This window comes from Eretmochelys imbricata, chromosome 16 (assembly GCF_965152235.1).
Source record: "Eretmochelys imbricata isolate rEreImb1 chromosome 16, rEreImb1.hap1, whole genome shotgun sequence".
Lineage (NCBI taxonomy): Eukaryota > Metazoa > Chordata > Testudines > Cheloniidae > Eretmochelys > Eretmochelys imbricata.
In genome coordinates, this window is record NC_135587.1 from 20631297 (window position 1) to 20773988 (window position 142692).

Sequence of the window (142692 nt, forward strand, 5' to 3'; positions counted from 1 at the left end):
AAACTCAGCGTCGGGATCCGGTGCACTTGGCAACACTTATTTTTTTTCCCCACAACAAAATGTCAAAAATGTACTTAATGAGAACTTCTCCTCTTACAAATGAAGCAGTAATCTGTCAGAAGGGAAAATCTGCCTCACAGCTCATGCCTTGTCCCTTTGCCAGCATGCATTAACGTTCATTAGCTAGCTTCTCTTATCTCAGCTTCTCTGCAGGTTTCTACCATGAGGATGACAGTGGGGCAGGAGTGCCATCTATAGAGATCAGGTAGAATTAGTGAAGCATGGTTATGCTCCAGAAAGTGTGTATACAGACAGGCACTTTCCCTTCCATCCTATTTTTTCCCTGTGCATCTTCGAGCCAGCTCTGCTGACTTTATTGACAAAGGGTGAGATTTTTCAAAAGGAAGGTCCTGGCTTGGAACTGGGCACCGAGAGCCCAGCCAAACATTGACTCCTGTTAGTTCTGCAGAACCAGTGCAGCTATGAGAGAGTGAATGATCTGGATTCTGTTCTGTTTCCTGCATCGTCATCCTCATTTTATTTCATTACAGCACCACCTTAAGGTACATCTATATTGCAGTAAAAGTTGGCCTGCGTCGGCTGATTTGGGCTTGCAGGGCTCAGGCTGTGGGCCTATAAAATTGTATACATCCTGGCTCGGGCTGAAGCCTGGGCTCTGAGGCTCCATGAGCCAGAGACAGCTGACTCAGACTTTGAGATTCAGTGCAACGGGTTTTTTATTGCACCGGAGACATACCCTTAGAGGTCCCAACCAAGACTGGGGCTCCATATAGTAAGAGATATCACTGCCCTGAAGACCTTACAGTCTAACTAGACACGACAAAGGGTGGGAGAAAGGAAATATTGTCCTCTCCATTTTAGAGTTGGGGAAATGAGGCACAGAAAGACAGGCACACCAATCAATCTTCCAAGGCCCAACTGCACAACACAATAGATGACAAAGAGATATCATTGTCATCATAATCCCTAGCTCTTATAGAGCATTTTCCATCAGTAGATCTCAAAGCCCTTTACAAAGGAGGTCAGTGTCATTCTCCCCATTGTACAGATGGAAAAACTGAGGCCCAGAACAGGGATGGTGTCCCTAGCCTCTGTTTGCAGAAGCTGGGAACGGGCGATGGGATGGATCACTTGGAGATTACCTGTTCTGTTGATTCCCTCTGGAGCACCTGGCATTGGCCACTGTCAGAAGACAGGATACTGAGCTAGATGGACCTTTGCTCTGACCCAGTATGGCCGTTCTTATGATGAGATTTGCCAAGGTCACCCAACAAACCAATGCCAGAACCAGGAATTGGACCTAGGTCTCCTGAGTGTTCTCTATGAGGGATACGAATAAAATTATGCATGCAGGAAACTTTAAATACTGTTGGAGGGTTGATTCCTGTAGCGTAAATAACTTTCTATATCCTCCATACAATGATTCTTTGTTTCTGATATAAATTTTGACCAGCTTTATAGAAGAATCAGAAAGACTGGAAGTGTAGGTTCTATTCTATGTTGATCCTTTGTAACACTGGGCAAATTACTTAGTCTCTCTGGCCCCCATTTCCCCATCTGCACCTTGGAGATAATTGCACTGCCCCGCTTCCTGGGCTGTTGTGAGGATAAATATATTAAATATTGTGAGGGGCCCAGATATTATGGTAATCGGGGCCATATAAGTACCTAAGTTAGCTAGGAACTCTGGAAGACTGACAGCTATAGCTTCATAAACTCTCATATTACAAGGGCTAAGATGACTAATTCTCTTCTCACTTACACCAGTTTGACTGTATTGACTTCAGTGGAGATCTCCTGATTTACACCAGAGAAGCAAGAGGTGCATCAGGCCTCTAATATCCAGAAAACTGCTGAACGAGTGCACATTAATAAGCTGCCCAACAAAAATGCTCTGACCCTTTAATAAGAATTCATTTGCATCTTGCAGTAAGCCAAACTTACAACAGAGACCTCGGCTTGAGTAAAAAATGAGAAGCAATCAACTCTTTGAGGCAGGGACGATGTCACTCACAGTGTATGTGTTAGTCCAGCAACTCGCACAATGGGGCTCTGATCTGGACTGAGGACTCTCGGGGCTAATACAATATAAGCAGCAATCAGTAAAAGAAAATCTACTCTGGATTCATTCTGCATCGGAACATGTGGTGCATTCTGAAATGTACCCATGACATTTATTGCAACTGCAAGTTCTAATATTTTCCAAGATATCGTAAAAGGAGGAAAAGCTTCCTTTTCACTGGAATTTCTCTGATTGTTCCACACAAATCATTACGCTTCTATATTGTTTTAATCTAAAAAAGAGGGACTGCGGTGAGAAAATTTCTTGGGAATTGGGTTTCGTCTTTTGTTTCCCCTCAATGGCTCCAGATCAAATTTGTTCAGTTCATGAGTCAATAAATGACTTTTCCTAACAGTCTGTGTGGCTCATTTTGCTTGGAATTGGAAAATCCCGCTGATTTCTTGCTACTCTTGATGGTGTCACCAGTAATAAAGTCTCTGCTAAGGAGGCATAAGGGACTGTGGAATCCAGGTCTCTGTCTCATAGCTGAATTGTATCTTCCAGGCTAACAGGATCAAGGACCCCTCTATTTTATACAGGTTCCTATACTGCCCTCATCACCATAGTATCTATGCACCTTGTACCCATCTCTCATGCTGCCTCCTGCCAATAAGGCACCATCCTACCCTGGAGGGACCAAATCTAGAATGGAAAGGGAAGCTCAGCCTCAGGCCTTCCAGCGAGGATGCCAGTTGATACCAACGATGGCTGTATTTTGAATGATGTGGATGCTTATTCATTGGGAACTGGGCTGCGACTCACGTAACAACCTTTCCCCCCTCCTTCCCACCCAAATTTGGCGGAAAGAAATCTCCTCTTAGGGCTGAGATGAGACGGTAGGTGGCAAGTGACTGGGGTTCCTCATGAAAAAGTGTGATAGAACCTTAACTCCTCCAACAACCCGTTTATACAACTGGCAAAGCAAAGCAGCCCTGAAGCTATGGGGCCAATCCTCAACTGGTGTCAACTTGTGTAGCTTCACTGACACCAGCTGAGGATTGGGCCCATTGACTGTTTCTTCAATTCAATTCCATTTTTACTGCTAAACAGGTTGCCAGTGTCTCGCTTGGGCTCATACCGCCAGGACATGCTCTGCTGAGGACAGATGTGCCAGAAATAGCATGAGAGACAGATTTTTGTCACATCAGTTCCACATAGTACAGTGCCTGCTGTTGGCTGAACATTGAGGATCTGTGGAGCAGAATCTTGAGCAACTGAGACAAGAGGGACTGTCTCATCCAGACAAGGCAGAAATGTGGTTATCTCCCTTTAAGAACTGATGCTAATGTAAGAACCTGTGAAGCTCTGAGCACTTCCCACAAGCTGGTGGCGCTCAGTACCTTGTAGGACGTGCTCAATTTTGTACAGGATCAGGCTCATATTTAAAGGCATGGAAGGATGGTAAAGCACATGAGAAAACATCTCTGATAGACAAGTACAGTGTGATCCTCTGTATGTGAGGCACTTTCCAGGCAGAACGGGCTCTGTCCTAAGGAGCTCACGCTCCGAAGACAGGCAGCCAAGTAGACAGAGGTGAGGATGGGGAAAGGGCTATAAATAAGTAAGTCTATAAATAAGTCAATTTGATTTACTGTAAGCGACACACCAGAAGTGGGTCTTTACGAAGGACTGAGATGTGGACGGAGTTGGTCTTTTGTTGATGAGCCCATAGAGGACGTGTCATGCGTAGGGGGCCAGGTGACAGAAGGCACAGAGGTGACGAACAGATGGACGAGGTTGAGAACATCGGAGAGGGGTAGGGCCATGCAAAGGCAAAGGAAGATAACTAGAGAAAGGCAGAATTAGGAGCTGTAGGATGCTGGCCTGTTCTCTCAGCCCAGGGCAGAATGACGCCTGGTGCAACCCTCTTCTCAGGGCTTCATCTTTGTTTCTTCAACATAAACCCAATGAAGCACATTGCTTGTCCCTTTCCCCTCAACTGAGGCTATCTATTCCTACAGGTTTCCCCTCTACGGGCCACCTGCCTGACAGTCACACTCTGCTCCAGGGCCTGCCCCAGAAGCAAGCTTGCTTCCTGAAGCTCTCTGCTTAGGGAGCTTCTGGCAGCTCTCTCCCCAGCTGGCCTACTTGCTAGCTTTTATAGCCACCTGATTCCAAGCTGATCCGTCTCAGCTGGGGCAGGAGGAGAGGTAAGCCGATCCATCACAGGTGAGGCTGGGACAGGTGCACACTTACACACACACACACTTGTATACAAGCACACATATGTGCACATACCCACACACACACACAGTCCTGCACACAGAGGCCACGACTGTGGGCAAGAGATTCCTTGAAAGTCTTGTTTTTATCTAAAAGCTGTCAAAGCTGAACTAAACGAACGTGGAAAAATGAGCACCTGCATAGTAATTTATTTTAGAAATGTAATGGCATGAGCTGTGTGTCCTGATGAAATCTCATTCATCACTGATATTCCTGCCTTCCAGAAGAGAAGTTAAATTAACTGAGAGTTCTGCTCCAGTCTTTTCAAATGAAGATGTTGCCTTTTTAACCAGTGTCTGAAGACTCCCTCAAAGCATCTGTTCTCCGGCATAAGGAGCAAGTTCCTGCTGGCTTCATTGTGGGGGAACCCGTGAGCTGTGTATCTGAGGGAAGGAATGGGCTCCTAAATAACGTTGGTTGTCCTGGCAACATCCTGAGGGACAAAAATCCCAAAACACACAAGTATGGACATAGACACAGACATATGAAGACGACATTCATGCAGTGATTTGTGGAGCTAAGTAATAAAGTGTATTTATCGTGCACCTTTGGCTGACTTGCCATGTGCTCACTCAAGGTGAAATTCGCCCCAGTACAGAGAGCGAGGACGAGGCCTATGTGACACATAATTCCCCTTAAATCATATCTTGAGGACTAGCACCCCATAGCCTTGTGCTAACCCACTGCAAAGGAATGACATTCACCCTGACCCATCTCCCCCAGGCCTCGATCTATCATTCCAAAACTCTAAGAATGTTCTGGAGAGCTGCCACCCACAAAAATATTTCCTTTTCTTCCTGTAAATGTGGAATTTTCTTCCCCAAAAATGTCACAGCCCCAGGCTTGGACCAGCGACAGGTTTGAGGTCAGAAACTTCATATCTTCTTAATGCCAGAAAAAAGAACTGTATACCAATGGAAAGGGTTGAGTCTCACATGGACACACATGGCTGGCTTCTAGTCCTGGCAGATCCGGAGATATTAGCCTCTAAACTTATCTGTATAGGTGTTTGTATGGACTCCATCACTACAGTATCTGAGCGCCTCACAATCGCTAAAAGACTCACGACACTGCTGTGAGGTAGGGGATTCTTATTCCATTTTACACATGGGAGACTGAGGCACGATGTCAATTGGGTGACTTGCCCGAGGTTACACTGGAAGTCTGTGGCTGAGCTGTGAACCAAACCTAGGTCTCCTGAGTCCCATTCTCTGTCCCTTTCACTAGCCTGTCCTTCCTAGCCTAGGAACTCATGACATTTCTAGGAATAGAAAGGCTATTTTTGGCCAAAGTTTGAGGCTTTTAGAAGACATTACTTATATGTATTTTTCCTTCCCTGTGACAACTTGGCTCCTGTGACCAAATTCTGTGCTAACTTACACCTCTTGAGATACTTACAACTTCCCTGGGCTGTAAGCAAGTGCAGAATCTGGCCTATAGTAACTGAAGCACCTAGCTCTACAGGTGGCCAAGGAAGCAGGAATAGAATGTCTTTCATGAATATGCACCTGTCCAGTGTGGCCTTAGGCTAAAGTCCTGACTATTCTTTGTATGTCTGAGCAGCACAAACTCCATCCTGCTCTAAAGAATAGGGTCAGGGGGGAAAAGATGCATCTATTATGCAGCAGAGCTGACCACACAGCCTCCTAAGCTTGAAATAAAACAGCCCTGAAAGCAATTTTATTACTCAGCTGGACTTGTATTACTTCTGTCTCTCAACAGCTGTGCCAATGACATTCCCATAAATTACCCTGGTGGAAATGTGAAGTGGTAATTAAAAAGAGACCTCCCTCCATCTAACAGCAGCCTCTCTTCTCTCCTCGTGCCCAGCGTCTCCTTCTGCAGGGTGATAAAGCCACTTCTGGAGCTTTAGGCACTGAACGAGTGTCAGGTTTCTGCTTCCAGCAAACTCTTCCCTGTCGCTGTAGCGAGGGGCGGCCAGGAACCAAACCAAACTGGCGCCACGTCGACAGGAAGGCAGAAAAAAAATAAGCGATAAGACAGAAAGCAACACAAGGCCTGATCCACAGCTGGTATCAGTCAGCAAAGCACCTATATCTGCAACAAGCTACAACCCCACTCGCATCAACAAAACTGCACCAGATAGAATCATAGAATCATAGAATATCAGGGTTGGAAGGGACCCCTGAAGGTCATCTAGTCCAACCCCCTGCTCGAAGCAGGACCAATTCCCAGTTAAATCATCCCAGCCAGGGCTTTGTCAAGCCTGACCTTAAAAACCTCTAAGGAAGGAGATTCTACCACCTCCCTAGGTAACGCATTCCAGTGTTTCACCACCCTCTTAGTGAAAAAGTTTTTCCTAATATCCAATCTAAACCTCCCCCACTGCAACTTGAGACCATTACTCCTCGTTCTGTCATCTGCTACCATTGAGAACAGTCTAGAGCCATCCTCTTTGGAACCCCCTTTCAGGTAGTTGAAAGCAGCTATCAAATCCCCCCTCATTCTTCTCTTCTGCAGGCTAAACAATCCCAGCTCCCTCAGCCTCTCCTCATAAGTCATGTGTTCCAGTCCCCTAATCACTTTTGTTGCCCTTCGCTGGACTCTCTCCAATTTATCCACATCCTTCTTGTAGTGTGGGGCCCAAAACTGGACACAGTACTCCAGATGAGGCCTCACCAATGTCGAATAAAGGGGAACGATCACGTCCCTCGATCTGCTCGCTATGCCCCTACTTATACATCCCAAAATGCCATTGGCCTTCTTGGCAACAAGGGCACACTGCTGACTCATATCCAGCTTCTCGTCCACTGTCACCCCTAGGTCCTTTTCCGCAGAACTGCTGCCTAGCCATTCGGTCCCTAGTCTGTAGCGGTGCATTGGATTCTTCCATCCTAAGTGCAGGACCCTGCACTTATCCTTATTGAACCTCATCAGATATCTAATTCAGATAATGAATAAAGAAGGGTGCATCCATTCCCCACCCACATGCTCCAGGGAGGGAGTAAGCTAGTCCATGTCTAGTTGGCAGCCGGTGTCAAGTGGAGTGCCCCAGGGGTCGGTCCTGGGGCCGGTTTTGTTCAATATCTTCATAAATGATCTGGAGGATGGTGTGGATTGCACCCTCAGCAAATTTGTGGATGATACTAAACTGGGAGGAGTGGTAGATACGCTGGAGGGCAGGGATAGGATACAGAGGGACCTAGACAAATTGGAAGATTGGGCCAAAAGAAATCTGATGAGGTTCAATAAGGATAAGTGCAGGGTCCTGCACTTAGGATGGAAGAACCCAATGCACAGCTAGAGGCTAGGGACCGAATGGCTAGGCAGCAGTTCTGCAGAAAAGGACCTAGGGGTGACAGTGGACGAGAAGCTGGATATGAGTCAGCAGTGTGCCCTTGTTGCCAAGAAGGCCAATGCCATTTTGGGATGTATAAGTAGGGGCATAGCGAGCAGATCGAGGGACGTGATCGTCCCCCTCTATTCGACATTGGTGAAGCCTCATCTGGAGTACTGTGTCCAGTTTTGGGCCCTACACTACAAGAAGGATGTGGATAAATTGGAGAGAGTCCAGCGAAGGGCAACAAAAATGATTAGGGGTCTGGAACACATGAGTTAGGAGGAGAGGCTGAGGGAACTGGGATTGTTTAGTCTGCGGAAGAGAAGAATGAGGGGGGATTTGATAGCTGCTTTCAACTACCTGAGAGGTAGTTCCAGAGAGGATGGTTCTAGACTATTCTCAGTGGTGGAAGAGGGCAGGACAAGGAGTAATGGTCTCAAGTTGCAGTGGGGGAGGTTTAGGTTGGATATTAGGAAAAACTTTTTCACTAGGAGGGTGGTGAAACACTGGAATGCGTTGCCTAGGGAGGTGGTGGAATCTCCTTCCTTAGAAGTTTTTAAGGTCAGGCTTGACAAAGCCCTGGCTGGGATGATTTAATTGGGGATGGGTCCTGCTTTTGAGCAGGGCGTTGGACTAGATGACCTCCTGAGGTCCCTTCCAACCCTGATATTCTATGATTCTATGATGGTCAGTAACTCTATTTACTCCTGTCTGTCTTGATGCAATGTCTAGGTGGCCGAGGCATGGGTGTACAGGGTACTCTTACTCCCTTGAGCAGGCATGTAGTCAAGCAGAATCTAGCCCTCCTCATTATCTCTGCCACAAGGAAATGTTGGTGATACGCACAAAGCTAAAGCATGTCAGGTTTTAATTCTCCCTAGTTCGCTGCCACCCAGCTTCCCTCCTCTAGCTCCCCTGTGGTTTATCCAAGCTGCTCATGCCTTTCCTTCCCAAGCTCATCACAAGTTGCTCAGCTGACCTGAAGAAGAGTAACAGAAGGAACTGGGGCTGATTCCTCTCTTTGCCTTCCACACTGAGCTTATTCCTCTGCGGGTGATTCAAACTGCATGATGACCAGGAAAGGAAAGGTGCCGTTAAATATGGCCAAAGTTCTCAGCTGAATTTTCCCGTGGAACAGCTCTGCCCAGGGGGACCTTGCAAAATGTGAAAGACACCAAGTAAATGGTAAGGAAACTTTTGTCTCTTTGATCCACATAGTCCAATCTGACCAATGCCACATAACTGAACAAAGCCAGGCCTTTTGTGACTAGCATTCAGAAGTGACTTTGTTATATGAACTAAATGTCATGCTTCCTCGAGCAAATAATTTCTGAAATGCATTGTCAATGGTAGACTGCTTAAACTGCCCACGTGGCTTAATAGACTGGCCTTTCATCTCTAGAAATCTGTCTTTTCTTACAAAGAGCACCAAACAATCATACTCTGCTCAGCTCAGCCACAGTCTCTGCCCAGGAGTGGAATAGGGAGGAACCGCAAAGCTCAGAGATAAAATACATTGGCAGAGCTAGACTAGAGAAACTTCCATCATTCAGTGACTAGAACTAAATAAAACTATGGGCCTGACTCTCCCATGTCATGCTGGTGTAATTCCACTGAAGTCATGGAGTTAGATTGGTTAATGGAGTGGAGAATTAGGCCCATATATGTGACTCTGCCCCCAGAGTCCCTGTGTGACCTTAGACAAGTCACGTAATCGCTTTCTGCCTCAGTTTCTCCATCTGTAAAGTAGGAATAATAATCTCCCACCTTTGTTCGTCTTTTCTATTTGAACTGTAGGCTCTTTGTGGGCAGGGACTGTCTCTCACTATGCCTTTGTACAGCACCTGGAGACACAACCTTGGTTGGGAGATTCTAGTTGCTACCGTTAACACAGTTAGTTAATAACAATAACCCCCACACACACCAAACTTCATTCAGCATTCACTCCTGTGACTGGTGCCTAGGCACCACAATGCAGGGGGCTATATAAATGCAGAAAATAGATGAGAGTAGATAATTAGCTAAAGGGTTTGTCTAGCAGTCAAGGAATCAAACACTGAGTGGGATGATAATTTCAGATGGGCTGAATGTTAAGCACCCAATGACATCAGTTACAATGCCTGCCCAAAGGAAACATCTCTCTAAATATCAACTTGTTTTTCTTAATGTTTACAGGAAGGACAGGAATAGACCAGCTTTATGCTCCAGAAGGCTCCGATAAACCCTTCTCACATAACATATTTCTAGTGTCCTTTTACAATCAATATTTCTCCAGCCCTTGCCAGCTAATAAAAGGATGGGGTGATAAATCAGATATTGTCCTTGGTCAAAAATTGTCACCACTGGAGATACACCAGGGCCCTGACAGAAAATGCAAGTGTATCCAAAATAAGGGATAAAAATAAAATTTCTCCTTCTAGAAGTTCAGCTGGGTACAGTAGGGTGCTCTTCTCTCTGAGTCAGCGCAGAATTGGTGCCCAGCACGGGGCTAGGAGATGCTGAGCCACTGCAGGGGCCATCTCTTAGATTAAATGAATTCTTGACTATTTGTGGTGGTTGTTGCAATTGGCTCTTTGTTTGTTAAATTAGGAATGTAAGCCTTTCAAGAAGACAAAGCTATGCCAGCATGGAATCGCTTGTAGCTGACACTAGATCTCACTGGAGCCAGAATGGTAACATTTCAGCCTGTCCCTGGGGGGGACCCTGGAGACCATTGGGCCTCCTGCAGTTGCAGGTTTGACAGTGTAGCTGGAACTGACTTTGAGTTGCCTTGGCATAAAACTGAGATCAGAATCATGCCTGGCACTCCTTTGTATATCCATTACCAACACACCAACATTTTCAAATGCCCAACAAACTGTTGGTTCATAGTGGATATATTCAGCTATTAAAAGAAATTGTCACATGCATCAAGTTTTAACCCTTGGTTATCCAGGCATAATCTGGGATGTGGGGTCCTGTAGCAATTGCATATATTTGTCTATGGGTGGAACACCAATAAATGGAGTTTAATAACAGATCTCAGGAAGGGTCAACTTTTTGTGGTGTGCTTCAGCTGTAAGCTTTGAAAATCTGCCAAGTAACCCTGTTATGAATTCAATGCAGAGAAGTCTCCGTTCTTTGCAGTCAAGAGAGTCTACGCATTCTAAAAATAGTAGAGTATCCCTGGAAGCTGTTCTGCAAAGCTTAAAAAATATAGAAAAATAACGATATTTTTTAAGAATACTAGTTCAAAATGCTAACTCAGGACCAGGTTCTGATCCAGTTTACACCCTGAATCAGGAGTAGCTCCAGGGAAATCCATGGGTTACACTTGTATAGAACCAGGCAGAGATCAGAATTAGGCCCTCATTTATAGAGCCTGCTTCTGGTGCCCTTGAAGTCATTGAATTCGATGAGAGCAAGAATGAGGTTTTACATACAAGTGGACTAAAGGGACCAGATCCTAAACTGGTGTAAATGGGCAGAGCTGCACAGCCCTGTTGACTTCCCCGGAGCGCTGCCCATTTACACTAATTGTGGATCTAGCCCCAAAATGACAAATGACTATTTATTATTTGTATTGCAGTGGCACCGAAAGGCCACGATCGATGCTCAGTTGTGCAAGGTGCTGTACACACATATAATAGTAGGGGAATCATTTCTCTCTGAGTCAGCATTGAATCAATGTCCCAGTGGAGCAGTAAGGGTCAGCTCTCAGGTGAGATGTAAGATCAATGTGCTGACCCCAAGATGCTTTTCATAGGGTATCTGTTAACAATGCATGTGCTGGCCAAATTCACCCTCCCTAAAATTCTCTTGGAAGTTCAGTCTCCTTCTTCTCCTGCAGGGAGGCCCTGCACTGACATACAGCTGCTGAGTCCCATCTCATAGGTGGCTAGAGTGATTCTTGTGTCCATGAAGCACGTGGACAAGATAGGCACTCATAGATAGATGGATACTAAGGTCAGAAGGGACCATTATGTTCATCTAGTCTGACCTCCTGCACAACGCAAGCCACAGAATTTCACCCACCCACTCCTGCGAAAAACCTCTCACCTATGTCTGAGCTATTGAAGTCCTCAAATCATGGTTTAAAGACTTCAAGGAGCAGAGAATCCACTCGATATAGCTGAGACGTTATCATTGCAACTAAAAAGCCGTTGGTCCAAAACTATGTTGGGACTTGCCAGTAAAACAGTCAGAGAAACCGCAATGAAGAAAGGTTGGTAGTTTGAGGCTAGAATGCATTTTCTGTCCCCCCAGTTCCACTGAGACGCTTTCTGTGATCCTAGTGAAAAGCCAAAGCAGAGCAATTGCCTTTTGAAACAAGTGGCACGGGGCAACAGCTCAGTTTCATTATGTTTTTCCTTCAGGTAGCGATAAAGGTGGATTTCCCACTGGGCTGCTTTGATCTCACCCTTTAAACAGTCCATTCTGAAGCACCCAGCCCTCTTATTAATCGACTTCCCCAACCACGGTTGTGGATCCTAATGCTCTGTGTTTATATTCCAGCTCGGGGCTGGCATCAAAGCATCTCTGTGGGAAATTCTCCAGCAGGATGGGACGAATGATTCATAAAACAGATATGCTTTCAGAGGAGCATTACAGTCGTTCAACTGACACAACCCTGGCCTACAGTCTTTGGTGTTCTTTGTTTTGATTGGCTGGCCACTGTGAGTATTCAGCCTCTTCGATGAAAGTGGGGTGAGGGCCCAATAAAATTGTACAATACTGGAAAAGTCAGGACCCAACTATGTTGTTGTTTTGCATTTTTTTGTACAGCTGCCAGGCTGTGACAGGCGCTCTACAGAACCAATCAGAAGGCATGGTCCCTGCTTGACACGCTCATGTTAGAAGTGACACAACAAGTCAAAGTAACAAAAAAAAGAGGGAGAGAAAGGACAGGGTTTGCAATAATAATTTCATGCAGTTGCTTGGGTGCAGCTCCTGTCTTGATTCCATTCAAAGTAAAGCTTTTGACTTTTTTACTGATCCTTTTTTTTACTAAATAACTTGCAGGTGGCGGATCACAGAGGCTACCAATGTATGATGAATGCAGCACTATAGTGTCGGCATTTCGCAGATCCAGCTCTCCAGCTATGCAAGTCATCCTTCCTGAAAGGGAGTTCCTCCTCCTTATGCCAGGTGTGTTTGGCCCAATGAGCTCAAAGTGCCGTGTCACCTGTACAGATGCCCAAAAATGTTTTCGATAACAAAACTCTGTAAATTGCCTTTTACAGATGATATATTTTTGAAGAGGGATTTTTAAAGCTATGATCAGTGAGATGCGCCCTCTGAGCTAGCCGAGCTATGTGCCGCACAGAAGAGAGAGTTGGAACAAAGGTGATTTGTGTCACTTTTGCAGCTTCCCAACCCTGGCAGGGCTGGTTGGGAGCCAGTTCGGACCCGAGAGTAACTCAGAGCAGCCTCTACAGTCTCACCCAGATCTCTAGGGCCCCAGCAGCCAGGAATGGCCAGAGTGCAATGGCACTGTGGCTATGCCCCCTTTACACCAGGCATAGAACTAATTCATCAGCTCTGCACAACCCAGAAATTCCCCTTACCCTGGAGAAATTCTCAGGATGCTAGTTAAGCTGCCTTTACAATCTTTTTCTGCTTCCAAAGCAGTGCAAAGGTGCTGTAGTAAGCTTAAAGTTGTGGCCTGAGATGTAAAATATAAATGAATCATGTAAAGTACATGCAATAAAAGGGCAGAAATCTCTGCGCCACACTGCAGAGCCTCCACCTACTTCCCAATCTGTAAACCAAGGTCCCTGAAATGGAAGCTGTTCCAGGGCAGAGTCTGAGGTGGGCATTAACAGGAGCAAATGGGGCCCAGAAAGAAGGTGCCAGTGGCTGGCACAAGTTCATGGTTTGGTGGCTGATTAAGCACCATCACCTCATTTTCAGCAGATGGAATCCAAATGTCCCGGTGTGGGGAAAAAATCCCTCTGTCCATTTAGAGTGTATCCTGCATTGCAGACATGTCTTGATATCCGCTCACGTTGCTACTAATAGGACTGGAAGATGATCTCTTGAGATGACTTTTCATGCTGTCTGCGGCTCTATGGGAAATTTCAGAAACCAGATACTGTCTATGGTGATAAAAGTCTGACACCTAATGGTCACATCCGATAGTGTAACAAGAATAGAAATTGGCCAGCTATTCAGTTATTGGAGGGGAAACGTATAGCATTTATTAAGGATGAAACCAGGAGGAGTCCACCGAAATTTAGGAGATATCTGTGGAGATTACTCTCATAATCTACAGAAAATTAGATACTTTCTGTGTTTTTTAAACCTCCAACAGAATTTATAGCAGGATTATTTATATATGTGTGTATATGGAAGGAAAGAAAGAAAGAAAACCTTCTGATAGCTTTTTAACCTATTTATAGCATGTAATGGAGACTTATTCTCTTCTGATTTCTAGAGACAGGTCAAAATATAAGACTTGTCTATAATGGTAACCAGAAACAGAAGAGGTTGCAATCAAATCTTTTGGCATTAAATTCTATTCCTAGGTTTTACTCTAATTCCAGGTGTGCAGGCTGCTAGCACCAATATAGGGAAGACTGAAAACAATACCTGATTCTGCCCCATACAAATTCTGGGCCCAATCTTGGGAGGTGTTGAATACTTTCAGCCCCCATTGGTGGTAATGAGAACAGAGGCTGTTCAGCACGTCATAGGATTGGATCCTGAAACACCAAAAGTAATAATTTTCCTTTGGATACACTTAGTAAGTACCATGTGCCTCTATTTTATTTTAAGTGGCATGTAAGGTCCATTTACATTGATTGATCCCTCTGTTGCAGTCGCAGTGAAGGTGCCAATGACGAACTGGGCCATGATGACTAAGAGTGGAAAGTCAGTGAAGCTATGCTGATTTCACCAGCTGAGGACCTGCCCTCAATTCCCCTCCTCCCCCGACAGGTGGGCCTTCCAGGTCAACACTGAGGCACTCTGGAATAGAAGCTCACACTACCTCTGCTCCTGCTGTATCTCTCCTGCGAGTAAATGGAGATATTCAGTTTCCAAGGTTGTTCGCTGGCAGCTTTCACCAACGGTGAATTCACTCTTTAGAAAATTAGATCTGTCTCTTATAACGTCAAGGCCCCAGATGCGTCCCTTTAGCATTCGTTAAATAACAACTTAACTGTACAATCAGTGATATTACTCCCTGACCTGATCGTTCTCCATCAGGCCTGCTGAGTATAACCGGGTGGAAGGGATTTAACAATGTTTCAAAATGAGAAGGTGCAAGTGGGCATTATTTGGGGACCATTCCTTGTCACTCCAACCCACAAAATTACAGTGTTTATAACAATCCTGGAGAACTGATGCAGTTCTTTGTTTGTTGCCAGCTGATGTCCCCTGGTGTTCAGAGCAGTGGTCTGTGCTTCCCACATTAGTGGGAAGCAAGTTAGATCCACACACAAGTTTTGCAACAAAACCAGGGGGAACATCCCTTCTGGGTTTCACCATAAAGCCAAAACGTGCACCAGTTTTGCTGCAAAGTTTGCTGAGTCTCATGAACCTTGGTTGACAGCCATCCAAACCTATAGCCCCAAGTTCTGAGTAAACCCAGGGGTCAGTTATAGCTTCAACTTGGAACCGTACAAAACCATATAATTTTATACTGTTTCCACCCCCAAACTCAATGACCTGGGCTGGATTTCACTTTTTAAAGGTTTGTTTGAACCTGAAATTCAAAGTGAAACTCTGCGAATGTAAACCTACCAGGAAAAATAGTTCACGCAAGCCCCACAGGCTGAGATTGGCAAGTTTCACACTGCTCTCAACACAGCTATATGCTTGTGCATTGCACAGTATAGGAACCCTTAATGGTCTGAATGAAACAGGAGCCTGGTAGAAGTGTGTGGGTTTTAACAAGTGTCACTATGAGAAATATAATTGGACATGGAGCCACAGGTTACCTAACATCAGGAGAAACTGCCAGGTGATTCTTTTTTCATGTCTTTTCAGCCTTGTCCTTTTTCTGTCTGAAAAAAGGCCATTTTCAATGCTCCAGGCTCAACCCTGGATAATCCATATACAGAAGCAGCTTTAGTGTCTAATGCATCGCCCCATATAAGCAGAGCCCCCTGCAATGAGCTGCAAATGAAATAGTCAGATCCTGTGGTCAGGAGAATGTTCCATTTTGAAAACACATTTTCATTCTAGTAATTTTAACAAGGGTGCCAATTAGTGCTAATCAGTTTTGTCATCTGTCCCTGAGGGAACTGGGCTGAGAGCACTGGCCTCATTTGCATATACATTATTGATCAGAAAGACAAATGACCTCAGGAAGTGGCTTGGTTGGTCTCTCAAGTCAAGGGATGTGCAATGTGGCAACTCACCCAGCAGAAACGTAAAATCCTGCCACAGCTTTCTAGTGCTTGGTAACTGCAGAGTGCTGTCAGTCAACAAGCAATTTCTATGCAGCTCCCAAGGAAAGGTGTGTGTGCAAGAACAGTGCTGCAGTCATTTAGGATTTTATCTTAAAAAGTGTATGTATGTGCAAATCGAACTGGCACATTTCCAATGGGGTGCACAAACATTGAGTCCTTCCTCCTTTCTCACATGGCTTTGGAGGGAAGGACGTGTCATGCAGAGAGCATACCTTAGGGCTACACTTGCAAGTTAGAGTGCATTAAAGCAGCCCCAGGCACCCTAACTCATGACCTGTCCACACTAGCAGGGCACTTAGAGCGTCTGGACTCTGCAGCTGGAGCGCTCCTGGTAATCCACCTCCACGAGAAGCATAACGCTTGCTATGCCTCAGCTGAAACACCCCAGCGTCAGTGTGAATGAGGTGTTGCATTACTGAGCTCTGATCAGCCTCCGGAAACATCCCATAATCCCCTTAAGTCACGTGGCCACTCTTCTCATTGTTTTGGAATCGGCTGTAGGAATGCGGATATGCCCTTTCAAAGCTCTGTTTCTGACAGCTGGCATGCTTATCTGCTCTGGGACAGAGCAAACCATTACTGTGGAGTGTTGCTTGTTGTGAGTATGTGTGAGAGAAAGGCGGGGGGGTGAGAGAGGTCTGCTGGTGTCTGAACTTACAAGACAGCATGCTGACATGCTCTCAGCCCCCCAAAAACCCACTCTCTCCCCCCACACAACACACTCCCTCTCACACTCCACCCCTGCCCATTTGAAAAGCACGTTGCAGCCACTTGCATGCTGGGATAGCTACCACAATGCACTGCTCTTTGTGGCATTGCAAAAGCTGCTAATGTGGCCACGCCAGTGCACTTGACTCTGACAGTGTGGACACACTGCAGCGCTTTCCCTACTGCACTCTCCAACGGCTGGTTTAACTCACAGCACTCTACATCTGCAAATGTAGCCATGCCCTTAGTCACCACTGAGCTACAGGCTTGGCGGTTAGGGATGAGGGAAGCTTATTAGAAGCTTTGTCTGGGTGGGGTTTTGTAGAAGGTGCCTTTTAGAAAGCTTGTTCAGCCAAGCACTCTCTGAATTTAAAAGCACATTATATATGCCAAAAGAAACACTGAACATTCAGTGAGTTTTATTTCCCCGGCTTCAGCTATCATAGGGTAGGAGGAAGTTAATATGGGAGGCTGTAACCATACATGCCAGCCTGAGTTGGCATCTCATCAGATTTTTCAAACAAATCAGGGTTGGGGCTGGTCATTAGTTAGATGGGAGACGTCTAAGGAAACGTCAGGAAGTGGCGTTAGTTTCCCAGGAAATGGCATGCTTCTCTCTGAAGTCATATTGAAATAATATCCCTGTTCTCCAGAAGTGCCCTCTTTTGGGTGAAATAGAGAACCAACATCTTGTCCACACAGGGGTTCCAGTTCTCATCTACCCACACCCAGTTCAGACATTTGCATGTTGCAAAGTGAGTGCAAAGGTGTGTGCTCATGCTACTAGATCACAACTGGAGCATGTCACACCGACATTTGCATGGTGCAAAGACTTAACAAGGTGCAGGGCAACAGCAAATTGGACGAGTGGTCATTAAAGTTCCAGTGGCACTTTTTGCAAGAGTAGGAATCTTCATCATTGGGGATTTTTAAAGAGCAGATTGGACAGACACCTGTCAGGGATGGTCTAGGCCTGCCTTGAGTGCAGGGGACTGGACTAGATGAACTCTTCCAGTTCTATGATTCTATGATACACAGTCCCACTCATCAACATACACGCATGACTCCCCCTGGCTTTGTTCTCTCTCACACATTTTGTTTGCTTCCCTGCTCTCCCTCTCACTACATCACAGTCTGTCTTGCTCATTCTTGCCTTTGATCCCTGGGCTGCTCCACTGGCTCTTCCCTCCCGGTGTCCCTCTCTAGCTGTTTGATAACATTAGAATTGCAGACAAAGCCCTGAAGTTTCAGCTCTGTGCAGCTGCGCCAGCAAAGGCCCTTCAAAGCTTGTGGATTGGAGGGAGCAGAGCCGCATGCGTCGCTGGCATCTGGACAGCACAGCGGAGGGATTAGGACGGAAGAATCCAATGCACCGCTACAGACTAGGGTACGAATGGCTAGGCAGCAGTTCTGCAGAAAAGGACCTAGGGGTTACAGTGGGTGAGAAGCTGGATATGAGTCAACAGTGTGCCCTTGTAGCCAAGAAGGCCAATGGCATTTTGGGATGTATAAGTAGGGCATTGCCAGCAGATCGAGGGATGTGATCGTTCCCCTCTATTCGACATTGCTGAGGCCTCATCTGGAGTACTGTGTCCAGTTTTGGGCCCCACACTACAAGAAGGATGTGGAAAAATTGGAGAGAGTCCAGCGGAGGGCAACAAAAATGATTAGGGGACTGGAACACATGACTTACGAGGAGAAGCTGAGGGAACTGGGATTGTTTAGTCTACAGAAGAGAAGAATGAGGGGAGATTTGACAGCTGCTTTCAACTACCTGAAAGGGAGTTCCAAAGAGGATGGATCTAGACTATTCTCAGTGGTAGCGGATGACAGGACAAGGAGTGATGGTCTCAAGTTGCAGTGGGGGAGGTTTAGGTTGGATATTAGGAAAAACTTTTTCACTAGGAGGGTGGTGAAGCACTGGAATGCGTTACCTAGGAAGCTGGTGGAATCTCCTTCCTTAGATATTTTTAAGGTCAAGCTTGACAAAGCCCTGGCTGGGATGATTTAATTGGGGATCGGTCCTGCTTTAGCAGGGGGTTGGACTAGATGACCTCCTGAGGTCCCTTCCAACCCTGATATTCTATGATTCTATTCTATTCTATGAGGAACCATACGCCTTCATGTCCTGACCAAATTCTAGCTATCGTATTGTACCTAGCTAAACCTCCCCTCCAATTTCAGTTATACTTTCTATCCTAAACTCTATTGTGTCATTGCAATATGCTGTCAGGCAGCTGACACGTTCCATCCAGAGGTGGCAGCCTTTCAGTTGTGGTCATGCAATCTCTATCCAAAATGCACAGCATGCTTTGTAATCTTTGAATAGAAAAAGGTTAGGGAAAATGATTGTGTGATATGATTATTAAGAGGAGTAGGGTCTGATTCTGACCTCATTTACGTTAGTGTAAATCAACAGCAACTCTCCTGAAATTAATGGAGTAACACTGGTGTACAAAAAGTGGAAGAGCGGAGAATCAGGGCCATTGTGTCAGGCTAGCATTGTGCAGCAGATTGATGGCACAGCCACTAGATGTCACTCTGTTTTAACAGGTTTCAGAGTAGCAGCCGTGTTAGTCTGTATTCGCAAAAAGAAAAGGAGTACTTGTGGCACCTTAGAGACTAACCAATTTATTTGCGCATGAGCTTTCGTGAGCTACAGCTCACTTCATCAGATGCATACCGTGGAAACTGCAGCAGACTTTATATATACACAGAGAATATGAAACATGCTCAAATAAATTGGTTAGTCTCTAAGGTGCCACAAGTACTCCTTTTCTTCTTACTCCGTTTTAAGACTGTGATTGAAAATTTTAGATTTTTTCTCTTTTCTATTGACATGTACTTGAGGGGGGCTGAGGTATCTGTAAAATTTGCAGCATTTCCTGCATTCATGTTAGATCTTCACTGTGTGGTTTTGGTAACATGCATACCAAATACTGCATGTTTCATCAGATGAATTTGTAGTGAATGCTAATTGTTGTGAAGCATCATACAAATATTTATGCTCTGTGAAATTGAGTGTATTGGAAAATAAATCAAGGTGGCATGTTGGCCCTTTCATCTGTGGGAAACTAAAGAGAACTGACATACATTTGAAGATATTATTAACAGGAGTGTCATATGTGGGACATGGGAGATAACTGTCCTGCTCTACTCAACACTGGTGAGGCCTCAGCTGGACTATTGTGTCCAGTTTGGGAAAGATGTGGACAATTTAGAGAGAGTCCACTGGAGAGCAACCAAAATGATAAAATGTTTAGAAAATTTCACCTATGAGGAAAGGTTTAAAAAATGGGGCATGTTTAGTCTTGAGAAAAGAAGACTAAGGAGGGACCAGATAGTCCTCAAATATGTTAAGGAAGGTTATAAAGAGGATGGTGATCAATTGTTCTCCATGTCCACTGAACGTAGGACCAGAAGTAATGGGCTTAATCTGCAGCAAGGGAGATTTAGGTTAGATATAAGGCAATCTTTCTAACTGTAAGGATAATTAAGTACTGGGAATAAGTCACCAAGGGAGGTTGTGGAACCCCAGTACTGGGTGTCTTTAAGAACAAGTTAGGCAAACGCCCGTCAGTGATAGCCTAGGTATACTTCGTCCTGCCACTGCATTGTGGGGGAGAGGGAGCTCTCAAGTTCCCTTCCAACCTTACATTTCTATGATATACAAACTGAAGGCAACTTTAATATTCTTTACATGAACATTGAAATTGGCCCATCATAAAAGAGTTGCTGGGCTTTTTGATCATTAAGGCCCCAATGAAGCAAAGCTCTTAAGCACGTACATAACTTTAAGTACGTGAGTGGCTGCACTGAAGTCATGGGTTGAATCAGGGACTTAACGGAAGTTCTTGCTCTCTTCTGAAAGTGTTACATCTGCTGTTCCGTTGTACAGTATCTGAACAGCAACAAATGCTCTAGAATTGCCTGCTCATTAATCCTGATTATATGTCTCCCTGTTCCTATGTTCATAGGTTTCTAGATGCAGTGATTAGAAACTGAAGCCAAATTCTTTGCTGAGCCAACCCAGGGGGAAGCTTGAAGCCACCTTTGAACCCTCCTGATTCAAAGTTTCTCCAGTGGCAAAAACAGTTCCCAGAATACCTGTTGCTTTCTCCTCCTCAGTGCTGCTTGTGGCACGAGTCAGAATCGCTGTAACGGTATGTGCTATGCCCGGTCTCCTCCTACTCCCTGGTTCCACCCTCAATATACCCCCTAGACCAGGGCTTGCTGCAGACAGGAGCAAGTGTAGGGAGCAGAATCTCTCTTTGAGTTTTGTGCTTGCTTGCTTGGGGGTTGTTTGGTTTTAAGGATTTTTTTCTCTTGGCCAAGGGGTTTATATTACACTCCCAAGGGTCCATTAGCGTGAATTATTTTTTATCTTTGTATGCGACATTTTTCCTGGTCTTGGTAATAGCATCCGTGTATAAATACACTGCACTGTATGGGCCCAATCTTGCAAATTTAACACAAGTGAGTAGTCCTGTTGAACTCAGTTGGACAACTCAGGTGAGTAAAGTTATATATGTGCATCAATATTTGCAAGATTGGGACTTTAGGCCCTGATCTTGAGATGAGTTCCACACAGGTGACTCTAGGCCCCAATCATGTAAAGATTTATGTATGTGCTTATCTTTAAACATGGCAGTAGCCTGGGACTACTCACCTGTGTAAGTATTTGCAGGTTGGGGGAGTGTCTTTTTTTGTAATTTTATTGCAAAATATCCATTATATATAGTTTAAAGTATTTTTTGTTCTAAAGCATATTTTTTCTATTTCATTTTTACCTGGTGTTGAAAAACATTTTAGGTTTTAACTCTTTCCAGTCTTTAAAAATATTATGTACATTTACAAGGAAAATATTACCTATTTGTTCAAGGAATATTCCATTATTGCTCTCACTCTCTCTCTCTCTCTGATGAAGAGTGCAAACTGTAATTTAGCTTTTGTTGGTTCCTTTTACACCTCCAGCTCATATCTTCTTCAAGCTGATTGTCCCTCCACCCTTTTTTAGGCCTGCATAACAATGCAGGACAGAAAATGAACAGAGTAAAAACGACGATAAATATAATCCTGAAAGAGCACTGTCACTGCAACAATAGTGTTCTTTCACGGCTAAGAAAAAGGAACCAATAGTCCTCTTTATGAGCTGTCTGTTACTAGAAGGAGTGGTATTTCTGACCGGGTGTTTCAGTGAGTTAAATAGGAGATGGCAGATGGTGTGGAGAAGACCCAGAGATAGCCACAGAGCTAGATGCGAAGTATAGCTTGAGCTAAAGGTCTTTGTTAAGTGCAGGGAGAGACAGACCTGGCTGGGAAAAAGGAAGAACTTAAAACAAGCACTGTATGATGATTTGCCTACATAAAGACACTACTGGTGGGGTCACTTGCAAATTTTGAACATGCGATCTTTAGATCAAGTCTGAGTCTCTCACTGCTTGAGCTATACTTATGTGTGTAAAGACAGGTTTCAGAAGAACAGCCGTGTTAGTCTGTATTTGCAAAAAGAAAAGGAGGACTTGTGGCACCTTAGAGACTAACCAATTTATTTGAGCAAAGACTGACACTCATAAATTCACCAAGTCCCAATCTAATACCTATTGAAGTGTCAGTAGAAAGATGCCTGCTGACTTCAATTGGGCTTTGGATCAGGCCCCAAATGCATTAATCAAGTTGACCTCATGTTAACTCTTAAAAAAAAGAAAAGTTTACTTTTCTGAGAGGCAACTTGTTTCTATGGACACGAGCAGCATGTAGGGGTCTGTGACTGTCCAGAGATTAACCCCACAGCTGAGGTGCTGGTGTTAATACAGCAGGCCTAAAGGAGACCTGCTAACATCCCCAGCATGGGACACCTGCAGTGATGGAGCCAGGTATCAGCAACGTGCAAGGAACCCCCGTGGGGGGCACTGCTCGGGGCCAGAAGCGGAGAATCCGGTTCGCCACAGACGAGACGCAAGAAGAGGACTTCTTGCAGCCCAGGGAGGTCTTCACTTCAGGCTCTTGGGCTCGGAGAGGGGATTTTTCAGAAGGGCTCACGCCACCCGCCGGAGGGGGGAGAGGCAGGTTTTCCAGCGGGCTCCCCTCCCGTCTCGGGACCCAAACGAAGGGGCCAGATTCTGGAAATCTTTGGGCAGCTAAACGGGAACTGAGCCTCTCTTGAAAATCGGCTCCCCGCAGCCCCGAACAAAGGATGCCGCAGTCGTTGCCGGGTTCAGGCACAGGGGGGGCTGGGAGGTTTAGGAACCGGTGACTAGGGAGGGGGGCAGAGATTAAAGAGACGGAGACGGTCCGTCCCCCACACCGGACCCTTAGCCTCATGTACAACAGGGACCCCCCAGCAATTCGCCATCTGCAACCCCGGCCCCAGCGCACCCTCGGCGGGGGCAGAGTGGGCAGGGCTGGGGCAACGCACCCGCCTGCCTGCGCCGCCGCCGCCCCCCCAGCTGGGGGCCCCGGCCCCGGCCCCTACCCGCCGCTCCGGCCCGCCAGGCCGCCGCCTCCCCCGGCGGAGCCCTGCGGCGCATGCCCCCCGCTCCCCGGGGGCAGGGGAGGAAGCGCCGCCCGGCGCCCGCCCCTGCACCAGCTCGGCGGGCAGCGGCCGGAGCAGGCGGGAGCCGCGCCCCGCTCCCCCAGCGCCCCCAGCCCGGGGCCCCGCGGCAGGTGAGCGGCCAGCGCGGCGGGGAGGCGCCGCGGGAGCCGCCGAGGCCCCGGCCGGGCAGCGGAACAGCCAGGCCCAGGGCGGCGGGAGCCGCTGCCAGGCGGAGCCGAGGGGCCAGGCCCGGGGCCGGCGCGAGGCCAAGGGCGGTTGGGGGGCCGGGGTCTCGGGGACGGTTAAGGCCCGGGCTCCTGGGGGAGGGGCTGGGATCGCGGGCGCGGGGTCCTTGGGGGGGCTGGGATACGGGGGGGTTTGCTGAGGGGATGACAGGCTGCGACCCCGGGGGCGGGGGCTCTCTAGCGGTGACAAGGCGGGGTCCTGGGGTGTGCAGGGCTGGGATCCTGGGATCGGGGTCCTTGGGGGTACGGGGCTGGGATATGGGGGGACTGGGATACGGGGGGGGGGCTCTCTAGCGGTGACAAGGCGGAGTCCTGGGGTGTGCAGGGCTGGGATCCTGGGATCGGGGTCCTTGGGGGGGCTGGGATACGGGGGGGTTTGCTGAGGGGGTGACAGGCTGCGACCCCGGGGTGGGGCTCTCTAGCGGTGACAAGGCAGAGTCCTGGGGTGTGCAAGGCTGGGATCCCGGGATCGGGGTCCTTGGGGGTAGGGGGCTGGGATATGGGGGTGCTGGGATACGGGGGCGGGGGCTCTCTGGCGGTGACGTGCTAAGATCCCGGGGAGTGACAAGGCAGGGTCCCTGCGGTGTGCAGGGCTGGGGTCCTGGAGGTGGGATCCCTGGGGTGTGCAGGGCTGGGGTCGAGGGCTCTCTGGGGGCGACAGGCTGAGATCCCTGAGGCTGGGCCGGTGGGAGGGGTCCCTCGGTGTGGCAGCCTAGGGTGTCTCTGGAAAGGACTAGAGGTTGCAGCCCAGGAGGGTGGAGGTAGTGATGTTTGAGCAGAGAAGCCAAGGGCTGGTTGGGAGCGTTTCTGGGTTGGGGTCCCGGGGGGTGTGAAGGCAGAGGCCCGCGTGAGGTGGGGCTGAGGAAGACCAATGCTTTGATGTCTCCTGATAGGGACATCTCCTTCAGGAAGGTGAAATTCAATGTGCCTGGCCATTCTCGGGCACTGAAGGTACCGTGGCACTGTTCATGGGACATCTACTTTGCAGTGATCGGACTCTTCAGCTGCTGTTCTCAAATCCTTTTACCGAGGTGGGTTGCTATCACTGTGTCCATTTATAGCAAGTTGCTGAAGGTTGTGTGGCAAGTCAGTGGCACAGCTCTGAAGAGAACTGTGTCCTCTTCAGGTCCACGCCCAACCAGCAAGAGTCAGGATGCTAACTTTAATGTTGTGGCTAAATTCCACTTGGATAACTTCATTCTACCTCCTAAAATCTCTGTGCTTGTATTTGGATGCAGTCTTGCTGTCTTAAATTACTGTGGTACACTACTGTCTAGCATTAAATAGCTGCTATGTACCTTTTTAGAAGTGACTGCATTTCAATAGTTAGAGAAAGTGATAGCTATGTATGTGCTCTGTAAAGTACTTTGGGATCCTTTGTCCATGAAGATGCTGAATGTGGTTATTATAGGTAGTCTATTGCTTTAATATAGTGGTGTGCAGTTAAGTTCCGTCAGCCTCTATTAAATGATTGGCAGTGGCCCACTGAAGTTATGGGTGGATAACATGACACAAAAGTTAAACCCAATCCCCTGTAGATAGCTGTGAATTTTCAGTATGCCAACAATCCCATGTTGTTCAGATAATGAAGACATCCACTATTCTGGAAAGAAAGAGGTTAATAGGGAAGAAATAGCAATGTGTACAGAGCCCAAAGCTTAAATGTATTGAATGCATTACTCAGGGGTAACTAGCCCAGTGTTCTGAGTCTCTCTCAATTCATTTCTCTCATAACATGATTGTTTAACTTACCACCAGTGCTTGAAAGCCTCCAGGTTTTTTATGAAGTGTACTGTAAATTATATTACAGAAAACTTGGAAACTATTTAATCATCCACATTCTCTACCAGTGACCCTCACTGCAGTACACATTACAAGTAAAGTCTTCTAGGCTACTACTAAGTAATCACCACCTAGCTAGGTCACCAGTTTACCTGTGGTTCCTAATTGCTTGACACTTGAAAGGTCAAAGATACTTGTATTTTATTAGAACGTGCATACTAGGGGTAAATCCTTAACTTTTTTTTTTTTTTTTTTTTTTGCTTGACTATAGAAATAATTTATAATGGCATGTATCAGATTGCTCTGGGCACCAACCAAATTGAAGAACATTCTTAAGCAATACCCTTAAAAATTAAATTATACAACAAGAGCAATGCTCTAAAACTAATTATAACAGGGGAAAAATCAAGAATCAATATCTAGAGCCAAAGGCTTGGGTGAGAATATTTTATGCCAGAACATTGTGGCAGGGAGCCAAAGGATGAAGGAGCAGCGAAGCATTAGCTCCGTTGGACTTTCCGGGATGGGAAATCACATAAGGCAGATCAGGGGTGACTCTGCCTAGACTGATGGGATTTGAACAATGACCCAGGCTTCTTTTTAAATGGTGTTAAAGTTGACCCCTGCCTCTAGGTCAAAGAACAGGTTTGACAAAAATAACCATATGTAGCACATTTGTAATAAGAACAGGAGTACTTGTAATGCTTTTTTCATTCTTGGTGCTCCAAGTGCCTGATAAAAGTAAGCAAGCAAGCATCATTCCCCCCACATTTTTAATACCCACGTGTCTGTAACAAAACCATGAGAGAGGTAAGAAAAAGTTACTATGCTTTGTTTTAAAAATTCTAGAACTATAATAATTCTTAAAGAAAATATACTGCCACAAATTAACTTGTTGCAAAAAAAAATCTTTCTGAATGCTCCGTCTAGAGAAAAGTTAGATTGGAAGAAATTCAAAGATAGAAGCTTGGTTTTATAGTTTCTATACAGTACAATGCCACGCAGTGGTTGAGACCCACCATGTTTGTGGGAGTGACTGCGTGTCAGAGTTGTGGAATGGCTCCCCTGCAGCAGTGTTTTGCCAGAACACGGGGTTGACAAGAGTATGCATTGAGCAAGCAAAATTCGATCTTGATCCTGCAAACTGATGCCTGCAGTCAAAATCCTGTGTCCTTGTGGAGTCCCATGGAAGATTGTAAGGTCTTTGGGGATGAAGTCTATTTTACACTGGGTGGCTGTACAATACTTACGAGAGTGGGCCCTACTGTAATATAAAGAATAATTCATAATCTTCTTACCACTTTTACTGGCTATTGAAGATTTGTATTTATAGAAGGGCCTTGATCCTGCAGTGAAGTCATATTGCTGAATGTATAATGTTGCAGTCATTCAGTGGAAATATATTCATACATGATTTTACCGCACAAATAGTGAAACCTGGTTGTGGATGGTGAAAATTACTTAAACACAATAATGATGACAAAGAAAATACAAACAGACATTAGTAGAATATTTTGCAGTTTTCCCCCTAAGTCTGTTCCAGTTTGAAAGTCCTTCTTAATTTTTTTTTCTTTTTTGTCCCCAAACTCTTTATAGAATTAATAAAATGATGGACCCCCATATAAACGGTCCTCTTTACTCATCCCTAAAATGCAGCTACAGCCCACCTTGACAACTTTTTACAGCCCACAGCAATTAGAATTAGAGTAAAAGAATACTATGTTCAAAGTGCAGGAAGAGTTTTAGGTAGGCAGAGTATAATTACCTGGATTGGACTATAGCTAGAGCCAGAGTGCCAGGGGACCTTTAATGAGCTCAAATGGTCAGCAACTCAGTTTTATCTCCTCTTTAAATGGTACTAGTAATAGATTTCCCATTTAAATTATATTTAGGAGCAACTTCTGAGAATAGCTGATGTAACAAGACTACTGGACATTAGTAACGTATGAGTTGTATCACATGCAAATCTGTCTAAGTGGTGTGTTTATATATTTTATTTTATATACATTATATGAGTACTTGTGGCACCTTAGAGACTAACCAATTTATTTGAGCATAAGAGTATGCATCCAATGAGGTGAGCTGTAGCTCACGAAAGCTTATGCTCAAATAAATTGGTTAGTCTCTAAGGTGCCACAAGTACTCCTTTTCTTTTTGCAAATACAGACTAACACGGCTGTCACTCTGAAACCTGTCATTAGTGTTTTTTCTTTTCCCTTAGGATGGACGAGAGACCAGCCTGAAAAACTGTTCTTTTGCGGATGTCTTCATTGCCTGCTAGAATGTTTCTTATGAATGCCTCTCCTTTGATAGCTCTGCAGACAAAATGGGAGTCCTTTGGACAGTCGAGGAGTTGTAGATACCCTGTTTGCTTCTCTGAATCTGAAGAGGATGTTACTAGAGCATCTGTAAATGCAAAAGTTCAGATGATCATAAATAACCTGCAAAGTCAAGAATCTTCCCTGGGTATGAACAATGATTATGATTGTATTACACAGAAAAAACGAAAGGGAGAAAAAAGGGGTAACAGACTTACATCTAGTACCCGGATGCTACAACAGCACACTAAATATTCCAAGCGTGGTTGCCCTGCTGATTCTGATGGCACAGAAGTGGAAGACAGTTCAGAGTTTGGGACCCTCCTGTTGGATTCTGATAGTGACGATTCTGTTGACCGAGACATAGAGGAAGCCATTCAAGAGTACTTGAAAAAGAAAAGCAAGAGTATCCAGCCATTGCCAAACAATGCAGAGTGTTCAGATAGAATAGATGGAGACAAGAAGGTCAAAAGGGAACTCTCACAGAATAAGGTGACTAATAATCTACTCCCTATGAAATTTAAAGCTGAAATGGTAACTGAAGGCTTCATTTCTGATCACTTGGGAATTTGTGAAAAGCTACGGTCTGCTTCACCTCTGAGCATCAGTAGTGATGACTCTTTTGAACAGAGCATACATGCTGAAATTGTACAGTTCTTGAATGAAAAGAAACAGCAAGAAACTAATAAGTGTGTAATTGTGGAGGATAAAAAACTAGAACAGAGAGAAACTCAAGAGAAATCTATGTTTAAATGTAACAAAGAATCAGCTAACAAAGCAAATCGCAGTACTTTAAAGCAAGGATCCAAAGCACTCCTCTTAAGGCACCAGTCCAAACTAAGGAGGACCAATGTACAATCTAAATGTTTGAAGTCTAAAATCGGTGAAGAGCCTAGTGATTTCAGTAAAACAAACCATGCACATTTTAAAATGACTGCTATTAGCCAACCTTGGGTTGTCGAGCACAGTAAAGAAGGTGAAGGCAAGAGAAATTTCTGCAAAACCGGAGGGGAACAAATAATTGAAAGCACACACTTCTCTGATTCAAGTAGCGATGATGGTATCGAAGAAGCCATTCAGCTTTATCAGCTGGAGAAAATCAAGAAAGAGGCGAATCCTACAACAGACTTGCAAAAAGGTGTGGCAGACATTTCTGCAAGCCTAACAATTAGTTCAACAAAATGTGCATTGGCAGAAGACCCTAAAAAATCTTTAAGCCGCAAGAGGAGAGAGATTAGTACAAAATCTACACAATTAAAAGGCACTGGCAATGAATTTAACAAACTGTTTAAGCCATTGAGAAAAGGCAGAAGTTGTGCATCTCCAGTAAACAAAATTGCCAAATGCGAGCTCACATTGCAGGCTTCTTGCAGGGCAGACACGTCCGCAGAACTGATGTGTGCGGAAGCCATCCTTGACATTTCCAAAACAATCATGCCTCCCCAAATGGGAGGTGAGGACAAATCATTTGCAGCAAACCCTTTTTTCTATCCCCAAAGCATGCCTTCCTCCCACTGTGAAAGTGACAGCAGCCCTGTGGACAGCGATGATAGCATAGAGCAAGAAATAAGGGCTTTTTTGGCTCTCAAGGCACAGTCAGAAAGTCTTGTAACAAAACCTGATAATCTCTCCTACTCTGTCCAAAGGCCTTTGTCTTCTGAGCATAACAGTGTAATTGGTGGCCTTGAACCTTCCCTCCCCAAAACTTTAAATCTATCGTTGAGTCGTAAAAGGAGACTTAAAGGAGAAAGCAAAGTGGCAAAACAGAGCATAGACAATAAAACGGAAGGGATGGAGAGGGGGTGTACTGAAGCGGGTTATGGTAATAGCGCCAAAATGCCAGTTTTGCAAGATGGGAGTGGCCTGAGCAGTCATAGAAAAGCCTGTGAAGCTGGAAGGTCTGGTAACGAAGAAACAAGTCAGCAGCTGATCTCTACAGAATTAACTGGACTTGTTGAGAAGCATGTAGCTTTAGACTTCGCAAACAGCTTGATGCAGGTTCAGAGTAACACAAGAGAACTGATAAAAAGTACAGTCCAGGCTCAAGAGAGAGATGGTACAGATGACAAGAGCAGTTCTCTGGACAGCGATGAAGATCTTGATAGCGCTATCAAAGACCTCTTAAGGTCCAAGAGGAAACTAAAGAAAAAGTCCAAAGACCAAAAAATCCAATGCAAGAAGAAAGTCAGATTTGGTGACACAGAAACCCAGCTTTTGGATGAACTCAGTAGCCTCCAGCAAAAGGACTGGAAATGCAAAAGTCCTATTCTGCTAAAAAGCTGCCTCTCAAAGTCATATAAAGATACTAAGGAAAATGCAGTTAGAAGCCCCCAGAACAATGTAAATGGCAGGTTGTCAAAGGGAAGATCAGAAAGCATAAAGGACTTACCGTTTGCGTTGCAGTTTAAAAAAGAATGTAAACCTAAACCAGTTTGCAACCAGAATAACCTGGAGGCAGCTAAAAATAAAAGATGTTCTTTGACTGCTACTTCAGCAACAGATGACAGCAGCTCTGTGGATAGTGATGACAGCATCGAACAAGAAATTAGGAAATTTTTGGCAGAAAAGGCTAAAGACTCTGCAAGCAGTATGGAAATACGGAGGGTTAACTTAACTGCTGACTCATTGAGAGTTACCAAACCACGTGCAAATAAAGGAAAAGCAAAGCACCAGCTAATCAAAAATGAGACTAACATGTTATCAGGTCAGAGTAAAAAAACTAAAAAGGTATCTCAGCAAACAGATGAACTGAAAAGCTCTCTGAGAACTGTAGGACAAAGTGCAATACTGCATGATAGTGGGGAAGGTGCATCCTACGCAGAGAATGTGTACCTCCATACTACTCTGGAGTTGAAGGCTGAGCAAGGGACAGTGTGGACTAAAGGTGTAGCTGCTGGTGCTTTATCTGTAAAAGGAAACTCATTAAGTAAAAAGGGTACTATAGAGCCTAAGCAGAAAAGCCTTCCATTGCCACACAGCAAAGGTGATGGGTGTAAATTGCAAAATTACTTTAATGCTAAGTCGAGTTCCAAAAGAAATAGCACCTTTCAGTTAAAAATTTCCAGCAAATTTATAGCTGGTCTAAAGTATGCTCGTGATAGAAAGAAATCTGTGCTTCTAAACAAAAGGCAAAATGTAGAACTTTCACTTCCCCATAGCAGCACATTAAGGACTGAGATAACTCTCCCGAATGTTTGTGCACTTGAACAGAAAAGTGGAGCCTTGGTGCAAAATGGGAACCTTAGTGGAGAGGGAAAGACAGGAATAAAAGAAGCAAATTTTACTCAGAGCCTCATAGTAGAGGAGACAAGTCTCCATATAGCAGAAACTTGTGAACAACTGGAGGCTGCTTCTTTGCATGTTAAAACTGAAGCAGATGATTACAGAAAGGATAACAGTTTGGGAGACAAGCAGATGTATTGCAGCTCAGATTCAAATCCAGATCCCCCATTGCAGGAACCCATCATGGCAGCAGTAGATGAGGACCAAGTTAGTGTAGGAACATTTATTTTTAAGAGCCAAAACACGTACACTAAGGAAGAGGAAGGAGAGAGCCAGCAAGACAGCAGCAGGCAGGAAGAAATTAATGTACCCAACTCTACTCTGGAAGGGAAAATGTTAGCCCAGCAAAGTAGGGAAGCTGATTGTAAAGAGGACCATGTTCAGGAAGCTTTAGACAGAAGTTCCGCAGAATTTAGTGACATAGCTGTAGAGGAATGCACAAGTTCCCTGGTGAAAAGCGAGGTGTCAGATTTGTAAGTACTTTTTTTTATAACAACGTTCAGTCTTTTTAGAAAATACCTATCATTGTAAATATCTTGATAAAACTTGAGAGTAAAAGGAAGAAGATGGAAGATACTGATATATATCATGTGTACGCTAATGTGAAAAATCCTATTTAACAGGTGTATCATGGATAAATGTTTAAAGTTTTTTGTAGAATTTTGTAAATTATTTAAAGTGCTTTAAGGAAATATTTTTATAATGATTTTTAGGGCATGCATTACTACAGGATGCTGTATTTGACATGTAATTGTCATAGATAAGAAGACAGCGTGGCTAAATATGCTTTCAATTAGATGGTGCATCGAAACATACATGTATTGGAATTGAACCCATTTGTGTCCATAATGTATTGGCCAGTTGCTAAGAGATCTTAGAAAACAACAGCAGTTGATTAGGAATACTACAGATAGTGAAGCACGTTCTCTGACATTTCATGGAATTGGAACTATTTTAGAACAGCCTCATATAGCCATTTTCCACTTGGGTCCCCATCTTGAAATTAGAACTGCTCTGCTGGACTACTATAACTAACACAGGCCCACTGAAGTCAGGAGTCTGTCCCTATAGATTCAGTTGCAAGTTCAGGAACATGGTGTGGAGCTGCCTTTTAAGGGCTTCCTGCTTCAACTCTGGGACTGCTGAGTCCTTTTTATCTTCTGAACATCCTGGTAGCCTCCTGTAAGCAGGTGCTTCGAAGCACAATTGCAAAGCGGCTTTTTGCTTCTGTATGTTCATTCGAACAACATTTCTGCAGTGGATTGCTCTAGATCTACATGCTGCTGAAGTATCCGAGGCCAAAATAATTCCAGAGGCGTTCTTTAATCTCATTTTGATGCCCTACAATTATGTGATGCGTTTTGTTCTTCAAATTTAACTTTATGTTGCATTGGAGTGTCTTGTGTCTAGTATTTAACAATGGTTTCTATAAGATGCATCTCTGCAAAAATTTGATCCCTTTCTATTGTTTTGTGCAATAGAGCAAACTTAGGCTTGCTACAATAAATACTTCCTTAAAATTTTTGGCGGGCAAATCTTTGTTTGAGTGAGATCCTAGGGTATTTTCAGTGTCTCTACTCCATTCACCCCTCCCACCCACATTCCATCCAGAGTAAAAATCAGGTTTTTTTTAAACGGGACACTGATGTTGGAATAAGAGCATCCCCATGCATAGACTTGCACTGAAATAACTAAAGTATGTGAATTAAAACTAATTTAGTTATTTCAGTTTCAGTTTGTGTGTAGTGAACCCCTTCAAGTCATCTGTATCTTTTGTATCAGCAGTTTTATTTAGCATTTCTGTAATAATCTGGTCTTTTTAAATGGCTAACCTCTTCCAAATCTCTATTTACCACCCATCTATTTCTTATTTCAACAGCCTGCCTGAGGCTGGCCTTAATTTCCCAGAATAGAGCAAAAGCAGTCAAGAATGCATCCAGTATTGCATTTCATCCCCCTATATGCTCTGATCTTGCAGAGAATTGGCAGGCTGTAGCATAGAATAGTGTAGTACTAGTAATGTTGTTATAAAAAAGAAACAATGACCTTTATGTCTAGACATCTTTTGTGTGCTTTATACTGTTGTGCAGTTAAACTTAAAAATATTTCAGTCGTGGTCGTCTGGCATCTTATTGCCTGACCACATTTGATTTTTAGATTAAATATTTACATCAGGTCACTAAAAATTTTAATTTAGTAATAGTACACCTGGAAAAAAAGATTTATTCTAAGCCCCCAAACCTGCAATCAGTCTTCACAGGCATAAGGTTCTGCCTGCCTGAATCTGATTGCAGGCCTGGGGTCTTTAGTTTGAAATTGGGATGCAAGTTGGTATTTTAAAATAGCAGTTTTCCAAATATATTGCTTTAATAAGATTAAGCTGTAATTAATTTTAATGACGAAAGCACTATATACCCTGTCTATATAAACAAGGCTAAGTGTTTCCTTAGTTAAAATTTCAGTAAACCAACGTTAAGGTTTTAAAAGTGTCTCATGCCCCAATTGATGTGTGTGTGGTTGAAACCTTTCTTGATGTACTAATTCACTTTCAATTAAGATGCAGTTTCTTGTAACTTGTGCTTTATACTAATCTAATTTTTAAAGAGCACTTTTTTAAAAATTGAAAAACTTGATTTGTATATAAGAAATGGTGTGAATTCATAAGTTTATAACATTTAATAAATTGGGTTCTGATCATGAACCATGAAACCAGCAAGATTTCAAGTGGTTTGTATCAACATCCTGAGTAGAAAGACTGATTGAAAATGAAATCTTTCTTTCCCTGTCCATTTTTTAAATGCAAAGTTGTCAAGAACTGCTGCCAGCAGTTCTTGTGACTAGGTCAGCTGGATGAAAAAAAGATTTACTTCTGCTTCCCTTGAAGACCATGGCAAAACTCCCATTGACTTAACTGGGAGCAAGACCAGAGGCTCATCTGCTCCTGCTGCTTATTGTCTCCTCCCACTTCTGTACACATCTTATCTGAAATCATAATTCTGTGGCTATGACAGAAGAAGGTTTCCAGTGGGAAGAAGCAGGAACAGATTTTAAAAGGTCTGGGTTTTATGCAGATATTCCTAGTAACAATAAAGAAAGCGAGAGGAGAACCTACAAAGCTTACAGGAGGAAGTGTGACAAGAATGTAGTTTGGAGAATTTCATGAGTGATGTGAAAAAAGGGGTCTGTAGATCTAGAAGTTCTAATGGCTCCCAATTGCATTCAGAGCTGGGTTGCCGGATGCTCCAGGGCTGCAAGAGAAGTAATAGTAGGCACCTTTCTTCCCCTAAGCTTGTGGACAAGGAGGGGGATCTTTCCTCAGCTTGCCGTAGTAGCTTCTGAAGACTGCTTTGCAGGAGCATTGCTTTTGCTCTCTTGGGAGGTAGGCAGAGGTCAGCAGGAGATAGTGGGATTGGAGGCAGAAAGCATTTGTAGAGACTTCACTGAGATACTTGGGCACCACCAACCCCCACCTTCCAGGATCAGCACTCACTCTTACCCAGCACCACTTCTCCAGTATCCAGGACCAGCATACACTCCTTACAGCACCCAGGGCCAGTGCTGAGGTTTGGAGGCAGTGAGGGTGGTTATCTGCCTGCACTGGGAGAGAAGGAAGTGAAAGTTTTCCTGCTTACACTGGGGTGTGGATGGCTGGCGTTTGAGACTGTACTGGGAGGAGGGTGGTTGGGGATTAAAGATATTCTGCACTTCACAGAAGCTTGTCTATTGTGGCCTGAGGTTGCATTTTGGTATGTGACTCAGCCAGTCTTCCCTGATGTTTCTGTCACAATGTGTGCCTTACGGATATCCCCCTAGATTGCTTTGATGCTTCTCCTGAATTTTTCAAACTTCTTCCCCTTAGAATTGCTCACTCGTCAGAGAAGCAAACTTTTCCACAGGGAACTTTATTCTAAACACTACACATCATCTTCAGTGTTGGCACCACACCCACATGCACGCTGTCGTCAGGCTTCTTCCTATGCTGTGTTTGCAACAGCATCATTCACTTAGTCAAGAAAATAAAACCTGAGTGCTTGGAACAATTAAAAAATCCATATTAAACTAACAGAATAAAGGCTGCCCAGTTAAGGAATAGTAGTTTTGCATTAACTGAGTCAGTGACTATATGAATTTATGTGGATTTAAGCTGCATCCAGAACCTGCTTTGGGATCACAAAAGAGATCAGCCTGACCCCTTTATACAAGGCAACGTCGTTTTAGGCACAATACCAAAATGGTTGAAGCTTCTGTTTTCTTTGTACTGAGGAATGCCGTCAAAAAAGCCAATGATTGAAAAGATATGGAGCTAGACTAACTCTCTACCTGTGACACCTCCCAGGTGATGGCTGAAGGTGCACTGGCATGCCCCTGCAGTGCCTGTCCTGTAGTTACAGTGACTCCAAACTTCCTTTAGAGGTTGGTGTTATCCTTTCACTGTTCCATATTTCCTCTGCAGTAGACAAACTCAGATCTTGGCAGGTAGGTAAAGAAGAAAATGACTGACTTTAAAATCATCCACCGTCTTATTTTAAAATGTAATTATTTGTGATTTTTAACTCTGTGCATAAATTCTGGTAATTTAGGTTTTAAGCAATTTAAAATATATATATTTTTCATGCCTAAAGCAGAAGTGATTATAATGCAGGTCTGTTTCACTTTGTCTACTGATGCATTTTGTTGTTGTTGTTGTTTTCCAGTTCTTTAAGAATCTCTATTGATCCTGGATTGACAATACAACCTTATATAACTTTATCTCCAACACAGCTATGTAAAAATCTTACTTTAAAAATCCCGAATGGAAGGAGAGAATTCCAGGTAGATTCTTAGCTGTGAAATTTCACCTTTTTCTTTGAGTGTTTCATTTTTTGATCCTCGGTGTCCCAACGTTTAAAATGTTTAAACACATTGAAGGCCTATTCGTTGCCACAGATATTCTCTGGAGTTTACTAGATATACTTTATCTTATACATAGTTCTCCATATAAATTGATCCTATTAGGAATCATCTGTAGGGGCCTTTTTCTGGTTAGAATGGACCAGGGCCATGGTTGTAGAAAAGCCTCCTCTTTACCTTACTTAATGCACAACTTTAAGAGCAGACTACACTGAAGCATTTAGGCAGCATGCGGATGCAAGGAGAGATGACCATTGTTCATACACCTATCCTAAATGCACAGGTCCTGTGTTGGCCATGATATACATTGTATGTGGACTGGATAATCTGGAGGATTTGTAATAAGATAATGGAGGCTTTCACCTCTAGGTCAGCTGTGATTTTAAGTTGCTTGTATCTAACAACGTCCTGGTGACCTATGTGCAATGAATTTGACAAGTCTCAGTCCCATTCCCAGTGTACAGATGTCCCCATTAATAAAGCCACCACTTCAAATGGCATTAATTAGCGGCTTTCTTGGCTGTCTCAGTAGAGAGGTCAAGAATTAGATGGGACCATAGAGGTTCCTCCAGGTCAGGAAGAAAGTACATGTGTATTCCTGCACTGTCTATTCTTTACCTGATCTGCTACTAAACTGAGGATTACAGTCCCCAAGGCTGTCAATACAGCATTTTTCACCAGTACTCCATTCATCTAAAACTGGTAAAGGTTAAGTGTTAGCTATATTTCAAACTCTGATACAACACTGATGGGCTCATGAAAAATAACTAGGCAGAGAGATTTGTAATATTTGTCTTGTGGGGGTGGAGAGGAAATGAAGGGTTGTCTTAAAAAGTTTGGAACAAGTGTTTACAGAGACTGAAAAAATGTTATACTAGTAAATTCTGGATTAGTCACGCTTAGAGAAAATGTAAATTTACAACATCTGATGTCAACATTGTAGCTTAGTACCAAGCATATCAACAGCATCCCTGTGATAAATACAGTGTAAAATTTTTAGACTAAAACCTGTGTAAATACCTAGGGAAAAAATCAGATGCCCTAACACTCTGTTTTCGTATGGGCAATTTTCTTCATAGCCCAACGAAAAGACTTTCCCCCCTAAATCATGTTGGTATGTTTAATCTAGGAATGAAAGGGGTTATTTGTTTTGTTTTATTTTTTGGTGCTTTCTGAAAGTGTGCTGCATGTTTCTGAAGGCAAAAAAACAAAGAAAAGAAAACTAACTTGTTTCTCAGGGTTGAAAAGCAATGGAAATAACAAAATAACGTATGTATTGGACTTCACTATGACACCACCTGTAATTTTAAAACCAGCTAGTAGGCTTTCTGCAGACAATTTTGTAGCTCATTTGCTGTTTAAAACAGCTAGTCAAGGCTTTTCCCACGATAGTTAGACATTTTACCAGGTAGCATGAATATTATCCAAATACCCTGGTCATGGTGATGTTTGATTCTAAAAATGAAGGGTTAAGCACTTTGTTTCCTAAAAGGAGGGATGAGTTTAGTTGTGCAACTTGTATTATTTCATCTAAAAGGGGGGGTGTGTGTGTGTTCCCGCTCTTTATAATGGTACACAACTACAATTCGTTACTATATGATTTTATTTTGCATAGCATCTTTAATACAAACTGTATCCCCAAATGTGCTACAAAGTTAAATTATGCAAGGCAGCCTGTTGTGGAAAATTATTACATATGGTTTATCTCACAAAGTGAAACATTCAGCTCAAATACCAAAACCAGGGAAGAGGCTTAGGCAAAAGAGAAAAGATTTTTTTTTTTAGGTGAGATTTTAAAAATTGTGGAGAAAGTATGTGGTAGAGAGATATGGGTAGGTAAATGTGACTAGTTTTTTAAAAAGAGGCAGTCCTCTCTGTAAACTAATCTCATCGGTAGAAAAAGTGGATGAAACAGTAAAATTCTGTAAAATTGCCAGAACTGATTCTTATTTATTCTGCACTGTGTTGACTTTGTATTTCAGGCAAAAAATTGGAAACAATGGAGGAAATGAAGACATGCCCTGAAGTCCTAGAAGAGAAGTGGTAAATGAGAAAGCAGAGGGTTGATTTTTTTTTCTAAATTACTTCGGTTTTTCTGTGGAAGCCATGTGATAGATATTGAAAATATAAGTCCTTTGGGCGAATTTCAGCCCTTGCTTTATAATATTTGTTCAACTCCATTGACAGATAATAAATGAAGGCAGAATTTTGCCAGGTATTTCTGTATTTGAGATCACCAAATCTTGTGTGGTGTAATAGTGGAACTACGCCATGGGCCTCCTCCAAAACTCTTGGAGGTCAATGGGAGCTACAATAGGTTTTAGATCAGGCACCATATATTTGTATTTGTTTATTCTATGTTCATGCCTTTATTAGACTTACTATTCAGTTTCATATTTCAGGTGTTTCATTATTGATCTTGTTAACTAGTAACAAAGTAATCTTGCCTTGCTTGTATTTTTGAAAACTTAGCCCTGTCATGCTTGATTAATTTGGTTTTATAAGACAGTATAAAATGATCCAAGTCAAAGTGACGTTTTCTTAAGAAAATGTTATGAAAAATAGAGGTTGCAGTATTACCTGGGCACATCTCATCCATTATATCAAATATTCTTTTTAGCCAGCTGCTGGAAATTTCTCCTAGCTTTTAGTTCTATATTACCAGTGTGTTGCACTGTTAAACTAGGATAGTGTCTCATCCACAAACAAAGTTCTTGAGAACTATAGGTAGAAATACATTGCGAAGTTAGCACTGCAATGGAGCGTGATTTATATATAAATGATGCAGTTTCATTGGTTGTATAACTGCATTTGTTGCAATAAAACTTTAGAAAATATTTCTCTAGGATTCATTCCCCTTGTTTGAATAATCCATTAAGAAATTATAGTCTTGAGACAGGAAGGAATAACAAATCAGTTAACAATACTATTTAAAGGGTTATTATCTTTGGGAAAACATGGATCTTGAGATATCCTGGTCAGATTCTAAACAATATAGAAACAAAGATTCAAAAATTCATTCATCCTTTAGTACCATGCAGTACATGAGCCAAGAGTTGAAAGGATCACTTGCGATTGAAGAAAAGGCTATTAAGCATATGTTTATCTTTGTTGTAAGCTACGTTAACTGAACTGCCACTTAATTATAAGTAACTATATGTTGACTGGAAGGGGTTCAGTAACCATTTCTACCTGAACATCCAAATATCATTTAACCATATTAAATGTGTGATAATCGATGTCTTTTTTTCTAATAAAAGTTTATTCTTGAAATTCTATAGTGATTTTTTTCCAGTTCCATCGTGAAACATGTTTATGTTTCCTAGACAGAAGCTATTGAAACTGTTTACAATGAAATTTTTTAAAAATTTTTGTATCTCCAAACCTAAATTTAAGGGTTTAGCTCCTTGAGTCTCTCTCAAACAAATTTCCCCGATGATACCTTTTCTCAGGTTCATGAACACAATTCCACCTTAAACCTCTTAATTTTGTAGTTGCTTTGTCAAATCCTCATCGGAAATGTCCTGTTATCAAGCAAGGTAATTTTTTTTTCCTGCAGTGGGAAAAACATAGTTTAACAGGACAAGATTTGACTTTTAAGGTTAATGTTGAAGCATTTTTGTTAATCTGGTACCTCTTACTGCACTGTAGGAATTATTTTATGGCCAATTTATGTACTTCTAAGCAGTATCAGCTCAAGTTACTGGTACCATTTAAACTACTCTGTTTCTTGCAGTAGACAAGTGTCCATGTCACAGAAGTCACCATTGTAACAGTTACGGATTGTGTTCAATAAACATGTCTGTTCCATATTAGGACAAAACAGATGATGAAATATTTCTACTCCAGCAGTAACTAAGTGTGTTAAACAGCAGCTACTAAAGTTAGACATTTATAAATCAGTAGGTTCAGATGACTTGCATCCAAGAGTTTTGAAAGAGCTGGCCAAGGAGAACTGTGGACCATTAATGTTGATTGTCAGTAAGTCTTGGAACACAGGGGAAGTTCCAGAAGAGTGGAAGAAAGCTAATGTTGTGCCAATATTTAAAAAATAAATGGTATCACCTAGTTAATTATAGGCCTGACATTGATCCCAGGAAACATAATAGAGGGGCTGATACAGGACTCGATTAATAATGACTTAAAGAAGGGAGTAATAAAAAATTAAAGTAGGGTAATATCAACGCAAATCAACCTGGATTTGTGGAAAATAGATCCTGACAAACTAATTTGATATTTGTTTTGATGAGACTACAAGTTTTGTTGATAAAGGTAACAGTATTGATGTAATAAACCTAGATTTCTGTAAGGTATTTGACTTGATAACGGATGGTATTTTGATTAAAAAAACAAGAATGATATAAAATTAACATGGAACACATTAAATGGATTAAAATCTGGCTAACAGATAAGTCTCAAAATGTAACTGTAAATGCGGAAATCATCACTGAACGGTGTGCATTTCTAGTAGGCCCTGGCAGGGATTGGTTCTTGCCCATTGGGCTTAATATTTTTGCAGATGACCTGGAAAAAAAACATAAAACCATCACTCTCAAAGTTTGCAGATGATACAAAAATTGGGTGAGTGGTAAATAATGAAGAGGACAGGTCACTGATACAGAACGATCTGGATCACTTGGTAAACTGGGCACAGACAGAAGGCATCTGAATGCAGCTAAATGGAAATGTAGACATCTGAGAACACAGGCCATATTTGGACGATGGGACACTCTGTCCTCGAAAGCAGAGACTGAAAATGGGGCGTGGTGATGGATAATCAGCTGAATGTGAACTTTCAGTGCAACACTGTGGCCAAAAGGGTTAATGTGATTCTTGGAGGCTTAAACAGGGGAACCTTGCGTGGGAGTAAAGAGGCAATTTTACCTCTGTATTAGGTATTGTTGCAACCACTGCTGAAGTACTGTGTCCAGTTCTGGTGTCCACAATTCAAGAAGGACGTTGATAAATTGGAGAGAGAAGAGCCATGAGAATGATTACACGGTTAGAAAGCACGTATAGTGATAGACTGAAAAGGCTCAATTTATTTAGCTTAGCAGAGAGAGGATTATGGGGTGATGTGATCACAGTCTATAAGTACCTTCGTGGGGAACAAATGTTTGATAATGGGCTCTTCAATATAGCAGAGAAAGATGGTTCACTGGAAGTTGAAACTAGATGAATTCAGACTGGAAATAAGGTGTAAATTTCTAACAGTGAAGGTAATTAACCCTTGGAGCAATTTACCAAGGGCCTTGGTGGATTCAAATCAAGATTGGATGTTTTGCTAAAAGATCTGCTCTAGGAATTGTTTTGAGGAAGTTCTCTGGCCTGTGTTATACGGGAAGTCAGACTAATGATCACAACGGTCCCTTCTAACCCTGGAATCTATGAATAAGTGTAGCCTTACTTGGCAATCTTAGCAGAGAGCCAAGATAGGAATGGGCCATAGAACTTCTCTGACATACCCGACAGTGGGTTTGCTGGGCAATCCTGAAGCACACTGGCAAGGCAGCATGGCATGGGAAAGTGTGTGTGTGCTGGCTGCCTGTGCTGTAGTGTATAGTGGGGCCATCCATTTATGTTTAACCAGCATTAAATTCACTTATGTTCACAGGCATTTTAAGAAAACAACAAACACTTTTCCGGATTATTTTCTTTATTAACACACCTGCTCTAAAGCAACATTTTGCTCTACTACTCTCTCAATGACAGAGTTTTCATCCTTGCTCATTTACCCATTTTATTCTGTTTTCATGACCTTTTCTACTACGTTATGCTAACATTGGATCTAGACTCTCCTTCAGCAGGGTAACCTGAAGTCAGACTTTAAAATAAAAGATTCCCATTGCAGCTTTATGATGCTTTAATGGCATGTAGCATTATTGTAACAGAAGCCTGTGTTTCTTGTGATGAATCATCCTGCAAGCTAATGTGGCAGACGGAAGTGTATTTAACATCACTCAGTGCAGGAGCATATTGTTTCCAGTCATGCTTTCAAAGTGAGTCTTAGGAGCTGATTTAGGAAAGAAGCAGAAATCCTAAGGAAATGTCAATGCTATTGTTTGCTTGTTGTTTTTTTTAACCAGGCAGTAGACAGTAAACTGAAGAACAGTGTCATACTGAAACATTATTCAGAGTGGGATGGCCCACTGCCATTGTAACTGGGATGAAAGTTGAGTCTGTCGTAGAAGGTGATAAAGTTATCTATGCCAGTCACGTCACTTTTGTCTATGTAGGTGTTGAGCCCGTTATTCCTATACATGCCACACTTTCCGAGATGTTTCGAAAATGCGTGTGAGGTAATGTTAAAGGAGGTCTGTGGGGGAGAAAAGCAAGAGGAAATATTTTAGATACCCATATGAATAGCATCTCTGTGTTTTACAAGAGCTAGGGTATAATTACAAGGGCGCTGAACCTTCATGCTTCAGAGCATGAACCAAACACCAGCTATGGTCAGGAAAAAAAACCTACACATCCATCCGTTTGCGTATTTTTAATCAAGGGTCTTTGTACTCTTGGAAACTTGTCCTAAATTTTGCTGCAAGGGTGCTGGTTTTTGCAGCACACCAATGGAGCAGACCAGAGATGTTGCACCAACTTCAGCTAAATTCAGAAACTGAAATTCTTACATAGCGTATTAATTCCTCTATCATCGAAAGGTATACTATGTGTGAGTGGGGAGAAGAGCTCGGGCCACCGTCTGAAGCTTCAGGCACTGATCATCACACATTTCCCTGAGTGTGGTTTTGGTTATGGTTTATTTTTTCACTTTAGCAATCCCTGTGTTCCAACTTGGCTTTTCTGGTTTTTGTTGTTGTTTTTTTACGTAGTAGTATTATACTATAGTAGTTGTGGGGGTGTTTGTGAATAAACACCCTTTTCTTTTGCCATCGGACTTTAGCCACAAGTGGCCAGAGATTAACTCTCCGTGTTTATTTAGGAGGGGACTATATTGTGTCCAATTAAAAAAATCATTGATCTGCTCCAGTGTGTTTCCAAAGAGATTCTAGATCATTGCATCTGCCCCCTTTTAAACTACTGAGCCTTTTCTTTCTAACCTTCCTATGCTGTAAAATTCATGGCCTGGAGATACCGAAGCTTCTGGATGGGATTTTTCAAAAGCCCCTAAGTGACATGAGAGCACGTGTCTCACGGAAAATAATTTAGAGGCTTCTGAAAATCCCACCTTCTGATTTCAAAGATCCCCTGAGACCTAGAATATTAAAATAGAACTATGGTCCCCCTCAGTTTTTCATGAATTATATTACTGTAATTTTCCTTCCTTTGTAAGTGGCTGGAGTGGCAACATGAAATGCAAATTTGAATAGCAATAGAAAAATTAGCCTCTTGGGACTTATACAGGAGACCTAAATTTGAACCACTGCTGGCCACCATCAAAAACCCTTAAATTTAACAAAAGACATAAGGGTAAAATAAATTTTGAATATCAGAATTCTTCATGGCCAATTTCCCTTGACTATTTTTCAGTATTATTCTGTGCCTGTATTCTGGTTGGCTGTGCCACGCACCTACCGTTTCCCTACCCAGTTTGCTCATGCCAAGAGCAGGTGATATCTGGGCAGAGGAGGGTGAATCAACAGTGCCCACAGGATAATATATGCATTTTAAAATACTGCAAGGGCTAGATACTCCTGTAAGGAAGGTAATGTATCATCGCAAAAAAGTGCATTGATCGTTTTTTAAAGGAAGGAACAAAGCAAAAAGCGTAGCTGAGTTTTTTTTAAAGTACTCCTACAGATAAAGCAAATAACTTATTCCTCAACAGGTACCTAGAGTTCACTTAAGAGGTAAGATTGATACACACTGTAATTAGCCTTGTGCTGCATATACTTACTGGCATTTCATGTACAGTAGGTGCTTTGCTTCCATAGATCTGATTGGTGGTCCTGTACCTGGGATGGGCCTCATTCGTTCTACACAATAGAATGTAATTTTACTTGGTATGGTTTCTTTCATACAAATTGTATCCCACAGCACTGTACAGAGTTAAATAGTAATTTATGGAGATAAATTACAGCAACAGATGGACATTAAGAAGTGCAGACAAGGGAAAAGATGCTTTTGGGATGAGGTAGGGAATGGATAAGATGGGAAGAGATGAGAAGGCATTTCTAAGTGACATGGGCTGCTAAGCAGCTCACCAGCAGTGAGACTGATGGGGCAGAGAGGAAATGTCTGCTAAGGAAACAGCAAGACAAGGTTCCTGGAGGAATTTAAGAACAAGGACAATTCTGTGCATGCTTGGCTTTGGAGAGCTGGGGCTTGAATGAAGATGGAGCAAAGCATGCTTGGGACCTCTGGCCATGATGGCTAATCTGGCTGTAGGTAATGGGACACATCCCAGAGGTCCTTCAGGCCTTAAAATGGGTATCATTTTCACAATCATGCAGAGGTCATGATGACTTTACAGGATCTCAGGTCATTGTTGCAAAGTGTGGCAACCTTTGGGTGCACCGTGAACCCCTCCCTCTCTCTCAGCATGCTGCTTTTGCTCATCACACAAGTTATATCAGCTTCCTCACCTGTAGCCCCGAAACCATCCTGGGTGGTTGAACCTGGCTGGCAAATTGTCATTAACTCTGTAGTAGTCACTGGTTCTCTGGGACCGACCCTCCTCTGCCTCTTTGTTGCAGGTGGTGAATGTTTCCGGCAGATGCCCCTGGGACATTTTGAGCTAAGACCTTTTTAGGACTCTGGTCCAGGCAGGACAAAGAGGCAGGAAATTGACCAGGCACACAAGAAACAGGGTGCTTAAGTAACAAACTGTATGTTGCTAGGAGACAGGCTGTAACTTGGCAACAAAGAGAGAGGCCCTTAAAGACACAGTACTGTTTCCTAGACAAGAGTCCAGCTTACAAACACTTTCCATGCACACCGCTGGGGGCTGTGAAAGTATTAGCTCCTCCTAAGCCCTGCAGTGGTTGCAGGATCAAGCCCTTAATTCTGTTACTTTCAGTCCCCCTAGTTCAGTAGTTTTCCCGAAAGTATTTTGCATGACTCCTTTTTTATTTGTTCATGTAGGAGAGAGAGACCCCAGCTGAAGTGAAGCAATGAAGGTGCATTTGCTGACTTATATTTTCTCATTGTTTCCTTGCACTCCCCGGTCTGTCTGCACCTGTTGTTTTTTCTCGTCTGCTTCGTTCCTGCTGCGAAGAATTGACGTTCTATCTTTTCTGTGTTTGCACAGTGCCTTGCACAATGGGGTCCTTATCTGTGACTGGGGCTTTTAAGGGCTATCGCAGTCCAAATAATAAATACTGATAATTTCTAAAAAAAAAAAGGGAGGGGGTTGATCTGAGGAATAGTCACCCATAAACCCTGTTGTTTATTGCTCACCCATAAACCCTGTTGTTTCCAGCAGTGCTGGAACCATTTTTACGGGGGGGGGGGGGGGTGCTGAGAGCCATTGCACCAAACTGTAAACCCTGTACATAATGGCAAGTACTTCAAGCCAGGGGGTGCTGCAGCACCCCTTGTTCCAGCACCTGTGATTGTTTCTAGAGCTTCACACCTGTTCGGGTCCCTGTAGAAACCCAGTAGGTCCCGGCTGGGAATCCCAGCCAACACCTGCTCTGTGAGGGCAGGTTTTTGCAGGGTCTGCCTTTGCTCCGGGCATTTGCAGACTCCTTGCGGGCGGGCGGTGTGATCAGAGCGGCCCCAGCACGGCAGACGAGCCCGCGGCAGGGCGGGCAGCTCGGGCTCCCAGCTGGCGGCTGCCCCCGCCAGGCAGGGGAGGACCGGGGGCCTGTGCAGCTGCAGGCGGAGCTGCGCCGCGCCCGCCCCGGGGAAGGGGGCCCGGCTGTGGCTGGAGGAAGCGGAAAGGGCCGGTGCAGCAGCCTAAGCTGCCCTTCCGTGCACGGAGCTGCTGCTGCCGCCCCGCTCCGGAGATGGCCGCTGCCAGGCTGCTGCAGGCGGGTGAGGCAGGGAGACCGGGCTTGCTCTGCGTGCAAAGACTCGGGGTGCAGGGGGGCTGGAGGGCAGGGGGGACAGGCGGGTGGGTCCGAGCCCAGGTGAGCTGGGCAAGGTGCCTCTCTCGGCCTTGGGCCTGGTGTGTCTCCGGCTGGGGGCTGGGGCAGTCCTGCCAAGATCAAGCATGTAAAAATCCCCAGTGGCTTAAAAAATCCGGAGGTCTTTTTGTTTGTTTGTTTGTTTAAAGCTCATTTTAAAAAATGGAGCCTGATCCTTTGCTCTCTGGTGTCTGAGGCTTGCGGGCGCACGTGGGTGACAGAAGCTAGACACTTGTCTTTCAGTGTGAGCTGAGCTTCTCCTGATTCCAGGAGCGGGGGCTTTAAGAACCCCCCCGACGATCTGGAGACTTGCCTCTTGCGGGGTTATGCTGCTGGAGTCTAGCCCCCCGGGAAACAGCCCCTCCGGGTGTTACCAAAATCAAGCAACCAACTTCCCCAGCTTCTGGTTTTGTAGCAGCATCCCCCTTCTTCTCCCTAGCAGAGCTTCTAAGCCTGAGCCCCCTGTCGTCTACCCCCTCCCCTGGCAGGGTGTCTGCTCCTTGCTTTGCTAGAGGAAGGGGTGCTGCTTGACTTGTTATGAGGTCCCAGTATCCCTGATGCAGAGCCTGCCCCACGCTCCCTGCCATCTGGTGTGCACACTTCCTACTTCCCAAAGCCCAGCTGGAGGAGAGAAAGTTCTTAGATCTTTCTTAGGAAACTAAGCTCTTAACACTGAGAGGCCCAGAGCAAGCCACTTCTCCATGCTCTGCCATGGTTTCTGCCTCTGGGAAGTGGGTCTAATATTAACCTACGTTTCAAGGACTTGGGAAGCCTTAGTGTTTGTGGAGTGCTTTGGGTTCTTCTGCAGATGGGTGTTGCAAAGTATTCTTATTGGTGTCTTTATTTTACTGCCCATCTGTTTAAGGCTTTCGTTTGATTTCTCTCTTCTCTCTGTTGTCAGTCGTACCAAGGTTCAGCAGCTTTCCATCACTGGGGAAAGCTGCTCCCAGAACCTCACAGCTTAGCAGTCGACTTTATGGAACTCTTCTTGCCCCGGAAGCGAATCAGCAGGTGGATCCCAATGGTAAGAGTCCTTACCCCACCTACTTTAGGAGAGTGAAAGCAACCAGTCTATTTGGCTTATACTGTCCAAAGCAAGTTGAGTTAAGCCAACCATCCCTCTCTGATAGCCACCAGGTTTGCTTTAAGCCAGAAGATAATGTATTGCTAAGTTAATGAGCACCTCTTCTAAGCCCTGTTGGCTACTTTAGTTTTCAGATTGTATATGCATGTGATTTTCAGTACATTAGATTCCCCTCTAACCCATCTGGACACGCACCTAGGAGAGGAAGGAACACTTTGTGGCTAAGGTTTGGGATTGAGAGTCATGGCTCCTGGGTTTTATTCCTGGCTCTGCCATAGATTTCCAGACTCCCAGACCTTGTGCAAGTCACTTAACCTCTCTGTACCTCTGGTTCCCTGTATGTAATGAGAGAGAAATAATATCAGTCTTAAAGTGTAAAGCACTAAGATACTAGGCTGAAAGTACACATTAATCGCCATATACATGCCCAATTGTGGTGTTATTGGCAATCCAGGACTAAACAATGCTCTTCTTTTCACACCACAACCAAACCTTTGTGCTGCACAAACTGGGGGCAGAGCTCAAACTTCTTTTTGTCCTTCTTTCAGTTATTAATGACAAGCTTATAACCGAGCCCCTCAGACACCCGGACTTCTTCAACGTGAAAGAGCTCTTCTCCCTGAAAGATCTCTTTGATGCCAGAGTGCACTTGGGACATAAAAAAGGTTGTCGTCATAGGTAAGTTACACAACTTTGACGTGGAGCCTTGGGGTTGAGCCAATACCCATTGAGTCAATGGGTGTATTTCCCTCAATTTGGGAATTCGGCCTTTAATAAAAAGAAGGGAAGGATTACTTTCCCTGTGAAGTGCTTGTAAGGTGGCTCCTTCCTAATGACTTTGACAATAAGTCTGTGTTTGACTGTCCTAGCACAGGGAAGGTTATTTTATTTGCTGTCACACAGGCATGCAGCACTGGAAGCAAAAAGTTTTAGGCATCCAAAGATTTCTTCATATTGCATATATTCTGGGATTCCAGTGTAATGAGTTGAGTGGCCGGTCGGTTGGTTTAGAACCAAAATAAAACCAGATCCACCTGGTCAATCCCCTGTCTATCGGGACATGGTGCAGGGATCTGATTGGTTGATCAGGGCCTTAACTGCCCTTTCCCTTAAATGGAACACAGGAATTGCCCGACAGGATCAGACCCAAGGTCCGTCTAGCCCAGTGGCCTGTCTCTAACCGTGGCTAGCAGCAGAACCATCAGAAGAAGGCAATTATGGAATAACCTGCCCCCTGAGAAATTTTCTCCTTGACTCCCATTGTTTAGAAGCTGGCTGATGCCCTGATGTAGGAGAGTTTCTATGGGGCAGACAGCGTTTGGAAATGTCAGTCAAAAAATAAAATTTTTCCGAGATCTTTATGTCTCATTCTCCTTCCCCAGGTTTATGGAGCCATATATTTTTGGCTGTCGCCTTGATCAGGACATTATAGACTTGGATCAGACGATGAAACACCTCCAGCTGGCTCTCAACTTCACAGCCCACGTCGCCTACCGCCAAGGGATCATCCTCTTCGTCTGCCGCAACCGTCAGTTCGGCCACCTGGTGGAAGTCACGGCCAGGGACTGCGGGGAGTACGCCCACACCCGCTACTGGCAGGGTGGCCTGCTGACCAATGCCCACATCCAGTACGGGACCGGGGTTCGCCTGCCCGACCTCCTCATCTTCATCAGCACCCTGAACAACGTCTTTGAGCCGCACGTGGCTGTTCGGGATGCCGCCAAGATGAACATCCCCACTGTGGGAGTGGTGGACACTAACTGCAACCCCTCCATCATCACATACCCCATTCCTGGGAACGATGACAGCCCCCTGGCGGTGGAGCTCTATTGCAAGCTCTTTAAGATGACCATTACCCGGGCAAAGAACAAAAGGAAGCAGATGGAGGTTTTGTATGGACTGCAAAACAAAGCCGAAAGCAGTTAGATCAGCCTCGTGCTCTTACTAGCCCAAGTGCAAAATCTGCTAGCTCATCCGTACCACGATGGTGTTCAGTACTCAGCAGGTTACCTACCAGGCTTCTTTGACTTGCCGGCAACATGCATAGGGCTTGGGTGGGAGGGAGGAGGGGATGGGAATGCTCCCACCTTAGCTCTGTAAGGGTCTGATCCAGCTCCCATTGAAGGCAGTGGAAATATTAACATGAACTTCAATGAGAATTGGATTGGGGTCCTAGGAGAGAGGTCCCTGGCCTACTCCTGAGGAGGAGATCCCATGATAATGGCAGCCCCCGCTCTGCCGTTACACATCTGTGCTCATCTGTGATTCTTAACTTGCTGAACCAAAAAAAAAAGAGTGGATTTGTCAATCAATATCAGTCACCTGTGGGTGCCGCTTCCCCCCCTGCAAAAGGACTTCATCCAGAGCACCTAAAACAATGCAAGGCTAAATAAGACAGACATATCCAGTTTGGTTTGCTTGTATTTGCCTCTTCTTCGAGGAAGAATGTATAAAGCATCTGTCTTGTGATTTCCGCCCCACACACAAAACTTACTGTGATCTGAATTTAACTGTGTTAAAGTTCCCATCCCCTCTCCTCCCACTTCTCTTCTCCATATGAAAAAATAAAATATTCCTTTTTTTTTCACATGCAAGTGTGTTTTATTAAATGAAAGATGAGAAATCCCTTACAAAAATATAAACTGACTGAATGTCATTGGTTGGGGCAGAGAAAAGGTGTCTTATAGGCTAATCAGTGCCAAGTCTGAGTCAGGTGCTATGGCATAGGTTGAGTGTAAATTGTATCATATGATCCTAAAATATGGCTGGTAAAATCTCTACTCTTTAAAGTGTCCCTGTCAGCTTGAAATCTGGTGAGTTTAAAAAATGAGTTAAATAGTTTTAGGTTCTACACCTGCCCCTGGGTGATCCAGGCCCATTTCTGTGGCTTGAAAATCATACGAACAGCCAGACGGGGTAAGACCAATGGTCCATCTACCCCAGTATCTTGTTTCTGACAGGGGCCAGTGCCAGATGCTTCAGAGGGAGTGAACAGAACTGGGCAATTATTAAGTGATCCATCCCGTTGTTCAGTCCCAGCTTCTGGCAGTTGGAGGTTTAGGGACACACGGAGTCAAGGGTTACGGTCTTGACCATTTTGGCTAAGTGCCATTGATGAATCTATCTTCCATGAATTTAGCTAATTCTTTTTTGAACCCACTTTTATTTTTGGCCTTCACAAAATCCCCTGACAACGAGTTCCACAGGTCGACTGTGCGTTGTGTGAAGAAATACTTTGTTAGTTTTGAAGCTGCTGCCTATTAATTTCATTGGGTGACCCCCCTCGCCCTCCTCCCCCCGGTTCTTGTGTTATGGGAAAGGATAAATACTTTCTTGTTCACTTTCTCCACACCATTCATGATTTTATAGACCTCTATCATTACCCTGCCCCCTACTCATATCACAGTTGTTTTGATCTCTCCTCACATGGAAGCTATTGCATTGCCCTAACAATTTTTGTTGCCCTTCTTTGCACTTTTTTCCAATTGTAATGTAGAGTTTTTGAGATGAGGCGACCAGAACTGCAGGCAATATTAAAGGTATGGGCATACTATGCATTTATATAGTGGCATTATGATATTTTCTCTTCTATATTATCTATCCTTTTCCTAATGGTTTATAATGTTGTTAGCTTTACTGACTGCTGCTATACATTGAGCGATATTTTTAGGGAACTGTCCACAATGACTCTGAGATCTCTTTCTTGAGTGGTAACAGATCATTTAAACCCCATCACTTTGTATGTATAGTTGGGGTTATTTTTTCCATTTTCATTACTTTGCACGTATCAACATTGAATTGTCATCTGCCATTTTATTGCCCAGTCAGCCAGGTTAGGGATATCACTTTACTCTTTGCAGTCAGGTTTAGACTTAACTTCTCTTGAGTAAAATGGTGTCCCTAGCCTCTGTTTGCCAGAAGCTGGATATGAGCGACAGGGGATGCATTACTTGATGATTACCTGTTCATTCCCTATGGGGCACCTGGCACTGGCCACTGTCAGAAGACAAGAAACTGGGCTAGATGGACCCTTAGTCTGACCCAGTAGGGCTGTTCTTATGTAATTTTGTATTGACTGTAATTTTGCCACCTGTTCACCTATTTTTCCAGATCATTTATGAATATGTTGAATATCACAGATCCCAGTACAGATCCTTGGGGGACCCCGCTATTTACCTCCCTCCATTGTAAAAAATTACCACTCGTTCCTATCTTTTCCTAATGTTTAGCTAGTTACTGATCCATGAGGGGACCTTCCCTCTTATCCTTTTGACTGCTTAGTTGTCAAAGGTTTTCTGAAAGTCCAAAAATACTATGTCAGCTGGATCACCCATGTCCACATGCTCGTTGACTCCCTCAGAGAATTCTAATAGATTGGTGAGGCCTGGTTTCAGCTTTGCAAAAACTATATTGACTTTTCCCCAACATATTATGTTTATCTATGTCTGTTGCTGTCTGAACTTACAAGACAGCATGCTGACATGCTCTTAGCCCCCCAAAAACTCTCTCTCTCTCTCCCCCCACATACACACAACACACTCCCTGTCACACTACACTCCACCCCACCCCCTGCATTTGAAAAGCACGTTGCAGCCACTTGCATGCTGGGATAGCTACCACAATGCACTGGTCTTTGTGGCGTTGCAAGAGCTGCTAATGTGGCCACATCAGTGTGCTTCCAGCAGAGAGTGTAAACACTTGGCAGCGTTTTCCCTGCTGCGGTCTCCGAAGGCTGGTTTAACTCCCAGCGCTCTACAACTGCAAGTGTAGCCATGCCCTAAACTAGCGGGAAATATTTTTTTCTCCAGTCTTTTCCCATCACAGTGATTGTAAGTGTTGCTTGTAACAATAATAACTAAAGCATTATTCAGACAACTGTGTGATATTTTTAAAGGTTAGAGCATTCCATTAGAAGTTATGATGTTTTATTTTTTATTTTATAACTCTATTGCTTTATGGGGAAGGAAAATATGGGTGCTGGAAGGCCCCAGTTCACCAAAGCTCTTAAGCTTGGGCTTAACTTTTTAGCTTAACATTGATTTCCCACTGAACGACTCACATGGTTAGGTGTTTTGTGAAGTGCAGCCTATATTATGAAAAGACTGGTTCTCAGCTTAGCATTTGAAACAATCCGTTTATTTTAACGCCAGTGGCAAGATCTGTGTTTGACTTGGACAAGCACAATTTGATCAGTGGTCTCTGTGTGCCATTGCTTTTTAAACCAGCGTCCCTGTTCATTTCAAGAGGAAGGTGTGTTTAGTAATCACTGTTACCTATATGGTCCTATGTCTGCGCACACCTTGAATATGGAAACGATGCACAGGTCTTACTCAAGCTCACCAGACTAGCTTCCCGTTCTCTCTGAGTCTATCAGCCTCATTGCAGCGCTCTCCTCATATGCATGCACACTGAGATATTCCAGAGGTAAAATCACTTCCTGGACAGGAATCGGTCTCTAATCCAGCCTTACCCCACTTCTCGTTCCTCCCCAAGGCTGATCTCCTCCCCATTTCCCTTCCTTTCGTCCCTTGCCTTTACAGACCCCTTTCCAGTGTTGCCAGCTCTTGAGATATTTGGTGTTTCTCTTAAAGCTCCATCTTGTGGAGTCATGGGATTCATTGAGCCTCTCGCCATTGTAGTTATTTTTTTTAAAGGAAACCTGTGTGTCTAGCCTGCATGGCTGGGGAAGGAAGCTGAGAAATGTGAGCTGAATAGGCTCAGACACCAGAAGGAGCAATACAAACACACAGGCTATTTTGAATGTATTTAACTGTTGAACAGAGCTAGGCTCATGCTTTTTGAATGCTGGAGGTTGACCACATTGGCCCCCTCTTTTCTTTTTGCCTTGCCCCCCTCCCCCTGCTGATTCTCCTCTTCTCTGCTTCCTCCCCTCTTCCTCCTCCCATTCCCCTCCGCCCCCTCCCTGGGCCCCTGAAGCCGACTCGCTGCACTTCACACTCCTGTCCAGCAGGGGGAGTGTGTCTGCGGCCACGAGGCAGCTGCGGGCCGCGGAGGGCAGGGTTTTTGGTCCCTTTAGGGCTCCCGTCGGGCAGCTCTATATAAGGGGGAGGCGCGGGCCCATCGGCCCCTTTTTCTCGGCGAGCCCCACAGGGACGGTGAGTGAGGAGCGGCCGGGCCCTTCCCTCGCCCTGGAGGGACTGTGGGGGAGCTCGCCACCCCGCACCCCAGCGGGGCCGGCCCCTGCCTCGGACCCTCCCTTCTTAGAGACCCGGGGCCGTGCTCCGCTCAACGGTCACCCGCGGCGCCTCCCTTCCCCCCTCCCCCCCCCCGTCCGTGTCCGTGTCCGTGGCGCCTCCCTTCCCTTCCCCCCTCCCCCCCCCCGTCCGTGTTCGCGGCGCCTCCCTTCCCTTCCCCCCTCCCCCCCCCCGTCCGTGTCCATGTTCGCGGCGCCTCCCTTCCCTTCCCCCCCTCCCCCCCTCCCCCCCCCGTCCGTGTCCGTGTTCGCGGCGCCTCCCTTCCCTTCCCCCCCTCCTCCCCCCCCCGGTCCGTGTTCGCGGCGCCTCCCTTCCCTTCCCCCCCTCCTCCCCCCCCCGGTCCGTGTTCGCGGCGCCTCCCTTCCCTTCCCCTCCCCCCCCCCCCCCCCGGTCCGTGTTCGCGGCGCCTCCCTTCCCTTCCCCTCCCCCCCCCCCCGGTCCGTGTTCGCGGCGCCTCCCTTCCCTTCTCCCCCCCCTTCCCCCCTCCCCCGGTCCGTGTTCGCGGCGCCTCCCTTCCCCTCCCCCCCCCCCTTTCGCGGCGACCGCCTGCCGCCCCCCCCCGCCCCCCGTTTATAAAACGGTTATATTCAGTTTGGCTGTAGTGTTTAGTCCTCCAAACTGGTCTCCGCCACACACTGATACCTAAATAGTGGGCCCCTGAAGCGCTTGTCCAAATGAGTATAACAAATGCTCTATTTATTTTCTGTGTTTTTGCTGTTTTTACAGGGGGTGGAAATGTGAATACTGCACATGCAAGAGCTTTTCTCCTAGAGCTGGGGTGAGCATCATTTCATGCAGGTTCACTACATGCCCCTACAGGCGTTGCAGACATGGTTGCTATGCCATGTTTGTGTCATCAGGTGGCAGAGAGGAAGAGGCTGTGTCTACGCTCAGCGCTCTGAAATCATGAGCGCTCAGAATGATTAGCAGCCTGACATTTTGTTTCTTTTCTTTACATTGTTCAATATAAATGTAGTAGTCAGTGAAGGGTGTTGGATTAAGAGCTGTGGAGATAGAAGTTTTCTGTCAAGTGCAGGTATCACATGTCAGGAGCAGGGACAGTTTCTCTGCCCTGCCTCAGTGTGTCCACCTCTGGGCAAGAAGGTAATTGGTCTCTCTACCCATTCCATTGGGGCAAATTGTGGTGATGCCTTTTGCAATGTGGACATTTGTCCTACGTTGGACTGACACTATTTAACCTATTGTGCATTACCAGCAGATAGCTGTTTAGTGGCGAACCAATTCTAGTTAAGTACTACAAGTTGGAGCTGAATTTGAATCAGCAGCCTAGAATTGATGAGTATTGTATTCCACCAGTATCAGTCCCCTTCCCCTCCCCCATTTGGTATCCCCTGGTGATATTGGTTCTGAAGTAGCGTAAAGAGGATGAACAAGGTCTTTCATGAAAATTCACTGTTTTGATCAGCAAGAGTGGGGAGCTCTAACTTTGTTTAGGTACCATTGTGACCTGGTGTTTCCGTGAACTGCAATTTACTCGGTATTTGGCGATCTTTAAAATTATAGGTGGACCTGCCCTGATATTTCACTCTGCAGACTGGGATTCTCTAATGGAAATAAACGCCCATCTAGCACATTATTCCCCCCCGCCCTCCATTTTTTCAAGAACATTATGTTTGCAGAGGTGAGCCTGAATCCAAACTCTGTTTCTCTGAACTCTGAAATAGCCTAGATCCAAACATCCCATCCTTTCCATCTCTCTTGAGTTATAATTCCCTTTCATGTCAAATTTTAGAATGATTATAATTGCTGTACAGTGTGTTTTGTCTTTTTGGGCAGAACAATCAAAAGATACCATGGTCCAAGAAGTCTGCATCCTAGGAATGAGGTGAGCATGGAGACCGTGTACATTCTAAATAGTACTTCCATATACCAGAGACCATCGGCTAAACCCTTGTCTAGACTAGGAATTAGGATGTGTTTATTAGCAATAAGAAAAGGAGTACTTGTGGCACCTTAGAGACTAACCAATTTATTTGAGCATAAGCTTTTGTGAGCTACAGCTCACTTCATCGGATGCATCCAATGAAGTGAGCTGTAGCTCACGAAAGCTTATGCTCAGATAAATTGGTTAGTCTCTAAGGTGCCACAAGTACTCCTTTTCTTTTTGCGAATACAGACTAACACGGCTGCTACTCTGAAACTTTGCTAACAATGTTGACAGCCTGGAGTGTAGACAAGGCGGTGTGCCTTTAACACATGTTAAACTGACATGGGTTATACACACAGCCTTGTCTACACTAGCCTGTTAGTATGTGTTGTCTAGACCAGAATTTGGAAGTAGTTAGCGAAGTTCTTGATGTACAGCTCTACAATCAAATACAGATATAAGCTACAAAATGGCAGGTATTTGCATTGCTTTAGATTGCTGAGAGATGAGAGCTGTCTCAGAGAAGCTGCTTATGAAATTCTGCAGCTGTTTGTAAGTGGATAGGGGGTGATTATATATGTCCATTTCAGTCTCATGGTTGAGGTCCTACTTTGGATTTCTTTTTTGTTTGTTGCTGCTTTGCATTTATTGTGGAAGAATCGCTACTTCTCTTCAGCATCCTATATATTAATAGTCCCATGCCCCTAGAGGCGTTACACTTGTGGCTGTCATGCCATGTGTGTGTCATTAGGTGGCAGAGAGGAAGAGGCTGCGTCTACGCTCAGTTGTTCTGAAACCTGTGAGCACTCAGAATGATTAGTAGCCTAACATTGTTTCCAAGTATACCTGCTTTCTCCAGAGAATTGGTGAAAGATGGCGCAAATATCCTTTGAAAGGCAGTTAAAAGCACACTAATTTTAGCTGCGTCAGGAAAAGGCCCTACATCCTTGTATGCAAGGACAAGTAGAAGTGACTGTTCTATTCTCGGGAACTCCTCAGTCCCATGTTTGCCTTTGAAACTGTCTTCTGTGGCCTTGGGAAGATTGCTACTTGGCGTCTGTTCTGCTATCTGTAAATTGGGGTTAACATTTTAATACCTCTCATGAGGTTTTTTGGGGGTTATACTTTTAAAGCACTTTAAAGGCAAAAAACATCAAATAAATTCTAAGAATCTGGAATGAGAGAGTGACTTTCTGGTTTATCTAATGTCTCTTTGGCCGCAGTTTAAGGTATATGGAAAAAGGACATTCTTATCCTGGAATAAGAATGCCACATGAGGCGTTCTCCCAGTATACCTGTAGCAGTCTAATTATTCAGCTATAGTTTTGCTGCTTAATTTCCCATGTAGACAAGCCGTAAGTAATGCTTCTATTCAAATGTTAATCCATTAGCTTCAGTTCTGGGTTTGTGAGACTTAGACACACTTGTTAATCAAAGAGCAAAGAGATAAATTCTGGTTACTTATGAATTAAAGTAGAAATATTTGTGGCTACTTTGTTGGCATGCAGAGTGGTTGAATTATACAGGTTACGGAGTGTCCAATGAGAGGGGGGGTAAGCAAATGATATATGAATTGTAGGAACATTACTGAGTTCACGTATTGCCTGCATGGAAATAAAAGAACAGTACAGTGGGTTTTACATTTGAATGTATAATTTTAAAATAGGAAGAACTTCTGAGAAGTATTTTAAAATCACTGCCTTGCTTTGCAAACGCTTGATATTCTGTCTCCTATTCACAGTTGCTTTGGAGGAGGACAGCACTAATTTCCTTTGAAATTGTGTAACATAAATGCTGTTGAAGGTACGTATTATGGCATCCTTAGCACCGGAATCTAATATTCCTGGCATGACATCAGTTACCACAACTGCTGGTGCCAGTGAGTTGGAGCATAAAAACTGATGTTTAAGGGACATCATGGTCAGGTTATTTTTTTTAAAAAATCATATTTATAAAAGAACATGTCCTTTTCTATATCACCAATAAACTGTTAGATGCTTGAAAATGAAAGAAGGCTTAAAATGTAACTTACCTTCCACCATTTTTGCTGATTTCCCCCTCCCCTCTTTTACTGCCCCTAATTGATATTAGATTGGTAGTTTCACTTTTGTTGTAATCAGTTTCGCTTTCTGGTTCTCTGCAGCACTGTGGTCGTGCATATGTTTAGGTTACTTAGTCTGAAGGGGATTTTTAAATTCAACCTGTAAACTATTTTCATGGAATTAAAAACTTTGAGTACATTTCTCTTTGTAGCTTATATTTCTACAACGTTCATTTTGGATCTAAGCTCCCAGACTATATACCGTTAATTTTGAGAAACACTCAGCAATTATTTTTTCCTACTTTGTGTCCATCTTTGCTTTTTAAGCCTTAAAGAAAAACCCAGTGATCGTGGAAGACAATCCTATAGTGCATTCATTATTTAATTTAGAACAATCATGTACATCATTGTCTACTGGGTTTGGGCTGGAACTTTTTTTCTGGCTAATGTAGGAAACATAGTCTGTTAGAGCTCTCATATTTTATGTTTTATATGTACATTATTTGTAAGCACTATAAAATTCATGTGCACACAAGCAGAACTACATTACTTTCATCATAATATTTCCTGATAACCCACTGGCACAGGGCAGGTCCATCACCAGTGTGTCAACATTGTGGAGACATATTAGTCTCTTAAGTTCAGATAGCTAAAGTAGATGTTTGCTACTTCAGTTGGCAAGGCTATGTTTTTAAATTTTCCGATTACCATTGCCTGCTAATCAGTTACTGCCCCGTGGAGACGTAAATACAACTGCAGTGTTGTCTTTATGCCAGAAGGAGGCAGACAGGAAGCACTGGCTGCTTTGAGTCTATATCCTTAAAGAATGGATGCAGACATTTACTGCGGCTAAACAATTTATTAATTTGGGGAGGAAGAGTGAGGGGGCTGTCTGTTTTCTTTGCATCAGACTGTTCTGTAGAGATTGAATTTGTGTTAAGGTTTTAAAGTAATCAGCACATTTAAGGACTGTTGAGTTTCAAATTAAATTGATCTTAATGCATTAATATAGCAATTAACTTGTAATACAAAGTTATTTAAAGCACAGAATTTTTCTCAAAATTATGCTAAATCCAGTACACACATTTGCTAAAGAACTTCAACGCTGATTGTATGTTTCCACATGTCTGTTTGCAAAATCCTTTCAAACACTGCAAAAGCATTCATCATATGTCACAAGTATGTAATAAAACAAGTTAATTCAGACATGTTAAAGGAATAGATGAGATAAAAGAATACGCTTTCAATATCCAATCCAAACTCCATGCAGAAATTCAGTGAAGTCCTTTTATAAGAGAGGAATAAACTTTTACAGTGCATCCAAAGGTGAAATGCTTTGATCTGATTAAAGAAAAGTTCTGTTTTTTTTTAAAAGGTGCAACGTGGCTTGTAAGTTTTCTACTGAGTTTTATATGTTAATGCATCTGCAAAGAAGCTTGACCTCCAAGCTAATGTTCTGTTAGGAAGCAAAGGTATAAACGTGTTGTAATAATTGTGCAACCTATGCCATCTCTGGGAGTATAGTGCAGATAGTCCTCCACTGTATTGGTGGTATAAGGTGACTGAAGAGGAATAGGCTATCACCAGACTGAGTTTTCTAAAACTCCTGAAGGTTTTGACTAATAGCCTGATAAAATCTGGAAGTGCTGAATGCTGGAAAATGTCCTCATTAAGTGGGCATTATAGGGGCCAAAGGTGCCATTAACCAAATGGGTAGCTGGTGGCTGCAAAAATGAGCCATTTAATTGGGAAAAGGCGCTGCCCGATAGCAGTGGCTTCTTAAAAGAATGTCAGTAAGGTTGTGGTGTATACGGCTGCAGTTCTGTGGAAAGATTCATGCATTAAGATGTGAATGTTTCATTTAAAATCCCTGATTTCTTTTATCCCCCTCAAATATATATTTGGTTTCTCATAAGTCTTTAATTAGATCAAGGGTTCCATCAGGGTAGTAAATGCCTAATGAGGCTATTTTAAAACTTCACCTTGTTAAAAGTATAACTTTTTTTAAAATCCTCAGAAAATCATGTTCAGTTGAATTATGCTGCTAGAAAATGTAAAAAATCTAAGACAAAAATTTGAGAAAATCAGAGAAAATAGAATTCTAGCATTTGATTAAAATACAGTGACTCAAGCAGATGCTTATCGCTTTGGTTTGAACATGTCCATGAATCTGATGCCTAGTCTTAGGAGATGCAGTTACATTAGGTAAAACAAAATGTCTCATTTAAAAATTGCCCAGTATTAAGATCACTTCTGTGCAGAAGGGTTACTCGCTCAGTGGATTCCCGAACATGTTAATACTGCTAGTTAATAATTATCTTCCCAAAGCCGGACAGAAATCCAGATATGGACTATACCTTCCTGGGGGACTCATCTATGGTTCTGACTTTCAGCCAGTGAAAATACCAACATTTTAAAGTAAGACATGCTTTGAAAGAAAAACCTTTGGTCACATTGACTCATACCTCAGAATCTAGAGCCATTCCATGCTGTGGCATAATCTCTAAAATAAGTCTTCATCACTGTATTGCATTTAAATCACAAATATCCAAGATGTAAATATTGTGAAAAATAAAGTACTTTTGAAACTTGCATCTGTCTAACCGTTCATACCCCACGTGAAGAGAGGTTGAGGGGGTGGGGTTATAGTATAGCACGGGGTGGGCAAACTTTTTGGGCTGAGGGCCACATCTGGGTGGGGAAATTGTATGCAGGGCAGGGGGTTGAGGTGCAGGAGGGGGCTCAGGGCAGGGGGTTGGGGTGTAGGAGGGGTTCAGGCTCCGGCCTGGTGCCACTTACCTAAAGCGGCTCGGGTCGCAGCAGTACACACCAGGGCAGACTCCTTGCATGCGTGCCCTGGCCCCACGCAGTGCCACTCTGGGAAGCAGCTGGAACCATGTCCCTGCGTGGGGGGGCCCAGGCTTCGTGGGCTGCCCTTGCCATGCCTCCAGGTACCTCCCCCAAAGCTCCCATTGGCCATGGTTCCCTGTTCCTGGCCAATGGGAGCTGTGGTGGCAGTGCCTGGAGGCAAGGGCAATGCACAGAGCCCTCTTCCCCCAGGGCCCCAGGGATGTGGTGCTGACCACTTCTGAGAGCGGTGCGGGGTCTGTGGCACCACAGGGGGCAATCCCGCGGGCCGTAGTTTGCCCACCCCTGGTATAGCATATTGAAAGCTGTGCCAGAAAGAGGTCAGTAGTAAAATGATAACCAAATAGGAATCAAGATAATTAAGAGAGTGGGGGGAAAAAAGAAATGATCTGCATAATTACAGTCCGAGATGTTGAGCAAAATTTAAGATAATGGTTTTTTTGGACTAACTACACAAGTAATGGTCTGATTTAAACCAAGGAATACTAAGAAATTAGGCTAGTTCTCTAGTTACAGCTCACTGGCTAGATATTGCATGATACCTTATGGAAGTCACTGTTCCTAGACCTGGGCACAGCTAAATGAGTTCAAGAGAAACTAAAAGCCTGTGTTCCAATATGTGTTAATCTAGTGTGGAAAATACCGATCTTCCTAAGGATTAAACAGATGAGCATGGAAACCTCAGTTGAGTTTGTTACTTTACCAGGTTTTTATATGTAATTTCCTACAGATGTAATTGGGATCTCTGAAAACGTTTGAGACACTGCAAATAGAGGTAGTAGGTTGGGACTCCAACACATTTGATTTAAGCACTCCAGCAGCCTGACGGTTGCAGTTGTAAAATCGCAATAGCCATGTGGGGTCAGGCCTTTGAGGGTCTGAGTTTGAGAGAATGAAAGCTCCAGTCTTGACACAAGTGTTAATACGGAACAAACAATAATTTGTGGAATGGTCATATGATTTCATATTTCAAGTTTTGTTTTTTTAATTCATGTACCCCACCAACATCTTGAACTCATGGAAATAGGAGTATGATGGAAAAGCTATAAGAGACAAACTTGGAGGATTTAAAAAAAAAACTTGGAAGAGTTGAAATATTACTGATATAGTGAGAAACTTAATAAACTGTCAAGAAGCATGTATCTTAAGAAAAGTTTAAAATGTGCATTGTTGCATATTATAAATTAAACATAAAACATGTCTTGAGACCCAGTTTAGCTTATGCTGCCTTTGCTTTTTCTTCTTGAGTTGTCTTAGAATTCATGCTTACTAAATATGGCAATAATCTCTTCATAAATATAGCTATAATTTGGTTTCTGCATCAGGTTTTCTTATCAGCTGCCATGGGCTTTTACCTGCAGCTTGTGGCAATGGTGTTATTATCTGAGATGAGTTCTTGTATCAAATCTTATTACTGAATATGCCCAGAAACTACTACAACTCGATCATATTAGTGAAATTAGTTGCCGAAAGGAGATGAAGCAATTTGGATAATATCAAAGTAATAAAACCTTAGTAAATAACTAAGGCTGGATCTAGTCTGTTGGAGTACAGCTGAGAATGATAAATCCTTGATTGCAAATGGTTTTGGAAAAAATCCTCCCTTTGGTGCAGCTCAGTGGCATCCTGGGTAATGCTCTCTGTTGCTATTGGAGACCCAGTTTGAATACCAAGAGCCAAAATCCAAGCTAGACTTCATAAGGGTGTCTAATAGCTGCATCTTCATACTGAGCAGCCATAGGAAGGTGTAAGTTAAAGTAAGAGTTGGAGCAGGTGCAGGACTGCTTAATTTAGCACCTGATGTCCTTCTGTTATTGATCTTCCCTGTATATCTCTCTTGCAGAATCTCATAGAAATTACACTAACATAGATTCTCAATCTCAAGCCTGCTTGCTGATGTAATCATACAATTTAGTTTTGGCTCTGATTGATACGGGCTTGGACCTGCTGTGAGGTTAGCACACGCAACTTTTAGTTTTGAGGTGGGAGGCAGAGAGAGAACCTTGCATTGCTCACCAATAGCATCTACTCATTTTGAGCTTTGCTACTGATGCTTCGTTCCTCTTTGGCTGGAAGGAAGATGGCTACAAGTTGGCTTTACAGTGGTGATTAGGGGGAAAGGTGGGAACTGGCAGAGGACTCTGAGGGATGCAGAAGACCCTCATAAGCAAGAAAGGATTGGAGAAAAGACCCTATGGCTTGCTAAACTCTCAAATGATTAGATCTTTAACCTTTTTCTGGAGTGACCCATGTCCTGAAGCAACACTGAACCATCAGCCCAATAACCCTACGCAAAAATGGAATCCTTTGCTGTGGACAAGTCACGAGGTTGTGAATGGCTTCTTAACCCTGTATCCTCTTTGTTAAATGGGCCCTGAGTATTCTTTACTGGAACAAAATTCAGCTCAGTGCGTGCACAGAGCTGTATTCATGACTTAAATGCATTGTCAAAGGGATTAATTGGGGTTTACAGGTTGCATAAGGCCTCCTGCCAGGCCTTCAGTGCTGGGATAAATTTTACCCACTGAATCCATATTGCTTTGTTTCTTAGTAATGTCCACCTACCACTGTTCCTGGGCACGGAATGGTTAAAATGTAAGCTCCTTTCGAATTCTTCATTTAGCCATTGTAATGACTTTCCTGAAAACTGGGTTTCATTTTACAGAGCTGTTTTTCTTTGAGAAATGAAATTCTCTGAATAGTCCTTGAGTCATAACTGACTCGGTTCAACATCCTTGGTCCATTGGCTACAGGGACAAGATCATCTTGTTGCTAATCAGAACAGAGATGTATGTTCATGTTAAATGTGTAAGGTACTCAGATGCTGTACCACAGTGATCAGCAAGGTCTTAAATGCAGGGACTGATCAGCTTCTCTCTTTCCCCTCAGAGCCACAATCAGAGGTGTCAAACCAGACGTGCTTGAGGAGCAGTATGATGTACCTTCCTGGGCTACAGAAGCAGGGCTGGCCTTACCATGAGGTGACCTGAGGTGGTGCCAGACTGTGGTGGGGGACACCACTAGAACCCAGAGTGTAGAAAATTGTGTCTGCTGCTGGTGCGTATGTATTTTCTCTGATCTAGATGCACAGAGATGATGGAGTTCTGTGCTAGAGGAAGGAGGGCACAAGAGACATAACAGGCAGGCAGGAGAAAAGGTGAGAAGGAATAACAGAAAGCAGCAGGAGCTGCAGGGAGAAGAGAGGAGGAGGAGCCAGATTATCTTATGTACCTCTCTAGCACCCCCCAGGAGCCTGGACTGATTAACACCAGCTTCTCAGGGAGATTCCTGTTTCTTGCTGCTTCCCTGAACCCACTTGAGGAGAACAGGCACTCAACTGAAGTAGTAGGAGCCAGTTAGGCCCTTAAGACACTGATATCTTCCCTCACTCGCTCTGCCACCAGCCTGCTTATTTGTCCTCTTCAACTGAGTGCTGAGAGCCACTATAGCTGGCACAGAACAGCAGTCATGAGTGAAAGAAGAAAAATCTCCTCTGTGGCAGTATTCAGAAAAAGAAAGAAAGCAAAGGAAGCTGGTCTATCTAAGCAGGACGGAGCTCTCCTGAGATACATAGACACAAATGTTCACGGTGAGCCTTCTGGCCCCAGTGAGGATGTGAGTGGTGAGGAGATGCCTGATCTTCCAGTTAGAGTGCAGGTGACCTGGCAGCTACTGCAGCATCCATATCTCCATCTCAAATGGATATAACCATGTACATTCCTGAAGAAAAGTGTAGATCAGAGAACAGTGTGGGAGAGGCACAAGAAACAGCTGCTGCTGAGTTTAGTTCCTTAAGTCTAGATGATCCTTGACTGTGGACCCACTTGAGCAGTAGCCTGAGGGACTTCCTTATACTGCATGAGCCACAGCAAGTGAAAAACTTCATGTTCCCCAAAGACAATGAAACTAGAAGTTTCCATCCAACACATTACTGGCGTGAAATCCCCAATGGTGACAAAGTGGAGAGGCCATGGCTTATGTACTCAAAAACCCAGAATGCTGCATACTGTGTGTGTTGCAAACTCTTCCAGTCTAATGTTCCAGCCACATTGGGTTCTACAGGAACAGAAGACTGGAAAAATCTGCCTAGAAATCTGGCATGCCATGAGAAGGCAGCAAATCACCAGACAGCATTCCATAGGTGGAAAAAGCTTGAGATGAGACTAAGGTTAAAGGCCACCATAGATGATCAGCATCAAGTGAAGATTGCATCAGTCTCTTTATTGGCAAAATGTTCTGAAAAGGCACATTGCCATTGTGAGAACGCTTGCTACCCAAAACCTAGCACTGCATGGCACTTCAGATCAGCTGTATGTGCCAAATAGTGGAAACTTCCTTAAAATTGTGGAGCTGATGGCTGAGTTTGATGCTGTACTTCAGGAGCATCTAAGAAGAGTCACCACCCAAGAAATGGAGTACTAAGTGGCACCTTAGAGACTAACCAGTTTATTTGAACATAAGCTTTTGTGAGCTACAGCATCCGATGAAGTGAGCTGTAGCTCACAAAAGCTTATGCTCAAATAAATTGGTTAGTCTCTAAGGTGCCACTAGTACTCCTTTTCTTTTTTGCAAATACAGACTAACACGGCTGCTACTCTGACACTCAAGAAATGTACACACACCACTACCTTGGAAAAACAATTCAAAATGAGATCATACGGTTACTGGCAACAAAAGTCAAACAGAAGATTGTGGCAGATCTGAAATCAGCACGATATTACTCTGTTATTCTGGACTGCACACCTGACATCAGCCATATGGAACAAATGACTTTAATGGTGCGTTTTGTAACAACAACAGAACCTAGTGAAAATGTCCCTGCAATGGTGACTGTCAGAGCATTTTCTAGTATTGACATTGATGATACTACAGGAGCTGGTATGACAAATGTGCTGCTTAAAAAGCTGGAAGATACGGGAATTGCAATAGCTGACATGAGAGGTCAGGGCTATGATAATGGTGCCAACATGAGAGGAAAGAACAGAGGAGTGCAGACACAGATCTGAGAGTTAAACCCTCGAGCTTTTTATGTCCCATGGGGTTCTCATTCATTGAACTTGGTGGTCAGTGATGCAGCATCAGCTTCTAGTGAGGCTGCTGAATTTTTTAATGTAATTCAGAGCATCTATGTATTTTTCTCTGCATCAACTGCATCAACAAGTTGATGGCAAACTTTGAAGCAACATCTGGGAACATCCTCTCTGACACTGAAACCACTGAGTGCCACATGATGGGAAAGTCGAGTGGAGGCGATAAAGCCTATCAAAAACCAAATTGGGAAGATAGATGATGCCATAGTTGCCATTAGGGAGGATAATGCTATGACAGGAACTGTTTGTGGGAGAACAGTGGCAGAGAGAAATGGAATCACCAGAAACATACATAACTTCAAATTTCTGTGTGACTTAGTGTTGTGGCATGATATACTGTTTGAAATAAATGTTTTAAGCAAGAGACTCCAAGGTGTTGACCTTGATATATCTGGAGCAATGGAACAACTGGACAAAGCAAAGTCATACCTACAGTCTAAGCGGTCAGATGAGGGATTTCAAAGTGTTCTGAAGAGTGCACAGAAGTTGGCAGAAAACTTCACACTGAAGCTATTTTCCCACCCATTCAAGAATACAAGAGTCACCGAAGAAGATGACATTTTGATTACGAGGCACTGGATAATCCCATAAGAGACCCCAAACAACAATTCAAAGTTGAATTCTTTAACCAGGCGCTAAATTGTGCAATACAGTCAGTTGAAGAACATTTCATGCAGCTCAAGGAACACAGCAGTATATTTGGGATGTTGTATGATATTCCAAAACTCCTCACTATACCTGAAGAAGACCTACACCAGCAATGCAGGGCACCTGTCATAAATATAAAGGGAAGGGTAAACCCCTTTAAAATCCCTCCTGGCCAGAGGAAAAATCCTCTCACCTGTAAAGGGTTAAGAAGCTAAAGGTAACCTCACTGGCACCTGACCAAAACGACCAATGAGGAGACAAGATACTTTCAAAAGCTGGGAGGAGGGAGAGAAACAAAGGGTCTGTACAGGAATGGAGTCTTAGAACTTTTAGTAAGTAATCTAGCTAGGTATGTGTTAGATTATGATTTCTTTAAATGGCTGAGAAAAGAATTGTGCTGAATAGAATGACTATTTCTGTCTGTGTCTTTTTTGTAACTTAAGGTTTTGCCTAGAGGGATTCTCTATGTTTTGAATCTAATTACCCTGTAAGGTACCTACCATCCTGATTTTACAGGGGTGATTCCTTTACTCCTATTTACTTCTATTTCTATTAAAAGTCTTCTTGTAAGAAAACTGAATGCTTTTTCATTGTTCTCAGATCCAAGGGTTTGGGTCTGTGGTCACCTATGCAAATTGGTGAGGATTTTTACCAAACCTTTCCCAAGAAGTGGGGTGCAAGCGTTGGGAGGATTTTGGGGGGAAAGACGTGTCCAAACTATGTTTCCCAGTAAACCCAGTTAGAGTTTGGTGGTAGCAGTGGTTATTCCAAGGACAAAAGATAAAATTAATTTGTACCTTGGGGAAGTTTTAACCTAAGCTGGTAAAAGTAAGCTAAGGAGGTTTTCATGCAAGATATTACTCTGTACCCTAGAGTTCAGAGTGGGGAAGGAACCTTGACAGCACCAGAGACAGTGTTGACACTTGATGACATTCGCGATATTGATGTGAGTGATTTAGGTGATGAACTGAAAGCCCTTTCAAGATACATTTCAGCTGGATCAACTCCAAAGGCTGTTCTGGAATATATGTGCACAAATAAGATGACCACCCTCTTTCCAAATGTTTTTGTTGCTCTGCACATACTTCTAACACTTCCTGTAACAGTTGCCCATGGAGAACACAGCTTCTCCAAGTTGAAGTTAATAAAATCACATCTACGCTCCAACAGTGACACAGGAGAGGCTGGTTGGCCTTGCAACTATCTCAGTAGAGCATGAGCTGGCCCAGACTGTGGACCTTCAGGAAGCAGTTCAAATCTTTGCAACCAAGAAGGCACGGAAAGCACCACTTTGATTATTCAAACAGATAAAAATGCCAGTGTTTACTATGCAGACAAGAAAAGTTACATTTGCTGTTCAGGTGTTTGAAAGTTGTGTTACTTAAAATTTTTGATCAAGGCATTTTAAGTTGTTAGTTCTCCTTTATTGGGGTAGGTAGCAGAGCAGTAACATGAGAGGAGTAGAACAGGAAGAAGGCAGAATGGAGACATTTCAAAGGTTTGGCCCAAGCGAGGGGAAATGGGGGCGTCATTTGAGCTCCCCGCCTTGGGTGCCAAAATGTTGCGTGCCAGCCCTGTACTGAAGTATTGCAGTGTCTAGCACAACATTTTGAGGAATGCATTTATTTAAAGTTCTTATTCTAATATGCTGGTGCACTTTGTTTGCAGATGATGCCTGTAGGTTTGTTTTCTAACAAACCTGATAGCAGAAAAAGAAAGCATTTAGAATCTCTGCACTTGAAGTTTGCTAGATATAGCTTGATCCTCTGCCATGCACTTGCTCAAAGACGCTCCATGCGCTACAGACCATGAATGTGAATATAATATGGTGTGATGTTAATATATTTTTGCAACTGTAAATGTTTTCTGTAACCTGTTTAGCCAAGGTGCAATAAAGAATAAAAAGCTATTCTGACCTTTACACTGCTTCTGTGTGTGCTCCTGATAAATTACATTAAATGCTATATTCATGTGTTTTCCAGGCATTTTCAGATTAGCAAATGGATAGTTTCAGAGTAACAGCCGTGTTAGTCTGTATTTCAAAAAGAAAAGGAGTCCTTGTGGCACCTTAGAGACTAACCAATTTATTTGAGCATGAGCTTTCGTGAGCTACAGCTCACTTCATCAGATGCATACCGTGGAAACTGCAGCAGACTTTATATATACACAGAGAATATGAAACAATATCTCCTCCCACCCCACTGTCCTGCTGGTAATAGCTTATCTAAAGTGAGCATCAGGTTAGGCCATTTCCAGCACAAATCCAGGTTTTCTCACCCTCCACCCCCCCACACAAATTCACTCTCCTGCTGGTGATAGCCCATCCAAAATGACAACTCTTTACACAATGTGCATGATAATGAAGTTAGGCCATTTCCTGCACAAATCCAGGTTCTCTCACTCCCTCACCCCCCTCCAAAAACCCACCCCCATACACCCACAGACTCACTCTCCTGCTGGTAATAGCTCATCCAAACTGACCATTCTCCAAGTTTAAAACCAAGTTAAACCAGAACATCTGGGGGGGGGGGGGGGGGTAGGAAAAAACAAGAGGAAATAGGCTACCTTGCATAATGACTTAGCCACTCCCAGTCTCTATTTAAGCCTAAATTAATAGTATCCAATTTGCAAATGAATTCCAATTCAGCAGTTTCTCGCTGGAGTCTGGATTTGAAGTTTCTTTGTTTTAAGATAGCGACCTTCATGTCTGTGATTGCGTGACCAGAGAGATTGAAGTGTTCTCCGACTGGTTTATGAATGTTATAATTCTTGACATCTGATTTGTGTCCATTTATTCTTTTACGTAGAGACTGTCCAGTTTGACCAATGTACATGGCAGAGGGGCATTGCTGGCACATGATGGCATAAATCACATTGGTGGATGTGCAGGTGAACGAGCCTCTGATAGTGTGGCTGATGTTATTAGGCCCTGTGATGGTGTCCCCTGAATAGATATGTGGGCACAATTGGCAACGGGCTTTGTTGCAAGGATAAGTTCCTGGGTTAGTGGTTCTGTTGTGTGGTATGTGGTTGTTGGTGAGTATTTGCTTCAGGTTGCGGGGCTGTCTGTAGGCAAGGACTGGCCTGTCTCCCAAGATTTGTGAGAGTGTTGGGTCATCCTTTAGGATAGGTTGTAGATCCTTAATAATGCGTTGGAGGGGTTTTAGTTGGGGGCTGAAGGTGACGGCTAGTGGCGTTCTGTTATTTTCTTTGTTAGGCCTGTCCTGTAGTAGGTAACTTCTGGGAACTCTTCTGGCTCTATCAATCTGTTTCTTTACTTCCGCAGGTGGGTATTGTAGTTGTAAGAAAGCTTGACAGAGATCTTGTAGGTGTTTGTCTCTGTCTGAGGGGTTGGAGCAAATGCGGTTGTATCGCAGAGCTTGGCTGTAGATGATGGATCGTGTGGTGTGGTCAGGGTGAAAGCTGGAGGCATGCAGGTAGGAATAGCGGTCAGTAGGTTTCCGGTATAGGGTGGTGTTTATGTGACCATTGTCTATTAGCACTGTAGTGTCCAGGAAGTGGATCTCTTGTGTGGACTGGACCAGGCTGAGGTTGTTTGTGCTGGAAATGGCCTAACCTGATGCTCACTTTAGATAAGCTATTACCAGCAGGACAGTGGGGTGGGAGGAGGTATTGTTTCATATTCTCTGTGTATATATAAAGTCTGCTGCAGTTTCCACGGTATGCATCTGATGAAGTGAGCTGTAGCTCACGAAAGCTCATGCTCAAATAAATTGGTTAGTCTCTAAGGTGCCACAAGGACTCCTTTTCTTTTTGCAAATGGATAGTGAAACCATAAAAAGACTAAAGTTTAAACTGACTTTCTTCCTGGCTTGGGGTTTGAGCTTCATTTAAGTGTCAGTCTAAAGAGAAAAGGGGCCTACCCAATTAATCTAAAGTGAATTATACTGATGTATTCACAGTACCGTAAGTAATATCCATTTGAACCATTCCAATTTTTTTATTTTATAAAAAATTGTTTAAATTCACTTCTGATTCAACTGGCAAAAAATGGGAAATCCGGCACTTAACTAGGCAGAATCCTTTAAAAACTCTTAAACCGAGTGCCCTTTTAATGCAATAGCATGCATTAAGTTCGGATTGTTGGCCTTGCCTTTGCATTTCTAGGTTCCTTTTCTTTTCTTTTTTTCTACACACTGTAGTTTTATAGTATTTAAAAAGTGTGAGTAACTTTTATGGACATAACACAATGAATCTGAAACCCCAAACAACAAAAATACCCCCACAAAAGATGCTTAGTTTTCTGGTGTATGAATTACTGTAGTGCAAAGCTGGCCTGGCTCTGGGACAAGTTAAACTGGCTGCAAGCTAGATTTAAAGCATTGTTGCCACTAAAACATTTTCCCCATAAATAACAGTTGAGTGATAATGATGGTCTTATAGAACTAAAAGTAGGGACTGATATCTCCACTCCAAAGGACTCATAACTTTACAGCTGTGACATTAAAGATTGCTTTCAGAGGCCATATATCCTGTGGGACAGAATTTTTTTTTCTAGTGATTGTACTTCAGATGTGTGCTTCACTTCACCAAGCTACCGTCGGATCACCAGCATACAGTCTATCAGAATGGAAAAAATGGTGCAGGGAATGGAGAACCAACTAACAATAGTTTACATAAGCTAAACACCCCACTCCATCCATGTGTTCAGAGCACTTGTGAATGTTAAAGGATTATTATAAGTTTATTATAAGATTATTAAAAGGATTATTATTATACAAATGGAAACAAAGGGTCAGTACTTCAATAGCAGGTAGTGTTTAGACAGCCAAATGAGATTTGTTTTTGTTGTCTACTGAATAATTGTTTGAAATTCCTTTCTTTTATTTTTATTTGGGGGCAGGGGAAGAGCAGTGGATTAATGGGGGATTAGTCTTTTACCTTTCCAATCAAATCCTGTCAATTTTAGAAGTGCCAATTAAACCAAGAGGCAGATTTGGACCTGAACTGGTGTTTGAGCACTGTTATTCTCTTGATACGGGGAATACAGTATACTATATAGCGCATATGCCACTCTTAATTTGATTCGTGTCTTTGTCTGGGGACTTTCTGTATTTGTATAGGTCTGTTTTATCCTTATGTTATAGCCATCAGTGTTTTCCCTCAACTGTAATCATTTTAATACATTATTAAACAATGCAAATGGGTAATGGTGCGGTCCACCAGGCAATGCTCCTTCTCGCAAGCGTAGCAAAACCTAGAATTCCTAGAAAACCTAGAATTCGCCAGGACCTACCTACTATGTGGTCAGGCAGTTCAGGAAGGTGTGTAACAACCAGACTCAAAGTGTGTGTGGGTGAGCTTGTCTATCTGCTCCCAACACGGTGTCTGAATTTTACAGAATCAAATTCAGACGTTAAAATAAATTGTGCAGACTCCAGGGTGGGATAATCTACCCTTTTAAGAATCACCAGGATGCTGGTATTTAAAAGGCTGTTTGCCATTGACGTACCAGGGCTGCTCACATAAAAGCTATTTATTTACATCAGAAGTGTTCATCAAAATAAGATATGACAATTACAGCATGATGATTCATTCTCTTTCTGCACTTGTGATTGTTCCTTGATTAGCAGGAAAGAGGTGCAGCTCGACTCTGGTTCCTCTATCTTCTTCTCCCAAACCTATTCAGCCAGGCTGTTGGTATTTCTACTTTGCATCATGTTCTTTACAGACCTAAAGCACGCTACTGATGATTTTGCTAAGTAGTACGGGTCACTGATGCTTTATTGGCGGTGGGGGTTTCATGAAGGAAAAAGGGCTGCAGCCATGTGAACTACCTGCTTCCGGTGCATTTCCTCTGGTGGAATGAGGAGGCATGACCTTCTGTCCTTAACTGGATACCAACACTATAGCCCACAGTCACGGCTGCCCTGTTAGGAATATTTGGTATTTGAAATCTTCTTCCAAAGCAAGGTCTTGAGATTGTTCAACACAAGTGAATGGTGCACTTCCATCTGGCTAGCCAGGCCGCTAAGGGTCATACAGGTTCGTAGCTGCTTCTGCAGCTCTTCTTTCAAATCAGATGGAGCTCCGTACAGCAAGTAATCCTGCAGCAGCCCGCAGACTTTTGCCAGGTTGGGCTGAACCATGTCGCTCTTGCACTGCTTCATGAGTTTGTCACAAGTCGCCATGCAGTCCTTCCCGTAGGTGCAGTCCACGTTCTGCTCACAGTGACGTCCCTTGAGGAAACCTCTGATTGTCATCTCTGTTGCCACCCTCCTCAGATTGACCATTTTGAAGTCATATTTGTCATTGTAGCCCACGTTCTTAAAGCTGGTTTCACAGATGTAGAAGTTCCCGTATGTCCCATGGAATATCTCCTCCACAAACTCCAAAAGGCCAATGGCGATTTTTGCTCTCCTGGGCCAGGCTGGGGCAAACCACTGGTGAATAATCCGGTGTATGGCTGAAGGCAGCAATGGCTGGAAGAAGTGAGGGACATTAGTACCATAGAGGGAGTTGTGAGGGATCTTCTCCGTGACATACAGGTCCCCGCAGTGTCCCAGCAATTTGGAGGTGTGCTCTTTCTCATGCAAGGAGAGCATGAGCAGGAATTCGTTCAGATGAAGTAGAGCCCAGATGGATTTGGCCTCTGCCAGAGACACTTTCCCATCTCTGTTCACATCTGCCATGGTGATGATTTGGTTCACCAAGGCTGCAAGTGATGTCTGATCTCCTAGGTTAGCCTGCAAACCAATAAGAAATTGCATCAGCTCTTCAAATTTTACCCATTGTGTACATTAATTCAGGGTAGAGTATTAGGGTGCTGCTCTCTGAGTGAGGTAAAAATACTAGAACAACCCTGAGACACGCACTCTGCTGCAGCCAGCTGCTTACAGCCCTTTAGATTCTCAGAGTGATTTTGCTGCTGAAAGCTGCTCTCATGTGGGATAAGTCCTCACGGGGATAGGCAGAGTGCAGCATTCTCTGGCTATGCTCTTGACACACCTTTGTGCCTGTCCAACACCCTTGGAGTGTAGTGGTTCTAAACCAGTTGGAGCCAGCCTCGGGTTGGAGCCAATCTGGGATCAGAGCCACCAACCCCTTCTTCGTAGGAAATCTATTACAGTCAAATCTATATTCTAATTACAAAAGAGTAAATACATCTCAAGTGAAAATAAGAGGATGTCCTCTTAAACACCCTGATTTAGGTTCAAACACTACTGCTAGACTGCACAGGAGTGGTAGAGACTCACACTAAAACAGAACAAAATGAGAATGAAATGTACCGTCGCACCTAACACAGTGATTTTGTTGGATGTATATCCTTATCTAGTGGTTCCTACAGTATTTGCTCTGGGGATTATCTTGAATATGACATATCACACGAAGCCTCACTCTACAACAAACAGTGGGTTCAGACAGGACTGGATCTTTTCAAAGATTACAGGGGATAGATGAATGCATTTAGCTTAGGCTTCTTGCCACCGGCAAGCACTATTGCTGGTCCCAAGGACTTCCAAATAGAGGTGATAATACCCTGTCCAGAAAAACGCAATGCGAGAGCTTGGGAGGCTCAGCAACACTGACTTTTAGGAAGTTCAGGAGCATCTCTCTGAATTCGTCCATGGATGTCCCTCTTGTAGGCTTGTCAAAGAGAACCAGGTCCCTCTTGGACACTGAATCGGGGTTGCTGTCGGCCTTTAAGGCATCTTCAATACCACATTTAATGATCACTTCTTTCTCCATCCAGCGGCCCCTGTAAACCTGGACCAAAGCAGAGGTAAGTGACCCTGGGAAGATTGACTGGGTGAAAGCAAATGCAAATGATTAATTGGTGCGTTCTTCATGGGTTCCCAGGAGAGCCCAGTGGCTGTGGGGCCCATTGGATATCAGTAAGATTCATTCCACCAATTCCACTGAGTTTTGTATTGGCGAACAGTAAGAGGGTGGGTTTGCAGCCATGCAGCCCTATATCTGCATAATAGGCACCAGATGGGCAGTGGTGGTGCAAGCTTTGCCTACGCTGTGGAGCCAACATGGCCCAGGCAAGGAAGAGAAGGGTTCAAGGTGGCCCCCTTGGTCCTTGGCCTTTCCACTGAAGCAGCCAGTGCGGAAGCACACGGGGGTAACCACAGTGGAGGTGCTCTGGGGAGTGTGTTCACCCACCTATGAAGGGAGGGGTTGAAAAGCAGCTCCACAGAACTGCCATGCTAGCCCAGCATTGCACCAAGTCTTCTCCGTTTTATTTAACGGGGATCTTGGATGCCAACTCCAGAGAGTTCAGGTAAGCATTGCGTCCCCACTCTTCTAATGGCCCCCGTACAACCATTATCTCTTGTCAATGCCACCAGAGGCTAGAAAAGCTGGTTGACCTGCCTCATCTCCAAGGGCCTGATCCAAAATCCATGGAAAGGCTCCCAGGAACTTTCATGGACTGTGGATCAGGCCCTAAATGTTCCCCCGCCCCCCGCCCTGCTTTGACTGTAGGAGACTGGCCAGGGGATGGATGAGGTTACTTAGCAGCACAGGCTGGCCTGCAGCTCCAGGAGAAGGAAGCAGCATCCACTCTAAGGTCTCTAAGGAGCTCAGCCCAGACCTCCCAAGCAAAAGACATTTGTGACAAAAATGGTGAAAACTAGGCTCTGAGGAGTAGGGGGTGTGCATGGCATACATCTATCTTAAAGGGGCACCAGTAGCCTACTTCCCCCCCTGTGGGAAGAGACTCATTTGTCCACCAAGCTAAGTTCCCAGAACTCAGACAGCCCCACCTACCTGCTGAGTGGGGGATGAGGAAAGACACTGCTGGAACACCAGGGTGTGCTCCTCACACAAGTCTTTGCATGTTGAGCCAGCAATGATCCCCTTCTTGTACTGATCGCACTGGGGAGAGGGAGAGAGATGTTAGCCAACTCATTTCCAGGTTCAGAGGCACAGTTTGACTTCTGTATGGGGGGCAGCTCCTATCAGGCCAATCGGGCTGCATGGGGGGGGGGGCAGTGCCTCACTCCCACACTCATGGGAGTTAATGTCCATGAGCAGGATCCATTTTCTACTGCCACAGAGTTGTTCCCAAGCTGCAAGGAGTCATAGGTCATTTGAGCCCTGCTTCCAGAGCACTGTGCCAATGAGTCTACGCACCACCTCCTGGGTCAGGGTCCCAGCACTCTGTCTGAATACGATCATGGCAACATCTGGCTTCGGTATGACTGCCAAGGGCAATGAATGAAAGGAGGGTCGGACAGATTTAACCTTAATGCAGAATGTAAACAGCCAGTTCAAAGAAACTAATCGCCCCATCTGATTATGGCATTGTCTACTTGCTGTCCTGGTCCATGTAAATCTGTCCGCTGAGTCATGCAGGATGAAACCTGCAGCTGTCCAGCCTACCCACCACCATTTTCACAGGATGTTAACTTCAATGCTTGGTGCTAAGGCTTTTAAATACTGAGCTAGAACAGCCTGAGTTACTAAAAAAACCCAAACAAAAATTAATTATAAGAGGCAGCTAGGTTCAGTTCCGTTTCTGACTCTCTGACCCATGTGCAAATAAACACAGAAGAGCCTGTAGCAGCTGAATGCTTTAACTATACATTCTGAACTGCTGCCAATCTTCTCTCTAGGTTAGCCTCTGTGATTGATGTAAAGTTCAGCCACTCTTGACTAAGAGCTCTGTGCTTCCCTCGGTGGGAGTTAAACACAGCCAGTCCAGGGACATTGAACTCTAAATGAATCAGCATGCTTAGAAAACCAACTGAATGATCAGCACAGTTTACTTCTTTCTGTATTCTAGCACCTCATTAGTTACATTTTGAGATTTGCATTTTCCTCTGAGCACAGCTAGATGCTCTTCAGGCATCTGGAATCCTATTTGCTTTCATAAAGAGTGCGTGGAACTTTAATGTTGTCCTCGGTATAGCTGTTGTAGCCTTTTAGCTTTCGCAAGCCTGTTCCTATAGGGTAACCCCGGTAAAGGGCGAAGCCAAAGACCAAGAGCCCAAAGGGGGCAGCAGTGCCAAGTGCAAGGAGCACAGCACCACACGCTCATATTTTGAAAGCTGCACAGTCTCCTGGGAGCAGAGTGGCGGTTTGGTGTCTCCACGGCTGGAGCTTGACCTTGGAAGAGTATCACGGCCTTTGTGGGGTGGAGAGGGGCTTTCTGTTTCCAGTTTTCCCCCCATGCCCCATTGGTAAACAAACATCTACTACTAATTTTTAAAAAATCATGGATTCAGGTGTAACTAGCTAACGGATATTGTACCTCATACATAAAACTGATGTTAATTAACTACTGTTTTCGCCTGCTGATAATAGCTCACCTTAATTAATTAGCCTCTTACAGTTTGTATGGCAACTTCCACCTTCTCTGTATGTATGTATATATATATCTTCTTACTATATGTTCCACTCTATCCATCCGACAAAGGGGGCTGTAGCCCACGAAAGCTTATGCTTTAATAACTTTGTTAGTCTCTAAGGTGCCACAAGTACTCATGTTCTTTTTGCGGATACAGACTAACACGGCTGCTACTCTGAAACCTACTATTTACTATAACCCTGCAGTAAATGATTCAGGACTTAGACTAGCTAATGGTTCAGTAGCTATATGGACTAGTTCTATATTGTTAGGTATGTTTTAAATATGTTTTATACCAATGGTCCTCAAACTTTTGTACTGGTGACCCCTTTCACACAGCAACCCTCTGAGTGTGACCCCCCCACACACATTAATTAAAAACACTTTTTTTATATTTAACACTATTATAAATGCTGGAGGTGAAGTGGGGTTTGGGGTGGAGGCTGACAGCTCGTGACCCACCGCATGTAATAACCTCACGACCGCCAGTTTGAGAACCCCTGTTTTGTACAGTCTGGTCATAGAATCATAGAATATCAGGGTTGGAAGGGACCTCAGGAGGTCATCTAGTCCAACCCCCTGCTCAAAGCAGGACCAATCCCCAATTTTTGCCCAAGATCCCAAATGGCCCCCTCAAGGATTGAACTCACAACCCTGGGTTTAGCAGGCCAATGCTCAAACCACTGAGCTATCCCTCCCCCCTGTCAATTTTTTTTCTGTTGGTAGAAATTGACCCGCTAAGATAACCATACATGCAGATTAGAGAAAATATATATTTGCTCTGGTTTTCTGTCTGTTTACTTTGTGCATTCAACAGCGTTTTGTTTATATTCAGTTTCATGGTTTCCTCTGCTCATGGGGGGGGTCTTTCAGCCAGTAACGGGGTCAGGAAAGAAAATCTTACAAACTAGGAAAGGGCGATGGTAAAAACACAAAACTTGTCAAGGGGATTCAGATACTTGGAGGTGCTCTGTGCCTCAGTTTCCCCACCTGTAACTTGGGGATAATGCAGTTGTTCAATATCATCTAGGTGGGTGAGGCTTAACTCATTCATGTTTGCAAAGAGCTGTGAAATTCCTGAAGAGCTACGTCAGTCAGAAGGGCCAACATTTTCAGACGTGGCTCGTGATTGTTGCATGCCCAAACTGAGCCAACTAGAAGGGCTGTGATTTTCAGAGGGCAAGTGCTCAGCCACTTTGAGGCTCAGGTTGGGTCCCCACAAATGGAGGTGCCCAAACTCACTAGACATTTCTAAAAATCTTGCCCAAGAATTTTTACCATAAACAGCCAAGGCCAAGGTAAAACGCTCCTGTCACTTCAACTCCGCTGGGCCTGAGTTTTCCACACTGGATCCATGTGCCAGCTACATTTGGCTTTATTGCAAAGCAGACCGTGCAGCTCAGCTGGAGCTGTTGCCTTTCCTGCCAGTTTGATCTGACCTGTTGCCTACAGCCCATGTGCAGCCCTGTGCTGGACACTATCAAACGGCCATCATCAGAAGCAGGACAACTGCTGCACCAGATAAGGGTGAGCCCAATGCTTGGGAATGTAGCAAATTCCCCCACCCAGCCAGGGACATGTGCTGCACATCTGCCTACTCAAATGGCTGCATTAGTCACCCTAATTGCTCTCCATTCTGAAAGTAACCCACCCCTTTAAGCCCAATCTATCCCTGGGCTCAGGCCTGCCGTAATGATCCAGCAGGCATCAATAAACAAATTAGTCCCCGCAGGCAGGGAGTGGATCAATACTTGGTAATCACTCATTCTATCATGGTAGTCTCCATCTGACAGATGAGTGGTGCCTTAATTAGGATGGACTGGCAGGCAGCTCAGCACTAAATGACCTGCCGCTCTCACAGTGGGGAGATGGGCTGTGCCGTCATCGCATTGCTTCCCTCACTTGGGTTGTTTCACGCCACTCTTTGCCCAGCTCTTTCGATAAGCGCAAACAGGATGCTCTGGCTCAATCTGGAGATGGTGCTTTCCAGCCAGGGCGCTACTCTCGAGATGGGGATTAGTTGTAAACTGGATCAGGATCCAAATTCTCCCAGCGTTCCGGGATGCTGGGGTTCCCGTTTGGCCAGTTATGGCACTAAGTACCAGCCACAAAGGCCAAGGAGCTCAGCTCTGCTGTGAAATGCTCAGGGCTAACTGGAGCTGGGGGGAGTTGTTCTGAGCCCCTCTCCAGGTGAAAGTGGTGCTAAGGCATGTCCCAGCCTATGGTAATGGGGGCATCTGTCACTAGAGATTCCTCCCCTCTTTAGCACAGGATCACACACTTCCTCCAGTCAGCACCACTGCAACCTCAAGTCTCAGATACAATATCAAGGGTTAGGGGAGGGGAAACAGGCCACCTTTGCTTTTAGTGAATTGCAATTTGAGATGGTCACCTTGACCCTGCCCTAGGGCTTCATCCTGCCAGGGGTAGAGGGCCCTTTCGTCCCACTGATGTCAGCAAGTTGAAGGCACTTGGCATCTCACAGGAGTGCTCAGCACCTTGCAGGATTGAGCCGCCATCATCCCATTTATAAGAAAGTGGGTGCCCCTGCTTGCTATGGTGGTGATAGAAGAGGGTTACCAGCTGGGTCAAACAGAGGCAGCACAGGAGAACCAGATGGGGAAGCACCTCAGCTCCCCACTCATGTAGCTAAACAGGGGTGGGGTGGGGAGGGGTGGGGAAAAGCACCTCACTTCCCAAGGAGACAGCCAGCTAGCTAGAGAGTTTGGGGGAAGGTGCTAGGCCCTGGAGCAGAGCTGGGATTCCCTGCCCTGCAAAACTAGGGAGGGTCAGTAAACAAGCAACACTATAAAGCCAAGCCTGGGAAGTGGTCACAAGCAGGGGCTTGTGAGTCTGAGGGGCTGTTTACATGTGGAGTTATTCCTGATTGACCTGCTAGGTTAAGCTAAACTGGAACAAGGCACCCTTATTCCAGAATCAGGGTGGCCACTCGTGGAATAAATCAGGAACCGTTACTCAGACACAACTCTGTGTAGACAAGTTCTGAGTGGGAGATGGGCTACACCTGCCATCACTGAGTCTGGCTAATAGGGAGAGCTGATTGGAGAGCAGGAAGGGAAGGTGTCCAAGCCTTTGAAAGGGCCTGTCTGAGGGCTGGGCTGCCCTTAGTTAGGTAGCAAGTCTCCTAGTTGCTGCAGTGCTAGGGCCCTTGTTGGGGGATTTCTTGATAGGGGGGAATTGTTTTTTAAAAAGTCTCCTTTGCTCAAGCTGTTGTGTAGCTAGAAGTGGAGGGAGAGAGTCTAGGCAGGGAGGCGTGGGGGTGTGGAAATGCAAGCCATGCCAGGTTGCTGAGTAGATGAGACATCTCTGAGGTTTGATGGAGGGGGCAACTGCTGGGGATAGGGGCTAGCTGGGATGAACCTGAATCAGGGAGAAGAAGGGATCTTGCAGTGTGTATTCGTTCTGTGTTTGCTAGGATGGCTGGTAAAGCTGCTGGATACAAATCAATGGTGACTAGGAGCCACATATAAACTGAAAAGGCGTTTTATGGGTGGGGGGTCCTTTACACTCCCTGGCCAAATGAACCATTGTCCCAAACTTGCAAGATAAGGCTGCCTTCCCTCCTAAATCCGTTTGTCCTATTCTGTCCTCAAAGGACCCAATTCCTGCCCCTCCCCAGCAGGGCTGTGCACCTGCCCATGCAGCCTAGGTACCATCTGATCCACAAGCTGATTGATGCTTTCATACAAATGAGTAAATTCAAGGAGCTGCTCAGTTCGCCTCTCCTGAGGCAATTTAGATGCTGCCTGACTGACCAAGCATCCCCTGTGATCTTGCCACTGAAGTCCATGCAGAGGCTGGATTCATAGCAGCTGTTGCCAGTTAAGAAGCTTGGGCCCTCCAGTGACTTGGACTTTGAGTTAGGAAAATAAATGGATTTTCCCAGTGTCCCCAGATGACATTGACTCTCCCTCCATCCCCAGCTCCACCAACAGCTCTTCCCCCATGGAGGGACCTTTTTGAGCTTGCACCTGTGCAATCTGGCAGCAAGGGATTGTGCTGTGAAGGCTTGTGCAGACTTCAGCACTGTGCTCGCCCTGGCTGTTTGGCCTTCCCCAGGGGCATGCAGCCGGATGCACCTGCAACTCCCATCAATTCCCGCACTGACTTCTCAGTGCCTCCGGGATTCAGGCCTGGGAATAAGCCTCTGAAAAAGGAAGCTAAGGGAAAGCAAAGAGCCAGGTGAGCTGCTGTCTCAGCCAGGCAGGGAGGATGCTCCCAGCAGCACATGGCCTGTGTACCCCAGTCCAACACTTCCCCAATGGGGCTGGCCCAGGCCCCACAGCTGACAAATGAACCCTCAACTCAGGAGGGTTGGGTGCCTGCAGCAGTGAGTTCAGCATGGCCAGATGGCAGACTCCTGCACCAGCTTACAAATCCTGCCTGCTCCCACCCACAACCTGCCCCAGCAGAATCTGTTAGAGCCAACAAGGAAACCCAAGGGAGCAGACAGAGCCTGGAATCTGGGCTGCTCGTGAGAAATAGATGGGGTCCAGTAGAGTCAGTAGAAACCCAGCCCAGCCGTTGCCCGCTGCCAGCTCAGCACACGGCAGGGAAGGGCGCTCTTACCAAGGCTGGCAGGCTGTGCTCAAGGGCACAATGAAAGCCTAGGCACTGCAATCCACCCACTTGCACCCTTCTCCCCCACAATCCTAACACACACATTTTAGTGGGAAATTTATGCCAGAGCAGCAATGAGGTTGGCCGGCCATGCGGGTCGACTCTCAAATGGTGCTGGTGACAGGACGGCAGCAGACCCATGGAGCACCAACCATTTAATCACCCCGTAGCTATTCCATGTAATGATAAGTGCATTTCCGAGGCCAGCCCTATCTATCCTGGCAGCAATTTCCAGCAATACCGTCATCATATGTTCTCTCATCAAGCGGGCTCGTTGGGAGCGGGGTTGATTCAGCGACGTCTCACCAAGTAGAATCAATTAATGTGTCAAAACAAGGCAGGCGCGGCAGTGCTGAAATCTGAAGTGAGCACGGTGTGCCTGCAAATGAAAAGGCTCCCTACCAAGGGAGCCGTTATTAGTGATGGAGCTGAGAGGGAAGAGATCTTAGCACAAATGGGGTGGGATCGCGGCTTTATCGACTGCTGCCACATTGGGGGTGAGCAGAGGAGCTTGGCACGAGTGCCAGATCCTGGACGCAAGCTGCCTGCAGGGACGAGTGCAAGGCCTAGAGAACAGGTGTCAGCATGTCCCACAGCAGCAACCTCTCTGACCTCTAAATGGGCAGAGCATGCCCTTTCCCCCGCCAGCCAATGAGGAAGGGCCAGTCTTCTCACGCTGGCACCCTAGAAAATCCTAGAAAAAAGGAAGTACTGGGAACAAACAGGAGAATTTACATGCCAAGAGGAAAAACCCATTAAAATAATGAATCTGCCAGGCACTTGGTCTGAGGGCTTCAGTCAGCTAAGCCTCACAGCAACAGGGAGGAATAAGTATTTTAAAATCCATTTATACTGAGCGACAGCGAGGCGAAGTGATGACTCAGTGGATGAGAACCCAGGAGTCCTGACTCTCAGTCAGCAGCCTTAAGTACAGGCCTGCAGTCTCCTTCCAAAGCTGAGAAAAGAACCCAGGAGTCCTGACTCTCAGCCAGCTGTTTTAACAACAGGCCAAAACTCCCTTCCAAAGCTAGGAACAGCATCCAGGAGTCTTGACTCCTGAACCCAGGTTCTAACTTCTAGACAGTGTTCTTTATGTTGGGAAAAAAAAAATGACCTAAGTAGGAAGAGGCCATAAGAAGGGAACTGACTGTGAGTTAGGGACACCCGGAGCATGGGATTGCCTTCCTGACCATCCTGGCTAACAGCCATTGATGGACCTATCCTCTATGAACTTATCTAATTCTTGTTTCCACAGTATGCATCCGATGAAGTGAGCTGTAGCTCACGAAAGCTTATGCTCAAATAAATTGGTTAGTCTCTAAGGTGCCACAAGTACTCCTTTTCTTCTTGTTTGAGCCCAGTTATACTTTTTGCCTTCACAACATCCCCTGGCAATGAGTTCCACAGGTTGGTGGTGCGTTGTACAAAGAAATACTTCCTTGTGTTTGTTTTAAACCTGCGGCCTATTAATTTCACTGGGGGACCCCTGGTTCTTGTGTTATGGGAAGGGGTAAATGACACTTCCTTATTCACTTTCTCCACACCAGTCATGGTTTTATAGACCTCTATCATATCTCCCCTCAGGTGTCTCTTTTCTAAACTGAACAGCGCCAGTCTTTTTAATCTCTCCTCGTATGGAAGCTGTTCCCTACTCCTGATCAATATTGTTGCCCTTCTCTCTTGCACTTCTTAATAAGGGCCTGTGTATGCTTCCAGGTCCCTCTCACAGGCAATGTGTGCTTGGGGGACATAACAGGGACTCTTTCACGCTAATGCATCCTTAATGGCCTGGTGCTTCTGACCTCCTGATCTTCCCTTCCCTTTATTACTGCAAGATTAGTGATCGGGCGCCCACTGCCTGACACAATTAACTCAGTAGTTACGCACTGAGGACGATCAAGAGCTGCTGTTAAAATCTCATTAAGGGCAGTTGTAGAGACAGTGAAGCTGTCTGCTAATGGCTAGGAATCTCCTTGCCAGAGAAGTGGAGCCATGACATAAAGGAGAAAGGGATAACCCAGTCTCTGGGAATGCTTCCTTGGAACCCAGGTGGGGGAGAAGGGAAATGCAGTCTGGTTGTGTGGATAGATAACTATAGTGTAACCAGGAGCTTCTTCGTTAACGCCTCAGCCCAGCCATGTTGGACTAGCCCCAGCAATGCACCCGACCCTCTCGCAGATGGGCCTGCAGGGCGTGCCTTTGCCAGAGATATACTGATGTGTTCAGGATCTCCCCAGAGCAGCCACACAAGCTGCATTTGTTCCTCTGTCAGAGCAGCTTGTGTGCTACAAAGCCTAGGCACAACCAGTTTGAGCTCCAGCTGGCAGCCTTTCTGGGGCACTTCATTGCTGCTCTCGACTCATCGATTTTAAGGCCAGCAAGGCCCTTTGTGATCCTGCAGCCTGACCCCCTGCCTAACACAGGCTACTCAGCAATTCATGTCAATTAGGTAACGTTACATTAACACAACTTCTCTGTGTTTCACTGCTTTTGTTTGGGCCTCTGTACCGCTGTTCCAGAAGCCACGGCTTTCCCCACTCCTCTTCAATGTGCAGCTCACACTGAGAAGTCCTGGTTTCCAACAGCAGGCGTGGACTGAAATCATTTTGCTGCCATTCTGCTAGTGCACCGTGATCTCCCCTGACACAGGAATCGCTTTGTCATTGCCTTGACATTGTAACTTCATTTCCATGGCCTGACTCTGACGTTAATTTGCCGCTGTCTGCCTGGCCTAGCCTCCTCTCTGCTGACACCTAATTAAATTGCTTTGCCATCCTCCGGCCAGGACAAGCTCAACTCGTGACCTCCCCCTGTGACAATGCCAAGTCCTAGGCTGTTAACACGGAGGGGAATTAGGAGTTACGAGGCGTTATTGGGGCCCAGCTTTCAAACCTGAATATTTTAATATCTCAGCTCCCCTTTGCCAGGATGCAAAACGCTTGCGATCAATTACGCAGCTGGTATGCTCAGACCACAGCCTATCATGCTGACCAGTACCGTCTTATTGATTCCTTGTGCTCCCCAGGGGATCTGCCTGTATCCATCTATTGCCTCTTGCCTCATACTGAGAGTGTTAGCAATTTGGAGTAGGGATTGTCTTCTCATTCTGTGTTTGTACAGCCCCTAGTACAATGAGGGCCTGGGCCGTGACTGGAACTCCTATGTGCTACTGCATTATTAACGATGAACAATATTAAATCAACCGATGTAACAAGCTAAGAGCCCAGGCTGTGAACGCCCTCCCCTCTCCGGGACAACGTACATGTGTAGCTACTCAGCAATGGGAGTAAGGGGTTCACAGTCTGGCCCTACATAGCTGAAATCCACATTTCAGGCTAGCTGGCTTGGGGTGTTGGATCAAACTCAAGCATTATAAGATTGTGCATAGGAAAGCCTGAGAGAGAGAGTCATCTCTTTGTAAGGTGTTCAGATGCCACAGTGATGGAGGTGGCATTATAATTCTAGATGGGTGGATAGAGGGACTAGACAGGCAGATAAAAACACCAACGGACAAACTAGGTGCGAATGAAACACCGCAGTAGCAGGGAGCTGATTTGTGTTACTCGAACAGCCCTGGTCCCATTTAGCCATGGCCCAAACCCAGAGGGTGAAGCTGGCTTCCCATTCTCCATCCTCGTTGGACGAGAACAGGGGGAGGTTTTGTGGCGCGCTCTTGGCGCTGAGCAAAGGGCTCCAACTGCCCCCTTTAGCACAGGCTCAATTCACTGCTGAGAGCTGCAAACCTCTTCAACATCCCTGCTCTTGAGATCTGCCTGCCACTGCTATAGCCTCTGGCAACCCTTTCCTCCCACCTCCCGCTAGCTGCTCGGTATCTGCCACGCATGTCACCCTGCATATAAACCCATCACTCTAATAGGCTTTGATGGCGCTACAATGCTCCTGGGACCACAGCTATGGTCTCCCTGCTCTGATCTTGCTGCTCGTGCTATTAATTTACATCTAAGACGGGGCAAGTCTCAAGCGAAAGCATTCCCTAGCTTCCGACTGCAGCATGACCCGGACCAGTACACAAGCCTTTGCCCCTGGCTGCTGCAGATCGCCAGAGAAAATGCCAGTGACAGCCTACAACTCGGGTGCTGTAATATTAATGCAGCTGTAATGAGACAGAGGGAGAAGCCAGGAGCAAGGGTACAGACACATAGGCTTGCTGATGTGTCACAGAGAGATTACTAGAGCTGGCAGCTGGAGACAGGTAGGCAGAGCGCGAGGGGAGATGGAAAGATAAATTCAGGGAGCTGATCTGCTGTTTTCCAGGCACCTGAGACGCTTTCCCAGAAGGAGCTGCCTCTTCACGTCGGCATCATGCCTCCCTCTGCTCGAAGCCTATTCTCTAGTGCCTTTCAGCACAGGGTCTGCCGTCGGGTTCAGGCACTGGCCTGAGACTCCAGAGACCTGGGTTCAGTTCTCAGTACTGCCACAGATGTCCTGTGTGACCTAGGGCAAGCCACTTCCTTTCTCTAGGCTGCAGTTCCCCCTCTGTAACATGGGGGTAATAATCCTGCTTTGTCTGTTTAGACTCTAAGCTCTTTGGGGCAGGGACTCTCTCACTACATGTTCATGCAGCACCTAGCACAATGGGGTCCGTTGGGCTCTCTCTATCAAAACAAGTTTTAATAATAATATGGCCCCACAGGCTGAGCGGAACACCGTAATCCAGGGCCTTGCAGGGTTGTTCTGCCCGGTTGAGAAATGGTTGATATGAGTCGGGTATATTCTGGGTGCAGTCTTTTTATTCACAGAAATAGACACACCGTCATGTATCTCTGACCAGCAGTAGGGAGACACAGCACACAGGCTTTTGTTAAGATCCCCAGCAGAGCTGGTTGGAGAACGACAATCCCATTTCATGCCAACTTTCGAGGTTTCAATATTGGTTTTCGTTCTGCATTGGAACGAGACCAAAAACCTTCGGAACATTTTCACTAATTGCACTGTGCCAAAATGAGCATTTTGATTCCAAAATGTCTAGGTTTTTGATTAGGGTGTCTCTCACTCTCTCTCTCTGATCAGAGGTGACCATAGAGCCCTGGACCACAAAAACCATCACCATGAAAACTTTGTCAAAATTGACACATCTCCACAAAACATTTCAGCTTCATCCAAGCACCATACTGTGATGACATTTAATTTTGTTAAAAATGCTCCAACCAGCTCTCCTCCCAAACCGGACATGCCAGCCCTGGTCCCAAGAAGCTGCTGTCTCTCAGCCTCTGTCACCTTCCTGGGTCACTCTACACCTCTGTCTATTGCTCACTGCTGCTCCTCTACACACAATGCAGTAGAGCGCCCAGCCCTTCTGTTGGCTACTTGGAAAACCCTCTTTCACCTCACTGGCTTGCCTTTCCAGGTGCCTTTGAGGCATTCACCGCACCCTTTGTCTGCAGCTGGTTTTACTGCAAGAGTTCCAATTGCTGCTCCTCTTAGACACAAAGGGGAAAGGTTAAGTGTACCCACTCACCTCAAGCTCTGTGATTGGTCTGCATCCAAGACCCCATTACCACCTTTCACCATAACAACAGCAATAGCATCCACGAGCACTTTGCAAATACGGATTCGTTAACCCTCATAACTCCGTTTCACAGATGGGAAACTGAGGCACCGAGTGATATGAGTTACTCACTGGGGGATCTTGGGAGAGTGGCAGAGGTGCTGATGGACCCCAGGAAGCCTGACTCCCAGTCTCCTCCTCTGAACACTGGACCCAAGTGACCGGTGCTGGTGCCAGGAGAACTGGGAGTTACTGAAATAAACCCTTTGTGTAACCCCAGTGGGATTTGATTCCAGATCTGGGGTGTGGAGAGAGACAGAAAGTGAGGTGAGCAAGTCCAGGGTGTGTGTGGCAGGCAGGGAGGGGGTGCAGACAGTGGGTTCACAGGAGTGCGTCACGGCAAAACCCAGGCTGCACACAGGGAAATGCTCAGAAACTCATTAACTGGCAGCTGTCAGGGAGCACCGTCTGCTTTGTAATCCTCTGCCTGTCAGCAGTTCAGAGAGGGAGGCAGGGATCTCCTTGGAGACCAAGCCAGCCAGCATAAGACTAGGATCAAGGAGGAGGAAGTAGGGTCTGCCATGGCAGGGGAAGCAGGAAAGAAAACGAAGCTGAATCTAGGGAAGCTGGCACATTGAGATCTGGTGGCAGGGACATGGGTCAACACCCAGCAGTGTCTGGGCAGAGCTAAGGTCAGATGGAGTGAGGGCTCTGCTGTCCTTTCATAAAGCTCCCACTCCATAGACACACACACCCCCGCCCCTTACCTTGGTCACCGCCTGTCCAGTCAATAAGCTGTAATCACCAGTCCATAGTCTACAGCAAGATACCAGCCGATCGCACTGAAGTCACTCATCCCAGCCTCACAGTCTCTGGCTAATCAGGGGTATCTGCTTACATGTCCCCACCAGATACACCCAGCTTCTCAGGTGCCCTTGCCAAGTGTGTGCTGGGTTCAGAACCACCCTCGTGTGGCCACGGACATTGCACCTGCTGCTGTGTTATCAGCCCCCCGGCCCTTTCTGCCAGTGCCTGGGACACCTGCCTGGGGAGAGGGGCCGAAGCACCTATTGATCTGGGCATGTTTGCTCTTGAGAAAAGAAGACAGAGCGAGGACCTGAGAACAGTCTTCAAATATGTTATAAAGAGGAGAGTGATCGATTGTTCTCTGTGTCCACTGGAGGTAGGACAGGGAGCAATGGGCTTAATCTGCAGCAAGGAAGATTTAGGTTAGATATTAGGGAAAGCTTTGTAACAGCACGGGCAGTTACGCTCGGGAACTGGCTTCCAAGGGAGGTTGTGGAATCCCCATCATAAGAGACTTTTAGGAACTGGTTGGACAAACCCTTGTCAAGGATGGTGACTTGGCCCTTCCTCAGTGCAGGGGACTGGACTCGATGACCTCTCAAGGTCCCTTCCAGCCCGGCATTTCTGTGATCCTATGACCTGAACCTGTGTCCCAAACTGGGCCCTGCCTTCACCGTTGGAAGCCATGTAGCTTTTCCCCACTTTGTCTCCCCCCCGTAGCTCCCTCGGCACTGCTGCAGAGGAAACACCAAACATCTCCACAAGCAAGCCAGCACTCTCTGGATTCCCAGACACCTGGCAGCCCAAACTCTGTCCTTGTGAGCCTTGCAGCCAAACCCTGCACACTCCACAGGAAGAGAAGGTTCAAAGAAGCATCAGGGTCCTAAGTCTTCATCCCAGGTGCTGATCACAGTACCCAGCCGAGAACCCACTGTCCCTTCCTCACTGTGGACTGACTTATAAGCCTCTGTGTGACTAAACTGCCACTCGTCACGTCTCGGCACCTCTCCTCGCCTCTGTTGAGTGCTGCAATCAGTTACAGCCTCTTCCGAGACCATCAAATTGGTTCCAGTCTCTCCAGTTCTCTGCACGGTTCTCAGCGCCATTGCCCAACGATCAGCAGTGTATGAAGGATTTTCAATTCATGAAAGTTTTAGAGATTTTTTACTTTTTGTCCCAATTTGAGACAGGAAAATTTTTTCAAAAATTCTCGAGGGACGAGAAAATCCACAAAGCTCTAAGAATCATCCAGCCTTCCTCCCACCCTGTCTATTTAGGGTCTAAGCTCTTTGGGGCAGGGACTGTCTCCCCCTGGGCGTTTGCACGATGCCTGACACAATGGGCCACAATGGACATTACCCTAATACAAACCATTAATACATCATAATAAAGAGACATTCAGCTCCGATCACCCATCGCTCCACACCACCACCCCGCAGATCATCACTTTTAGGACTATGTCAGGACAGAAAAGCAAACAAGCCCTGGACGCTCCTTGCTCTTGGTACCCTTGCCAATCTCTACATCCCCAGCCACCTGGCTGCTGCATGCTTTCCAGTGCCCTCCCTCCTCCTGTCACCCAGCCCCTCACTGTGCAATTACCCCCTTTGCTGCACACAGAGTAACTACTCAATCAGACGGAGGCAGATCACTCCTCGTTTAACAGCCATTAAATCGGGGCCTTAAGAACTCTTCAGTAGAGGCCACTCCCATCCCCAGCTCTCGATGGTAAATTCTGGCCCCTGACGCGCTAAAAGCTTTGAATTTATCTATCTCCCTCTCACTCACTCCCATCCCCGATCCATTACCAAAACATAGTACGTCCTTTCAATAACCAGGGCTGATTAAAAAGCCTGTCTCAGTAAGTGGGGAGAGAGAGAGAGAGACTGCTCTCTCGAGACCTTCCTTCCATTTTGCGAGGGCCTTACCCATCCGCTGGCTGGATGAATTCCTGGCCAGGCGTGGAGAGTTGCCATGGAAGGCAGTGGAGGTATGTATGTATGCAGCATGGGCCAGCTGCGCACACAAGCTGGGGGGCAACGTGCAGGTATCTGCAGCCCATGTTGAACCCCTACTCACTACCTGTTGTGTGAAGCCTTCAGCGTGAAACCAGCCTCCGTCACCCACTGTGTGGATGACTCAGTCCCCTTGGTCAAGTCTTCCAGCTCAATGAGGGGTCATGGAGGGATTCACCTTTGGGCAGAGGGTCAGCACAAGGCCTGTGCACCAGTTAATAACAGTACATAAGGAATGGTTCAGATTGTGACCTCAGTAACAACCCTATAAATCAGGAGTAACTCCACTGAAATCATAAGGCCTAGTGGGCAGAGCACTGGACTGGGACTCAGAGGAGACTTGGGTTCTACTCCTGGCTCTGTCATGGGCCTGTTGGGTGACCCTAGGCAAATCACTTCCCCACCCTGTGCCTCAGTTTCCCCAGGTGTAAAATGGGGATGATGATACTTCTCTCCTTTTGTAAAGTGCTTTGAGACTGACTGATGAAAAGTGCTATATGAGGGCTAGATATAATTATTCGTAAGGAATTACCCCATATAGAATGAAATCTGTTCCAAACCGATGCTATCATTGCCCCTTGTCTTTTATTAATTAGATCACAACACAGATTTCATTCATCAGGGCTGGTGTCAGATCTGACTCCAGCAGCATTGACAGTGAAGCCTCTCCTCCCCACTTCATTCCAATTACAAGAATTAATCACTGCTGAAGGCAGATCTGATGGGAACACTAGATTGGACAGTCAGCCACGGTGACCCCTGGAATAAGTAACAATAGGCCAAAATGCTATCGAGCTCTTGTTCAGGCAAAACTCCCATTGACAAGAATGGAGGCTTTGTCTAAGTAAGGACTGAGTATTGGCCCAATACGAATATCTTGCATTTCATCTCAAAGTGAATAGATAAACTATATGAGGAGTCACTTCATCCCCCACTGAAATGCGGCCACTTCTGGGTTGGAGTATGGCAGCTGTTTAGCAGCACACAACAGCACTACACCACAGTCTAGAAGGGATGCTGATGCGGAATCTTATATCCAACTGAAAGCGCAGGGTGAAGATAGGCAGACGGGGAGTAGTTACCATAACTGAACTCATCAACACTGACAGAAAACAGGACCTGCTTTCCGGTCAGGTGGGGTCTTCTCACCTCCCCCCATGTGTCTGTGGCCCCAACAGCTTTTGTTACAGGGCCCTAGTGTATAGTCACAGTACATGCTTGACTTGCCTGATATGCCTGCAAAGAAAATGACAGGTAGCCAGGTTGATCCTGATGTTGTCTCCCAGAGTTATGGATTCACTGTATATTTAGAATAACTGATTCACAAGGCAACTCCTTGGCATTAGTATGGATGGCACATGAACATACCTGTTTAGAAGTTCCACCTTATTCTGCATTAGAGAAATGTCCATGGAAATGAAGCTGCTGTTAACTCTAAACACCCCCCTTCACACACACAAACATACACTAAGGGCCAGATCCCCAGCTCGTGCGAATCAGTGGAGCAACTTTGACGTCAAAGGAGCTACACGAGTTTACACCAGCTGAGGAGCGTGAAAGTTAAGGAGAGTATTAATGATTGTCAGCAAACAAATATGCTGCAGCTAAGCTAAGAAAAAGAGAGAGGTTTGAAGTTGCCTGACCCCAAATCTGATCTACTTTCATCTTTTTCTCTCTGTTTTCAAAGTCTGTGTAATTCTTTGTATAGTTCTTTCCCCACAGTAGAAGCTGAAATGTTCTTTTCTTCTGTAAGCGTGATCCACACTGGCCGCTATTTACAAGACACTGCAAAAACAAGTCAGTACATTCTCATGCTTCAGGGTATAGGCAGACCACTAATTGGTTGGGGTCAGGAAGAAACTGTCTCTATGGGAAATGTCCACACCTTCCTCTGAAGCATCCTCTCACTGGCCACTTTTCGAGTCATGATACCAGTCTAGGTGGACCAAGGGTCTGCTCTGGTCAGGCAATTCCTATGTTTCCAGGACACGCAGCTCCAGGACTCATGAGCCACCCAAAAAACAAACATACATGCTCAACCTAGGACCCATGCACAACCCTCCAATAACAAACTCACGTGAGCAACCCTACAATAACAAAGGGAACGTGCAGTCTGAAGAAGAAAGAGAGTTAAGGCCTAGGCAGAACTATGAAAGTTGCATCACAGGTTTCCGAGACCAGCCAGGTGTGGGGCAGGGTACAGGTATCAGATGTGAGCGGGCAGCTGCGGGGTGTGCTTCCCGTGCCACTTCCCATGGCTGGTCCAGTGACAGCTGCTTCCCCTGGGTCCATCCACTTTAATGCCTGCTTGTCCCTGCAGAGCTGCCAAGCAGAGCGGAGCTGCTCACACACAATGTCAGGCCGTGTACCACGCCACACTAACCTTTCATCCGAGCCATGGAGGAGGGGCTCCCTGTGACCGCAGGGCTGGCAGCATGGAGCCAGCCCGGCATGGGCCCGGAGGGGCAGGGAGCATACCTGGCACATGGGTGGGCTCACACAAGGGCCGATTCTCTCATCATGTTACAAGGGAGAGGTTTTGGGTTCAGGGAAAGGCGAACGAGCCCAAAGGAGCCGAGATGGGGCCAGATATCCAGCGAGCGACGATTGCCCTGAACAAAGGACCTCAAGTGAGCACCCAGAGGACCTGGGTCAGTTCATAAGGCATCAAGTTTCCACAGACGTCCGTTACTATGCGCAGGGCTGTTCCTCATGGATGCCCCCCCCAGTCCCTCTCTCCCCTCTGAGTTCTACACAGGAGCCACCAGACACTTCCCCCTTCACCCGTTCCTAGCTGCAGGGTCAGGATCAATAGCAGGAGATTAAGACAGGCTCAAATGTGTCAACTGGAGCAGGCTTCAGCGGCCCACCTCCGCTCTGTGCTCCAAAGGGAACTCAGGCCTGGAAATGCACGGGTCTCCCCAGGCCCCAGTGGGACAGCAGTAGAGGGACGGACCTGGACACACATGCACCTGTTTATTGGCTACTGAGCCCCGTGTTTGCTTATCACTGCGGTACCTGAGTCCCAGACCCACAGATGGGGTGAACTGATCTGACTTCAGAGCTCTGCTGATGATCTGGTGCCTCATTGTTCCAACCCCCTTCCAGATCAACGCCCTTCTCAGAGAAGCTCTGGTGATCGCTACATTTCCCGGCCCCAGCCCCATGGGCAGTTCTGAAGCTCTGGGGCAGAGATTCCTCCAGATGTGCCCCAGCCCTGGAATGCTCACGGCACCTCTGCAGGTGGAAGAGATGCCTGCCTCCTCCTCCCCTGTGGGCCCATGTGGCTCATCTCTCTGTGGGTGACAGGACCAGGCTGGGGCCCTGGATCGTTCCCTATCATGGCCTGCAGTGGAAAAGACCCTTCATCGCTTTAAAATAAAAATTAAAAAAGGAGATGAACGTGCCGCTATTTCATTCTAATCTTGACAGCAGGATTTACATCCTTAACGAATAACTCGTTAGTAGCGATTTAGAACCCCAAAGGGAGATGACAGAGAGTTAACAATAAAATTGATGGACAGCGTTACACCGTTTACTCAATATTGTCTTTCTCGTAGCTCCCCCGATCCACCATCCCTTTGGGTCTGAATAGCTTCCCAGCGCTGGCTGGCTCAATTAGACAGCTCAGCCTGCATGGCAAATAAAGCATTTTTCAATCCCACTAACATCCTCCCTCCCCCACCCCCCATCACTGCTTTCTTCCTTCCTACTATCCGATTAGAACGCAACAATGTTACCATGGCCATTTGCAGGAGTTGGTTAGTGGGAGTGGGGTTGGGGACTTGGGGGGAGAGTTAATCTGTCTCAATGAAATCCACAGCTCCAGCCAGGAAATACATGTCTGGGAATTTAAATGGAGTAAACACACACACACACTCTCACATGTGCACAAGGCTGCACAGATACAACCACGCTCACACAAACAGGCCTATGCACTCAAACGCGTGTGCACAGATGTTGAAGCATGCACATACACACACAAGCATGTGCATGCCTATATATGCAAGCATCCATGCCTGTTAACACACGCTAGCTCTTTTTATGATTGTGCAAAATACCATTAATCTCGCAGCAAAGAGATCTGCCCTGCAGGGTCTGAGCCGGAGAGATACTGAGAGCATTGCATCGGGGGAGTTGAGGGTGCTCAGTGGATGCTCAGGATCAGGGCCAGAATAATTTTCTTTGCCAGACGAGGATTTGCATTGGGTGGGTATAACAGGAAGACACTGGACTCCATCCTATGATCCTGAACAATGGCTACCTGTCCATCTCTGCGTGCATTTTGCATTGGCACAGGACATCCCTGCATTTTGGGGACATGACCCCCCCCCCCCAACCTCAACAAATCCCTCTCCCACCCATTTGGCGTTCTAGTCGTCTTGTCAGTTCGGGAGGTTTGCATGGCAGCACAAACTTCTCCCAACACAACAACAGGCTGCAATGGAACCCCCCGGATGTTTCTGTAAGACATCCCCATGGCTTCATGCAATCCAGCACTCAAAGCACGTGGATGTTGTGTCCCAGTGTCAACACATGGCACAGGAGTCTCAAGGTAGGGTCACTTGCTCGGCCCCCCACAAATAGCCATCCAGGCAGCTGTGATCCTTGCTCGTCGGATGTGTATTCACCCCAAACCAAATCAGCATGAGGCTGGAAAAATTCAGCTTCCCAAGCATACATGTTGGTATAATACACCGGCTCAAGGCATTCAGCAATGGCTCTCCCTCTAGTCTCTGCCCCCATCCTCTGTTAGCCTTCTACTCACTCCCAGATGAAAGACTTAGGACAGGATTTTCCAAAGCGACTCGTTATCTTGGTTGGTGCGGGCCCATCCTGAGTCACTTTGAAGCGGTCTGACCTGCAGAGGAGGGGTGTTCAGCTCCTCTGAATATTATGCCCCTTTGAGGCATCTGAGGTTGATTACTGAGGCACCCAAAGTCACCAGTTGCTTTTGCAAATCTTGGCCATATTCCTGCAGCTCAGTAGTAGATGCTTGTGCATTCGGTACCCAGATCCCACCCTCCAGACAATGGTATTGTCTGGACATGCTAGCACAGCTCTACATGCTGGCTGTCCCATCTACCCTGCTGGTTCTCCCGTGTCTGGCCATTTGCTCACATCCTCTAGTGTCAGAGGTTCTTCTCCCGCAAGAGAGGGGACAGTGTCCTAGCACAGAGAGGAGGGAAAATGTTGTAGAGGAGAGGAAGCTGCTACCTTCCCCGGGGTCAACAGCACCTCCACACCCTGGATGATGCTTCAACAGGTGGATCTCCAGGAAATAGATGGGCTGGAGATCAGGAGGCTGTCTTGGCAAGAGGCCACACTGGGTTTTAGGGAGGGGGCTTCGGAGGAGGGAGTCGGGGGAGAGAGCGACTGTGGAGTGATGCCACTTCTCAAGGCGGCAACATTTGCAACTTCCTTTCAATGCTTGAGGCCGTCGCCTTATCACATATTGTGCCTGCTCTTCCCCACATGCGAGGGGGCCAGGGTGCTGCTGCTCTTGTGGACACCCTTGCTGAATGCAGGGGAAATGGGGCTGCTTTTGTCTCGTTCCTGCTATACGAAGCCAGGGGCATGGTCTCAAGCCCCAATGACCAGCTTTGTGAGCTGGAGCAGGGTCAGGGCCTTGGGAATACCTATCCTGGCAACAGTACCATGAGAACGGGTAGACATTGACTCATTTTTTAAAGGAAATCTGAACTGAAGGGGCCCTGCCCAGTTCTGGGGCTCCGTGGGCCCGCACTAAAGCTCACTCTGGGGCCGGTGTTACTTCCATTGCGGAAGTTTGGGTGAGAGCAGAGGTGAGCTGAGACGAAGCAGAACCCAACAAGTGTTAATGGGGTTAGGAAGGCAGTAAGAAATGAGCCAGAGAAGCAGAAAATTCTTCGGCATCTACGCCTCATTACACTGCTGAAAACTCTTGTGTATGTTAACTGTGGCATATAAGATCTTTGATTCCCCACTAATTACAGCTAACGGGTGAATACTAAGTGGGCTTCTTTGCAGGTCGGACACTTGTGGCACTGGGAGGTCACAGAAGGGAAGCACTGGGTGAGTGTCTGGGACAACCAAAGGGGTGTTCGTTCTAATTAGACGTCTATTAATAAAGCCCAAGGAACCTCGTAAGAAGGCCCGTGATGGTTTGAAGCAGCTTTCCAGCCATCACCCTAGGGAATCATGTAACAGCACTTTGCAGCACTGCTTGCTCAGCACATCCGGAGGCTGCTTGGGAGGGGAAGGGCTGCCCAGGACGTGCTGAGGGCACTGGGCGCATTGGCACAAGGTGAGAAGGAGTGAGCAGGGGCGAGTGCACTGCAGAGCAAGGACCCTGCCTCATCAGTTCATGTTCTTAGTTATTTGTTACCAGCGAGCCCCCAATCGGAGCTCCATAAACAGAGTTTGAGACAGTCCCCAAAAACAGATTAACCCCATGTTACCGAGGGGGAACTGGCACCAAGACGAGGTGACAGGCCCAAGGTCTCACACAGGGAGTCTGGGGCAAAGCTGCCATTTGAACCCAGATGTCCTGCCTTGAGTGCAGGGGACTGGACAAGACGATCTACTGAGGTCCCTTCCAGTCCTACATGTCTGTGATTCTATGTCTTGAGTCCCAGCCCAGGGCATTCATTGCAAGGACATCTTTCCTCTCCAGGCTACTCCAGCTGAGTACCAGGAGCGAGGCCTGAGAGGGGAGAGCCTGGCTACATGTCTGCTTAGCATGATGAGGCTGGAAGCCAAGCCCAGGTCAGCTCCTCAGACACACCCATTCCTGGCCCTACTTTACCTTGCCCCCATGGGCATGCAATGGGTTGAGACACCACACGGCCCCGTGTGAGACTGAACTCATTCTGAGAACCCCTGCTGCACACATGGCCCTTGCCATTCATTCACGCCATGCGTTTGTCAAGAAACGTTTTCCACATTGTTCGCCTCACTCCATCTCTGCCCACATGGACGTGTTCCATTCTCAGATCCCCCTGCAGCTGGCTCATTCAGTAGAAGGTACTCAGATATTAGGGGATAAAGGCCATAGAGCTCCCTCGATATGTAACCAAGTACAGCAGATCATCTCCCCACGAAGGGAAGGAGTCACGTCCATGCCAAAAAGCCCTCCAGCATCATTTGGCTACAGTCATCCCCTCTCTTCCATCCGGGAGAAAACAGAAACCTCCCCCAACTCCTGGCCCCTTATAAGAACTCAAACCAAACCTCATCTCAGTCCTGAAATGCTAAGATCAGAGATAAGGCCAAGCTACAAAACTTGGATTGGAGTTGTGTCCACATTTCTCCAAAGCTTGGGGATGGTTGGGAATTTTTTGATGAAACTTTTTTTTTGCTGGAAAATGCCAATTTGTCAGAACTGAAACCTGTCACGGAAGCTGCTTGGGTTTGATGTTAGTGTTTCTCAGACTGGGGGTCAAGTCTCTGCTCTGCCTGGGACTCTTTCTCTCTGGTTTTTCACAAAAATACTCTCCGACACAGAATGAAAACAAACGACTAAAGCTCTAAATGTTTTGTGAAAAGGAATTCTTGTTTTCTGGCCAGCCCTAATGTTGTTCAGTCCCTAGGGGGCAGGATCAACCCATTGTGGGAACTGAGACCAGTGCAAACAATGGGAAGGGATTCCAACATCCGTGAATTTGGTGGGCTTCTTGTCCAGGGATTTGGTTCAGTCCATTATAGAAGCACACACCAGCTATGAAGAGTACATCAGGCTCTGAGCCTCTCCACAGTATGTGAATGCCTGGATCTTTAGCTGGGGTGTTTCTTCATTTTTGAAATGTGAAAACATCATGGAACAGGCTGTTTCCCCTCCATTGCCTGGAAGCCAAAGAGCGAGAAATCTCACAGGAAAGCATCTCCCCTATGAGATTCTCAGCCCACTCCTCTCTTAGTTTTATATATGGCCCCTTTCATCCTCAAGAACCCCCAAAATGTGTTAAAAATGACATCCAAACAATCACAGCGATCGCTTCCCTCGGTGAAACATAGCCAGGACTTCTGAGTCCGGTCCCCTGCTCTGATCACACTACCTCCCAATGCCCCAAGTCCCCCGCTCCCCTTCCTGAGGGCTTTGAAAAACACACAGATCTGAAGTAAAGCAGCAGGATCAAGTGAAAGTGGCCGGCACTCACGATTATCATCTGGCAGACGTGACCTCTGCACAGTTCGGAATAGGATGAGTAATGCATGTACACCACCCAGCTGCCCACGAAGATGCCCAGCCAGGCAAGGAAAAGATATTTCACTTTGATGCCAGGGAGACGACTCTGGAAAAAACAACAGGAAAATGCCGGCATTACATACAAGGAATATAAAAGTTAACGCTTGAAAAGGGGTGGGCAGTGGGTATACTGTGACTTATTACACTCCAAGTGGTCATTTCACTGTTACCTTGTCCGTCCCCCTAACCCCAGCTGTTGTATTCACCTGTTGCCTTGCTGAGCTTTGAGTGTAAACTCTCTGGGGCAGGGACCGTCCTCTGTCATTTTTGTTCTTTGCATTGTAGTCGTGTATGGATGGATGTTTGTACAGCAACGAGCACAATGGGGGCGAGCACAATGGGGGCCGTGATCCCGAATCAGGGCCTCTGGGCACTACTACAATGCAAAAAACAAAAAGGAGGCAAGTACAGAGAAGGGGGTTTGGGCCCCATGGGAGGAGCATTGATCTCCTTCCTCTAAGGATCAGGTAAAATAAGCAGGTGGCCCCGGGTGAGTCTCTGCAGGGAGCAGCAGTATTAAGGTTTTGGCGGCGGTCCCCATAGGGGACCTATCAATTTGTTTAGGCATAGCACAGTGAGAGCCAGGATCCCCCATAGGCCAACTGGTTCAGACCCGTGGCTGGTGGAACTTGGCCACTGAAGTCAGTGGAGCACTGCTGATTAACACACATTTACCCCAGCTGGGGATCTGGTCCCAGTGGCCTCTGGGCGTGGAGGGAAGGAGCATGAGGAAAGTGCAGGAGTCACTCCCCATCCCCGCTCCTGCAGTCGTCCTGAGTTTAAAGCACACTGGGCGGAGCAGATAGACGCATTTATAACTGGGCTGTTTTTCACTCCCAGAATTACTGACAGGTACAAAGCAAATCACACCAGAGAGTCACACACAGTAAGTTCTGCACCTGCAGAGTCCTTCCTAGGGGAAGAAACAATTACCCCCCTCTCGATCCCATTGCGTATGTCTACACTGCACCGTAAACCCAGGCTCAGCCTCAGGGTTGAGACCAACCCCGCCCTTCTGTCCACACACAAATCAGGCTGACTCGAGTCAGCTACTCAGGACCCTGGTCCTAGTACCCACCTGGCAAGTGTAGCCATGCCCTGAGACTTGAGTCCAAGCTCTATCATTCTGCAGTGCAGATGCAGCTCAAGCCGCAGATCCAAGTCAGAAGGTCTGCATAGGGCAGCGTGGACCCATTAGCCCAGGTGAGAGACCGCGGATCCAGCAATTGTACACCCAGGTTTACAATGCAGGGTGGATGCTCAAGCATGGGCTTGGAAACACTGCGGACAGATTTACAATGCAGTGTAGACACTGCCCTGCTACACAAAAGCCCAGCTGGAGGGAGTGTCAAAAGCCTCAGGCTGAGATCAGAGAAGTCTAGCTGGTTTCTGCCCAAATCTGGTCATTTTTTTCCACAGATTATAGCCCCAATTAAACTGAAATGGGGCTTTTGTCAGCCCCTACGGAGCGGAATTGCCGTCGAAAAAGCTTATTACATGTGGAGGCAAGAGGAGAAGGTCACCGAACAGACTGTAGACATGCATTGACTATCAGGGGAAATATCCTAATGGCAGACATATGTGATGTGTGTGTGTGTGTGGCCATGGACATATGTATTCACGTGTGTATCTGGGTACATACCTATTGGGGGAGTGAGTGTCTGTGTATGAGAGTGTGTGAGTGTGTCTGTGTTGGAAGAGATTGTGTCTGTGTACATGGCCCTGTGCGTGCGTAAGGGAGTGACTGCGACCCAGATCCTCACTGGGAGTTAGACAGCTAAACACTGTTGAGGATCTGGACCTGGGAGATCTGAACGCTGTGTCTGCGTGTGTTGGGGGAGACATGCTCACGTGATTACATTTCCACATGGAACAGTTTGACCATCAGCAGAAACTTCAAACTTTCTGTTCTCGGTAACCCTTTCTTACCTTTATTTTGATTTATCTGTACACCCCAATCTCTCATGAAACTATGGCTGCGAGTAGGTCATTTGCAAATTAAATAAAAGGAAGATTATGTTGTGAGGATCTGAGAAGTTGGCCAGACTCTTCAGTACGATGGAGATGGGTAACCACATGTCCTGGAACCTGTGAGGCAAAACCACATGCAAGCTGACTCCTAGGTTTGGGGTGATGTCACTGTGCCCCAAGGTGATTCGGCTGTGTCATTGCAATGCAAGAAACATCAGCCCTTTCCAAAGCAAACATTTTCTGTTATGTGAGAAACGAGGGACAGAGCTCTACGCTAGGTCTACAGAGCCCTTTCCCTTGCAACGGGCTGCCTTTGAGTCCCTAACATCATGCTGCTGTTTTGATTCAATGCCAGCTCAGAGGGGGGGAAATCGCCCCCTGGGATCATGTCCAGCACCTGGGGTTCCCTTTGAGCTCTCATCTCCCCTGTACAGAGCCACTCCAGGGCTGCCTTGCTTGCAAGAGCTCACAGTGCAAGCGCCTCTCTCATGGCACATGTTGGGCTCAGTTGATGATACCAGTGTAGCACCATTGACTGGGTTGGTTTGCAACAGCAGAGGCTCTGACCCTCCTATGAAACTGTTCCAAGGGCCTGTTCAGAAAACTCCAATTCCTAGATACAATATAATCCAAGGGCAGGGATTCCAGGCACCCATAAACTCTCTAACACTGCCATTGTCCCCTTGGTAAGGGGCACTGGGATAAAATGGTTCTGGGCTGACATATACAGCTGGAGGCATCGCCTGTTGTTCCTTCGGAACACCTCGTGTACATGGAACAAAACCACCAAGCACTGCCAGGTTCTGTCCTCTGGTGTCCGTGCCTTGTCGTGGTGGGACAGCTTGCACGCTCTAACGATCCCCAGAGTCTGGGTCGCCAGTGGCTTTTTGCTCCTGGCAGGTTCAACGATGCCGAATTGGTCTGTGGAGGAGGGGTCAGACAAAATAGACATCCTGGCCTTCCAGGTTGAGGGTTAGGCACAGGGCTAGCAATCCTGTCCCATAAAAAACAAAATATGTTACGGAAACAGCAGTGGAGAAGTCGACCATTACTGTGTGTGATGGCCTGCAGGTGTCAACGACCCGTAGGACTGCCAGCAGTGAAAGCAGAGAGGAAGCCACTGGCATGAAGACTGAAGTGCTCACCACCAAGACAAAAACCAAACTTGGTTTTTGGAACACACAGACATCTCAGCAGAGATGAGACGCTTCAGCTTACACATCCTGGGTGGCAGCGAGAGCAGATGGACGGGATCAGGAAGATTAACAACAGCCTTGCGCCATGTACTTCGGATGGAAACTGATTCCATCACCAGAATAGCAATAAGATGGTCATCTGAAGGCAAGCAAAAATGAGGCTTCCTGAAAATAACATGGCGATGAGCTGTGGTAGCTGAGCTGAAAAACCTGGGGCACACCTGGGAACCATTGGAAGACAGGAGTGGAGGAGCTTCATCGCTGCCCTAAATGCCAGAGACGTAATGGGAACATGATGATGATGATGACTGTCAGGTTCTTACCTGTGGGTTTTCATTCTGGAGAGTCCACAGGAACAATGAATAATGAATGGTCTGTCAAAGGCATCAACAATATTCCATGCAAACAATGCTGTTCAGAGACTGATTTGTTCCTGGCATTAAGATGGTAATTTCTCCCTCTCTGCCCCGGGACCAGCACGTGCAATGTCCTCGCTATCCAATATCATTTGGCTTCCCTACAATAAGGATCTTTGCCTGATTTTTGTAATGGGATCCAGGAGTCCTGGTGGATCTCCAGTGCCTCTTAAGCAGTTAAGTAGATGTAGCAGCAAACCACTTCATTTCATCTGCATGTGATGAGGAGGTTACAACCTTTCCTGGGGCAGGGGAGGGACCTTGCCCCAGTGAGCCAGTCCTTGGTTGGTTCTAGACTGGATTCCTGCATTGCAAACTTCAACTAGTGCAGAATAGCAGCTGCAAACTTAGGACCTGACCCAATGACCATGGAAGTCTTTCCATAGGCTTCAATGGACTTTGGATGAGTCCCTTACTTGGAAGAGCTCTTCACAGGAGACTCTGTTTCTAGATGCAATTCCTGGCATTGGTTTTGACCTATAAAGCACTTTATGGTGTGGATCATGGCTACCACAGAAACACCCTCTCTCCTCGTGTTCTGTCTCAACAGCTGTGATCAGTCAAGTCACTCAAACTGAGAGTTCCCATTTTTAGGACCAGATCCAAAGGCCATTGAAGTCAATAGGTATCTTTCTATTGATTTCAGTGGGCTTTGGATCAAACACCCGGGGCTGGAAGTAGGGTCTCTTCACTTAGAGGTCACCAGCTGTGGACTCACGCCCCATACTGGTCTGAGAAGCCAAATTTATTGACTGTCAATGTGTGTTTCAATGCCTCCCTATTTCTGCTGGCTTTTCCTGGAGGGGATGAGCCGGGGGGCCGGAGGGGCCTGCATGGTTTTAGCAAGTGGTGCAGAAATATCAGTGAGAACTTCCACTGACTCTGGCGGTCACTTTGTTAATTGTTCACTTCGTTATTTCATTAGCTTGTTTCCAGCTGACCCTTCTAGAGTTCGGCAACCACGTTTTATCAACCAATCAATGTTGCTCTTATTGGTTTATCTGTGCCCACTCAGTGATGTTGTATTTGGGTCTCCAGCAAAGATTATAAACACACTGATCCAATTCATCAGAGAGTCACATCGGGGTGAATCTGACCCACAGTTTCCAGTGAAATAACTCACCAAAATTGGCAATTGTTTCCATTCATGTAAGGCCAGATCTGAATGGACCCAATGGATTTACACCAGTCCACACCAGCTGAAGATTTGGCCCATTATGGTTTCCAAAGCCACTTAGGGATTCTAAATATTGGGCCTATAGCACCTCCTTGATCTAGCTGCATGAACACCTTATGGTGTTCTGACCTGCTGTCAAAAAACAAGGGCAACAAACACTCCCGTTCTTGCATTTCAACTTGATGGGCTTTCGTTAGCTACATTATTTCAGTTCAATCTGAATAACTGTTTCTGAACTAATTTGCAGATAAGTGTGAAAGCGTCTAGGTTTGAGCAGACATCTTGACACAGTGTGTGCTAATTGCAAGTATTGTAGCAAGGTGTGAATCAGCTCACAAAGCCCTAGGTTAGCCTGCCTTATTTCACCATCAAAAAAATTCACCACAAATTAATGTCTGTAAAAAGGGGGACTCTAATTACTGGAAGCAGTTGTCATATACAAGAGATTTGTGGCTATTCCTATTTGACTATGTTGCATTTAACATCTAAAATCAGCTGTACTCAATAAAGGCACACACATCATCAGCAAATGGGGCTCTCTCGTGGCAGTTTAATACTACCACCTAGGCTGCTTCTGTTGGATCTAGAGGGGGCCTGATATGGGGCTATAGCCCTGTCAAGTGAGACTGGGTGTTTAGTCTTGAAGTCAGGTCAGTGAGCAAGGTACTCCTATTCTTTTCTATTCCAGTTCTTGGTATCTGAATGTAATGATGCCCTGCTTGGGTCACCTACAGCACTGAATCCAGGACATCTCAAGCTACAAACATGACCTGGGTCTGCAAGCTTGACATCAGTAACAGAGTCATACTCCTTTTACATGATTCAGCCTCTCGAGGGGGACAAAAACACACTGGGCCAATGCATTTCATGAGCAGGAGGCTTCAATAGGAATTTTGCTCAATTAAGGGCAGCACGCTTAGGCCCAAACATTTGTAAAGCCACATGCTATTTGAGTCCTTTGGAATGCCTGAACATTTATACTGTCCAAGTTAGTCTGGTTATTTGTCTGACTGTAGGTATCAATGTCTTTGGATTATCTCTGATGGTCACAAAGCTTCACCACGTGTCTTCCCCATTGATAGCTTAGAAGGAACAAGGCAAAAATATATATATATTTTAAGAAAAAAGGGAGGAAATTAAAAGGAAGAGTCAGGGAGGACAGGGGGAACGCTGAAGAGAGTGGAGTTTGCCTAACAGAAATTAAGGGTTCAATACTCCACTCCTTGCGCTCTTCAAACTCCTACTCACATCCTTTACTGGAAAAATTAATGGACCCCATGGGTGTTAAAACAGGAACAGGCGCTAAATTATCCATAAAAAGGGTGGTCTCATGGGATCTAGTGAGACATAAAGGGTCGACAAGAGTGCACAGGAAAAGGCAGCCCTCTTTCTGCAAAGTGGCTCTACTGCATTGGCCCAAGCAGCAAGGCTAGAAACTCCTGTGTGGCCAAGAAGAGAAAGCCAGTTCAGCAGGTAGAAGCTAGCTCCAGCAATATGGACAACCCCAAGTGCTCACAAATCATGAGTCAGCCGCCACCCCACCACAAAAAAATCAAGAGATTTAAAAAAATAATATTTGTCTTCTGGTGTTTAAGCCTTGATTCTGATGTATTCACATGATTCCAGCAGCTGGGACTTTAAGAAAAAAATACCAAATATCCTGAGACTCGCAATAAAATTGCCAGAGTTTGCCACACAATTACAGGGTCAACATTCCCACTGAGGTGCTTGGGAGCCTCACCTGCACAAGAACTACAGGACAGGTCCCTAAAATGTTAGTGTTCTTTACTTTAAACCTGGTCTCCATCTGTGGAGCAAGCCAGCCAATCATTCCAGAAGATGACACCAGTGGTTTTTCTCCTTTGATGAATTTTATCTAAATACCAATTGCCTTTGGCCCATTTGGACATTTTATTTTTTTTTTCAAAAACCCAGCTCCTTAGCTAAGCCTGTCAAAGAGGTTTGCTGGGCAAGCTGCCATGGCTGGGATCCAGCCTCCAGTGAGTCAGCAATGGATGGGCCTGGGCAGCAATATTTTGGATCTAGATTCTGAACACCCCAAACCCTGAAGGTGTTTGGATCTGGCAGTTGAGATGAGGCCCTGGTTTAATGTCAGCACATCATACACATAGGTTCATAAATTAGTGCAAGCCAGTTATAGGAGAATACTACATGTTATATTGGGGCAAGTGATTGGATAGATAGATAAAAGCTGAAGAGATGAGAGGCTGCACTCATGTTATCCTATCTCCATTTTCAAGCGAAGTTACATATCCTAACAGCTCAGCCATCAGCCCAATGATGGTCCATTCAGCTATGTGCTCTCCCAAGGAGGGTATTGGAAATGCCATTTCTTAAGACATGTAAAACTTGCCTAGACAACGTATTCCAAAGTACACAGTAGGGATGGACTAGATAATCGAATGGACCTTTTTCCATCTTAAGCTGCTGTGAGTGACATAGTCCAACCTTCATCCACTGAGTTAGTTTTTTCCAAGCCATTGAATAACTGACCACGTGTAAGCATCACTCTTGCCCTGAAGGATGCAAAGCGCCGGTGCGTTCCTATAGTGGTGTTCCACATGCAATGAAGGGGAATTAGACCCCTGACCTTCCTAGCATGGTCCTAGAAGACAGACATCTCTACTGCAACTCCCAGTGCCGTGGTCTCCTGCTCCTTTTATTTCACTTTTTTGCCTTCCCAGTGAATTGAAAGAGGAAATCGTCCTCCAAATGGTGCATGTCACAGCTGAGACAATTGGTATTAGAGTTTCCAAAGTCACGGCTACTTCTGCTCTCAGTTAAACCAGTGGAATCCAGAATAAATCCACTGAGCTAAAAATCTCGGCGTTACTCTGGATTTACTCCAGAGCCGTTTGTACAGCATCTAGCACAATGCGACTGGCCCCTCTCTCTAAATAATAACAGGACCCATTTGTCTTGATTTATTTAGAGCTAGATCTTCACTTTGAATAAATCAGCATAACTCCGCTGAAGTCAGTGGAATTCTGTCAGTTTACACCAGCTGAGGATCTGGCCCTTCAGGTTTAATTTTTTCTGGTTTTATGAGTAACTCCACCAAGCTAAAAACCCTGAGTGACTCTAGGTTCATACCGTGTAAATGAGAACAGAATTTGGCTCCAGTAGGGATCTGTTTGTTTATTTGTATGTATTTAGTTTTCGGCAAAATATGGGCCACTTTCCGGGAAATCAGAGAGAATCTGTAGCAGTGTTTAAAAGGTAGCTTTCCTTGACTAATTATTATTTCTATTGTGGGTAACCCCTAAAGGCAGGGATCAGGGCCCCCTACCAACTAACACAAAGACACGTCCCTGCCCCAGAGAGCTCACAGTCAAGGAGCTAAGCAGTGTGCCGCAGGTGAATGAACAAACAAAAGGGAAGGACAAGAGAACAGCAGACAAGTGTGTTCCAATTCCATCTGAAACCCTGAGAATGCGTGACAGATCTTCAGCTCCCACTGGCTCCTTCCGCAGAGTTTTCATCCCCGCGAGGACGGATACATTCTGGGTATTTTTAATGTATATTTCACCAAAACCTATTCTCAGTCTCGGGCGGGGTTTTACTGTTAAACCGGACCCTCTCATTAAGATAAACTGCATCTCATTAGCAGCTAGCGTCTGCTCTTGCTTTGGCCAGCGTACAGTGGGCAGGCTGAATAACAAGCTGTCAGCTGGCCAGCAGGAGTCTTTAGTGCCTCCTGTTTGAAGTGCTACAGATACTTGGCTGGAGTTAGCTTCAAAGGCGAAACTGACAGAGTCCTCAAAGGCTGCTCTGTCTCCTTTCTTCTGCAGCAGCTCTCCATGACCTGCCAGCCATTCTCATGCTTACCTAGCTGCCCCTCTGATGATGCTCTTTCAGGATAGATGTGGGACTAGGGCAAAAATGTGCAACATCCATTCTCTTCTCTGCTGGGCTTTACTTGTGGATTGACTGTTATTTCACTACAGAGAGCACCAGTGCATTTCAGACCCCCGCATCCTTCCAGAGTAATGTCGGTTTCATCAACCACATCGTTTTGGCTCTTTTCAAAACAATTTGCCCCATGGCCTGTATATTTGTACTGGTTTCAGAGTAGCAGCCATGTTAGTCTATATTCACAAAAAGAAAAGGAGGACTTGTGGCACCTTAGAGACTAACCAATTTATTTGAGCATAAGCTTTCGTGAGCTACAGCTCACTTCATCGGATGCATTCAGTGGGAAAAAAATATTTGTACTGTTTCTTTAAATCTGTTGCAGGAATCTAGATAAGATTGGCCTTGGGTTCTCAGCAAAAGCTTTCCATTGAAGCCTGGAGACACAGAGAGTAGCTTTAAGGATAATGCTGGTTTTTCCCTTATTCTGATGGAGTTCAGTGTTGGAGGAAAAAGGCTCTTTCTGTGATTCTTTACCACTGCCAAGCCTTGCTAACAGAAAGAGAAACTCAGGGCTTGTCAATAAGATTTCCCACAACTCTCACATTAAAGGCATAAACTGTATAACAGACAAATTAAAAAAAAAAAAAGCAAAATACAGCTTCTCAAACAATACTGGTTCAGGACTATTATCAGTGCACACCAGGCTCTCACCGACAGCGGTTCTCTACCCAATGAATATCAAGTTCCTTTCTGTCGGCATCACATTTCTGATTTTGCAGATCAAAATCAAACGTGCACACATCAGCTGCCAAATGCACTGATTTCACACAGACACCTAGAGGCAGATTCTCCGCTGCCTTGCACCTTACGGCAGCATGTGCACCTGGGCAAAGGGAGCATGAAATGCCAAATCATTTACTCCCCACTTTGCCCATCCTGGGCCAGATCCTCAGCTGCTGCAAATCAGCACAGCTGCGGTTTACATTTACAGGGCTTGATAGACAGAAGGCTGTGTAGATAGACAGATAGAAGGGGGATATTTGGGGATAGAGCCGAGGACCTAGCCCATTTTGCCCAAGTATAATGGATGACACAAGGTGCAGGGCCCAGAGAATCAAGCCATTATGGCTTCAGTGAGACCTCTTGTGCGAAGAAGTCGAGCTGGATTTGGCCTTTAAGCAGTTCGGCTGGTCTCTTGACGTTGCCTTGCAGGGTTAACACAGTGAGTACTGGAAAAATAACTACGGCACTAATCCTAACGCAAGTGCAAAAGGCTGCTAAGTATTACCAGAGCTGCACAGTTGGCATAAGAGGAGCAGGGCGCAGTCAAGAGATGCCAAAATGGATGGCTAACAGGCTCGACTGTGTCTGCTCCGCAGCAGTGGTGGCTCGCTATTTGACACTCCATTTTCCACGCCAGGGACTGATTTCAAGTCCTGCGTGTAAAGCCCACACTGCTCCTCATGTACAGCATCACCCCAATGCCCATTTCAGTGCCATGATTTAGCATTATAAGGAAAGCAGAGAGCTTGGGGAGCTCAGAGGCCCTTCACCTCTGAGATCAGGACTAAACGGAGCCAGCAGAATGCTTTCAGCTCAGCTCCTTCCTGGGCAGCAATCCCCATCTCATTGTGACTGTCCCACATGCTTTGGCACAGGGCCGAGCTAGCATTGCAGATTAGATCTATGCTGCCAGGACTGTGATCATTCCAGTCAGAGAGGGGTTGAGAGGGCAGAATGGAATACATCATTCTGCAGGAACAGATCTGCCATACGGGAGAACTTTGCTCTTTAACTGCTCCCTCAACTTTCTGGGGTTTGCTGGATTTCTTTCTCTTTTTCCCCCCCTTGCCATTCCTCTCACTTTCTCTGCCATTCTTTCCATTTCTCCCGCAGTGCTGGCCCTAATGGATAATAGGAAATCTCCTCTCCACATATAGCCCATTTTCCATCTACTCAAACATGTAAGAGCAGCTGAGATTGTCCCTTCAGCTTTAATGGCCACCTGAAAAGACAAGCATCATTGCTGGCTTCAATGTGACTTTTGCTGGTAGAACATTCATGGATGAGGAACTTCTGCTCTCCAGAGTCAGATCTCCTCCCCCTCCAAAAAAAAATCAGTGAGCCCCAAATCCTGCTCATTTTCTTTGAAATTCCCTGGGATTTTTGCCTTGAGTAAAAGCCTCAGGTTCTACTGCTAGGTTCTATTCCCTGCCACTCCAAAGACCTCTTGGGAGATAATCGTTCCTAGTCCTTCTCTATAAACCAGACTTTCAATCCAGTTAGGTCGGCATGCCAAAGAAAAAAATAATTGTTCTAGACTGGTACATTGCTGCATTGGCTTATTCCGTTATTTATGTAAGGACTGATTGATTAACTGGCTCTTTCATTCTATGTAGATGCAATGTGGATTCTTTCCAACATGAGGCTCACAGTTAAACTTCATGTTATGCAATTGGTGTGCCATGCTGGTCCATATTTACCCCATGTAGAATAATCCAGGATCACTTTTCAAAAACAAGCCAGAGCGTGGGGGGGGGAGGGAGCATTAGTGGTTAAAATATCTCACTGCAAACCAGTGGATTAAGGGCTTGATCCAATGCCCCTTGGAGTCAGTGGAAAGACTCCTGCAGATTTCAATGAGCTTTGGATCAAGTCCTAAATACAGTGGCGCTGGAAGCTGAATATCCATCTATTTGCTTTTTTCATTACATGCGCACCTGAGATTTCATTCATAGCAGGGTCAGAAACAGATTTCCAAGTGCAGCATCCATACCGACCCTCTCCAGTAACTACAGAGAACCAGGCACTCTGATCAAATTAAAATAAACAAAATAAATAAAAAATCCTCAGGGGAAATGGAAAAAGAAGCCACCAGAGTGACTCACAGCTTCCAGGGCTGGAGGGTTTTCGAGCGTTTGGTGTAGGAAACCAGCATTCTGCAGGAGAAGAACATGAGTTGGGTACCAGGGAATGGTTTCATCAGACTCTTCCCATCCATCCATCTGTCCTATGCGCACAAAGCTAAACAGCCACAATTTTCATCTCTCCCTGTGTGTCCAGCACCCTGACCTACAAGGTCCAGTACAAGGGAAAAGCAAAGGTGCAGTGAAATTAACCATGTGTAAGTTTCCCCCTCAGGCAAATCCCCTTGGGAGTAATGGTGGGGGGGGGGGGGTTAAATCCACCCCTGCCCTTTTTTTAAACATAAAAAATAAAAATTCCCTTCTCCAAATGGCACTAGGTTGTTCAGGATCAATCTGAAGGACCGGACATGGGCTTAACTTTGTAGGTATTTACGTATGTCTAACTTGGGATCAAAGGCAGCCCCCTCCCCCCCACACACACACACTCCCCCGACCTCCAGCCTCCGAAGACGCAGGATGTCCCGTCCCCCCCCCTCCGCCAGGGCAGCTGCGTCGCCAGCCTCCCCCGCCTCCATCCTCACCTGCAAGCCCGTGGAAAGCGGGCAGAAAAGCACCAGATGCACCAGCCTCCGGAGCCTCCTCATGCTGCGGGCTCCCCCGCCGCCCCAGCCGGGGCTGGCCGATCCGCAGGGAAAATCGCGGCGCGCTCCCCGCCCTGCTCTTCAGCGCCGGGCTGGGGGGCGGGGGGGGGTCCAGCTGCAGCCCGTGGGGGGCGGGGGGTGCAAGGGGAGGAAGCCCCCCCCCCGGCCCCTCCCCGGGCGCGCGCCGCTCAGCCCCCGCCGCCAAGCCTCGGGCGAGGCGGGGTCCGCGGCTCTCCGCCCCCCCCGGGGGCGGGCGGGCTAGCGAGCCCGGCGGCTCGGCGGCTGCATCGGGCGCGGGCAGCGGTGGGCGAGGGCGGCCGCTCCCCCCGCGGCTGGCGCATCCCCCGGCCCGGGAGCTGGGCTGGGGGGGGGGGAGTGGGGGCTGCGCGGGATCAAGCCCAGCTCGCTCCGGCCCCGCGCGCCCCCAAGCCCGGCCGGGGCCCGGGGACCCCGCAGGCGCCGGCCCCGGGCCGCTGCATGGGGACCCCGGCGCCGGGCGGACGCCGCCTCCCGCGGCTGCGGAGCGAGCTGGGGGGGATCTGCAGCAGCGATGCCGTCTGGCTCCTCGCGCTGCGCCGCGCCGGAATTAAAGGGGAAGGCGAAGGGAGGTTTCTGACGGCCGATGGGGGCTGGGGAGGGGTGGGGGGCTGCTTTCCACTCCTCCCTACGCCCCCCCCCCGCTCCCTGCTGCGCTGAGCGTGGGGGGCCCCCAGCGCCCCGCCGGCTGGGTCTTGAGTCAGGGTCCGGCTGGGGCTGCTTGGGGGGAGCATCTGGGGGAGATGAACCCTGGTGAGATCTGGGGGGGGGGGCGTCGTGTGCCGCAGGCAGGGGGATAGAGAGACAGGTCCCCGGTTTCTATTCATGGCAGCAGCCCTCCTGAGGGTTTCCAGACCCCATTAAAGGCCCTCAGGGAACAAGGCTGCTCTGGCCCCTTGAGAGAGGCACTGGTTGCTGGATGAGCTCAGCCCGCTCCACCACCACCCCCCATTTCAGTGAAGGGGATCATTTATTTGCAGAGTGCCCCCCAAGTTGGCCTGGCTGTTTGCTGCCACATCAAAAGCAAGGACCCTGGCCCATGAAATCATCACCCCCGGGCTCTCAGTTTACAACTACATCTGCTAGTCCTGGCCCACAAGGAGCCCACACAAGCAGGTCCCATTGCAAGATTGGGGGGGCGGGGGGACAAAAACTTTGTTGCATACCTGTCCCTTCTAATAAACCTAGGGCTGGCTATCTATCTATCTATCTATCTATAGTAGGTACCTATATGGCCCTTATCATTATAATGTCTGAGTACCTCATCGGAAGTCTCATTCAACTTCAGAGAGTATGCCCAGAAAATGTATCCCTAATGGGCTTTCCCTGCAAGATGTTCAACTGGAAATAATGTGTTTCGCTGTCAAAAGCGTTTCAATAAAGACACTGATTTTTCTGACCAATAATTTATGCACCCTGACCTGTTTACAGTAATTAATCTATGAGAATAGTCTCAGTACTGCATATTTCCCTTTTGTTTTATGTTCCAATAGATGAGGCTTATCATAGAAACTCCACAGAGCTATTCTCATCACCAGAAGGGACCATATAGTCTGACCTGCACATTAGGCCACAGGCCCTTGCCCACCCCCTCCTGTAATAGGCCCATAGCCTCTGGCTGAGTTACTGAAGTCATAGAATATCAGGGTTGGAAGGGACCTCAGGAGGTCATCTAGTTCAATCCTCTGCTCAAAGCAGGACCAATCCCCAGTTTTTGCCCCAGATCCCTAAATGGCCCCCTCAAGGATTAAACTCACAACCCTGGGTTTAGCAGGCTAATGCTCAAACCAATGAGCTCTCCCTAAGCTAAAGACTGCAAGTTGCAGAGGATCCAGCATTTATACTAGTTCATATCTGCAAGTGACCTGTGCTCCATGCTGTAGAAGAAGCAAAAAAAATAAAAATAAAAAAATACCCACCCTAGGGTCTTTGCCAATCTGACCTAGGAGAAAATTTCTTCCCCATCCTGAGAAAACAAGCTCCAAGTTTCTTTCTTTCATCTTATTAATTTAACAGTACACCAATAACAATATTAAGTATTGTTATTTGTATTACATCAAGGCCCCATTGTGCTAGGCATGGTACAAACTGGTAGAAAAAGACAGTTCCTGCCCCCAATGTGTTTGCAATAGAAATAGACAAGGAAGAAAAACAGCAGCACAGAGAAGGGAAATGATATGGGTAAGGTCACACATAAAAGTTAAAACTCCTATTTTTGAAATAATTGCTTGCCTGTGTTACTAATAGCACTTCAGATTATTAAACCTGCACAGGTAGTTTTGTCCTTGGTTTGTTTTGTTTTGACTCTACTTTCCTTTTCACTGTGTAAGCTATTTGTTTACTTTTGCACTTCACTCAAAGTGGACTTTGAAACCAGAATGTGATCACTTTCACTTATGAGCTTATGCTCAAATAAATTGGTTAGTCTCTAAGGCGCCACAAGTACTCCTTTACTTTCACTTTAGTTTCCCATTGGTTTCTATTCAGTTTTTCTTTCTGGTTCTTATATATTAGCACAAAGATGCTATTGTTTAAGTTCATAACCCTATAGGGATCTGCTTAAATTAACAAATAAATAAAACACCCCATTTATTTAATTTTGCTTTTAATATAAAAAAAATCATTCTATCCATATGAAAACCCCTAGAAAGATTTTATTACATCTACACTTGGAGTTTTAAACTTCTAGTTAAAAGAAAAGGAGTACTTGTGGCACCTTAGAGACTAACGAATTTATTTGGGCATGAGCTTTCGTGAGCTACAGCTCACTTCATCAGATGCATACCGTGGAAACTGCAGCAGACTCTATATATACACAGAGAATATGAAACAATACCTCCCCCCACCCCACTGTCCTACTGGTAATAGCTTATCTAAAAGCCATTTCCAGCACAAATCCAGGTTTTCTCACCCTCCACCCCCGCACACAAATTCACTCTCCTGCTGGTGATAGCCCATCCAAAGTGACAACTCTTTACACAATGTGCATGATAATGAAGTTAGGCCATTTCCTGCACAAATCCAGGTTCTCTCACTCCCTCACCCCCCTCCAAAAACCCACCCCCATACACACACAAACTCACTCTCCTGCTGGTAATAGCTCATCCAAACTGGCCACTCTCCAAGTTTAAATCCAAGTTAAACCAGAACATCGGGGGGGAGGTAGGAAAAAACAAGAGGAAATAGGCTACCTTGCATAATGACTTAGCCACTCCCAGTCTCTATTTAAGCCTAAATTAATAGTATCAAATTTGCAAATGAATTCCAATTCAGCAGTTTCTCGCTGGAGTCTGGATTTGAAGTTTTTTTGTTTTAAGATAGCGACCTTCATGTCTGTGATTGCGTGACCAGAGAGATTGAAGTGTTCTCCGACTGGTTTATGAATGTTATAATTCTTGACATCTGATTTGTGTCCATTTATTCTTTTACGTAGAGACTGTCCAGTTTGACCAATGTACATGGCAGAGGGGCATTGCTGGCACATGATGGCATAAATCACATTGGTGGATGTGCAGGTGAACGAGCCTCTGATAGTGTGGTTGATGTTATTAGGCCCTGTGATGGTGTCCCCTGAATAGATATGTGGGCACAATTGGCAACGGGCTTTGTTGCAAGGATAAGTTCCTGGGTTAGTGGTTCTGTTGTGTGGTATGTGGTTGTTGGTGAGTATTTGCTTCAGGTTGCGGGGCTGTCTGTAGGCAAGGACTGGCCTGTCTCCCAAGATTTGTGAGAGTGTTGGGTCATCCTTTAGGATAGGTTGTTACTCTGAAACTTCTAGTTAACAGCATCCCTTTCATAATAAGCCTGGATTAACAGCCAGCTCTAATTTACTCCGTTTCCTATGGTCTGATGAAGTTGGTGTAATTCTTGCTCATCTTATTTTTAGTTTGAATTGGCCCAGGAAAACAGACAAGTCCCTTGAACTTTCTTTTAAGAAACCACTTTCATGGAAAACATAGATAGCAAAACACAGGTTGTGAGGGACATGTACAGAAACCCCTAGTACAAGTAGGGCCAGTGTCAAATGTCCCAGGCAGCAGGTGTTCCTCTTAACACAAAAAGAGATCAGATGAGAGACCTCTGGCACAGACCACACCAGTGGGGTGTAAACATATTCCACTGGGCCAGTAGAATTGTTTATCCAAAGTCACCCCTGTGAGTGGAAGCACGTTTGAAAAGCACGTTGCCAGTGTCACTTTCAGTGTGGGAAAATAGGACTTCATACCGGATCAGTTCGTGCACTCATTATGCCCAGTGATCTGCCTCCAGCCCTGGGCAGTATCTCATGTTTCAGAGGAAACCAGCACTCCACCATTCTCCCCCACCCCAAAAAGCACATCTGCCAATCAGATTATTATATCCTTAAGCACAAGACTTTCCCACCCCTATTTTAGGACCTGATCCTGGAGGTATTGAGCTAGAAGAGGTCAGACTAGATGATCGTAATGGGCCTTCCAGTCTTAAAATCTGTTATTCACCTTTGACTGCAGTGAGATTTGAGAGTGCTCAGCCTCACTCAGGAGGTACTCAGCACCTTGCAGGATCAGTCCCTTTGCCTGCATCACTATAAATGCTGCTATAGTCCATAAGTCCAAGGCTGGATCCAGATTTCGAAAAGTGAGCTGTAGCTCACGAAAGCTTATGCTCAAATACATTTGTTAGTCTCTAAGGTGCCACAAGTCCTCTTTTTCTTTTTGCGAATACAGACTAACACGGCTGCTACTCTGAAACCTGTCAACTCAACATTCATGGGAGTTCAGCTCCGGGTTTTCAGTTCAAATCATTATAAAGATAGGGAGGCAACTGCAAAAAGGGGATTGGCGCCTGGATTCAGAGTTCAGACAATCCCATATTTCAGGGATGTTTGGATCCAGGGTTTTGAGCCAACATCCCTGGCAACATCCCATCATGATCCCTCTTCAGGACATTGGAATCACCATCAGAGAATCCATCCCAGGTTTTACTGCAAGTTCATGGAGGACAGGACTTTTAAGAGTTTAGTCAGTGCAGAGTGGATGCCCAGGCCCTGTAGTTCACTACCCTCACTGCTGAGACTCAAGTGTTTTGCTTCAGGAGGCCCTCAGGAACCTGGACCACAGCTGGGCCTATGCCTAGCTTAATGGGATCCATGCATTTGCCAGAGCAATTAAAACAGGTGATTGACATCTGATCTGGACCAGATGCTCCTGGAGCAGCGGAGTATAGAAAGATGACCAGACAGGTCAATTCCACAGTGCAGTGTTGGACAGCAGCTGGGCACCTACTTGCCCAGGTTTAGTTAAATCGGAAACGGGATGCATTCCAGCTGCTACTAAACCAGTTTAACCCCCACTAGTACAGGGTTGCTTTGGTTGCAAGCCGGATTAATTTGTGTCGATGGAAGTCCAGAAAACTCCCCCAGGAGGACGTGTGTGCATGGACACACAGCAGTTGCTACCGGTATAAGGAAAATTATATAGATCCAGGTTTGGTGTACAGACAAGGCCCTCCGAGTGAAATAGGATAAAAATCCCAAATGGGCCCAGTGCATTGCAATGCGCCCATTGCCATTTTAGTTGTAGGGAAACATCTGTTTGGAATAAGAGGGATCCATGGTGTGTTCGCTCACTCACACATGCGCACACGCACGCCTGCACACACTCTATCCTCTCATCCACCTAGTATTTCATTTCATAACAGAGTATGGTTCTCCCGCTCCCCCTCATCACACACTCTCCCTCATCATAGACTAGGGTCATAAAGGCAGGAACCGGCCGTGTTACTAAGCAATCATTCATTATTTTGCTTTAAATCTTAGGATCATTATTTTCACACTTGCCTGATGCTCATTGGCTTGGGGATCCATGAAGCAGTCTCCAGGCCATTATATATATATGTGTGTGTGTGTGTAGAAATAGATATATATGTTCTCATGAGGCTTTTGTGTCACAAATGGCAAGCACAATATTCTTCTTCCCCACTCCCCTCTCCCCCTGCCTCTCCCACCTCCACCCCGGCTCCCTACAGCCAGAGTCCTCTAATAGGATTATGCAGTAATCCTTGTTTTGTATTTTATTGACAGGTGACCTATTTGACCTACTTGCAGAAAACCACCACCCTGGCCACTCTGTACACGGGGCCCAGGCTACCTAATAAAACCACCCAGCATTAGTATAGAGCTCTGCCTTTGACTCCAGCAGCATCCTGCTTTCGCTGACAGAGCCCTGGCAGATGTACGGCTCTTGATCTTTCGCTCCTACGCCCTGTGTTTGCTATTCATTGTCATTCTTCTGCTGGAGATTTATGCATTTTAAAAGCCCAAGAGCTGGGGCAGAGCTCTGTTCAGATAGGCACAATCGTACCATGTGTGGAGGCCTGGTGGAATAAGGAGCAAGATGAGAAATGACACATTTGTGAGAAGGGCTCAGAGGGGTTTGAAATGCCAGAGATTCCCATAGAGGCTGTGTAATATTCAGGGGTGGACTGCCCAGAGTACCTAATTAGGAGTGAGCAGACCTTCTACAGCAGCATCCTGCCAAGTAATTAAGTGATTAGTATTGATTGTTGAAATGCTTAAAGATCAATTATCACTGAATGATTAATTAATCCAATAATGAGAGTAATAAAAATTCTGCAGGTGTGATTATATCATCTACCCACTGAGCATGAGTAGAGGAATCTCTCTGCATCTCTGTCTGATTCTGGGATCTATCTATCCGTGCGCATACAGTATCTGACACTGAACACTGGTGTAAATCAGGAGTGCCGATCCTGTTCTAAGGATCTGATCCTGCACCACTGAAATTAAGGGAGTAAGATCAGATCCTTACACCAGTGTAAATCTGGAGTAACTCCACTGAAGTAATTGGAGTTACACCAGTGTAAAACTGGAGTGAGATCAAAATCAGGCCCTATGGCTCTCTTGTTCAGATCAACCTTCACAAAAAGGCCTTGTTGCCCAAACTGCATTGTTGTGATGCTCTGCCTTCACATCAGGTGTGTGAGGATTTTTTAGATTATCCTTTTGTTCCAGGAAGAGCTGAAATCTACCAAAGGATTAGTGGCTGGTTGGGAAATAATATAGTTTCCCATGGAAAATTTGAACAAAAATAACTTTGTTGTTTTTGTCAAAAATATTCATCAATTTTTTTTAGGCTTTGGCACTTTTTTTTATAAGATACCCAAATTTTTTTTAACAAAAATGGACATTTTTCATGAAACGTCAAAAAAGCCATTTCCCATCCAAGAGTTTCAATGGGAAGTTTTTGACCAGCTCTACAAAGAGCTCGTTAAAACACCTCATGTCTGTTAGACTGACAGACCCAGAGAGGCAAGGCAAACGAAGGAGAGAAGAGGTAGAATGGGGTGGGGTGGCAGGAAATCCGTCTAAAAAAATAACTCATTCATTAAAGGCCTTAGGTGCCATCCAGGCTCTGTTGAGATCAATGGGAGCTGTGCTGTGGACTTCAAATGGAGCCAAGATTTTTGCCCCTTTTTTCCAATGGAGAAACTTTTCTCTGTGCCAGGCCCATGCTGCACTGGCCTCACAGGACCTCTGTTGTGCAGGGGTGGCTGGATTGGGGACCAGGGCTATGGAAGCAAAGTTTCCCATTCACAGCTGGTATCTCCTGGGAAGAATCAAACCACTTAATCTCCTTCCTCTCCACCGATGACAACAGCTTGCCGGGGGCGGAGAGCGGGGGGTTTTGAGAGACATCCCTTTCAAATTCCTACCCTGAGTCCTGGAATCTCCAGAGAGGTGATTCCTACCCAGAGATTCCATCCCACGTTTGCCCTGAGCCCAGCACCCTGGGATATGACTTTAGAAAGTTTGTCTGGGCTGTGGATGCTCTTGCACTGCAGACATGACCAACAAAGGTCAGGGTCCTTGCTGTCAAGTTTCAGTGCCTGGACATAAGGAGCTCCCAGGAACCCTAAACTCACCCAACAAAATCAGCCAGACCAAATTCCTGCAGTTTTGCTCCATTCCCTGCACCAGCAAGAACTATTGGCTTTACCCTCCTGTTAGCAGGTTGCAATTTGAAGCCTGTTCCAGGCTCACCTGTGAGTTGGTTCTAGGCAGTGTTGTTGTCGCTGTCGTGCTCAGGATATTAGAGAGAACAAGGTGGGGGAGGTAATATCTTTGGTTGGACCAACTTCTGTTGGTGAGAGAGACAAGCTTTCGAGCTTACAAAGAGCTCTTCTTTTAGAAAAATCCTGAGCAGTAGGAACCCTGAGACAGATTCAACCGTGATGCGAACCCATGTGTGTAAATGGCAGTACGATGGCCAGGTATAATAATAATGCCTACCTCTTACAGAGCACCTTCAATGGGTCTCAAAGCACTTTATAAAGGAGGTCAGTATCATTATCCTCATTCTGCAGATAGGAAACTGAGGCAGAGAGTGGGAAAGTGACTTGCCCAAGGTCACCCAGCAGGCCATGGGCATATCTGGGGACAGAACCCAGGACTCCTGATTCTTAATCCAATGCCGGAGCCAGAGTCAGCCCAGAGGCCAATATCTGAAAGCCATCTATCAAAGGCTGGGCTGAATGCCCCCAAACTTTGCAGATATGAGAAGGGTTCAGCATCCCGGGCCTTTCTATGAAGAGCCAGACCAAAACACAGGGTCTGAACGACTTTGTGGGGAGGTTGAAATCTGGGAGCAGGTTTGTGCCTCAGGACCCCCTCTATCACAAATAGGGCCGTAGCAGGAGAAAAATAGGAGCACACCCAGTTTTGGAGAAGGCTGGTTGCTCTTCAGGTCAAGATTTCTGCTTTGATCCAGCTCGATTCTTGTTCTTGTTCCAGGCTATCATCCACCCCTCTGTGCTGAGAGTAAAAGAGCCTGCTCAGATATGCGATCAAAAAAGATCATAACACAGCCTCAGCACCGTGACCTTTAACTACATGAGAAGCCTGCCACCAAGCCCATAGCTCGGGAGGAAGAATATCCATTTCTTCTTCAGACTTGCTCTTCCCCTTGCTAAACGCACAAGGCCCTTGACCACTTAAATCCTAGCCCTGGGAGTTAACTGGGGTGTGGATCTTGAGGTGGTCCCCTGCACCAGGGAGAATCCCACCAAACTGAACATTCTTTCCACAGTACAACCTTGGAAACCCACCCACACATCTGCCAGCCTCAGCGTATGAGGCTGGTGGAACAGCTGTTTGAAACTACATAGGAAGGGATACAACATCGGGTGCTTCAGAAGTGGAGGAGCTAAACAGTTTGCCCACAAAGTGGCTGCATCCTTGAGAGCCCCCAAAGCAGCTATGTTGATCTTTGTGGGAATCTACCACTAAAGCCCTTTGATTTACTTGTTTCAGCTTCTCTCCAGTAATTTAGACCACAAAAGCCCTGATAATCTCCGATAAATCGGCTTCCTAGAGAGCCACAATCCTGTGATCACTTCTCATCCATGTCTTTGGAAACGGTGTCACTCTTACTGTCTGTGTCCTTTCATTGAATCAATACATTCTCTTCAAAAAACACCCAAAGTGTCCTCTCAGTAAATGGAGACCCACGGGAACGTTTCTGTGTATAATCAGAGTAGGGTAGGAATATGTTATTTTGTTTTGAAGTGCTGTTGAGAGCTCATGCATTCCAGTTACATCTCCAGAAGTTCTCAAGTGGCAGAGCTCAGATACCTGTCTCTTTCTGACACATACATGTGAATAGTATAATATATAACCCTTATAATAGTGTAATAAGCATCCCTGAATAATAAATAGCCCTTATTTATGAATGACACTTCCAACCCCTCCTTCATTTGGCAAAACATTTACCAGTGTGCCAGGCGATTTCCCTTCCAAACAGATGTGGTAGACACAATTGTGATAACACATCAGACCAATGTCTCGTTGGGTCTGATTTTCAGGACCAGATGCTTCAGAGGAAGGTGCCCTAGGTCATCTAGACCCCGGATATGGGGGTGGCATCTTTACAGGTAGTGGTGGGCAAAAGAGGAATGAACAAATCCTGAACATCAGGAAGCAATTCCTGTCTGCAAGCTTTATTAGACTGGGTACAGTTCATGGCCTCCGTTAGGCAGGTCAGGCTGGGTGAACGTGGCCTATGACTCTAGACTGTGGTGGAGTCTCTGAAGGGAAGTGATGGCTCTGTCCCTGGGTCATTTAGGAGTAAAGTGCAAGGAGCGATCCTGTATGGCGTGAGAGGACCGATAGCAACACCCTCGTTGCCCTTTTGTGCCTCTGGCTCCTGGGATGGATGGATAGACAATGGGGCACGTGCTTGATTTTCCCCAGTGATGCCCCATTATTAGCCACCACCAAATGTGGATAGCGATGCCTGTCCCCAGGGGGTACCAAGCCCTGCCCAAGTGCCAGTCACCCCTACTGTTTGTATTACAGTAGCACCTAGAGGCCCTCATGGACATTAGGGCTCCATTGTGCTCGGCACTGTATAAACACAGAGTAAGAGACAGTCCCTGTCCCCGAAGAGCTTAAAGGAGGGAGAAAGGGGGTATTATTATCCCCAGAAGGGAAACTGAGGCACTGAGTGGTTGGGTGACTTGCCCAAGGTCACACAGAGTCTGTGTGAGAGCTGGCAATTGACTCCCCAGAGTCACTCCAGCCCCTTCATAACAAGGCCTCCTTCCCTCTCCTCTTTGCATCTATAATTCTGAGCAAAATCTCTCCAAGTGCTGAGTGCCTGGATCGTATCTACCAACAGCCTTTGTGTGTGGGCCCTGCCCCCCAGCACACTGCTGCCATGACAGCCTACCTATCAGGGTGAATACACTCGGGCCATGTCGTTCTACCTCAAGACTAATGCCGCCTTCTCCGGTAGCTGCTTGGTGTAGGGAACAGGCACATCTCCGGAGACCATTCTGCCTTTCCATCCCGCACTCGCTCGCCACCCAGCATCATTTCAGATTACGGCCTCCGGGATTTTATCTGCACAGAGTGGATGTGGGTGTCTCTAGGGTGCTCCTGGCACCAGGTTCCCCAGGGAGGAAAGCCTCCAGGGTGGAAGGATGGCAGCTCTCCCTTCCAGACACAGCAAAGGGAAACGAATCAGATACAGAGAGTCTAGTAGAATTAAATGGGATTGTTTGAATTCTCCCGAGTGGGACTGATTATGCTGCTAGCGTTACAGGAAACACAAGGAGTCAGATTCTGCTTTGAGTTGCGCTGGTGTAAATTAACATCACTGGGGTGAGTCTTGTGGAAATAAAAGCAGAATCCGGACCCCAGCCTCTCCAATCATTCCCATGGAAACCATTCATACAAAAATGGAGAGCAGAACAGCAGCCTCCCTGCTTTGTCAGGTCCCATCCTACAGGATCTTGCCTTCATGGGGTCGGGGCAGGTGCTCAGCACCTCTCAGGATCAGGCCTCCAATCTGTTACAGGAAAGATTAGGGACCCAATCCTGCAAGGTGCTGATTGCCTCCTGCACATGCGGAGATGAGTTTAGGGAATTTGAGGGTGCTCGATCCATTACAGGATCAGCCCCTGGGAGTGCAGGGAAAGAACAGCTCTCCTTGCTCTAGGGATCCACTCACACAACAGCCAGGCCACGGGAGTGGCTAGCGAAGCAGGGGACGGGGACTTCCAAAGGACATGCACACTGTTATGAACACACAGACACAGACACTCTCGCCGAGTAATTCACAGCCACACGCGTGTAAACTCTCACGCACACTAATAAGGATCTGAGCTCCCCATGAGGTGTTTGCCCCTCTTGCACACTGCATTGAGAACAACTCGGTCACATTGCACAATAGTTGCGTTCGCTCCCTAGGGCTCCCAGCTGCCATCTCTTGGGAGCTGTTCTGCAAACGACAGAGGCGAGGCAGGATCCTGACGAGGAAACGTTAGATCATTGCTGTGCAATATTAGGGGAGGTTGGATCCCCCGGGATTGGCAATTGACTGACTCCTTGTGCAGAGATTTGCCCTAATCCCATTTAGCCCTTGCTACCAATTTGAACTTGTCAAAGGAATGGGACCCAGTCAGCTGGGCTCAGTGGGGGATGACAAGGCTCTTTCTGCTTGATTTGTAAAGAGGATGTTTTGCTTTCCCAGCCTCACTCACTGTCTCGCTGAAAAATCCCCCTGAGCTGCCCCAGTCTTCACGGCTCATCAGACCATCCTAGAAGGCAGGAAGTTGGATGTTGGCATTGCGTGAGAGCAAACAGTTCCCATTGGTGACAGCCCAGTCATTCTGACTGGAAATCGATGACGTGTCACTAAGCACTTGCCTGCTCTTAAGAGGCATCCAGATTAAACCAGGATCTGGTCTCTGAGGCAGTGTGGTCTAGTGGATAGGACACAGGACTAAAATTTAGGAGAGTTTGGGTTCTATTCCTGACTGCCACTGGGTAACCTTGGGTATTCCACTTCTTCTGTCTGAGTTTGTCTACAAAATGGGGGCAGAGGATGCTTCCTTCTTTTGCAAGTGCACTGAGATCTACAGATAAAGGCTCTGTATAAAGGTTGGATGTTATTATTCTGAAACCCAGTGTTACTGCCTCCTATCAAATGCCAGAGGTTTCTGACTGTGGAGCTTCTTCTTAGCAAAGCGTTTCTCTAAATTAATTTCCTAACAGGACAGGTGTCCCCGTCACAGAACCCATCAGGGGCAGCTGGCAGCCTCAGTAAAGAGCCCTAGGACTGAGTGGCCCATGGAGACAGAAATCCCAAAAGCAAGGATATTCTGCCAAGTAAACTCATGTCACTGGGTTTGCCAGTGAGCTAGACTGGTATGTCAGTTCTTATTCCCTTCCACGCAGGATCTCAATCTCTCTCTCACAGACACACATTTAAAAAGAGATTTAAATGCACTGAAATCCACACTAAGCTACTGCAAAGAGTCTGAGATGAGCCAGCGCCAGGAAATGCAGAGCTGAAAATGAGATTCTTTCTCTTCCACCCACCCACTCTCTCCGGCTGCTATTCCTGGGGAGGAGAGGAAGCATGCACTGTGCTTACCATATGTGGTTGAACAGCGTAAGGACTCCAGCTACCTGGAGCCCTCAGGTCAAGGTTTCCAGGCTGGGTCAAGCTAATCCAGTGCCCCCTTCCAAGCCCCTTAGCTGCCCCCTTTGTCGTAAAGCCCAAGATTTAGAAGCCTTCTCCCCATCTGCCCCGACTCGTTCTACCAGGAGGCTGGTGGATCACTTGAGCTCAGGAGTTCTGGGCTGTGCCAGGTGGGCATCTGCACTAAGTTCACCATCTGGACAGTGGTCCCCAGGGAATTTGGAGCCACCATTTGTCACACTGCGCCCTGGGGTGGGTTATCATCAGCAGGGATTGAAGCTTGGATGTCTGGTTCTAAACAAGTTGTGCAGCCTCAGCTAAAAGAGCCTGCCCCGTTACCCACAGATGTAGCAGGCTTATGGATTATAAAACCAGAAGGGACCACTGTGACCATCCTGTCTGACACCCTGTACAGCACAGGCCACAGGACTCCCTTGAATTCCCATGTGAGCTCGTGTGTTTCTTGTAGAAAAACATCCACTCTTGATTTCAAAAATTTCCAAAAATGGAGAATCCATCACAGCCCTTGGTGAATTATTCCAATGGTTAACTACCCGCCCTGTTAAAAACGCCTGACCCTGTCTAGCTTCTTCCAACCGTTGGATCTTGTTATACCTCGGTTGGCTAGATTGAAGAGTCATTTATTACCAAATTTCTGTTCCCTGTGTAGGTTACAGACTGTGAGCAAGCCAACCCTGAACCTTCTCTTTGTTAAGCTAAATAGATTGAGCTCCTTGAGTCTATCACAATAAAATACATTTTCCAACCCTTTAATCTTTCTCATGCCTCATCTCTGAACCCGCTCCAATTTCTCAACATCCATTATGATTTGTAGATCAGGCGCTGGACACAATATTCCAGAAGCAGTCGCACCAGTGCCAGATACAAAGTATAACCCCCCTGACTCCTCTTCAGTATTCCCCTGTTCATACATCTAAGGATCATATTAACCCTTTACACCACAGCATTGCACTGGAATCTCGGATTCAGCTGATTATCCACCAAGCCCCCCAAGGTTTTTCAGAGTCACTGCTTCCCAGGTAGAGTCCCCCATCCTCTAAGAATAGCTGACATCCTTTGTTCCTAGATGTATACATTTACATTTGGCCTTATAAAAAGGCATATTTTTGCTTGCAACCCAGCTTACCAACCTCTGTATCAGTGACCAGTTCTCTTCATTATTAACCCCTCCTCCAATTTTTGTGTCATCTGCAAATTTTATCAGTGATGATTTCATGTTTACTTCCAGGTCATTGATAGGCATGTTAACTAGCACAGGGCCAAGGAAGAACCAATCCCTGTGGGACCCAGCTAGAAACATATTCACTTCATGGAGATTCCCCAGTTACAGTTACATTCTGATACCTATCAGTGAGACATTTTCCAATCCATTTAGTGTGTGTCCTGTGGCTTTTGTATCGTTCTAGTTTCTTCATCAAAATGGTGTGTGTTACCAAGTCAAATGCCGCATAGAAGTCTATTACATGTATGCTGTTACCTTTATCAACCAAGAGGGGGGCTTTTTGTGATGAACTCCAGGCAGGGCTTTGAAAAAGGGGATAACGTCCTGAACCCCCAAGAGCTCAATCAGCGTGAAGCAGCATGCACTGCACCCTGTTAGCCTTAAAAAGGAAACATCGCCTTAAGGAATTCCCCTTCTGCCTGGTGAGGTGGGAGCTGGGGGCCCCACATGGCCGCAGGCTTGGACCCATCGCTCAACCTGGGATTCCCAGCTTCCCCAGCTTTGCTCAGTAGATGACAGACGCCTATTGTAATGTTATTTTCTGTGCATCCTTGAAGTGTTTGAGGCAGATCATCCATACTTCCTGCATCGAACTCCCAGCTGGCCGTACACAATGCCATCGGCTGTCTCTGACTGCCCGACAGGGCTGATGTTGCTGTGTGCAGCAGTTATAATTAGAAATGCTAATCGGCTCTTTTTTTTTCTGGCTTGGCAGCCCACCCACCTCCAACACAATATTCTCTCTCTGTGTGTCCTCCACCCCTTCTCTGAGTTCCCCATTAGTTATGATTAAACCTCTGCTGAAATCAGTGAGTCTCCAATTTGGGAATCTGGGGTCTGTTCAGATCAGCACAGGTGGGGGAGAAGAAAAGCAACATTTGTATTACCTGCCAGGACTCCTTGGTCATGCAAAATTGGGCCGACAACCTTGAGAGCTCAAGGGGATTCCCAGCACTTCCACCTCCGGCCTCAGCCTGACACAGGGCACCCAGACATGGACCAGGCTGTTTCAGAACCTGAACGAAAAGGCCAGCAAAGATTCGGGGAGCGGGAGGAGAGGCGGGTTCTGTCTTTAATTTCTTCCTCACACCATGGGACCTCAGGATTCAATTCCCTAAGCTGAGACTCTTAGCATCCCCTTTCCTATCCCCATCCCCTCTTTCTCTTCCCCAGAGGACCCCTGGGTTCTATTCCTGGCTCTTCTGCTGTCTCCCTCGTATGAGTCACACACAGCCACAGTGCTGGGACCCAGCCTGGGACTTCTCCAGGGCTCAGGGATGCTCAGATTGAGGGCTTGGGGCATGCCCCTTCCCTGTGCCTCAGTTCCCCATCTGTAACAAGGAGATGATACCAGTCAGGTGTAAGAATAAGGACACTGAGCCCCTACATACTGCTGGACTTTTCTCAAAGCACAGGGTAAATATGAACAAAGTCCTGTTAATGATACCATTACCCAGGGGATAGTAATCCTTCCCTGCCCCTGAGCAGGGCCTTGTGAGGCTTATTCCATTCACGACTGTAAAGTGCTTTGAGATCCTCGGGTGCCAGGGGCTGGAGAAGGGCAAAGGATTCTGGGTTCAGTTGGATCCTTGAGATAGTCTGTGGAGATTAGATGGACTCTCAGGGGTTGAGTCATCTTTCCCTGCTTTTACCCCAGTGTAACTCCACTGACTTCAGTGACGTTGCTCCTGATTTACACCAGTGCACACTGGAGGAGAACTTGCTTTTGCCTTGGCTGTGTCCTGCCCCTGGGAGCCCCATTTGCACATCAGATTTAGCAGAGCATGACCGAGAACCAAGCACCGCGGTCTCCCCTCAACCTCTCAGATGGCGGCAGAACTAATTGCCTGTTGACTTTGTAACTGTTTCTGGTCTCCGGCAAAACATACATTGTGATCATTGTCCACGTATCGCCTACCCTGCTGGTTCAATCGATTCCCCACGCCAAAAACACTGCTGCAGCTCAGGCTCTGTGTCATGGCAGCCTTTCTTTCCAAAGCCCAAACCTACCCCAGGCCCGCTCGCCTCATCTCCCAACAAACCAACATTTCTGGGGAAGGTGAAATCCTCTCAGGCCACGTGGCGAAGCAGTGCAGAACAGCTACACTTGGTTTGTGTCTGCAGAGCTGTGGGGTGGGTTTGCCTAGCTCTGCCCAGATGAGATCTGGCAAAGGGGTGGGAGGATGGACCAAGGGACAGCAGGAATCCTGCTTGGGCCACAAAATTCCCATAAAATAGGAAGCGATCTGAATTTTGATCTCGATTTTTGTCCAAGGCGCACACTGACCCCAAACTCTTTGTCTGCAGTGGTGTGGTAGCCATGTTGGTCCCAGGACATTAGAGAGACAAGGTGTGTGAGGTAATATCTGTTATTGGACCAGCTTTGCTGGTGAGAGAGACACGCTTTCAAGCTCACACAGAGCTATTCTTCAGGGCTGGGAAAGGTCCTCAGAGTGCCCCAGCTCAATGTAAGGTGGACCAGATTGTTAAGCATCGGGAGTTAACACATGCTGCAAGAGACCGGTCAAGGTGAAGTGGGCAGTTAACATCTCTGCAGACATAGGAAACCGGAGGGTTAGTGGGTTACAGATGGTTGTAATGAGCCATAAATCCAGGGTCTTTATCATCATTTCTGGTGTCTAGCAAAGTTAGGAATTTAAGCCCCCAGGCTTGTCTTTTGAAGGGGTTGTTCAGGTTTCTTTGGGGATGAGGACGAGGGAGTCTCCTCTAAGAGGACCTGGAGTGATCGCATTCGGAAAAGTGTTTGCCCGGGGATCGGGCGTTTTTGTCTTTTATCGCTTTTGGGTGCAAGTTCATTCAAGAGCCTAGTGATTGTCTCGTTTTATGTGCACAGTCGTCATTGGGACACTTAGTGACAGGGCCTAGTGTGCAATGTGAACATACCCACAGGGTCTGGAGACTCTAGATCAGCACCTGAATCTAAGCACTTGGCCTGCAGAGGTTTCCCATCACGAGAGGAAATCTTCCTGGGCAGATAAAGTGGAACTCAAAGGCCCAGGCCTGGAGGCCCTGGGCTTGTTCTTGTGCCAGGATTGTCACAGAAGAGAGAGGGATGGACCTACGTACGCTTGTCTCTGTCTGTTAAGCACTGGCTCAGCTGATGAGTTTCAAAGCTCACTTTTCTCTGGGAATTCACTTGTGCCCAGCCCCAGAACAAGGGGGAGGCAGTGTCCTTTGCTCAGCTTTCATGACTTTAATGACCGCAGTGCATCTCTGGTCCATGGTGTTCAAGGTCCCCACCTACCATTCACCCAGCAACAGTGCCGTTCCCCATCTTATCTGGGCCACTAGGGTGCAGAGGCAACAAGCTGACGTACAGTGTGGGATGGGGGAAGGAAGAGGGCTGGTCTGTTCTGCACTGCTCCTTTCCTCGGTTTCCTCTGTCCTTTGATTTTTTTTTTTTTTCCAGGAGAGACACTTCCCCAGTTAGCAGGCTGGTGGGAGTGTGTGTGCGCACAAATCCGTGTTTGCGTGTGAGCCCAAGTACATGTACCTGTCTGCACGAATGAGTGTGGTTCCCAGGGGGTTGATCAGCAAGGCTTCCTTCTGCACCTCTCCCATGCACCTGCAAAGTCCAGCAGCCAGGCTGTGGGTGGGTAGGGACAGAGAGAGGAGAGGCTAGGCCATGCACTCCCACTGCTAGCCACCCTGTACTGCTGCCAGCCCTGTCGTCATGTCTGTTCATCACCCAACACGCTGAGGATCTCCCTGCAGCTTAGCTCTCCCTGGGGAGATCCCAGCTGGGCCAGAGCCCTGATATCATCCGGGTGCAGCACCCAGCCTGCGCCCGAGCCCAAGGTGAGCTGAGTGAAGCTTACGACACAGGTGACGATCCCTAGCAATGCATAAGTCAGTGGATTGTTTTTCCTCTTTGCTGTTCACCACCAGGAGATTCCAAGCTCAATTAATTGGGCTCGGCCCGAGCTGCTTGCTTGGCAGCCCAATTTATCAGCTTGCCAGGGCTCAGATGCTGGAGTTAAAGGCAAAAAGGTGGAGCGAGGGGGAGTGGGAGGAGGCTGCCATTCAGAACAGCCAGCCAGGCGGCTCTGAAAGGGTAGCTGCTTTCATTAGGATTTCTGTCATGTGCCAACTACAGGCTCTTCCCAGCTGAGAATCCAAGAGCAGAAGGAAGGCAGGGGGCTGCTGAAGGAGCCTGAGACGATGTGGGAAGAGAAAGTAGTTCATGCTAGTTAGTTAGTCAGTCTTCACTGTTTGTGCTGGAAGATTCAGGCTGCAGGGTCGAAAGCTCACGCTCAAATAAATATGTTAGTCTCTAAGGTGCCACAAGTCCTCCTTTTCTTTTTGCGAACCCTTGGGAAGTGTCCTTTGCTTCTCCCCCATCTCTAACCCCTCCCCTCACCACAAGGCATCATCCCACCATTAGCTCTTAAAACAAAGAAGCCTGGGTCTTCTCCAGAGTCCATGGGCTAAAGCCATCTTCTTCTCCCTGCAAGAGTTACTGACATGCAGACAATGAGATCAGTTCCTTGGAAACAAGGGCAATGGCCTTTGGATGCAAAGTTTTACTCACACTAATGCTGTCCACACAGAACCGCTGTACACCCCCCACCCCCACCCCCAGCGGACACCACAGAGCTACTGCGCAGACCCATCCAGAGAGCAATTACACACAGAACTGCTGGGCACACCCACTGTACACATGCACAGTTATACGCACAGAGCTATGGCACACCCAACTGCTGCATACGCAACTACAGTAAATACCCACAGACAGCTATATACGTAGGTGCCGTCCTCATATACACACACAGCTGTCCTACACACTCACCCATATGCAAACCCAGAACTATACACATCAGCTAATCAGTTCCTGTTTGGGCCCATCTCTACTGTGCACGGGTATATTTACTGTGTATTTGTCCCATAGATATGACGCGTGTGTGTCTGGGACTATCCTCTGGCAGGTGTGTAGACAAGCCATAGCCAGAGGCCTCCGGCTGATCCGTCACTAATACCGGGCATGTGATTAAACATGCTTAAAAATACTGAGCTCCCCCGGCTGGTACATGGGTTGGGCGAACCGAGCTTTCCAGGGCAGCCCCAGCCAGTGCAGTGAAGAATTACAACATCATTACAATAAAGCTTCCGAGGCAGGGAGGCAGGAAATGAAATTTAATTCTGAGCTACACTTCTGAGAGCATCTGCAGAAGCCCTGAAATATCACAGCTCCTTTAAGTGGTGTTCTGCTGGAAAAGAAATAGACAGCTCTCGGGTTTATTAAAGTCAGTCTTCATCTCCCAAGTGCATCTAATCTATTGACATAACGTGTCAGTAGGAAAAAGCTGGACTCGGCGGGACGAGCATGCAAAAGGGCAGTATTTGCAATAACACCCGGAATGGCCAGAGGCCCAGAGCAGATTAGAGTTACTCAGGTTCGCCTGTCTCAGACAGCGGCGAGCACCAGCTGACTCAGAGCAAGATGCAAGGATTTCCATAATGGACAAGTATTATTATCTATTATTTATATTACCATAGTGTCCAGGGGCTCTAATCAGAGACCAGGACCCCACTGTGCCAGGTGCTGTACAAATGCAGAACAATGAAATAACCTGCCCCCGAGGTTAATGCCCCTTTCTTCCATAAGCTACACCCCAAGCACCTAATTCTTCTTTCAGATACTCCTGGATAAACCCCCACTGAAGTGGGAACTGAGGGTACCTCATAGGATCAGCCTCTTAGGCCCTGATCCTGCAAAGGGATATGTGTGGATGGACCTAGGGTGACGAGATGTCCTGATTTTATAGGGACAGTCCCTATTTTTGCGTCTTTTTCTTATATAGGCTCCTATTACCCCCCACCCCTTGTCCCGATTTTTCACATTTCCTATCTGGTCATGCTAGATGGACCCCTGGATCCCTGCAGAAGCCAATGGGGCTTATGTGGACCTGAATGCAGGATTGGGGCCTTGTAAGCCCCTTGGGGCAGGCACCTGTGAAACTGATTTGTCTACAAAGCACCACGGGTGCTGCAGAAACTGGAATGCAATCTTTGGGAGAAGCCCTGTTGTTTAACAGGTGAGCTCAGGGCTCTGAAGGTGCTGCTGATTGCAACACGAGGGATCTCAGAGAATGGGGCAGGTGTTATAAGATACGGCAGATGTCCCACAAACCTACCACCAAGTCCCCGCAGCTGTGGACCCCTTTCCTGTACAGGCTGATGCAGGCTGCACGGTCCCACTTCCCACAAGGCCTGGAACAAGCTGTCAGACTCAACAAGGTGACACTGAATATAGCGCTTACCTGCGCCTGGCCTACAGTTCTCTAGCAACCCCCCTCACCCCCCATGTCCCACGGAAAAGCTACCACTAGTGCTAGGCAGGGAAGGGAAAGGGGACAAATAGCAGGGTGGGGTTTACAAGAAGGACAAGCTTTGTTCTGCCTTTCTTTGCCTGAGTCAAGAGTGTGTTACTGAGAGTCACACAGAGCGGCAGGTAGCGCCCCAGGGTCAAGTCCTGCCGGAAGAGGCTGGGTTTGACTGGTGCTTCTGGAATGTGGTGTGACGCCCTGAAGAATGATTTAGTGGGACACAGCTGTGCGTTGTCGAAGCTGGTCACGCACACGCGCGTATCCTTGTGTGCACACACGCGACAGGGGCACATTGTACCTCAGAGCACCCGTTTCCCACGGCCTATGGGAAACAGATGCCCCAGCCAAGATCGTCTGCGCCTAGGGTGGTTTTTCTTCTTTCATATTCTGAACACAGTTCTGGTGTGGGGGGATTAATTCATTGGCCTTGCACCTCAGGAGACCTGGGTTCAGACCCTGGTTCAGGTGAAGATGGGTGTTGGGTGGTCTCACCCCAGCCTGTTTGTGCCTGACACACACTTTAGCACAAGGGGAGCACTAGCCTCTCCCAGTCCTGGACAACGACAACAACAAGACGCGTAGGCAGCGGAGGTCCATAGCGCCGAGCGTCCATGACCACACTGTGCGGCTTTATTCCAGGTGTCTCGGAGCTCCGCAGGGTTATTACTGACCTGAGGCAGGCAGAGGAATGGCGGGGGATGGAGTAACTGCCGCCAGTCCTTGACAGGGCAGCATCCCCTCCTGAACTCAAGGCCCAGTCCCGGAGCCTTCCCCGAATTGTTCTGTCAGGGCAGAGGTTCAGTTGCTCAATGGAGCCTCCCCCCCCAAGATTGGCCCACATCTCGGGGATCTGCTGGATACCTAGAGTCACCCCCATGGAAGCTCGGTACCAGTGGTTCTCAACCTTTCTGGGCTCCCGACCCGTTTGTAAACCTTGATGGCCCATCACAACCCGGGAAATACCTTTAGTGCAAAAAACGTCTGGCTTGTTAAATATTTCTTACCCACGATATAGAACATACACATTAACATTATAACATAACATCATCACGTGCACCTTAGCCGCAGCCCCGTCCCACAGTGCTGGCTGGGCTCGGCTCCCTGCTCCGTGCAGCACAACCTGGGTGTCAGAGCCGCTCAGGTTTGGCCCAGCAGCTGTGCCACTCACTCAAATATGGCCTGGCTCGATCCCTGTCATCATGATGGAGGGGCAGCTGGGCCAAACCTGGAGCGGGGAGCCAGCTCCAGTCAGCCCTGTGGGACCAGAACCACAGGAGCTGCTGCTGCAAGGTGAGTGTGGGGCGACCTCTGCAAATCTCCCAGGGGCTACGACCCTCCTCACCCGGCCCCCTCCTTGGTTCCTCTGTGAGCCCGCAGACGCCCTTTTCGTTTCCCTGTGATGCAGTGCTAGCCGTTGGTCCTAGCACGATGGCTTAATACAGAATACATTCAAGAGCTGGGTTAAGGCGTGATTCAGCTTCCCGCTAAAAGTCTCCCAAAGACCCTGTCATCCCCGAGAGATGCAGCACCGGCATCTTCACACCCATCGGCTTCAATGAGGTTTTAACGCAGCTGATAACACTGTTTTTGATACCATGTAATTTTTAGTCACGCTCAGTTTTGTAACTCCTCTTACTTAAAAAAGAAATCTAAATTTTGGCCTCAACCTGCTGCAGCTGAAAATAATCTACCTCCCAGGATGGGTGGCTATCTTTGTATCGATGTTCATCTGCAACTATCCTGTTAGATAAAGTTAGGGCCCAGTTCTGCTCTCCATCACGCCAATGTGAATTCCAGTGAAATCAGTATATTTAATCCAGATTCTCCCCGCTGTCATGGAGCAGAATGTAGCTCCAAACCATCTCAGCTACCCAGGGCATGGGCTGTGTGTGTGATGGCCCCTTAACCAAATAAAGGGCTTACGCAATGAAAGGCGCTGCAGGAATCGTGGATGAACAGGAGCCAAAGCACACGTTTGCAGCAGCTCTTTGGCATTTGGGAAAGAGCAAACAGCCTTCCCTTCCCCTTGCTTGGTTGTCAAAACATTGCATTTTTCAGAGGAGGGAAATAGAAGAAACAAAGCTGTGTAGCAAACAAGACAATTGGTCACGGTCTTTGCAATCAAAGCTCCTTCCACAGAGTCTCTAGCAGCTTGAAGTTGTATTTATTTGCTGGACTCCAGTTCGTACAGGTTTCGGAGTAGCAGCTGTGTCAGACTGTATCCACAAAAAGAAAAAGAGGACTTGTGGCACCTTAGAGACTAACAAATTTATTTGAGCATAAGTTTTCATGAGCTACAGAGTTGTAGCTCACGAAAGCTTATGCTCAAATAAATTTGTTAGTCTCTAAGGTGCCACGAGTCCTCCTAGTTCGTACAGTGCTCAGAAACTCTCAGCTTGATGGCTCAGGAAACCTGACTGTGTAGGTGTTTAATGAGCATCAGCTCACTTCCTTGATGCTGTGAAGGGGCATGGTCCCCCCTAAGGGACAAGTAAGGGTATGCTGGCCCTTTACGACCTTGTTCTCATCGAATCATAGAACTGGAAGGGACCTTGAGAGATTGTCTAATCCAGTCCCCTGCACTCAAGGCAGGACTAAGTATTATCTAGACCATCCCTGAGAGGTGTTTGTCCAAACTGCTCTTAAAAATTTCCAATGATGGAGATTCCACCACCTCCCCAGGCAATTTATGCCAGTGCTTAACCACCCTGACAGTTAGGAAGTTTTTCCTAATGTCCAACCAAAACTGCCCTTGCTGCAATTTAAACCCACTGCTTCTTGTCCTATTCTCAGAGGTTAAAGAGAACAATTTTTCTCCCTCCTCCTTGTGACCACCTTTTATGTACTTGAAAGCTGTTCTCAGGTCTCCTCTCAGTCTTCTCTTCTCCAGACTAAACAAACCAAATTTTTTTCAATCTTCTCTCATACGTCATGTTTTCTAGACCTTTACTCATTTTTGTTGCTCTTCTCTGGACTTTCTCCAACTTATCCACATCTTTCCTGAAATGTGGTGCCCAGAACTGGACACAATACTCCAGTTGAGGCCTAATCAGCGTGGAGTAGAGCGGAAGAATCACTTCTCGGGTCTTGCTTACAATACTCCTGCTAATGCATCCCAGAATTATGTTTGTTTGTTTTGCAACAGAGTTCCACGACTCATATTTAGCTCGTGATCCACAATGACCCCGAGATGCCTTCCCGCAGTACTCCTTCCTAGGCAGTCATTTCCCATGTCGTATGTGTGCAACTGATTGTTCCATCCTAAATGGCGTACTTTGCATTTGTCCTTATTGAATTTCATCCTATTGACTTCAGACCATTTACTTTCAGCTTATTTACTTCTCCTGGTTTTCCAGCCTATGCTGGCTACCCTTTAACTCCTTGTCATAATCTTTCTAAGGGCCTGACTGACAACATGAGTCTCAGAAAGTCAAGTTCTTTCTGCCACCTTGCGGGGTGGCGTGGGAGAAATGCACTTAGCTGTTCCCTTCCCACCTATCTCACCCCACTCCCTGTGGGGCTGCCGAGTCTGTGCCTTGGCAGGTTTTTGCCAGCCACGGCCTGGAAGCTGCCCCCTTGGGCCTCAGAGACAGCCTGTTATCCCAGCTGTTGTTAGTCAGGTAATTAGCTGCAGGTGAGTAGGTAACTGCTTTGTCCATTAACCCTTCTGTGGCCATTGCTGAGCAGAGTTTATACACTCCATCAAAATGGCCCTGGTCCAAAGGCTTCTGGGCAATTTAAGAATGATAACTAATAATGATCCTTAGCGGCGTAGCTCTCCAAGCGCTTTCCAAAGGAAGGCAAATATCATTAGCCCTGCTTCCCAGATGGGAAAAGAGAGGCACAAAGAGGTGAGGTGACATAGCCAAGGCCATGCAGCAGCTCAGTGGCAGAGCCAGGAAGTTGTCTCATTCTCCAAACAGTCATGTGAGCAAAAACCCATTTGCACCAATGTTCACCAAGAACTCAATACAAAGAGCACAGATGAGGCTGGAACAACCTGTTCCCAGAGAGGACTTTTGAAGAGACCCCCCTACCCAGGAGATCTTTCCTCTGTGTCTCTTGCTAAACAACCAGCCGCTGGGGATCTGAGCAAGTGTCCACAAACTCTCCTTTCCCAGTATTCACCTGCCCATCTCACTTATAGCCCCTGTGGCTGTGTTGGGCTGAAGATGCTGATCTAATGAGATTTGCCAAAAGTTTAAATTCTTCCTCTGCCAGTTGCAGACAGGCCCTTGTTGTAATTACGACTCCCAGCTGGGAAGAGGAGATGGACCTGTAACCCTAGGACTTTGTGCCTCAGTCAGCCCAGGTATCCCTGCAGAGCAAAGTGAAGCTTTTCCTCCCTGCTGCACAAACTGACTCTGACATCAGTGAGAAGGGGCTTTGCATCAGGGTCGGAACACCACCTCCCCAGACGAAGTTAGGCGATGTCTACATTTAAAATGCTTTAGCGGCACAGCTGTGGCTGCACCACGGTAGCCCGTCAGTGTAGACGCTCATTACAGCGACGGGAGAGGGTTACCCAGTGCCGCAGTTAATCTGCTTCCCTGAGAGGCGGTAGCTAGTTGGATGGAAGAATTCTTGAGTCAATGTAGCGTTGTCTACACCGGGGCATAGGTTGGCATAGCTATATCTCTCTGGGGTGTGGATTTTTCAGCCCTCCTATGTCAGTCAGGGGTGTGGTTTTTTCACACCTTGCACCGACATAGCTATATTGACCTAGCTTTTAAGAATAGACCAAACCTGGCTTTGCAGAGTTTTATTCTGTGTCTTCCCCTCCCGTCCTATTTATTTTTACTGGGGACAGTCCCCAGTAACCAAAAATCAGGGTCTGAATTTTGGGAGAGTTCAGACCCAGGATCCAAATATCACGACCTGTATTAGGGACGGAACCACATCTCAACACTCTTAGTGTCTCGGTAAGTTTGGATCTGCATCCAAACTGTAGGCCAGTAACTCTCCACAGACTGAATCAAAATTTTGAATACAAACACCCCTTGGCAAAATCTGCACCTGTGGCCTACAGTAACCGGTGAAGAAAGAAAACTGATTCTGACATCAGTGAAAAGGTCTACGCAGTGCTGGCAGCTGACTGGGAAGTCTCTGGGGATGAGTAGTTAAAATTTGCCGTCACTAACTGAATTTCTCCAGTGTTGCAGCTCAGGTTCCACAATCCATAGGAGACAGGTTCCAAGCTTTCAGAAACTAATGAGAGTTTGACCCTCTCTGTGCAGCCATTGGGGCTTTTCCAATACAGTCGCTTGGCTTAAAAGGCCTCCTTTTTGTTTACATATCGGATCAATTGGGATAGTTATAATCTAGTCTCTGTGAAAGACTTGAGGACCTTCTTTGTTACCAAGCTCGCTCAGGGGAGGAGGGGAGAGAGAGGTCATGATGAAATATCGATTGGACACATTGTGGTTTTGCTCCCAGAGAGGACTTCTGAAGAGACCCCCCCACCCAGGAGATCTTTCCTCTGTGTCTCTTGCTAATGCCTCTCCATTGATCTCCCCTGGCAGGCTGCAGCTACAAGATTTTTAAGCTGGAGTCATTCAAAGGAATCAATCAATAAGAGGTAAATGCTCATGCACCTGCAGGGGGGCCAGGGAGAGGGGAAGAGAGAGAGAAACATTTTCTCCGCAGGAGTTTTAGCACTTCTGGGTTTGCTCTTTTTCAGCAGAGAGTGAGGCCTGCCAAAATAGTCCCGTTGCCCTCAGCTTTGGCAGCTGGGGCACCGTCTCCTAACCCAGTCAGGCCCACCTCTTGAACTCAGCCCGGTCAGTGCGATAGAAAGGGGCATAAGTAGGTTTAGTTTATAGTAATATAAACTTCAGTTTAGACACACGTCCCACGTGCTCAGCATTCCCAATTGGAGCCATGTCTGCAAAAGAGTGAGGCCCCTATCCAGACACCTAAACCAGGGACAGCTTTTCCAAACAGCTCCGCCCCCAGCTGCTCCCATTGTGAGACTTGTGGTCAGATTTTCCAGAGAGCACGATACTGAGTGTGTTTAGAAAAGCTGGCTCTTGATTTTGGTGCCTAAATGAGAGCTGTGCTCCTTGGAGAATTCTGGCCCCCTGGTGGCTGAATTCTAGTCTCATTTACACCTGTGTAAATCCAGAGTCACTCCATTGAAATCAATGACATGACTCTAGATTTGGACCCGTGCACATGAGGTCATAAACCAGCCCCAGACACTCCCTTGCACCCAGATTCACATCTTGCGGGGTTCCTTTGTCCTTTTCCCTGCTAATGGAAATCAAGTGAGATCCCCCAGGTGGAGAGTGAATGCGTTTGTGAGAGAAACATGGTTTGTGTGTGAAATGCCAGAGACGGCTCTAAATCTCCCCTTCCTCCCTCCTCAAAAGTCATCTTGGGAGTTACACAACTAAATACCTTTGGGGATCTGAGCCATTATATCTAATCCCCATTAGCATTACTCAGATGTGGGATTATTCCTGGCACTTGCCTTTGATTCTGCAGTGTTTGCAATGCGAGTCTCTTTCATGGTGAAGTGCTAGAGGGCAGTGTGGCTTAGCCTGGCCCAGGGCTGCTCTCTCTAAAGATTTGCTGAGCAGCTCCTGAATCCCAGCTCCCTGAGGATAAATAACCTGTCAGGGGTCACTAGACTCCTTCCTTCTTCAGTTATAGGAGGCTGAAGAAGGGGAAGCTTCGGGGTGGGGCGGGGGGGAGTGAAATGCGGTTTGGAGACACAGCTTCAAAAGAAACAGCGGGAGGACAGGGTAACTTCTGAGGCTGTGATGCAACTACGGGGGTCATTTTAAAGACCAACTTAGGCTCTCCCTGCCCTGCTCACCAGCAGTGGCAGGATCCTGAGCATCTTTGCAAAAGACAGTCCCAGGCAGAGAGGTAGGTGCTGCATGCAGGATAGCTTTGAGTACCTCATGCCTTGCAGAATAGCATTTGTTCTGCAGGAGATCCCAGTTCGGGCCAGATCCTGCGTAGTGCAGGTGCAGGGAGCTGCACATGCAAGCAATGAACTGGTCCGAATGGGCAGGGAACCTCATCTTCCTTTAATGACAGTGCTACTGGGCAGACGCCACCTTCTTCCTGTCTGGCAGCTAATCATTAGCACCATGGACTCCAGACACTGTTCTCCAACCAAGCCCTACCCTTCTGCTATGCCCTGCGCTTTTACAGGGAAGCAGGATTCAGGGCCATGCCACTCTGTGCAGAGGGATGTGCCAAGCATGTAACCCAGTATCGCCGATCCCAAGTGTTCAGAAAACATGGGTCAGGTCCCCAAACCTTGAGATTGGCTTAAAAGTCATGAGGAGTTTTTTAAAACAATGGGTTCTCTTTCTTTCTCTTCTGGTTTCTGAGTCTTTGCTTTATGTCTCCAAGCTTTTCTCATCAATCACAAGGGCTGGAGATGAACTTTATGTCAATGCAAATAGAGATTCTCGTGTAATCTCTTGATTCCAGCAGCTGGAGCATTAAGAAAAAAACACAAATATCATGAGACTCACAATGAAATCTCAAAAGCTAGTTGTACTGCTAACCTTACTTGTTCCCTTGCGTGGCCTCTGGACGCTCCTGAGTTGGAGTGAAATGAGTTCACACTCCATGCCAGCACTAGAGATGGGCAGGAAATGATTATCCCATCCTATGAACATTTTTGAGATATTAAAAAAAAAAAAAAAAAAAATCCATCCCGAAGCGGGACAGAGTCAAAATCTCAAAATGTTTACAAGCTGAAAACCAGTGGTTCGTGTCCATTGAAACGTCAGATTCTTTTATTTTGTTTTATTCTAATTAGCTCTAATTGCTAAACCAAAAGTTGTTCTGAGCCAGAAAACCAGAATTTTCTGTTTTGAAAACGTCAAACCAGAATGTTTCAACAATTTCAAAACTTTTTTAGTCAAAACTATGTGTTGAAACCAGCCCTTCCCCGGGATGTTTCAGTTATGACAAATGGGCATTTTTCTATGACAAACCATTTTGTCAGAAAATTCCCAGCCAGTTCTACTGAGGACGTTTAGGGTTAAAATTTGAATGGGATACTTATTATTGAGACATCACCTGGGTGAATGGTGGGCCTGAATCTCTTCTCACACTGTGGTAATTCAAGGAGAAACTCTTTGAAGTTAGTGGGCTGGATTCACCATTACCCTTCACCGAATACAGTCATCTACCCTATACCTTGTTTTGTTCAGAACAGTGTGAGTGGCAATCATAAACGATGTTGTCTGCAGGACACAGCAGGGGAGAAATAGTGTTTAGCGCAGGACTCCTGGGTTCTATTTCTGGTTCTGCCACAGACTCACTGTGTTGCTTTCGGCAAGTCACGTGCCCCATGTCATTTTCAAATATGCCCCTGATTTTGGGTGTCCCGATTTTTGGGAAGCCTAACTTGAGATACCTTTTATTTGGGAGGCAAAATATGCATTCAGGAGCCTCACTTTAGGCAGACAGGTATGAAAATATTGGCCTTAACCTTTGTGAGCCTCTGCTTAAAGAGGTATAAAAGACTTCCCTGCCGCCAAGGCGGTTGTGAGCGATAGTTAATTAATGTTTGCAGTGCACACCTCTGAAGGAGTGCTGGTTTTGTAAGGACTAAAGAAGAACTCAGGAGTCTTACAGAGAAATTAGAAGTGACTGTAATGTGCATGGATCTATTGACCTGATTCTTATCACAGATGGGTGTCAGAGCTCAGTCCTGTAAGGTGCTGAGCGCTCTGGTCCTGATTTCTCAAAGCAATTGAGCACATGCTTAATGTTAAGCCTGCGCTTAAGTCCCATCTATTTTACAGTTATGTGCTGGATGAATTGGGGGTCTTAAATACATGCGTAACTTTAAGCCTGTGCTGAAGTCCCATTGATTTCTAAAGTTAAACATGGCCTTAAATGCTTTCCTGAACTGGAGCCAAGGTGCTGAGCCCTCAAGAAGGAATAACTCCCCCAACTCAGCGGAGTCACTCGCCAGTAAAGCAAGAGGTGAATCAGGCCCTTATTTTCATTAAAAACATAGGTGCCCCACCCACCAATGGACAGCATGAATGATTCTTGTAGCATTATAATAATAATGGTATTGTAGTGCAGTATTATTATTCACAGATCTTTGGTCATCTGCCCATCGATCTGAGATACCATTCAAAACCAATGTGGGATTGCTAGGGATACAACTGTTACATGCCCAATGCCCAACAGAAACAAAGGACCAGAGCAGGAAAGAGGGGGTGTTTGGATGACAGAGCAGGCAGCATGATCCTGACGGAGCTGTTTTGTTCCCCTTGTTATCTGAATCACACCTCTCACTTAAATCTCCCAAACCCCAAATCATCCGCAGCTCCGGCTCACACAGCCCATTGCTCTGCGGCAATTACAGCAGCTGTCTTGGGAAACCTGTTCTTTGGCTTCCACATAATTACAGCGGCAGGTCCGCAGTGAAAAGATCAAGGGGGAGCGGGGGAAGCGTTAATTATAAACTTGTGACCGCGAACAGTTGGTGCATGTTGTAAGAGCTCTGGGCTCTCACACAAATGAGTTTACAAGCATGCACGCCCAAACTCCTCCAGGCGCACCAGTGCAATCAGACTTATAAATGCACAACTGGGCATGCACACACACAAATGCACAGCAGTTCACTCTTTGTGTTCTTCCCCGCCCCGCCCCGCCCCGCCCCGCCCCCCAGGGGTCGGCAACGTGCCTGTACACGGACACAAGTGTCCGTCGTAAAAATGTCGAGGTCCGTGGCGTGGGGGGCGCTCACCTCGGATGGCTCGGCTCCCCCCGCAAGAGCTCCCCATCCCTGCTGTTGCTGGCGGAGGGGAGGCACGGCCAGGCACTCTGCAGGCACGCTGCCTCCGTCTGCTGCAGGGGCCACCCCCGCAGCTCCCATTGGCTGCGGTTCCCGGACCCGGCCAATGGGCTGGCAGCTGCGGAGTCAGCTCTCCGGGAAGTGGGACAGCGGCAGCATGCAGCTTGGCCGCACCTCGCCTCCGCCAGCATCGGCAGGGACGGGGAGCCGCCCGAGGTGCTAGGAGAAGGTGAAGAAGAAAGAGGTTCTTTCTAGCTGTTGGCATGGCAGGTCTCTGGAATGAAATGGGTCGCTACACAATTATCCACTTTTACCCACTGTCCCATGTTGGCAAGCTGTGTAGAACAAGGCCATCTCAGCGGGAGCACCAGGAGGCACTGAACCTGATGGGAGCCTAATCCCAGACACACAGGGTTAGAACCCCCATGGCCTCATCCCTTCAGGGTAGTAACCATGCTGCTCATCTCCTGCATCTGATCAGTGGGCAGGCCAGGACGCTGCCTCCTCCTCAGCCCCTTGTGTGCCCAAGGAGGCCCAGTGAGGCCCAGCAAGGCCCCGCTGTCAGCAGAGCATGGGGTGTGGGAAAGTGGAGCAGGAACTGCATCGTGGTCGGATGGTCTTGGTGAAGGTGCTTGGTGGTCCCTGAGAGACCAGGTTTCTGTTCTTGGCTCTGCCTCTGCCACTGATTTCCTGTGTGACCTTGGGCAAGGCCTCAGTTTCCCAGCTGTCCCACAGGGATAATAATAACCCATTGTGCAGGAATGAGGGCCATAAAGAAATATTTGGAAAGAGAAGGAAAGTCTGATGCTGAAAAGAGATTCGAAAGGTGAGGAAGGAGAATTTCTAGTCCCCTCCTCCCCCGACCCACCGCTGATCATCCATGCAGGGCCCAGGTGCAGTCTGGCCCATAGTTTTTATTAGTGAACTGCTACTGGTGTACAGATTACAGAACTTTGGTTTTCTGTAGATCCTGTAAAAAGTAGTTATTTTTAACAAGTATTTGGAATGCAAAAGCATTTCCTCCATATTTAATCAGTGTGTAAATAACTTCTAATAAGTGCAAGCCCAACAAAATGCACCTAGGGTACCTTTTATTTTGTATGATGCTTTGGTACCAACCAAACCCATTGCACAGCTAGAGCAGGCTTTACTCTATCAATCTACTTCCCTACATATCCACACACACGTGGGATCCAGTTCTGAGTGCCAGCAACTTCAGTTAAAGTTAGTTAGCCCTGTCCTGAAAGGTCCTGAGTATCTTGAACTCACACGGCAGTCACTGGCTCTTGAGGGCCCTCAGAAGCTCATAGCCGCTGCACAGGACCTTGCAGTATCAGGGCTTCCTTCTCTTTCCAAACTTCTCCCTTGGTACTTCTATGGAACTCAGTAACACAGCATTTGAGTGCAACATAAACAATTAATTTAGCCTCATGCAACCTTTGTGAGGTCTCCCGATGTCTGCCTATGCTAGCTGTGGTGGCGAGGTACATTTAAAACACTAAAGTAAGTTGAATTTATTATTATTCTTGTTATTGTTATTCTTCTTATTATTAGCGAGCTAGCTAGGTTACTTTTAGTGTGGAAAATTACATGCACTATTTTACGGGTTGAATGACTGAATGACACAACCCCCTGCCAATGTCTGTCTCTAAGTCCAGTAATTTTGTCAAGTGTCCGTCGCGCAACATGGTGGTGGTGACCCCTGCCTCCCTCCCCCCAGAGGGGTTTTTCTGCCCCTCTGATGGTGTGCTCAGAAAGGGGGATGTCTGTTACAGAGCTTGCCCGGGACTGCATATCCCCCAGCAGTAGGGGGCTGCTTGTTTCTCTTCTGTCTGCCCCTGTGTAGATGTGGAAGGAGATAGTTTTGCGGGGGACTGGATGGTGGCTACTCATTTGAATTTGGCCCAGGTTGGTAGCACATGAGAGTTTTTACCATCTGATGTCTGTTTTTAGGGGCCTGTGTGAAATAAGGTGCTGTTCTCAGTTCCATTCTTAGTGAACTGAGCTGGTCTCTATGGGTATGTCTACATTAGAGCTGGAGGGGTAACTCCCAGCTTGAGCAGACTTAGGATATATCTACTTGAGTTGGAAATTACCTCTCCAGCTCCTACCCTACGTCACAAGGAACATCAGCACAATTGGCACTAACTTCTAGCACCTTTCTTGGCAACCTCAGCAGAGAGGTTACCGAGGGTGAACTAACTCTTACCTTAGATGTTCCTCCAGAGCATGTTTTAGGCAGAGCAAAGCAGGTAAATCTTGACTCTGTCAGTCTCCAGGGCCACCTTTCACCGCATGAAACACACTCAAATCGCATTAGAAATGGCCAGTTTTATTTTATTTTATTTACTGCCTTGGGAATATGCTGGTTGGAGATCCATAGCCAGATGGAAGTCTGGATCAAAGTCTGATATCGTCTGTTCAGTTCTTTATTGCTGGATTCTAAGAGCCCTGTTTGGTGCTCAGTATCTCTCAGCTCATCAGCACATGGGGTTGCCAGCCTCAGTATGTAACTATAATGCCATCTTGAATTTCTGGGGGTTAACTTATTAAAATGGGGGATAAACTAGTCCCTGACTCGAGCTTCCGGCATGCTAAACTGGGAAATGATGCTGGAGGATAAGATACTGCACATGCTAATGCAAAGCTAAGGCTATTGGGCCCTGATTCTACAAACACTGATCCATGGACTTAACTTGATACGAGTAGTTCCATTGAACTTAATGGGACAACTTGTCCGGTTAAAGTTAGGCACATTGTGATGACTTGTGACACACATGGTGTGCATCACCTTGCTGAATCAAGACCTTGTGTATTATGATGGATTTGAATAATTTGGCTAATCTGCTCACACAGGCTCAGAAGTACAGAGAAAGTAGCTGTGGGACCAGAGCTCAAGGACATGCACTTGACAAATGTTTTTTTAGGAGCCTTAGGACCAGCTGGGCTGGCAGGGAGAAGCTGTGATCAGAGGGAAAATGCTGAAAGTTCCTTCTGCCAGGACAGCAGA

General features: G+C 46.3%; 4 protein-coding genes, 1 long non-coding RNA gene and 3 other non-coding genes across 11 annotated transcripts; 6 read left to right on the plus strand and 2 right to left on the minus strand.

Moving 5' to 3' along the window:
• Positions 1-23266: 23266 nt before the first annotated feature.
• On the plus strand, positions 23267-33585 carry PPP1R26 (protein phosphatase 1 regulatory subunit 26). Its single transcript, XM_077835803.1, has 3 exons — positions 23267-23377; positions 24385-24522; positions 27495-33585. The coding sequence occupies exon 3, from the start codon at positions 27535-27537 to the stop codon at positions 31348-31350; it is 3816 nt and encodes a 1271-aa protein (XP_077691929.1). The 5' UTR covers positions 23267-23377; positions 24385-24522; positions 27495-27534; the 3' UTR covers positions 31351-33585.
• Positions 33586-41524: 7939 nt separating this feature from the next.
• PIERCE1 (piercer of microtubule wall 1) lies at positions 41525-44452 on the minus strand. The gene is made up of 3 exons (XM_077836202.1): positions 44307-44452; positions 43619-43697; positions 41525-42079 (listed from the first exon to the last, which is right to left on the minus strand). Exons 1-3 carry the CDS (start codon positions 44450-44452, stop codon positions 41891-41893), a joined length of 414 nt encoding a protein of 137 aa, XP_077692328.1. The 3' UTR covers positions 41525-41890.
• Positions 44453-45548: 1096 nt separating this feature from the next.
• On the plus strand, positions 45549-49462 carry MRPS2 (mitochondrial ribosomal protein S2). The gene is made up of 4 exons (XM_077836134.1): positions 45549-45699; positions 46693-46815; positions 47424-47553; positions 48258-49462. The coding sequence occupies exons 1-4, from the start codon at positions 45672-45674 to the stop codon at positions 48799-48801; spliced, it is 825 nt and encodes a 274-aa protein (XP_077692260.1). The 5' UTR covers positions 45549-45671; the 3' UTR covers positions 48802-49462.
• A 3452-nt stretch (positions 49463-52914) lies between these two features.
• LOC144275944 (uncharacterized) lies at positions 52915-67546 on the plus strand. Of its 2 annotated transcripts, none has more exons than XR_013348151.1 (6): positions 52915-52991; positions 53817-53868; positions 54888-54936; positions 56720-56781; positions 62777-62944; positions 66499-67546. It is a non-coding gene; the product is annotated as an uncharacterized LOC144275944 (long non-coding RNA). The 2 variants fall into 2 exon arrangements; XR_013348150.1 differs by having other exon boundaries at positions 67294-67546.
• Positions 53897-54029, plus strand: LOC144276311 (small nucleolar RNA SNORA17). The gene has a single exon (XR_013348217.1). It is a non-coding gene; the product is annotated as a small nucleolar RNA SNORA17 (small nucleolar RNA).
• On the plus strand, positions 55676-55810 carry LOC144276312 (small nucleolar RNA SNORA17). The gene has a single exon (XR_013348218.1). It is a non-coding gene; the product is annotated as a small nucleolar RNA SNORA17 (small nucleolar RNA).
• On the plus strand, positions 57747-57877 carry LOC144276314 (small nucleolar RNA SNORA17). Its single transcript, XR_013348219.1, has one exon. It is a non-coding gene; the product is annotated as a small nucleolar RNA SNORA17 (small nucleolar RNA).
• A 3561-nt stretch (positions 67547-71107) lies between the features above and the next one.
• DIPK1B (divergent protein kinase domain 1B) lies at positions 71108-109289 on the minus strand. 3 transcript variants are annotated; one of them, XM_077835932.1, is made up of 5 exons: positions 109227-109289; positions 97054-97188; positions 74362-74469; positions 73177-73353; positions 71108-72332 (listed from the first exon to the last, which is right to left on the minus strand). In XM_077835932.1, exons 1-5 carry the CDS (start codon positions 109287-109289, stop codon positions 71520-71522), a joined length of 1296 nt encoding a protein of 431 aa, XP_077692058.1. In that variant the 3' UTR covers positions 71108-71519. The 3 variants fall into 3 exon arrangements, with proteins under 3 accessions (XP_077692058.1, XP_077692059.1, XP_077692060.1); XM_077835933.1 differs by lacking the exon at positions 109227-109289 and adding an exon at positions 80826-80982 and having other exon boundaries at positions 97054-97173; XM_077835934.1 differs by lacking the exon at positions 109227-109289 and adding an exon at positions 80826-80963 and having other exon boundaries at positions 97054-97165.
• Between the last annotated feature and the right edge of the window lie 33403 nt (positions 109290-142692).

Coding starts and splice junctions, on each gene's coding strand:
- PPP1R26 (XM_077835803.1), top strand. CDS start 27,535: ATGTCTTCATTGCCTGCTAGAATGTTTCTTATGAATGCCTCTCCTTTG.
- PIERCE1 (XM_077836202.1), bottom strand. CDS start 44,452: ATGTCCCAGGGGCATCTGCCGGAAACATTCACCACCTGCAACAAAGAG. Junction 43,698..44,306: donor GGATGGTTTCGGGGCTACAG/GTGAGGAAGCTG, acceptor TCTATTGTGTAG/AACGAATGAGGCCCATCCCA. Junction 42,080..43,618: donor CTACTGTACATGAAATGCCA/GTAAGTATATGC, acceptor TCTCCCCCACAG/ACCTCCTTTAACATTACCTC.
- MRPS2 (XM_077836134.1), top strand. CDS start 45,672: ATGGCCGCTGCCAGGCTGCTGCAGGCGG. Junction 45,700..46,692: donor TGCCAGGCTGCTGCAGGCGG/GTGAGGCAGGGA, acceptor CTCTGTTGTCAG/TCGTACCAAGGTTCAGCAGC. Junction 47,554..48,257: donor AAAAAAGGTTGTCGTCATAG/GTAAGTTACACA, acceptor CTCCTTCCCCAG/GTTTATGGAGCCATATATTT.
- DIPK1B (XM_077835932.1), bottom strand. CDS start 109,289: ATGAGGAGGCTCCGGAGGCTGGTGCATCTGGTGCTTTTCTGCCCGCTT. Junction 74,470..97,053: donor ACGTCTGCCAGATGATAATC/GTGAGTGCCGGC, acceptor CCCTCTCCCCAG/TGCGATCAGTACAAGAAGGG. Junction 73,354..74,361: donor CCTCATCCCCCACTCAGCAG/GTAGGTGGGGCT, acceptor GCTTTGGTCCAG/GTTTACAGGGGCCGCTGGAT.